The sequence below is a fragment of the Eptesicus fuscus genome, chromosome 1 (genome assembly GCF_027574615.1).
Source record: "Eptesicus fuscus isolate TK198812 chromosome 1, DD_ASM_mEF_20220401, whole genome shotgun sequence".
Classification (NCBI taxonomy): domain Eukaryota; kingdom Metazoa; phylum Chordata; class Mammalia; order Chiroptera; family Vespertilionidae; genus Eptesicus; species Eptesicus fuscus.
This window is the reverse complement of record NC_072473.1, coordinates 53,366,871-53,485,022: the sequence shown is the minus strand read 5'-3', so window position 1 is coordinate 53,485,022 and position 118,152 is coordinate 53,366,871. Positions and strand designations below refer to the sequence as shown.

The following is a 118,152-nucleotide window of genomic DNA, read 5'->3' as shown; positions in this document are numbered from 1 at the left end:
TGTCGTTGGTGTTTGCCAACTTAACTATAATGTGCCTTGGCGTCGGTCTTTTGGGGTTCATTTTGCTTGGAACTCTGTGAGCTTCTTGGATTTGTGTGGGTTTTTTCTTCCCTATATCAGGGAAGTTTTCTGTTATTATTTCTTCAAACAGGTTTTCTATTCCTTGCTCAGTTTCCTTTCCTTCTGGCACCCCTATTATCCTGATGTTGTTTTGTTTTGTATTGTCCCGAAGTTCCCTTACGCTCTCCTCAATCTTTCTAATTTTTGTTTCTAGAAGCTGTTGTAATTGGGTATTTTTTTCCATCTTGTCTTCTAGCTCACTTATGCGGTCCTCTGCTTCATCTAGTCTACTCTTGATGCTTTCTATTGAGTTCTTTACAGCAGCGATGTCATTTTTCATTTCTTCTTGGTTCTTCTTCATTTCTTCTTGGTTCTTACTCATATTGTCGAATTTGTCTTCCATCCTTTTCAGCCACTTTATGACCATTTCTCTGAATTCTTTCTCTGATAGGTTGTTTGCCTCTAAATCGTTTACTTCCTTTTCTGGTGATGCCTGCTTCTCTTTCCTGTTTGGGCTGTTTCTTTGTCTCCCCATGGTCTCTCTTCTCCGGATGTCTGGTTATATAGATTTCTCTCTCTGGCGTTGATTTAAAGGTATAAAATACAACACAACCAGGCACAACAGACAAGGCACTGAACAGAATTGTATTCACGATATTAATAACCTCCAATAAAGGTAACCACCAGAGAAAGACAAATTAGGGAATAGGAGTGGGAGAGGGAGAGTAAAAAGAAAGAACAACAACGAAGAAAAAAAAAAAACAACAAAGAGTGTGAATCTGAACTTGGGAAAAGAGCAGAAAGAAAGAAAAGAAAAAACAGAAAAGAAAAAGAAAAGAAAAAAAAAGTAAGAGAGACAAGAATGATACTAAGAGAGAAAAGGGGAACAAACTATATATATGGGGAGTAAACTCCACTAGAACAACCACTATTCCCAGCAAATTCCAGCAACACGAGCCTGGAGATTAATACAAACTGCAACAGCAGCTAATATCAAGTGAGGCAAGGGAAAACAAAAGTAAAAAACAAACAAAAACAAAGCAAACAAAAGAACCAACCAAACCAACAAAAAGAATAATCAAAACAATCTCATAAAAAAGCATAAAAATTCAATCTAATCAACATTCAAGCAAATAACAACAAAAGGCCCGAGAGAAAAATAATTTTTTAAAGGTAGCGTAGAGAGAGGTTTGTATGGATTTGGAGCAGGGGGTTGGGAATTAGATATATAAGTAGGGTGAAGTTTTAGCAGGGAGTAAACTGAAAAAGTAGGGAAAATCTAAAGCCAGAAAGGGTTAAGATAACCTGGGGACCAAAAGGGGAAAGGTTAGGAGGAGAGTGATGGCATAATTTTAGCTTTGAGATAGGGTAAAGCGATTGTAAGGGAAAGATGCAAATCGAATGTAGGACACTAATCCAAAAATAAAAGAAAGGGAAAATCTAATGACAGTAAAAAGAAAAAAAAGTAAAATAATAGTAATAATAGTGCTGATTGAAAATAAAAATGTAATAATTAAAAAGGTGAAAATCAAGTGAGGAAAAAGAAAAAAATATTAGTTTCTTAAGTAAAAGATGCAAAAAATGAAAATAAAAAAATATGAGAATAAAAAAATTAAAAAATTGAAAAAAGAATTGAAAATTAAAAAATAGGAAGACTAAAATGTGCAGTAGCGGCTGTCATTCACTTCCTCTATTATTCTGTTTGGTACGCCTTTTTCCCAGTCTGGGCGGTATTTCAGTTCAGCTTCATTCCAGGGCTCCTCAGTGTTGGAAGCCAGTCCTGCTTTTTAAGCCAGCCCTGTCTTAATTTCTCGTATTTATTTTTGATTACACCAGAGACAATTAGCGTTTCAGCCCCTGGGTGGCAGTGTTTCTGAATTGACTTCCGGGCCTCTCTAGCTCTTTTTTCTTTTTTTTTTTTTTCCCCCTTCTATGGCACTCACTACCGGTTTGTAGAGGTGTGCGCCTCAGAGCTGCCTCTCTGATGGTCACACGCAGCTCTGGCCCCAGGTTCCGAAAAAACACCTTCCCCTGCAGTCTTTCAGGGTTTCCACCTGGGTTTGCCTCTGTATTGGGCTTAGCAATCAGAGTTGGAAAGAGCCCAGGTGTGCGGACCGTGGGTCTGTGCCCCAGACTAAGGAGCCTGCACTCCTTTGAAAATTCTTAGTCTGACCCTCCTCGTCAGATTAAAATGAGTTGCTTTCAAGAGGTCACTTCTGTTAGCAGCTCAGAAGACCCCCCTCCTCATTCACGGATCACGGCAGTTCCAACTGCCGCTGATTTTTCTAGGCACAGACCTCCCGGCTCCTGCCGGTCCTGCGGCTGCCGCACTTCCCTCACCCAGCGCTTCCCTCACCCACCGCGGGGATTAGAAACCGCAGCTTATTTCAGACAAAATCTGACCTTTCCGTGGTGCAGTGAAGAGTTTCTTTGAATCCGAGTGTTTGCGCTGATAGGGGACCGGTGGTCTGGTGCTCCCAGCAGTTCAGTGTTTGCAGTTGTCGCGGAAAGTCAGGTTTCCACTAAAATCCTCCTTTCCTTGCAAGATGGCGAGGCGCCCAGCGAGCCCGCAGCTCCAGGAGGGGACCCAGCCCCTGTGGGTGCTGCGCGGTCAGAGGAACACTGCCCAGCACTCCCCCGCCTTCTCCTGGAGTTTAGCTGTCCCTTGGCTTGCCCACATACACTCCCTCTGCGAGCCTCTGCTGCTCCGACTCTCCGCCCCAGGAACAGACTCCAAACCCGACTCTATTCCGTCGCCATTTTTTCCTGATTCCGAGGATATTTTTTCATTGATTTTGAGAGAGAGTGGAAGGGAGGGGGAGAGATAGAGAGAGAGAAAAACATCTCTCACATCGATTGGTTATCTCCCACAGGCTCCCTGACCAAGGCGGGGATCAAGCCTGCAACTGAGGTACATGCCCTTGACCAGAATCGAACCCGGGGCCCTTCAGTCCTCGGGTCGATGCTCTATTCACTGAGCCAAACTAGCTAGGGCATCTCCTTTAATTTTTGTTATATTTTTCTCTACTGGGTTTTTAATCTCTGACTGCTCCATGCTTTCCTCTTACTCTGCCCCTTAAATGTTTCTCAGAGTTCCATTTCATCTGTTCTTATCACTTCTCAAACTCTCCCAGAGCAGTCTCATCTGTTCCCATAGCTTCATCTGTATCTTCAAGCCAGATCTCACTCCTCGTCTCCAAATATATAATCTCTTCTGCTCCCAAACAGGCTATTACTCCAGTGTCCCCTTATCCCAGTGAATGAATGCTATTATATCTACCCAATTGCCCAAGCCAAGAATCTGGGGAGTAAGTATTAGCTTCTCCGTCTTGCTCACCCTCCTACCACTTTGTATTCAATAAATAACTAAACTCTGTAAGTTTTATCTTCTCATACCTTCTGACTCCTCCTCTTCCTTTCTATTCCACTTCCACTGCCATGGTATAGACTCTGATAATTTTACAATTGAAATAGTAAGCCAGTTTCCTAACTATCTCCTTACCTCCATTCATGGCCTTTTCCCATGAATTTTCCAAACTTTCTTCAGAGTGGTCTTTCTAAAATGTACTAATATATCTAATCATATCATTTCCCTGCTTAAAATCATCCATTGGCTTCTCACTGCCTTTGGGATAAAACCTGCCTATAATACCTTTTCCCCACTTCTTTACTAACTGTTTTTCATTCTTTGAAACTCAGCTCAGGTAGTTTGCCCTTTGCATACAAAGGCTAAGGAGTGATGAGAGGTAGCCAGTGACCTTTTGTGCTAAATTCAAGAATTTAGTTTTTTTAAAATATATTTTTATTGACTTCAGAGAGGAAGGGAGAGTGAGAGAGAGGTAGAAACCTCAATAATGATTCAATTATGAGAGATAATAATTAATTGGCTGCTTCCTGCAACCTGGGCATGTGCCCTGACTTGGAATCAAACCTTGACCTCCTGGTTCTTAGGTCGACACGCAACCACGGAACCACGCCAGTCAGGCAAATTTAGATTTTATTCATTCCGTTTTTTCTATCCTTCTTTTTCTCCTCTGCACTGTATATCTCTGAGATAGCACTCATCATAGCCCACCATTTTGTCTGTTTACTTGTTGTCTCTTCAATTACAATAGTTTTAAAGGGCAGGGACCATTCATCTCTGTATGAGCACCTATGTGCCTAGCACACAGTAGTTGTTTAGAAAAAGTTAGATGAATGACAATTGAATGAATAAATGGATCTTGGCCATATGCCAGGTATCACTTCCAAAATTGGAATGATCTGCATAGCAGCCTTAGCTAAAAGAATGTCCACAATTGCCTGGAATAGAACCTGCTACTGAGAGACCATAGAGGTGTATTATACATCTCAACTTCCTTGGCCTGCATCACCCATCACAGTTAGCACCCTTCCAAGGGAAATGATGCAGGGAGTTCAGTCAAATAATTACTTTTCATGGAAAGATTAATTCCTGGGTCATGGTAACCTCCCTTTACAAATGGCTCCAAAGAGTTTTTGGTTTCTACCTCCCTGCCTCTTCTGCACCAGTCACTATTCTCTCCAGCTACTTGTAACCCATTGGCTGGAGACAATGGAGCTACATTGACCCCAGCTTATTTTTTAAAATGTGTAGATAAGAATTTTGTCTGACTTGTGTCACCTTTCCTACCTTATCACCCTGAAGCAAACTGGTTGAAAATTACCAAGGCTGCTCAAAGCCTGTTGTTGGAGATTTGCCAACAGGGTTTACCAGATTTCTCTTCTCTCAATATGTCACTTCATGTTCAATAACAGGAGTTGGTCTTGCTGAATTACTAATGAGGTGATGTCTCAAGACTTGGCTCCACAGTTTTTGTTTCATTTAGATAAATATTTGTTAAGTACCTATCACTTGCCAGGAACTCTGTTAGGGGCCATAGAGTAAGTGAAGATGAACAAGGCAAGTTTCACTAGTTGTTTAAATAACCAGCTCTAATATAAAGTAAGTGGAATAAGTGTTAAACATAGGTATAAGCAACATGTTGTGGGAACACAGGTGAAAAAAGGAAGGGAGGTGGGAACTCATGTTTACTAAGTACCCATTTATGATGGCAACTCTGTCACATGTATTATCATAGAGGTTAATTCTGACTAGGGGAATCTGCAAAGTCTTCATGCATCGAGACATTTGAGTTGGGCCTTGAAATATGAGTAAGAATTTGGCAGGAGGAAAATCAAAGTAAGGGCACTCAAAGTTGAGAGAACAATATGTGAAAAATCAACAGGGCATGAAAGTGCATGAACTGTTCGAGGAACATGGAGTATTGGGCATGGCTAGGTCATGGGGTAAAAAAGGGTAGTGTGGATACTGAAGCATGGAAAGATGGGCTGACACCAGATTTGGAATAAGCTTTTTGTTTTTAATCCTCACCATTGGATATTTTCCCATTGATTTTTAGAAAGAGTGGAAGAGGGAGGGAAATACAGAGATAAATATTGATATTAGAGAGACACATCAATTGGTTGCCTCCTGCACAAGCCCCGACAAGGGCCCCGGGCTGGGGAGGAGCCTGCAACCAAGGTACGTGCCCTGGATCGGAATTGAACCTGGGACCCTTTGGTCCGTAGACTGATGCTCTATCCACTGAGCCAAACCAGGTAGGGCAGGAGAAGTTTTTTTGAAACTTTTAAAAATTATTATTTTTTTCTTTTTGAGAGAGAGAGAGAGAGAGAGAGAGAGAGAGAGACATTGAAGTGAGAGAGAAACATTGATCAGTTGCCTCCTGCTTGTGCCCCCACAGGGGATCTAACACATAACCCTGGTATGTGTCCTAACCAGGAATCACACTGCCACCTCTTGGTGTGTAGAACGATGCTCCAACCAAATGAGCCACCCGGCCAGTGCTTGGAGGAGTTTTGATGCCTAAGTTGGACATTTGAATTTTATTTAGTAGGGAATGAGGAATCACTAAAAGCTTATCAACGAGGTGAATGACAAGTTGGAAATGACGCTTTAAGGAGATTAACTTGGTGGGATGAACTAGGGAGGGGGTAAACCAGAGATTGCAAGATAGGTAGCAGGCTTTGTCAATAATCCAGGTATGAAGTTATAAACATTTGATATAGGGAAGTGTTAGTAGTGACAGATCCAATAAGACTTCAAGATGCAATGTGGTATAGTACAAAGTGCATTGGGTCCTAGCTGGTTTGGCTCAATGGATAGAACGTTGGCCTGTGGACTGAAAGGTCCCAGGTTTGATTCCGGTCAAAGGCATATGCCAGATTGTGGGCTCGATCCCCAGTAGGGGATGTGCAGGAGGCAGCCAATCAATTATTCTCTCTCATCATTGATGTTTCTATCTCTCCCTCTCCCTTCATCTATGAAATCAATAAAAATATATTTAAAAAACAACAAACAAACAAACAACAACAAAAACAAAGTGCATTGGACTAGGGCTCCAATAGCCCTGGGTTCCAGTCCTAACTCCCATTTAGAGGCTATGTCAATTTACCTTTCAGGAATTCAATTTTATTTTCTGGGGAAAAAAAGGGTGAAGCTTGAAGAAATAAGTATCTTTAAGGTCTCTTCTAGCTCTAATGCCCTCTGGTTTAGACTAAAGTCACTTGCCCAAAATCACAGAGCCAGGACTTGGTCCCAGGCAGTCTTGTCCATAGAGGCAGTGTGCTTGACCACTAAACCATGTAGACAGTTATATAGGACTAATTGACAACATTTTATAAGGGATTAGCTGACTAAGAGAATGGAGGTGCCATTAATAAGACAGTGGAGTCAAAGAGGGAAGCTAGCCTTATGGAGGAAAATGACACTGAGTGTGAAGTGTTACTGAAACATATAGTTAACTGTCGGAAGGGCAGGGTAGCAGCTCTGGAGAGAGGCATGGATGGGAGATTTCAATTTGGCAATCATAAACCTAAAGGCAATCCTAGCAGCTATGTAAACAGATGAGTTTATAGAAAGAGGAGGTGAATATTGGAGAGCAAAGAGCAAAGAACCATGGGAAGTGAGAAAAGGGGGAGGGAGACAAGGAAGAAACAACTGACTGTGAACCCTGAATAAGCTACTTCCATTTTCTGGCACTTCAGTCTCATCATTTGTAAAATGAGGGGGTTGGAACAAGAAAGCTATAAGGCTTTTAGCTGATACATCTTATACATAATCAGAGAAGATAGAAGAGAACAAAATATCATGAAAACTGAAGAGCATTTCTAAAAGGAGGCTTTCTGAGGTCGCTTGCATCCAATACTGCACAGGGTCAGGAACTGAGGTTTAGATGAAGCCACTGCATTTAGCAATTTAAAGATCTTCTGCAAGGTAAGAACCTCTCTTTCCCTCACAGGCCACTAATTTACTGTACCCCTTCTCCTACCACTTCTAAGTGTGAACATTCTGAAAAATTCTGTTCTCTATAAGGTGAATTAGAAATCTCTGGTTTATACCTTCCCTTTGCACTTCAATTTACATTTCCAACTGACTATTAGACATTTCTATCAGTCACTGAAATTTAGCTTGCAGTAAAAAAATATTATTAAAAATAATAGCTAACATTTATTAAGTATTTATTCTGTTTTGTCCTATAAATAAGGTAGGTATTTAATTATCCCCATTTTGCAGATGAGGAAGCTGAGGCTCAGAGATATTAAATAATGTGTATAAGGTCACACAACTGGGATGTTGCAAAGTCACAAATCTTACTGATTCCAGAGCTCAAGAACTTAGTAATTTCATTATGATTAATTTAAAATCAATTCATCATCTTTATTTCCTAAACCAGTTCAACTACTTTACTTCTCTATTTGCTTCCTTATCATCCAACATCTTGCCACTCTCTTAGAACAGGTTCAGATCTCCTCATGCTCAGACAATTATGGAATTCTCTCAACTGGTCTCACTACTTGCAATTTTGCCCTTCTAATTTTGGACATGTGACCATTGTGGCAGCTGCACAGCACCTGGCCCAGGAATACATGTGAGAGCTGCCAGTTTGGGCACTGCCTGAAGAAACAGGGAAATCCCAAGAAAGCAGTGCTTGGGCATACTGCAGACACTTAGAAAAATGCATCACATGAAATCTGAGATGTTATGGCTATTATTGCCCAATACAACACTAAAGTGAAGAAACTAAGGCTCAGAGAAGTGTAGTGATCATTTGTCCAAGACTTCACAGCTATAATGGAGATCAAGTGCAGTCCGTGTGACTGACCTCTCCTATTTGAGACTCAAGTAGCACCCGGGATCCTCATCATGGCTCTCTCACCTGGAGGACTCTTTTCTACCCCAGGCCTTGACTCCCAACACACCTCATTTAAATCCTCAGCACCACTCTGGTTGGGAGGAAAAATAAGGCTCAGAGAGGTAAAGTGACCTGCCTAGGTCATACAGCCTGCTGGGGAAGAGCTGGGATTCTCACCCAGCTGTGTGGAACCCCAAAGTGCCCTCCCCTTTCTCTATATGAGGTATCCAAGCCCTCACAGAACACAGATCCAAGTTGACAGTCTCTGTATCCACATTTTAAAGAGGTGGAAGGAACAGCAAGTGCAAAGCCTCCTTGGCTGGAAAGCAGGGTCCACATATAGTGTACTTTGAGCTAGAGTTTTGCTCTCAAGGTGCTGCCCCACCCAGTTCTGCATGGTCCTGAACGGGCTGTCAGTCACAGAGCCTTGGCCACAGGTGAACATAGACCAGACTTAGCCAATCAAAGGTCCCCATGCCTAGGTTTAGGTCCAAGCTGGACCAATCAGAGACCCTCCTGGGACTTTCCTCTAAAGCAAAAAGGAACTATTTCCTCTAAACTGGGGCCTGCTGGCAACCCACTGTGCTCAGTTTGTCAAAAATATTGAACAGAAGGATCACAAGACAGAGCCCTGATGCACTGCATGAATGCTTACATCCAGTTGTGCCTGAAATCTACCTCTGGACTTGTCTATTACACACACCACAAGTTTCCTTTTTCGCTTATGCTTGTCTGAGTTATGTTTCTCCCAGTTGCAACCCCAAGTCCTGAGTAGTCAGAGTTTGAAGAGCAGTAAGGCTCAGAGGTCAGGTCTGGCTGGAATGAAGGATGAGTGAGCAAAATGGAGCAGTGCATTCTAGGAAGAGACAAAACAACTCTCTGGTCTGGAAGAGACAAGACCAGTTTTGCCAGGATCTGGGGTCCACAATGATCTCCCCTCCCATATATGCCTGCCTTTGAGAAAAGCTAGAATGTAGACACTTTCACACTTCCTGATTCATGATTGTTCTTAATAGCTTTCTTTTTCACTTAGGAAAATAATCTACGTTAGAGGAACCAAGATGGCGGCAAAGTTAAACAACTAAACTGCCGCCGAGCACAACAATTTCAAAAATACAACTAAGACAAAACGTCTACCACCCAGAACCACGGGAAAGCTGGCTGAATGGTATATTTACAACTAAGAAGGAAAAAGAAAGGAGAACAAACGCTGAAAAGCTGAGGTACGGAGGCGCGCATAGCGGGCTGGTGGCGGGTGACGGGGCGCATGGCTTTTTTTCAACCCGAAGGGAGACAAGCTCCCGATTACTCTGAAATCCAGTTTCTGGGGACACGCAGGGGACCCAGACACCTACGGGGAGAAGCTGGACTCTTGGCCATCAGGTCGGAAAGTGAGAGTGACTTTCTTGCAGAGGTGCACCCAGCAATCAGTATTTACTGCGCTGGAGTGTGGGGTGCAGGGACTGGGAAACGTGGAAAGGCAGAGACGGCTGACTGCAGCCATCGCTGTTTGCCACGCCCTAGCCTAGTGATGCCCTGAGACCCCGCCCCGCACATTCTATAAACCTGCCCAGGCTCCACACAGCAGCTTTTGCCTATAAATGGCCTGTTCTGTGGAAGCTTAACCAAATAAACTGCAGCTCCAGTCAGACTGCTCCAAAACTGCCAAACCCCAAGCAAAGAGGAGAAAGCTAGTTCTTGCTGTAGATCCTGCTGGGGGGCCTCAGACAGTAGCTGACCTGCACCCCATTGGAGATCCAGAAACTAGGGCATCTAGTGGTCGGTGTGAAATGACACCAGATTTCAACCACGCTCGTAAGGGACACATTCAAGAGGAAGACTCAGTGAGCGCCAAAGCCCTACTGGAACAAGTCCCGCCCCATAAACGTGTCTCCAGCACAGCAATTCTGTTATAGACACAGAGGGTCCTCACAGCCAATTGGCCTGGAGGTCAACTCCTCCCAGTGACACCAACAACAATCAAGACTTAACTACAACAAGGCTGTACACACAGTCCACAAAGGGGTGCACCAAGAGCGTCCACCTCAGGTAACTGGGAGGCTGAGCCGTTAAACCAATAGGACACCTAGTACACAAAGCTACCATAACCAACTCAGGGAAGCAGCAAAAATGAGGAGGCAAGGAAACAGATCCCAAACGAAAGAAATGGAGGAGAACAAACGAATGGACATAGAGTTCAAAACCACGATTATAAGGTTTTCAAGAATTTCATGGAAAAGTCCGATAAATTTAATGAGACCCTCGAGGATATGAAAAAGGACCAACTAGAAATGAAACATACACTGACTGAAATAAAAAATATTATACAGAGACCCAACAGCAGACTAGAGGAATGCAAGAATCAAGTCAAAGATTTGGAATACAAAGAGGCAAAGGACATGCCTCCAGAAAAGCAAGAAGAGAAGAGAATTCAGAAAGTTGAAGATAGTGTAAGAAGCCTCTGGGACAACTTCAAGTGTACAAACATCAGAATTATGGGGATGCCAGAAGAAGAGAGCAAGACACTGAAAACCTATTTGAAGAAATAATGACCAAAAACTTCCCCCACCTGGTGAAAGAAATACACATACAAGTCCAGGAAGCACACAGAACCCCAAACAAAAGGAATCCAAAGAGGACCACACCAAGACACATCATAATTAAAATGCCAGAGCAAAAGACAAAGAGAGAATCTTACAAGCAGCAAGAGAAAAACAGTTAGTTACTTACAAGGGAGTACCCATACGATTATCAGCTGATTTCTCAACAGAAACTATGCAGGCCAGATGGGAGTGGCAAGAAATATTCCAAGTGATGAATAGCAAGAACCTACAACCAAGACTACTCTACCCAGCAAAGTTATCATTCAGAATTGAAGGGCAGATAAAGAGCTTCGCAGATAAGAAAAAGCTAAAGGAGTTCATCACCACCAAATAGCATGCTATTCAGCTTCCAAGTGTTTGAATTTTTAGGAATGTTTTTATTATAGTTTATTTCTAATATTATTCCATTGTGGTCTGAGAAAATGCTTGATATGATTTCAATCTTTTTGAATTTGGGGACACTTTGCTTGTGAACCAATATGTGCTCTATTTTTGAAAATGTCCCATGTGCACTTGAGAAGAACGTATATTCTGTGGCTTTGGGGTGAAATGCTCTGAAGATGTCAATTAGGTCCATTTGATCTGGTGCGTCATTTAGAATTGCTGTTTCTTTGCTGATTTTTTGTCTAGAGGATTTATCCAGTGATGTCAGTGGTGTATTAAAGTCTCCTACTATGATTGTATTGTTGTCTATCTCTCCCTTGATATCTTCCAGCAGTTTTTTTATGTATTTGGGTGCTCCTGCATTGAGTGCATATATGTTTACCAGAGTTATATCTTCTTGTTGAATTGCTCCCTTTAGTATTATGTAGTGGACTTCCTTATCTCTTGTTATGGCCTTACTTTGAGGTCTAATTTATCAGATATAAGTATCGCAACCCCAGCTTTTTTCTCATTTCCATTTGCCTGGAAAATGTTTTTCCATCCCTTCACTCTCAGTCTGTGTGAATCCTTTGCTCTGAGGTGGGTCTCTTGTAGACAGCAAATATATGGGTCATGTTTTCTTATCCATTCAGCTACCCTATGTTATTTGATTGGTGCATTTAATCCATTTACGTTTAATGTTATTATTGACAAGTACATGTTTGTTGTCATATGTAGTGGTATTTCTCTCTGTTCTGCGTCATCACGGAAAAGGTACTGGTCCGGTTGCTGAGTGGAGGAGCTGGGGATTAAGAAATTAAAGAAACCTCGCGCACCTAGGTCCGGGTGAGGCCACGCGTCCCTGGGTCTGGGAGAGGCCACGCGCCCCCGGGTCCGGGTGAGGCCATGTGTCCCCGGGTCCGGGTGAGGCCTCGCGCACCTAGGTCCGGGTGAGGCCACGCGCCCCTGGGTCTGGGAGAGGCCACGCACCCCCGGGTCCGGGTGAGGCCATGTGTCCCTGGATCCGGGTGAGGCCTCGCGCACCTAGGTCCGGGTGAGGCCACGCGCCCCTGGGTCCAGGTGAGGCCATGTGTCCCTGGATCCGGGTGAGGCTGGGTCCTGGGTCCGGGTGAGGCCATGCGCCCCTGGGTCTGGGAGAGGCCACGCGCCCCCGGGTCCAGGTGAGGCCATGTGTCCCTGGATCCGGGTGAGGCTGGGTCCCGGGTCCGGGTGAGGCCTCGCGCACCTTGCTCCGGGTGAGGCCATGCGCCCCTGGGTCTGGGAGAGGCCACACGCCCCTAGGTCTGGGTGAGGCCACGTTCACCTGAGTCCGGGTGAAGCCGTGCCCCTGGGTCCGGCTGAGACCAAACCAGAGGGAGTCGGAGCTCCGTTGCCACCGTTTGTCCACCAACCAGAGCTGGGGGGTCAGTGCTGACATGTACACATAAGGAACTGGTGGACATTGAAATTGGGTCTCTAAAGAACTGTTGATCCAGAAAGAAACTCACTACAGACTGATTCATCTGCCTGTCAGCATAACTATTATTGCTCGTCTCACATTCAGTTCTTATATCTCTAGTGACACATGATCTCGCTCATCTAGGGGAAATGATGAACAACATAGACTGATGAACAAGAACAGAACCAGAAACAAGGAGGCATCGATCGGACTATCGGGCCTCAGAGGGAGGATAGGGGAGGTTGGGGGGAGGGGGGAGAGATCAACCAAAGGACTTGTGTGCATGCATATGAGGCTATCCAACGGTTAAGTTCAACAGGGCGTTGGGGCATCCGTGGGGAGGGGTGTGGGATGGGAATGGGGGGATGAGGACAAATATGTGACACCTTAATCAATAAAGAAATTTAAAAAAAAAGAAATTAAAGAAAGAAATAGACCAAGAGGCAGAAATAGATTCATGAAGCTGGGAGCTGGGTGGGCCGCCATCTTCTCTGATGGAGGCAGCATGATGACGACGACCAAGCCACACAGTGTGTTTATTTTAAAGGCCTAGATTTACATATCTAGTCCCGCCCCTGCCAACACCTGGGCTGCTATGATTGGGGAAGCATGTTCTCAGGGTGTGACTCGGCCTACGCCCTGAGTTCAGCTGATGATAATTAAGGAAATGCCCATGTGTCTTCCCAGGCGGCCCTCTACAGTCATATTTTTCCTTAGTGTTTGTGTTTCTTTTTGCCTTTCTCTTTCTTCTTTTTACAGCAGTCCCTTTAGCATTTCTTGCATTGCTGGCTTGGTAGTGATAAACTCTCTTAGCCCTTTTTTGTCTGTGAAGCTCCTGATTCCACCTTCAATTTTGAATGATAGCCTTGCTGGGTATAGTATTCTTGGATTCAGTCCCTTGTTTTGCATCATTTTGTATATTTCATTCCATTCCCTTTTGGCCTGGTGTGTTTCTGTTGAGAAATCAGTTGATATTCTAATAGGAGATTCCTTGTAAGTAACAGTCTCTCTCTGGCAGCTTTTAAGATTCTTACTTTGTCGTTAGTGTTTGCCAATTTAATTATGATGTGTCTTGGTGTCGGTCTTTTGGGGTTCAACTTGTTTGGGACTCTATGTACTTCTTGGACTTGCATAGTTTTTTTTCTTGCCAATATCAGGGAAGTTTTCTGTCATTATTTCTTCAAACAGGTTTTCTATTCCTTGCTTCTCTTCCTCTCCTTCTGGTATCCCTATTATTCGAATATTGTTTCATTTTCTGTTGTCCCAAAGCTCCCTTAGGCTCTCCTCTTGCTTTTTAAGTCTTCTTTCCAGTTGCTGCTGTGTGTGTGTTTTTTTCCTACCTTGTCTTCTAATTCGCTGATGCGGTCCTCAGCCTCTTCTAGTCTACTGTTTAAGCCTTCCAATGTATTCTTTATTGCAGCTATGTTGTTCTTCATCTCCTCTTGGTTTCTTTTCATGTTGGTGACATTTTCATTCAGCTCCTTATTGTTCTCATTGAGTTGTGTGTGTTTGTCATCCAGCTGTTTAAACATCCTTATATCCATTACTCTGAATTCTTTCTCTGTTAAGCTGCTAGCCTCAATTTCATTTAACTCCCTTTCTGGTGATTCCTCTTTTTCTTTCCTTTGGGGATTGCTTTTTTGTCTCCCCATATTTTCCTGTAATGCTTTAATTGTAGATCCAATTGCTTTTCTACCCAGGTTCTTTTGGTGATGGTGCTACTGGTGTAATCTCTCAGTTCTCCTGGGCTTGGTAATCTAGTGTAGCTCTCTACTTGAGCTATTTGGGTTCTCTTGATGTAGGCCTGTGAGCTTGAGAGGCACAACTGTGGTATCTAGAAGTTAGCAGCTGTGGAGGGGAGTCTTAGCTCATTTTTTAGTTGGGTTGCTTGTGTTCTTATTGAATTTTAAGAGTTCTCTCTATATTTTGGGTAACAGTACTTGGAAATCTACAGAATGTTAAAAAAAAGAGATCCTTTATCAGATGTGTCTTTTGCAAATATTTTCTCCCAGACTGTGGCTTGTTTTCTCATTCTATTGATATTGTATTTCACAGAACAAAAGTTCTCATATTAATATTAAGCTTATCAATTATTTCTTTCATGGACTCTGCTATCTTCCATGGTTTTGTAAATAAAAAGTCATTTCCAACAACAAATAAAACACAAAAAATTGTTTTTTAAATATATTTCTTTATTGATTTTAGAGAGGAAAGGAGAGGGAGAGAGAGATAGAAACATCAATGATGAGAGAGAATCATTGATCAGCTGCCTTCTGCATGCCCCCTATTGGGGATCGAGACTCCAACCCGGGCATATGCCCTTGGCCAGAATCGAACCTGGGACTTCAGTTCGCAGGCCACCCCTCTATGCACTGAGCAAACTGGCTAGGCACAAAAAATTGTTTTAATGAAATATGCAAAAAGAAAAAGTTATTGCCATACCCAAGGTCATTTAGGTTTTCTCCTATGCTATCTTCTAGGAGTTTTATAGTTTTGTATTTTACCTGTAGGTTTGTGATCCATTTTGAATTAATTTTTGTGAAGGGTTCAAAGACTGTTTTTACATTCATTTTTTTTTTTTTTTGCATGTAGATGTCCAACTGTTCCAGCACTGTTTGGTGAAAATACTATCTTTGCTCCATTATGTTGCTTTTGCTTCTTTGTCAAAAATCAGTTTTTTGAGGTATGCCTGTAGTGCTATGAACTTTCCTCTCAGGACTGCTTTTGCTGTGACCCAGAGATTTTGGGTTGTTGTGTGTCCATTTTCATTTATTTCCACGAAGTTTTTGATTTCTTTCTTTTTTTAAAAAAAAATATTTTTATTGATTTCAGAGAGGAAGGGAGAGGGAGAGAGAGATAGAAACATCAATGATAAGAGAGAATCACTGATCGGCTGCCTCATGCACACCCCCTACTGGGGATTGAGCCTGCAATCTGGACATGTGCCCTTGACCGGAATTGAACCCGGGACCCTTCAGTCTGCAAGCCAATGCTCTATCTACTGAGCCAAACCAGCTAGGGCATGATTTCTTTCTTGATCTCATTTGTAACCCATTCATTGTTTAATAACATGCTATTTAGCCTCCATGTGTTTGAATGTTTTATTTTTATTTTTATTATTATTTTTTTGTTTGAATGTTTTAATGTAGTTGATTTCTAATTTAATTCCACTGTTATCTGAGAAGATACTTGATATGATTTCAATCTTCTTGAACTTGTAAAGACTTATTTTTTTGTCCTAACATATGGTCTATCTTTGTGAATGATCCATGCGCACTTGAGAAGAAAGTATATTCTGCAGCTTTGGGGTGAAATGTTCTATAAATGTCAATTAAATCCATCTGATCCAGTGTATCTTTTAGAGTCACTATTTCCTTGTTAATATTTTGTCTGAAAGATCTATCCAGTGAAGTCAGCAGGGTGTTAAAGTCCCCTACTGTGACTGCATTGTTGTCTATCTCTCCCTTAAAGTCCTCTAGAAGTTTTTTAAAATATATATTTAGGTTTTCCTATATTGCATGCATATATGTTTACCAGAGTTATATTCTCTTCTTGTATCAATCCCTTTAGTATTATGTAGTGGCCTTCATTGTCTCTTGTGATGGCCTTCAATTTGAAGTCTATTTTGCTGGATATGGGTATTGCTACTCCAGCTTTTTTTTCTTTGCCATTTGCATGAAAAAATTTCCCCCATTCCTTCACTCTCATCCTGTGTGTGTCTTTTGTTCTGAGGTGGGTCTCTTGTAGATAGCGTATAGTTGGGTCATGTTTTTGTATCCATTCAGCTACTCTATGCCTTTTGAAGGGAGCATTTAATCCATTTACATTTAAGTTTATTATTGACCAGCAGCCTGGTGTATGGGATTCCTGCACTGTGGGGGCATGGCCTGTGGGGGTCAGCCCACTGTGGGAGCACCACTCATCCTTGTCAGCTGAGTGGCTGTGGACCCACCCTCTGAGTGGCTGTTCTCTGGTCCGGCATCTTCCGTGGAGCTGGAGTACTCGCCTTTCCAGGGCACCCAGTTGGGGCTGGGCCCAAGGACAATAGCACTGAGAGACGGCAGAGTAGGCCTCAGTCCTGCGGTGGCCATGAACCTACCTCCCAACCTCTGGAGTCAGCTCTGAGAGCCTGGAGGTGGTGCTGCAAGGCCTGCGGGTACTGGGAGGAGGCAGCAGGGAGTGAGAAGGAGGAGCCTGGGATGAGGAGGTGACGATCACAGCCTGGGTTTCTGCCTGTGGCCCAGGGTTTGCAGCGGGAGCAGCCACTCATTCTGGTCAAGTGGCACTCCCACTGTGGTAGCGCACTGACCACCGAGGGGCAGCTCCTGCATTGAATATCTGTCCCCCTGGTGGTCAGTGCGCATCATAGCGACTGGTCGTTCTGATCGTTCTGCCATTTGGTCGCTGGGTTTTTATTATATAGGATAGATACTTATTTGTTGCCATTTCCATTCTACATGCCTAGGTTTCTCTCTCTATTTCTTCTCATTACAGCAGTCCCTTTAGCATTTTATAAGGCTGGCTTGGTGGTGATGTACTCCTTTAGCCTTTTTTATCAGGGAAGCTCTTTATTTGACCATCTATTTTGTTTTTGTTTTTTTTTTTTTTATATATATTTTATTGATTTTTTACAGAGAGGAAGGGAGAGAGATAGAGAGTTAGAAACATCGATGAGAGAGAAACATCAATCAGCTGCCTCCTGCACACACCCCTACTGGGGATGTGCCGGCAACCAAGGTACATGCCCTTGACCGGAATCGAACCCGGGACCCTTCAGTCCGCAGGCCGACGCTCTATCCACTGAGCCAAACCGGTTTTGGCATTGACCATCTATTTTGAATGATAGCATTGCTGGATATAGTAATCTTGGTTTTAGATCCTTGTTTTTCATTACCTTGAGTACTTCATGCCATTCCCTTCTGGCCTGTGGAGTTTCTGATGAGAAATCAGATGACAGGCTTATGGGAGCTCCTTTGCAGGTAAGAGTTTGCTTTTCTCTTGCTGCCTTTAAGATTCTATCTTTGTCTTTAAATTTTTGGCATTTTAATTATAACATGTTTGGGTGTGGGCCTATTTGGGTTCTTCTTGCTTGGGGTTCTCTATGCCTCCTGAACTTGTGTGACTTTTTCCTTTACCAGATTAGGGAAGTTTTCTGCCACTATTCTTCAACCACGTTCTCTATCCCCTTTTCCCTTTCTGCCTCTTCTGGCACACCTGCTATTCTATTGTTGTTATGTTTCATGTTGTCCCACAGTTCCATTAAGCTGTCTTCCATTTTTTTTAATTGTTTTTTTTTTCTTTTTGGTTCTCTAATTGAGTAATTTTTTTCAACCCTGTCTTCTATTTTACCAATTTGGTCCTCAGCTTCCCCTAATATGCTGTGTATTCCATCCAATGTGTTCTTTATTTGTGTTATTTCATTCTTTATCTCAGACTATTCTTTTTTCATAGTTACTGTATCTTTTCTCATGCTGTTGAGCATCTTTACCATCATTACTCTGAACTCTATATCTGAAAAATTTATCTTCATTTCATTTAGTTCTTCTGGGGAATTCTCTTGTTCTTTCATTTGGGGGTTGTTTCTTTGTCTCCTCATTTTGGCTGCCTGTTTGGGTTTGTGACTATGTATTAGGTAGATTTGCTATGCCTCTCAGTCTCTGGTGTGGGACAGTGTCAAATGCTGTTTCTGACTAATTAGATCAGGTAAAGACTCAAATCCTCCAGAGACCTCCTCTGCCTTCAGACTGATAGGATTCTCTTGAAGTGGCCCCAGGCAATCTTCCATAGGTGTGAAAAGAGTTTTTTTTCCCCAACAGGGTGGGGCAATTGCTTCTGCCGGGAGGCTATTTGTTATTCTCAGTCTCTTAATGGGCCTCAGCAGGTGTTTTTCAATAGGGTGGGTCAGCTATCTTCCCCCCAGGCAAGGTTGCCTGTATAGCAAATGTCTGCATGAGGATGATGGCCTTCACAGCATGGAGGAATGACTCAGTATAGGAAACCAGGGTGTCTGCCTTCTGAGCTCTGACCTCAGAGCCCCTAATCCTGGCCTCTGCTCACACAGCTCCAGTGCACTCTGCCTTCCCTCTGCCAGAGCACAAGGTGAGTGACTCCATAGGGATTTGTGTGCTGGCCCTTTAAGAGGGTGCCTAAATTTCCACCCATCTCTCCCTGGCAGATAGCAACCCTGCAGCTTTTCACAGTGAGATATTATGTGGGTACCCTTCTCAGTTGTGGTGCTCTCTGCTGGGGAGCCCAGCTTGGGGATTAGACCCCAGAGTTCTCAGTGGCAACCCAACACAGCTGAGATATCTCTTCAGAACTTCAGTTGTTGTCCTTCGGAGCCTGGCCAGCCCTTTCGCACCTCTGCCTCTCCTACCAGTCTCTTTGCAGTCTCTATGTAGTCTCCACTTTTGGTCCTTTGGTATCAGGGTTCTCTCTAGTGAGTCTTCTGTTGATTATTCAGGAAGTTTTTCTGTATTTTAGTTGTAATTCCAGTTTGACCCTGGGAGCGTATCTGTGCAGCATCCACTTACTCATCGCCATTTTTAATCTCAAAGATCAGTTGACCATATTTATGTGGTTCTATTTCTGGGCTTTCTATTCTCTTCCATTGATCTCTTTACTAGCCTTCTGTCTTGATTACTGTAGCTTTGTAGTAAGTCTTTTTTAAAAATAATTTTTAATTGATTTCAGAGAGGAAGGGAGAGGAAGAGAGAGTTAGAAACGTCAATGATGAGAGAGAATCATTGATCAGCTGCCTCCTGCACACCCCCTACTGGGGATTGAGGCTGCAACCGGGCATGTGCTCTTACCAGAATCGAACCATGACCTCCTGGTTCATAAGTCAACACTCAACCACTGAGCCATGCTGGCCAGGCTATAGTTAAGTCTTGATGTTGGGTAATGTCAGTCCTCCAACTTTGTTCTTCTTCATTATTGTGTTGGCTATTATGAGTCTTTTGCATCTCCACATGAACTTTAGAATCAGTTTGCCAATATCCACAAAAATAGCTTGCTGGTGAACCAGGAGGTCACAGTTTGATTCCTGGTCAGGGCACTGCCCCAGTTTTGGGCTCGATTCCCTGTAGGGGGTATGCAAGAGGCAGCTGATCAATGATTCTCTCTTATCATTGAACTTCTCTCCCTCTTTCTCTCTCCCTTTCTCTCTCTGAAATCAATAAAAACATATTTTTAAAAATTTAATTAAAAATATAGATTGCTGGGATTTTCTTTGGGATTGCTTTGAATCTATAGATCAAGTTGGGAAGAACTGACATCTTGACAATATTTAGTCTTCCAGTCCATGAACTTTGTGCATCTCTGTATTTATTTAGTTCTTCTGTGCTTTTTTCAATCAAAGTTTTGTCATTTTCTTTATATATATCTTCTTAGGTTTATATCTAAGTATTTAATTTTGGGTGTATTGTGTTTTATAATTTCAGATTCCACTTGCTTGTTACTGCTATTTAGGAGAGCAATGGGCTTTTGTATATTAATCTTGTATCCTGCAACCTTGCTATAGTTGCTTATTAGTTCCAGAAGTTTTTTTTTTTGTCAGTTCTGCCAAATTTCCTACATAGATGGTCATATCATTTGCAAACAAAGACAGTTTTAAACAATATATATTTTTTCTTGGTTTCAAAGAGGAAAAGAGAAGTTAGAAAGAGATAGAAACATCAATGATGAGAGAGAGTCATTGGTTGGCTGCTTTCTGCTGGGGACCGAGCCCAAAACCTGGGCTTGTGCCCTGACTGGGAATTGGTCGATGCTCAACCACTGAGCCACACCAGCTGGGGAGCAAAGACAGTTGTATTTCTCCTTCCTGATCTGTATAACTTTTATCTCCTTTTCTTGTCTTATTGTATTAGCTAGAACTTCCACTACAATGTTGAAAACAAGTGGTAAGAATGGACAATTCTTTCCTTGTTCTTGATCTTAGTGGGAAAGCTTCAAGTTTACCATTAAGAATGTAGGGGTGTATTTTTTTGTAGATATTATTTATCAAATAGAGGAAGTTTCCCTCTATTTCTAGTTTACTAAGAATTTTTATCATGAATGGGTATAAGATTTTTATCAAATGCTTTTTGGCATTTATTGATATGATCAGGTGATTTTTCTCTTTTTAGACTATTGCTATGGGTGATTGCATTAATTGATTGTACCACCCTTGCATAACTTGGATAAACCTCCCACTTGGTCATGGTGTATAATTCTTTTTATATATTGTTGGAGGTGATTTGCTAATATTTTGCTGAACATTTTTGCATTTATGTTCATGAGAGATATTGGTCTGTAGTTTTTCTTTTTCTTCTTTTTTTAAAATATAAATCTTTATTGTTCAGATTATTACAGTTGTTTCTCCTTTTTTCCCCCCTTAGCTCCCCTCCACCTGGTTCCCACCCCTCCCTCTGCCCTTACCTCCCCCCTGCTGTCCTCATCCATAGGTGTATGATTTTTGTCTAGTCTCTTCCCATACCCCACACACAGACACCCCTTTCCCCCTGAGATTTATCAATCCACTCCCATTCTATACCCCTGATTCTATTATATTCACCAGTTTATTCTGTTCCTCAGATTTTTAATTCACTTGACTTTTAGATTCACTTGTTGATAGATATGTATTTGTTGTTCATAATTTTTATCTTTTTTTTTCTTCTTTTTCCTCTTTTTAGAGAATACCTTTCATCTTTTTATATAATACTGGTTTGGTGGTGATGAACTCCTTTAGCTTTTTCTTATCTTTGAAGCTCTTTATCTGACCTTCAATTCTGAATGATAACTTTGCTGGGTAGAGTAATCTTGGTTGTAGGTTCTTGCTATTCATCACTTTGAATATTTCTTGCCACTCCCATCTGGCCTGCATAGTTTCTGTTGAGAAATCAGCTGATAATCGTATGGGTGCTCCCTTGTAGGTAAATAACTGTTTTTCTCTTGCTGCTTGTAAGATTCTCTCTTTGTCTTTTGCTCTGGCATTTTAATTATGATGTGTCTTGGTGTGGTCCTCTTTGGATTCCTTTTGTTTGGGGTTCTGTGTGCTTCCTGGACTTGTAAGTGTATTTCTTTCACCAGGTGGGGGAAGTTTTTGGTCATTATTTCTTCAAATAGGTTTTCAGTGTCTTGCTCTCTCTCTTCTTCTGGCACCCCCATAATTCGGATGTTGGTACGCTTGAAGTTGTCCCAGAAGCTTCTTACACTATCTTCAACTTTCTGGATTCTCTTCTCTTCTTGCTTCTCTGGAGGAGTGTCCTTTGCCCCTTTGTATTCCAAATCTTTGACTTGATTCTTGCATTCCTCTAGTCTGCAGTTCGGTCTCTGTATAGTATTTTTTATTTCAGTCAGTGTATGTTTAATTTCTAGTTGGTCCTTTTTCATATCTTTGAGGGTCTCGCTCATATCCTCGAGGGTCTCATTAAATTTATCGGCCTTTTCTAGGAAATTCTTGAAAAACCTTATAACTCTGGTTTTGAACTCTATGTCCATTCATTTGTTCTCCTCCATTTCTTTCGTTTGGGATCTGTTTCCTTGCCTCCTCATTTTCGCTGCTTCCCTGAGTTGGTAGGCTAGCTTTGTGTGCTAAGTGTCCTACATGGTTCAATGGGTCAGCTTCCCAGTTACCTGCGGTGGACACTCTTGGTGCACCCCTTTGTGGACTGTGTGTACAGCCTTGTGTAGTTAAGTCTTTATTATTGTTGGTGTCACTGGGAGGAATTGACCTCCAGGCCAATTGGCTGTGAGGACCCGCTGTGTCTATAACAGAAGAATTGCTGTGCTGGAGACACGTTTAAGGGGCAGGATTTGTTCCAGTAGGGCTTTGGTGCTCACTGAGTCTGCCTCTTGAATGTGTCCCTTATGAGAGTAGTTGAAATCTGGTGTCATCTCACACCGACCACTAGATACACTAGTTTCTGGATCTCCAATGGTGTGCAGGTCAGCTACTATCTGAGGCCACTCAGCAGGAGCTACAGCAAGAACTACAGTTTTCTCCTCTTTGCATGGGATTTGGCGGTTTTGGAGCAGTCTGACTGGAGCTGCAGTTTATTTGGTTAAGCTGCTACAGGGCAGGCCATTTATATGCAAAAGCTGCTGTGTGGAGCCTGGGCGGGTTTATAGAATGTGTGGGGCGGGGTCTCAGGGTGGGGCGGGATCTCAGGGCATCACTAGGCTAGGGTGTGGCAAACAATGATGGCTGCCAGCCAGCCTTCTCTGCCTTTCCGTGTTTCCAAGTCCCCGTGTCCCGCGCTCCAGCGCAGTAAACACTGATTGCTGGGTGCACCTCTGCAAAAAAGTCACCCTCACTTTCTGACCTGATGGCCCACAGTCCAGCTTCTCCCCGTAGGCATCTGGGTCCCTCGCGTGTGCCCAGGAACTGGATTTCAGAGTGATTGGGAGCTTGTCTTCCTTAGGGTTGAAAAAAAGCCACACGCCCAGTCACCCGCCACCAGCCTGATTCGCGTGCCTCCGTACCTCAGCTTTTCAACGTTTGTGCTCCTTTCTCTTTCCTTCTAGTTGTAAAACTTCCACTCAGCCAGCTTTCCCATGGTTCTGAGTGGTAGACGTTTTGTCTTTTAGTTGTAGTTTTGAAATTGTTGTGCGAGGTGGCAGTTTAGTTGTTTACCTTTACCGCCATCTTGGTTTCTCCTGTAGTTCTTCTTCTTGTAATATTTTTGTCTAGTTTTGGTATTAGGGTAATGCTGGTCTTATAGAACAAGTTAGGATTTATTCCCTTTGCTTCTATCTTATGAAAGAAATTGTAAAGAATTGGTATAATTTATTCCTTAAATGTTTGGTAGAATTCACTAGTGAACCCATCCAGGTCTGGTGCTTTCTGTTTTTGAAGGTTATTGATTCAATTTCCTTAGTAGATATAGGCCTATTAAGATTGTCTATTGCTTCTTTGTGAGTTTTGACTGCTTGTGTCTTTCAAGGAATTGGTCCATTTCATATAGGTTATAAAATTTGTGAGCAGAGTTCTTCATGGGATTCCTTTATTACTCTCTTAGTGTCGGTGGATTTGTAATGATGATCCCTCTTTCATTTATGATATTAATGATCTGTGGCCTCTCTCTTTTTTTCTTAGTTAGCCTGGCTAGAGGCTTATCAGTTTTAATGATCTGTTCAAAGACTCTGCATTTGTTTTAATTGATTTTCTCTATGGATTTTCTGTTTTCAATTTCATTGATTTCTGCTCTATTCTTATTTCTTTTCTTCTGCTTACTTTGGATTTAATTTGCTCCTTTTCTCTAGTTTCCTAAAGTAGAAATTTATATTATTGATTTTTATATATTTTTTAATTTTTTAATACAGGCATTCAATGCTATAAATTTTTCTCTAAGCATTGTTTTTCCTTCATCCTAAACATTTTGATAAGCTGTGTGTTCATTTTCATTTAGTTCAAAATATTTAAAAATATCTCTTGAGATTTCTTTTTTGACTGATGTATTATTTACAAATGTGTTTTTCAATCTCCACATATTTAGGAATTTTTAGTTATCTTTCTGTTACTGATCTCTAAGAGCAGGCATTGTGTGATAGCTATTATTTTAAATTTGTTAAGGTGTGTTTTAAAGCCCATAATATGATCTATGTGAATGTTCCATATGAGCTTGAGAAGAATGTGTATTCTATTGTTGTTGGATGAAGTAGTCTGTAGTCTATAGATGTCAATTATGTCCAGCTGATTGGTGGTGCTGTTGAGTTCAACTATGTCCTTACCGATTTTCTGCCTACTGGATCTGTCTATTTCTGATAGAGGAGTATTGAAATCTCCAACTCTAACAGTGAATTAATCTATTCTGTTTTAAAAATATTTTAAATTACAACACAATATTATATTAATTTAAGGGGTACAACATGGTGATTAGACATTTATATAACTTATGAAGTGATCACCCCAATAAGTGACCATATATAGTTATTACAATACTAGAGGCCATGTGCACGAAATTCGTTCACAGGTGGGATCCTTAAGCCTAGATGGTGATCAGGGCTGATCGGGGCCTTCCAGCTGCCAGCTGGGGTCTTCCTTCCCCCAGCTGCCAGCTGCTGTCTGGGGCCTTCCTTCATTCTGTGCCGCCCTTGGTGGTCAGCACACATTATAGCAGGCAGCCAAACTCCTGGTCAGTCAAACTCCTGAGGGGACAATTTGCATATTAGCCTTTTATTACATAGGATTATTGACTATATTCCTTATGCTGTATTTTTCATTCCTGTGACTGCTTTTATTTATTTATTTATTTATTTATTTATTTATTTATTTATTGGTTTTTTTTTCTGTAACTGTTTTTATAAATGGCAATTTGCATATTTTAATATTTTCCCCTTTTTCATCTATCCCACAACCACCCTCCCATCTGGCAATCAATTTGTTCTGTATCTATGAGTTTGTTTCCATTTTGTTTATTAATCTTTTTTAGATTCCACATATAAGTCAAATCATATGGTATTTGTCTTTCTCTGACTTATTTCCCTTAGCATAATACCCTCTAGTTCCATTGATGTTGTTGCAAATGGCAAGATTTCACTTTTTTATGGCTAAGTAATATTCCATTGTTTATATGTACCACATTTTCTTTATCTATTCATCCATCAATGGACACTTTGGTTGCTTCCATGTCTTGGATATTGTAAATAAGGCTGCAATGAACAAAGGGATGCATATGTCTTTTCCAATTAGTGTTTTGGGTTTCTTCGGATAAATACCCATAAGTGAAATTGTTGGGTCCTTCTTTGTCTTTTGTTCTAGGCTTTGTTTTAAAGTCTATTTGTATAATATAAGTATTGGTACCACTTTTTTGTTTTCATTTTAATGAAATATCTTTTTCTATCCCTTTACTTTCAGTCTCTGTGTGTTTTTTTAATCTGAAGTGAGTCCCTAGTGGGCAGCATATGTATGAGTCTTGTTTTCTTATCCATTCAGCCACCCTGTCTTTTGATTGGATCATTTAATTATTTCACATTTAAAGTAATTATTGATAGGTATATAGTTGTTGCCATTTTATTATTCATCTTTCTTCTTCTTCAAGTTTAACATTTCTAGTAATACTGGTTTGGTGGTAATGAACTATTTTAGCTTTTCTTGTCTGGGAAGCTCTTTATAAAAATATATTTTTTATTGATTTTAGAGAGGAAGGGAGAGGGAGAGAGAGATAGAAACATCAATGATGAGAGAGAATCATTGATTGGCTGCCTGCTGTATGCCCCCCCCCCCACTGGGGATTGATCCCACAACCCAGGCATGTGCCCTGACTGGGAATTGAACCATGACCTCCCAGTTCATAGGTCGATGCTCAACCACTGAGTCACACTGGCTGAGCTGGGAAGCTCTTTATCTGTCCTTTGGTTCTAAATGATAGCCTTGGCAGAGTAATCTTGGTTGTAGGTCCTTGCATTTAATCACTGAATATTTTGTGCCAGTCCTTTCTGGCCTGATCTATTTCTTCTTTAAGTTTTATCAGATTTTTGCCTCACATAATGGTAGGAAAGACTTTCTCAAGATAGGGGAGAGTGATTGGACAAGGACAAATAGGGATTTATAATCAACTAGTGGCCCAGTGCACGAAATTCGTGCATGGGGGGGGTGTGTCCCTCAGCCAGGCCTGCACCCTCTCCAATCTGAGACCCCTTAGGGGATGTCTGGCAGTTGGACATCCCTCTTGCAATCCGGGACTTCTGGTTCCTAACTGCTCACCTGCCTGCCTGCCTGATCACCCCTCATCACTCTGCCTGCCAGGCTGTTCATCCCCAACTTCCCCTCCCACTGGCCTTCTAACCCCCAACTGCCTCCCTTTGCTGGCCTGATTGCCCCCAATTGCCCCCCTGCCAGTCTGCTTGCCCCCTAATGCCCCCCATGCTGGCCTGCTCATCCCCAACTGCCCTCCTACCAGTCTGCTCGCCCCCAACTGCCCCCCCTTCTGGTATTCTTGCCCCAAATGTCCCCTCCTGCTGGCCTGATCATCCCCAACTGCCCCCCCCGCCAGCCTGCTTGCCTCCAATTGCCCTCCGCTGCTGGCCTGATCACCCCCAACTTCCCCCACCACTGGCCTGATCACCCCAACTGCCCTCCCCTCCTGGCCTGATTGTCCCTAACTGCCTCTGCCTCGGCCCTGCCACTATGGCTTTGTCTGGGCAGCAGCCATGAAGCTGGCTGGGGCGACCACGGAAGCCAAGCCTCCCTCCCGCTTCAGCCAGCTCTGTGGCTTTGGCCGGCACCGCCATCTTTGTCATGTCAATTTGCATATTCCCTCCTTATTGACTGTGGGTACCTCCATCTTTATTGTGAAGTGACAGTTAATTTGCATATTACTCTTTAATTAGATAGGATGAGCAGAGTGAAGGGGTCAGTGGATGGAAAATTACTAAGAGAAGATATCAAGAATTGTGGCTCAGTGGTTGAGCATTGATCTATGAACTAGGAGGCCATAGTTCAATTCTCAGTCAGGGCACATGCCTGGGTTGTGGGCTTGATTCCCAGTGTGCGGCATGCAGGAGGCAGCCGACCAATGATTCTCATCATTGATGTTTCTATCTCTTTCTCCTTCTCCCTTCCTCTCTGAAATCAGTAAAAATATATTTTTAAAAAAGAATGGGGGAAGAAAATTATGAGGGAGGAACCAAGAAGGCAGCAAAGTTAAACAACTAATCTGCTGCCTTGCACAACAATTTCAAAAATACAACTAAAAGATGGACTGGTGAGCGCGGCAACTCCTGCTCGTGTCTCCCTGGGCTGGGCGGCTGCTCCTCTCCGTCAGCACCTCAGCCGTGGCCATGGGCTCGTCGGCGGCCATGGCAGCTGCTGCGGCGGTGGCCACAGACTTTGCGCAGTGGCTCTTGGTGAAGGAAGAGACCATCTTTCTGCACGACGGGCTCATCTGCATCACCGAACTGGCCGAGCTGCCCAGTGAGATCCTCGGGGCCCCGGAGGCCACTGACACCGACTTGGAGGATTTTTATGATTTCCTGTCTTACATTCAAGTCCTTTAGCCATTTTGAGAGAGGAGAACCAAGATGGCAGCAAAGCTAAACAAATGAACTGCTCCACGCACAGCAATTTCAAAAATACAACTAGAGGACAGAGCGTCTACCACCCAGAACCACAGAAGAGCTGGCTGGATGGTGGATTTACAACTAAGAGGGAAGAGGAAAGAGCAAACTCAGAGGGGATAAGGTGCGGAGGCGTGTGGGTCGGGCTGGTGGCGGGGGAAGGGTCGTGCAGCTTTTTTTCCAACCCTAGGAGAGATAAGCTCCCCATCACCCTGAAATCCAGCTTCTGGGGACTCAAGGGAGACACAGACACCTATGGGGAGAAGCTGGACTCTCGGCCATCGTGTCAGAAAGTGAGAGTGACTTCCTTGTAGAGGTGCGCCCAGCAATCAGTGTTTACTGCGCTGGAGCACAGGACGCGGGGACTTGGAAATGCGGAAAGGCAGAAAAGGCAGAAAAAGCAGGCTTACAGCCATTGCGGTTTGCCACGCCCTAGCCTAGTGACGCCCTGAGACCCCGCCCCACCCTGAGACCCACCCCGCACATTCTACAAACCTGCCCAGGCTCCAAACAGCAGCTTTTGCATATAAATGGCCTGCCCTGTGGCAGCTTAACCAAATAAACTGCAGTTCCAGTCAGACTGCTCCAAAACCACTCAAGCAGGAGGAGAAAACTGAAGTTTTTGCTGTAACTCCTGCTGAGTGGCCTCAGACAGTAGCTGACCTGCACCCCATTTGGAAGCCCAGAAACAAGGGCATCTAGTGGTCTGTGTGAGACGACACCAGATTTCAACCACTCGCATAAGGGACACATTCAAGAGGCAGACTCAGTGAGCGCCAAAGCCTTGCTGCAACAAGTCCCAGCCCATAAACGTGTCTCCTGCACAGCAACTCTTCCTTTATAGACACAGTGGGTCCTCACAGCCAATTGGCCTGAAGGAAAATTCCTCTCAGTGACACCAACAACAATCAAGACTTAACTACACAAAGGAGGACCAAGATGGTGGCATAGGGCGGACGCCTGATTGTTGCTTACCACAACAATTTTGAAACAACAACGGGAAAACAGAGCAGACACCATCCAGAACCACCGGAGGGCTGGCTGAGCAAATGCTCTACAACTAGAATAAAAGAGAGGGGTACGTGGGATGATGCTGATGCCGGTGAGCCAAAGAACACACCTTAAGAACTACGGCTCTGGCGACACAATGGTGGCCTGGAATGTGCTCGGCGCAGTTCCCCCGGTGATCTCCGCCTGAGGGGACGGCTCCACTCACTGCCGAGCATGAACAGATGAGCCTCTGGGAGACATGGGGTGGGAGACCCCGCGCTTGCTGACCCCCGAGTCCTTCGAGAATCTCAGCACCCTGGAAGCGGCCAGGTGCGCACGCCCGGCAACTGGCCACCACTGCAGACCCGAGCGCCGACGCAGCGACCCCAGACCAGCCCGCCACCGCGCACCGGGCGCACCGGAGCTTCACCGAGCCCGCTGCCCAGCGACTTCCGTGACAGCCGCCCCGGAGCTTTGAGAAAATGGCCGAAGGAATTGCTGAGAGGGAATTGACCGACAGGAATTGGAATCAAGAAGACGAAGCTCTGCTGGGTCCTGGGTCTGGGTGAGGCCACGTGCCACTGGGTCCGGATGAGGCTGGGTCCCGGGTCCGGGCGAGGCTGCACGCCCCTGGGCCCAGGTGAGGCCACACGCCCCTGGGTCTGGGTAAGGCTGGGTCCTGGGTCCTGGGTCCGGGTGAGGCCGGGCCCCTGGGTCCGAGTGAAGCTGGATCTCTGGTCCGGGTGAGGCCGCACATCCCCGGGTCTGGGTGAGGCCGCACGCCCCTGGGTCCAGGTGAGGCTGGGTCCTGGGCCCGGGTGAGGCTGTGCACCCCTGGGTCTGGGTGAGGTCGTGCCCCTGGGTCCGGGTGAGGCTGGGTCCGGGTGAGGCTGGGTCCCAGGACCGGGTGAGGCCGTGCGCCCCCGGGTCCGGGTGAGGCCGCGTGTCCCTGGGTCTGGGAGAGGCCACGCCCCCTGGGTCCGGGCGAGGCCGCGGGACCCTGGGTCCGGGTGAAGCTGGATCCTGGGTCTGGGTGAGGCCGTGCCCCTGGGTCCGGGCGAGGCCGTGGGACCCTGGGTCCGGGTGAAGCTGGATCCTGGGTCTGGGTGAGGCCGTGCGCCCCTGGATCCAGGTGAGGCTGGGTCCCGGGTCCGGGTGAGGCCGCGCACACCTGGGTCTGGGTGAGGCCACGCGCACCTGGGTCCAGGTGAGGCCACGTGCCCCTGAGTCCGGGTGAAGCTGCACCTCTGGGTCCGGCCGAGACCAAACCAGAGAGTCGGACCTGCATTACCACCATTTGTCCACCATCCAGAGCTGAAAATTCAGTGCCGACATGTACACATAAGGAACTGGTGGACATTGAAATTGGGTCTCAAAAGAACTGTTGGTCCAGAAAGAAACTCACTACAGACTGATTCATTTGCCTGTCAGCATAACTATTATTGCTCGCCTCACATTCGGTTCTTATAAGTATATTTCTAATAGCACATGATCTCGCTCATCTAGGGGAAATGATGAACAACATAGACTGATGAACAAGAACAGACCCAGAAACAAGGAGGCATCGATCGGATTGTCGGGCCTCAGAAGGAGGGTAGGGGAGGGTGGGGGAAGGGGGGAGAGGTCAACCAAAGGACTTGTGTGCGTGCATATGAGCCTAACCAGTGGTTAAGGACAACAGGGGGGTGGGGGCATCCGTGGGGAGGGGTGTGGGATTGGAATGGGGGGATGAGGACAAATATGTGACACCTTAATCAATAAAGAAATTAAAAAAATAAAAAATAAAAAAATAATAAAAGCCAGTTAAAATGAAGAGAAAAAAAAAAAAAGAATAGGGATTCTTGTTAAAGTGACCTAACATTCTTGCTTAAGGCAGGCCAAGGACTTAGACATGAAAGGTGGGGGATAAAGAATTTGATCAGACATCAAGGATGATCAGATATCAAGGGTGGGAGGATAGCTCAGCAGGATTCTTTGCTAAGACTAAGCTGGACAGGCCAAAGACAGGATAAGGGTGAAGGTTGAGGCTTAGTTTTAAAAAGAATTCACAGGAGCCTAACTAAAGTTTGGTCAAGGAGACAGTCTTTGCCAGTCTCTACTCTTTTTCAAGGAAAGAAAAGACATTCTTCTTCCTCTAAACAATTTGAGTCCATTTTTCATCTGGTTGCATTTTCTTCATTAAGAACCAGCTGAACCACATGTCGATACTTGGTAGTAGAGGATATTTATTGGCTGGTGTGAGCCACCAGGCATTTAGTGAGGGAAATTTCTATGAAAACAAAAGGAAAACAAAGATTAATGGTTGGAGCAGATCATAAACCCTGTTTACAAGTCTGGAGGGCAGCTAGTCAAGATTTCTATACACTGTACTCAAAGCATCTTTAGATGGTGGAATGGGGACAGCAGTGGCAATCTGTTGGACTTCTTGGTTTGTGGTTTGCATAGTTATTTCCCAGAGCAGAGTATAGAAGATGCAGGTTTTCCAGTGAACTTTCTGAGTGGTCCACACAGCAGCAGGCAGGTTGCCCGTACATGATTTGCTGTGGTGATGATTCTTTTGAAGTTTATATCAAGGTGTGCAGTTTTAGCTTACAGGGCTTATTTAGATACTGGGGGGAAGATTAGCTACAAGACAACTTAGGAACCCAGTAAAGATCTGGGCAGTCAGGTTTTAGTTCTCAGTGACACCAAGTCAGGGAATGGGAATAAAAAATGAAAAGGCCAGTTTGGAAAGTTGTAGCCAGATATTGAAGGAAACTATAAGAATTAAGAAATTGGTAAGGAATGACAAAATGTGTAAGTTGACAGGATCCAGTCCAATTTATGGTAGATAACAAAGTAGAGAATAAAATGTAGTTTACCAAGAGATGAAAAACAGCTCAAAGACGATGAACAGGACTAGATTCTAATAACACACTGAAGCATAGAAACCTCCATCTTGGGTAAAAACTGCTGTTTAAAATTTAACCCTGCTATTCTGGCTTCTGTAAACATTTGCTTGCTTAAATAATAGGGAAAAATAAGACTACTCCCATTCCAGAGAGGCCATAAACCATGCCCCAGACAGAGTTGTCAGTGCTGGTGCCAGGCGAGGCCTTGAGATATGGTCTCACGGCCCTGTCCCAGCACACAGGACTTTTTCTCAGAAGGTATGGAAGTCTCACTCCAAATTTGGAAAACAAAGAGCTGAAAAACGTATAAATAAGGGAAACTTCCACCATATTGGGCCACAGAATTTGAGAAGCAAGATTTTCCTCTGGGCTTGCTAGTGCTAGCGAAATGAACAAGACTCCAAATAAATTTGGCTTATTGATTAAGGCATCTTCTGGTTTACAATATAACAACACAAAGGTGAGTTATAAAGTCATCAGGATGCAATGTACAGCATGGTGACTATAGTTAATAGTACTGTATTGTATATTTGAAACTTTCTCAGAGAGATCTTAAAAGTTCTCATCCACAAAAGAGAAATTTGTAACTAACTATGGTGACAGATGTTAACTGGACTTATTGTTGTGATCATTTTGCCATATATACAAATATAGATTATTATATGGTGTACCTGAAACTAATTTAATGTTATATGTCATTATCTCTCAATAAAACAAAATCTGCTTTTCCTACCTCATATAGTTGTGAAGTTAAATAAAATAATGTGAAAATGCTTTGACATTCTAATGCACTACAAATGTGTTATACAGTATTATCATTACTGTCATAATTATTATTGACCACATAAATAGTTGCTAGCAGAGCTATGAACCTATTCATATTATCAATAATCTTTTCCTACATATGAAAACATGCTCAAAGTCACTAATTATCTGAGAGATGCAAATCAAAATGACAATGCGGTATCATCTCACACCTGTCAGAATGGCTATCATCAACAAATCAACAAATGACAAGTGCTGATGAGGATGGGGAGAAAAAGGAACCCTCATGCACTGCTGGTGGGAATGCAGACTGGTGTAGCCACTGTGGAAAACAGTATGGCATTTCCTCAAAAAACTGAAAATGGAACTCCCATTTGACCCTGCGATCCCACTTCTAGGAATATATCCCAAGAAACTAGAAACACCAATTAGAAAGGATATATGCACCCCTATGTTCATAGCAGCACAATTCACCATAGCTAAGATTTGGAAACAACCTAAATGCCCATCAGCAGATGAGTGGATTAAAAAATTGTGGCACATCTACACAATGGAATACTATGCTGCAGTAAAAAAGGAATTCTTACCATTTGCAACAGCATGGATGGAACTGGAGAGCATTATGCTAAGTGAAATAAGCCAGTCAGAGAAAGATAAATACCACATGATCTCACTCATTTATGGAATATAATGAACAACATAAACTGATGAACAGGGACAGATCCAGAGACAGAGAAGCATCGATAAGACTGTCAAACCTCAGAAGGAAGGTAGGGGAGGGTGGGGGTAAGAGGGAGAGGTCAACCAAAGGACTTGTATGCATGCATATAAGCCTAACCAATGGACACGGACACCAGGGGTGGGAGTTGGGGGGGTTAATGTGGGGATGAGGACACATATGTAATACCTTAATCAATAAAGAAATTTTAAAAAATCTTTTCCGCCGGGGCTGGTTTGGCTCAGTGGATAGAGCGTCGGCCTGCGGACTCAAGGGTCGCAGGTTCGATTCCAGTCAAGGGCATGTACCTTGGTTGCTGGCACATCCCCAGTAGGGGTTGTGCAAGAGGCAGCTGATCGATGTTTCTCTCTCATCGATGTTTCTAACTCTCTGTCCCTCTCTCTTCCTCTCTGTAAAGGATCAATAAAATATATATTAAAAAAATCTTTTCCTATAGGTCTTACAAAACTGAAAGGCTATATTTCTGGTAAGAATGTAGTTGGGGATTGTTTACCTGTAGAATGTGTTTACCTGGAGTTTACAAGGTTCTTTTTGCCTCTATTGGGTCTTCAATTTGAACCTAATATTGCTCTCTAGTATCTAGTGTCTGAAGTATTGGGCTCACTAGGATACTACAGGAGGAGAGGAAGTATAGAATGTCTATTGGCTCTGCCCTTATACTATGTTATGGGTTGAACTGAGTTTCCTGAAAAGAAGTTGAATTCTTAACCCTCAGTACCTGCGAATGTGACCTTATTTGGAAATAAGGTCTTTGTAGATGATCAAGTTAAGATGAGGTTGTAGGGTTGGCCCTAATCCATTAGGACTGGTGACCTTATAAAAAAGGAAAACATAAGACACATAGACAGACATATACAGAGGGAAGATGACGTGAAGACACAAGGAGCATGGCACCTACAAGCCAAGGAATGCTTGAGGCTACCAGAAGCTAGGAGAATGGCATGGAGCAGATCCTTCCCTCAGAGCTCTCAGAAGTAACTAATCTACCAATATCTTGATTTGAGACTTCTAGCCTCCAGAACTGAGACAATAAATTTCTATTGTGTAAGCCAAAAATTAAAACCCCACAAGGGTGTTCTATTGAAACATAAAATTTCTCTCTCCAGTCACCCCCACCTTTTTGATTTCTGTTTACAAAATAATTCTGGTGTCATTAGATTTGACATGATTATTTACACAAATACATCAGGAATGATAATTGATCACATAGGCCTTTTAAAGTTCACTTTGCTGGAAGTTTTCATAAGGAAATTCACATTAGACTTTTAAAAGCCTTCTGGAGGCTAAAGAGCCAAGTCAAGATTTCAACTGCAATACTTATAATTTGGGGTGAATTCCTCTCTTATTTTTTATTTTATTTTAAAAAATAATTCTTTATTGTTGAAAGTATTACATATGTCCCCCTTTTCCTGCCATTGACCACCTCCAGCCCATTCCTGCCCCACGCCCCAGGCCCTCACCACCCCATTGTCTGTGTCCATGGGCCATGCATATATGCATACAAGGTCCTTGGTTGATTACCTCCCACCCACCCACCCTCCCCTACCTTCCCTCTGAGATTCTGCACTCTGTTCCATGCTTCCATGTCTCTGGATCCACTCTGTTCATCAGTTTATTTTTTTTACTTAGATTCCACATATGAGTGAGAGCATACTTCTCTTTGAATTCTTCTCTTCTTGACATTCCCCATATAGCCTAAGATTCATGGGCCTTCCAGAAGTGACCATCCTTATTCATCTGTAAGGCTGGGAGCCCTGTAAGCCAGGTACCAGGCCAGTTTTCTCAAGAGGGCTTTTTGTGCATTGGCTCCATAAAGTCAACTTTAATCCCTTAAAAGTGTCTGGTCATGCCCTAGTCATGTGGCTCAGGTGGTTGAGCTTTGTCCTATGCACCAAGAGGTTGCTGGTTCCATTCCCTGCTCCGATTTCAGGCTTGATCCCAGTGGGGGGCTTGCAGGAGGCAGCTGATTGACATTTCTCCATCTCCCTTTCTCCATCTCCCTTCTTCTCTCTCCATCTCCCTTCTTCTCTCTCTCTAAAAGTCAATAAAAACATGTTTTTTGTTTTTTTTTAAAGTGTCTGGTCATATCTGATTTTGTTCACATTATTCCCAAATATGATATTCCAATCAGAGTCTTCATTAAATAAGCAATATTTTGAATTATGTTCCGTTGCAATGAGGACAGATTATTTTTTTAAAATATATTTTATTGATTTTTTACAGAGAGGAAGGGAGAGGGATAGAGAGCTAGAAACATCGATGAGAGAGAAACATCGACCAGCTGCCTCCTGCACATCCCCTACTGGGGATGTGCCCACAACCAAGGTACATGCCCTTGACCGGAATCGAACCTGGGACCCTTCAGTCCGCAGGCTGACGCTCTATCCACTGAGCCAAACCGGTTTCGGCAGGACAGATTCTTATTGAACTTTTGCAAATTGTTATGTTGTCATGGAAATAAGAATAATCAATAAAAGTTTTCAAATTCCAGAGAGATAAGTTAGGGAGAAAAGATGAGTGTTTCATTGTTTATGAAAGTATGATCTACTAATTGTTATGAGTATAGATAACAAGAGAAAAGAGAAAAGGGTTCTTTAAATCCATCAGCCATTTTTCAAACAAAAGCCATAATTATTCTTTATCAGTTCTTTCAGTCCCATGTAGTTAATTCTTGTTCTGCTTGATCTTGTGTTAACAGTTTTAAAAACTAACTAGAGGCCCGATGCATGACAATTCATGCAAGAGTAGGCCTTCCTTCCCCTGGCTGCTGGCACCAGCTTCCCTCCAGCACCCAGGACCCAGGTTTCCCTCCTCTGGCCACTGGCAGGCACCAAGGATCCGGCCTGGCTTCCCTTGGGCTGCCTGCAGGCACCCGGGACCCAGGCTGGCTCCCCTCCTGCCCCTGGCTTTGTCAGGAAGGACGTCTGGTCTAATTAGCATATTACCCTTTTATTATTATAGATTAACTTTTCCACTGGAGTTCTGAAAATTCTGACTTAGCCCAGTGGTGTGTTCTCAAAATCATTTAAGCAATGCCATCAAAAGCCTGTGCCCCAGGCTACCTGACACTGTCCTTTCCATGGATCTCTGAGACTGATTGCTAAATTTTCAAAAATTTTGTGAGTGGGTTGATCACAGTGGTAGCTTCAAATTGGCCACAGTAGGCATATTTACATCCCAAAGATCAGTAAATCAAGGCTCCCCCAACTAGCCAGAGCTGGTATTAAACATTTACTAACACACCACTGGACACTTCCAACTCAATATGTCCCAAACTGAACTCTTTATGTCCTCATGTAAAACCCATTCCTCATCCTAGAGTACCAATCTCTAGGAGAACGATATCACCACAGACTCAGTTGTCAAGCAAGAAATCTTTGGAGTTGTCCATTGCTCCTTTCTCCCAGTCACTCACCTGATCAATCAGACTCTTATCTACTCTCCCTCAGAAATATTTTCCTGAATTAATCCTCTCTGTCACTATCTTAGTTTAAGCTCCCATCATTTTATCTGAGGATATTTTTTCCATTGTTTTTTTTTAGAGAGAGTGAAAGGGCGGAGGGAGACAGAGAGAGAGAGAGACATTGATGTGAGAGAGACACATAGATTGATTGCCTCTTGCACATGCCTCGATCAGGGCCCAGGATGGAGCCTGCAACTGAGGTACGTGCCCTTGACCAGAATTGAACTCACAACCCTTCAGTCCACGGGGTGACGCTCTTACCACTGAGCAACCAGCCAGGGCAAGCTCCCATCATTTTTTGCCTGCACAATTGCAATGACGTCCTCAGTTACCTGCCTGCTTCCAGTGCATCTGGGCACTATTTCCCATATAGTCTTCCTAAAACACCCCAATGCAACCCAGTTACTTGCCAACATAAAGACCACAGCTGGCCCTCCTTTACCTATGGGAGAATGTCTGAGCTCTTTAGTAAAACTCACAAAAGCCTTCATAATCTGGCCTTTAGACTCATAGTCTTTTTCTCTGTATACCATCTACCCAATGGTCCAGTATGAATTACTTATTGTTCATCAATGTGCCCTACTCTTTCAAAATTTTATGCCTTGGCCCATGTTATTCCCTCTGCCTGAAATCCTCTATACCACCCAGGGCCTGGGAAATGTATCCTCTTCTTTAAAGAGTCATTTCAGAGTTAATACTCTTAGTGAACTCTCCCAAGAAAAGTCAGTCTGCTCTCCACCTCCAAACACAATCTGTTTGTGCCTCTAATAGAGAACTATCTGCAATATACAGATCTTGTAACATAGAAATCCACACCTCAAACCTATATGATGCTATTAACCAATGTAATCACAATAAATTTGATCAAAGAAAAGAGAACTAATCACATAGTACTGTAGCTACCTGTTTTACAGGTCTGGCTCCCATACTAGACTGTGTCTTTGGAGCAAGTCACTTCATCTCTGTGAACCACAGTTTGCTTATCTGCAAAATAGGCCCAATAATGATATCTACATCATTGGGTCAATGTAAGATTACCCCCAGTGCCTAGCACTTGCAACATAAGTGAGAGCTCAACATAGGAGGGTGAATGAATGGAGTTGATTCCTAGCTCTAATAACTGGACTTGTCCTAGCTGGTTTGGCTCAGTGGATAGAGCCTGCAGACCCAGATTCTATTCTGGTCAAGAGCACGTTCTTTGGTTGCAGGCTCCTCCCCAGCCTGGGCCCTGGTCAGGGCTCATGCAGGAGGCAACCAATCAATGTGTTTCTCTCACAGTGATGTTTCTCTCTGTCTTTCCCTCTCTCTTCAACTCTCCCTTAAAAAAAAAAAAAAGAAAAAATATGCTCTAGTGAGTATTAATAACAACAAATATATATATGCATACTAGTATATATTAACTGGACTGTTTTCTTGTATAAAAGCCCCTGTCTTAGGCCCCTATTCTGGTGTCTCACGCTCCTTAGTCCTACCTTGGTGCCCTATCTGGCACCTTGATCTTCTCAAGAGTAATGCTTCATCTAGCTCTAGCCAGACCTTTTGACATCTGGCATTCTGCTCTGGAAGCCCAGACCCCATGGCAGAGCCTCTGTCACTGGCTGCTAGATACCCTGTCTGCCAACTACCTGACTGTTTGGGTTTCCTCTGAGTGTCTGCTGCATCCTGGTTACCCAGATGCTTGCTCTACCTGCCTGTTCTCATAGCTGGCTTGGGGCTCTGCTGCTGCTTCTGGGATCTTCTACTTTACACTGTCCTGCTCTCAAAAGCCCTGTTCCAGCTTCCCCTGCCACTAAAGGCATCCCATTCTATCATTGTCCAACTAGAAGATTAGGTAGAGCACACTGATTAAATTCATGGGCTCTAAACTCTAACTGGCTAGATTAAAATCTAATCTCTTGCACTTATAGCCAGTTGTGTGATTTGGGGGCTAGTCACTTCATCTCTGTGAGCCACAGTTTGCTTATCTGCAAAAGAGGCCCAATAATGATATCTACATCATTGGGTCAATGTAAGATTTAAATAAGATAATGTGCTTAACACAGCCCCTGGCACATAGTAAATAGCCAATAACTATTTGCTATCATTATTATTTTTATGTTACTGATATCTATGATAGAGTTGATACCCAACAAACAAGTGTTGAGAGGGGAGGAGAAGGAATAACAGTCACAGGTAATTCAAGCTTTCCTGATCAAATCTACTCCATCTGTTAATTCCACTCGCACCTCAGATGCAAATATGGTATGGCCATTTGGTTCTGTCACTCAGCCATTTCTGAAATCCCAATTCCTTCATGAATCCTTTGCAAGTGAGAGCCAATAGCTCTCCCAATCTGCTTAGAGATCTATACTCTCACAATTGCCCACTCCTATTTTCCAACACAGTTACATGCATTTCTCCTGACTTCTTTGCCCCAAATTGCACTGATCCCCAGATGTGTCACTGGTGTGAATATCTCTGGATTAAACATTTTACACATTAGCCTGGTCTCCCTCCCATGTGTACTGAATTTCCAGTGTCACTCAGCCCTTGTTATCTCTAAATGTCAGGGCAAGGACTGTGTGTAAACTAATGAGGACAGACAGAGCCTGGGACAGAGAAATGCTTCAGAATTGTTCTGAGATGAAGATGAAGGAGAGGAGGTAAAAGTAGAAGCTAGGAAGCAGAGGGGATTGTGTCTCCACTTACTCTTCACTCCAACAGGGGCAGAAAGCATGCCGCCTCTTTCCTGTTCTTTCGCTACATTCCTCTCAGAGGCCAGAGGGGCAAGCCTGGACAATGCAAATGAGCTGTGGACAGGACTTAGCCAAGGGGCCTCCAAAGGGAGAGCAGCAGGGCTGGCTAGGAGAGAATAGCAAAGGAAAATGCCTACATTTCTTTTGTTTCCCCAAGCTTCAAAGTACTCTTTTCAGGGAGAAACCAAGATGGCGGCATAGGTAAACACTTAAATTGCTGCCTCGTACAACAATATCAAAACTACAACTAAAAGACAAAACGGACACCATCCAGAACCACAGGAAAGCTGGCTGAGTAGAAATTCTACAACTAGAAGAAAAGAGGAAAGCACGTTGAGACTCAGAGGAGCTGCAAAAGGCTGAGGTACGGAGACGCGCACGCGAAGAGGATGGGCAGCTGTGTGCATGGGTGGCTGAGTGCGCAGCTGGCTTTCTAAAGGGGAAGGGAGACAGAAGCTCCCAACTGCACTGAACTCCAGTCCCAGGCGAAACGCTGGGAAACCAGACTCATTTGGGGGGAATCTGGACTGTCAGGAAAAGGGAAAGCACACTGAGACTCGGGAGCTGCGGAAGGCAGAGGTCTGGAGGTGCGTGCACGTGCGCAGAGAAGCTGAGTGCGCGGCTGGCTTTCTAAAGCGGGAGGGAGACAAAAGCTCCCGACAGTGCTGAGCTCCAGTTCTGGGCAAGTTTCTGGGAGCCTCAACTCATTCGGGGAGAAACAGGACTGTCTGGCAGCGGGTGAAACTCAAGGGCCGCTTTCTCTCACAGGTGCTTGCAGCGATTACCAAGGGACACTGAGACCCAGGGGCCTCATAGGGCAGGGCTGACAGGAAGCCAAGGCTGTCAGCTCCACCCTGAAACTCTGCCCCATCCAAGCTGAGCACAGAGGCTTTTGCAATTTTGCAAGTCTTGTCTCATAAGAGTGTCTCCAGCACAGAAGTTCTCCCAGCATAGACACAGCTGATCCTCACAGCCAATTGGCCTGAAGGTCAATTCCCCCCAGTGATACCAACAACAATCAAGACTTAACTACAACAAGGCTGAGCACACAGTCCACAAAGGGGTGCACCAAGAGTGTCCATCTCAGGTAATTGGGGAGGCTGAGCCACTGTGCCCTAGAGGACACCTACCACACAAAGCTACTCTACCAACTCAGGGAAGTAGCGAAAATGCGGAGACAAAGAAACAGATCACAAATGAAAGAAATGGAGGAAAGCAAACGACTGGATATAGAGTTCAAAACCACAGTTATAAGGTTTTTCAAGAATTTCTTAGAAAAGGCTGATAAATTTAGTGAGACCCTCGAGGATATGAAAAAGGACCAACTAGAAATTAAACATAGACTGACTGAAATAAAAAATATTATACAGAGACCTAACAGCAGACTAGAGGACCACAAGAATCAAGTCAAAGATTTGAAATACAAAGAAGCAAAAAACACTCAGCCAGAAAAGCAAAAAAAAAAAAAAAAAAAAAAAAAAAAGTCCAAAAATATGAAGATAGTGTAAGGAGCCTTGCTGGAAACCAAACATTGAGACATTGGAAGTTAAATGTGAAAAGGGAATCTGGAATGCTTTGGTCAACCTTAATCGCTCTGAATGGTCAGAGCTAGTCACTCACTGTTTAGTTGAGACATTGGTAGTTAAAGCAACTCTCACCTGTTAATCATATGTAAATTTTTGCTGATTGTCTATTATTGGAATTTCCTGCCTAAAGGATATGGGTGTATCTCAGAACCCCAATAAAAGGGATGGCAAAGGCCAGAGCAGTGGGTATTCCTCCCACTAGAGGTGGGCTCCCGCCTGGCCCCCCATTTACCCAAATTGATTCTTTTCTAGCTTCTTTTCATTTTGATTTTGGCCTTCTCCAGAAACCGGACCTGAACGGGAACCCTGAAACACGCGGGACATGATAAGGGATCCCACAGAGCCTCTGGGACAACTTCAAGCATACCAACATACGAATTATGGGCGTGCCAGAAGAAGAGAGAGAGCAAGATATTGAAAACCTATTTGAAGAAATAATGACCGAAAACTTCCCCCACCTGGTGAAAGAAATACACTTACAAGTCCAGGAAGCACACAGAACCCCAAACAAAAGGAATCCAAAGAGGACCACACCAAGACACATCATAATTAAAATGCCAAGAGCAAAAAAAATAATAATAATAAAATGCCAAGAGCAAAAGACAAAGAGAGAATATTAAAAGCAGCAAGAGAAAAACAGTTAATTACCTACAATGGAGCACCCATACGATTGTCAGCTGATTTCTCAACAGAAACTATGCAAGCCATATGGGAGTGGCAAGAAATATTCAAAGTGATGAATAGCAAGAACCTACAACCAAGATTACTCTACCCAGCAAAGCTATCATTCAGAATTGAAGGGCAGATAAAGAGCTTCACAGATAAGGAAAAGCTAAAGGAGTTCATCACCACCAAACCAGTATTATATGAAATGCTGAAAGGTATTCTTTAAGAAGAGGAAGAAGAAGAAAAAGGTAAAGATAAAAATTATGAACAACAAATACATGTCTACCAACAAATGAATCTAAAAATCAAGTGAATAAAAAATCTGATGAACAGAATAAACTGGTGAATATAATAGAATCAGGGCATATAAAGGGAGTGGACTGACAATTTTCGGGGGGAAAAGGGTGTGGGGGGTGTGGGAAGAGACTGGACAAAAAGCGTACACCTATGGATGAGGACAGTGCGGGGGGAGGTAAGGGCAGAGGGTGGGGTGGAAACTGGGTGGAGGGGAGCTATGGGGGGGAAAAAAAGGAACAATTGTAATAATCTGAACAATAAAGATTTATTAAATTAAGAAACAAAAAAACAAAAACAACAACAACAACAAAGTACTCTTTTCTCCCAGAGACACAATACAAAAGTGCAAAAAGCTCCCTCCCATGACAAGCCTGAGTCTGAGGGTACTTGCAGATTGGGTGATCTCTGAGTCTCTAGCTTATTATACTCAGACTCAGAGAATTTGTTTTGTGCCCACTATGTGCAAACCCTATACAAGTAAGGCAGTGTAAAACCTAGGCGAAACTGGAAGCTTTCAACCATAGGTTTTAGCTGCAGCATAAGAAGCATAGAAGTGGTGATGACTGTGTGAGCATGAAAGAGCAACTTAGCCTACAAGTGCCAAAAGGGGACAAATTTAGTCAGCTCCTTGCCAACTTCCTACTATTGAAGCATGGTAGGAAACATGCTTGGGTAAAAATTGCTGTTTAATATTTTAACCCTGCTGATTTGGCTTCTGTAATTATTTGCTTGCTAAAATAATAAAAAAAAGTTATTTTGGTTTTCTGAACTTATATAAGTTATCCCATTCGATTGAATACTCCATTGATTGTGGTTTGATATCCCATTGATTGTGATCTTACTGGTCTTTTGAAACACATTACTCTGCACCTGGAGACCAGGACAGCACAATCACTCTGAATTGCCTCAGTGGCTCCAGATAATGTGTTTCTGTTGACTCAGTGGTCCCAAGACCAGAAACTATAATTAATCTTTGTAGATAACTTGCTCAGTTTAGCTTCTGTAACTGCTTTTTGCAAACCAGGTTCCTCATTCCAAACCTCGAAATGTAATCAATACCTTTGTGATATTTGCCTATATAAGTCTGATGTTTCGGCCAAGGGGGCACTACGAGATATAGAGAGCATTTGCCCCCTCGTAGTCGCTGGCTTATGAAATAAATATGTCTCCTTAATTCGACTTCTTGAGGCGTCCTTGTGTGATTCGCAGGGTACATTACAACACTATAGAACTTCTATTGGCTTCACTTGATCTTGTCCAGGAATGCGTGCTGTGAGGACCTGCTTGGGCACAGCGTGGCAATGAACCCTTGCTCAGGTGGAAGTCTATTTATTCACCTGTTTAAACGGACTGGGTCTAGGACAGCTTCTTAGTTCAGTCTCAGCCCCCTACTTGTTTTTTGCTCTCCCTTCTCCCTCCCCCCTCCCCCCTCCCCGGTCTCCTGCCCCCCATTAACGACTCAATGTCTGTTTCCTCTTCAGGACTGCAGTCCCCAGCAAAATGGTTTTATACTTGATGCAGATGCCCAAGAGACCCACAGAAATGTTTGGAAACTTTCGACCCTAATTGTGCCTCTCTGGACTCCTCCCTTAGCGAGGCCGGCGTTTGAGTGGGGCAGCTTGACCTTTGCTGGGGTCTCAGAGCTGGCTGGGGTTTGGAGTTGAGCTGGAAACAGAGGCAGAAGCCCTGCTGGCGTTTCTCCCTCACCCACCCCCATCCTGTGAAAGGGAAAGCTCAAGCACAGAGATGGGTTAAGATCCTTATAAGGAAATGAACCGCCTTTTTTCTGGGCGGAAATTGTTTTTGTTTTGTTTTGTTTCTATATGTTTAAAGTACACTGTAAAAACTATACCCGATAGATTCCACAAAACCCGTTCTTCCAAAGGTGGAGGCAATTAGGGGCCAAAGGAGAAAAAACGGGCGGGGTGGGTATTAGGAAGCCGAGCGAGCTAAGAATTTGAAGGATGAGTCATCAAAAAGAAGCTGGGAAAGAGAACGGAACTAGTAATCTGAGCTGGGAAGGAGACGAGCATTCATTAGATACAGATCGTGTCAATCACATCTGCTCCACAAATGACCTGAGAGCCTGCCTGGCTTCTCAGCCGGAAAAGGGGTCTCGGTGGGCGGTCAAAGGCTTTGAAATAGGAAAAGACAGCGCTAGCTGCAGAGGAGTCTGTTGCAGCGCAGGCAGGTTTCTTAGAAAGATGGCGTTTGCCATCAAGGTCACACGGCCACTTTAGGACACTAACCAAAATGCTAGTGAGAATAATAGCAACAGCCACCATAGAATCCAGATTTTCAGAAGCAGTCTCGAATCCAATTTTTTTTTTCCAGTTAGACTCATAAATATACTTGTATTTGTCAGAACACATGTCCTAAAAACATAATCAAAAGAATGTGTGAAAAGGTAGAGTTTCACTGGGGCTCTTTGCTCTTAGGGAGCAGGGGAGGGTGGGAGAGCTCAAGGGCCAGGGTGACTGCAGAAGGCAGCACATGCCAAACCAGGGGCAACATGGGAAGCCGATTCCACCTGGGTGGACCAATCTCACCAGATCTATGTCAGGATAAAGTCTAGGCAGCTTAGGCAGCTTGGCATAACCTCTCACTTGTTTTGATAGTTTGCTCTGGCCAAAAAGGACTTGTTTGGGTGCCCTGTACATTGCACCAGATAAATTGACCTACAGTTAGATTTCTATTGATCCAGGATAAGATAAGAAATGTGAGTTAACCCATAAAGCTGTATATTCTTGTCATTCAGTTCCTTAGAAAATGTTACCTTTTAAAAATTTATCCAAAGTACAGGATAAAAAGGAATATGTTAACTTCTTGTTCAGTCAGAAGACCTCTATTCATGCCTCCCTGTATAGTAGGGACCATGGAAGAGCCAGGACGTATAAAAGTAATGATCCAAGATTGAAACCTTCTAATCTAGCTAATTCTTTCCTATGGCCCTCTGGTCATTTTCATGCTCACACCCACCATCTATACTCCAAACTGGGAACAGGCATTCAGAAGAGCCTGAAAAGGCTATGCCTAAGAGAGTGGGGCACTTCAAGAGGACTTGAGAAAGGAGGCAGTGGAAGAAGGATTAATTTTTTCACTCAGCAATGGTCATCCCAATTTGAGCCATCCTCTCACTCTACCCTCTACTATTACTCCATTGTGAGGCATCATCAAACCAATTTGATTTTAGTTTTACTGACTGCTTTGAATCTATTCAGGAAAGTGGTTTGAGGAAAAGGGGGGTCACCATCTGTTCTAGTCTCCGAGGCCCCGGTTCTCCCTCCCCTAAATTTTTAGAAGGGCTGTCGGAAGGCTAAATGTAGCCTCAGGGAGCAGATTTCTCGAGAAGTTAGGGCTCAGTCACTCTAGAATAGTATAGCCCATTCAGAAGGAAACACTTTAAACCTGAGCTCATGGGAAAACAGACCCCTTGACCACCCTGAAGGCTTACAACAATTTCTATTGGTCACATCTGAAAGAAATATCTTGTATCATTTCTTACAGATAATGCAAGCCTTCATGAGAGTGTGTGAGGGGGGGATAGAGGGAGGGGACAGGACAAACCCAATACTGTAGTACTTGGGGAAAATACACATTCCCAGGGGTACTCTGAGGAAAATAGAAGCTTTGGAGGAAGAGGAAAGGACTGCCATGAGGCCTGGAGCAACACTTCCCCTTTCTCCCCCTTCTCTTCCATTATTCAGACGCCAGAGTGTCTCTGAATTGTTGGCTCTAACCCCCGGTAGGAAGCTAACCCTTCCCTAAATGCCGCTGGGTGGCAGTACAGAGCTCTAAATTTAGGAAGGAGGCAGCTATACCAGTGTGTTATAGTCTATCTCTAACACCAGGTGGCACCAAATTATAACCATAAGTCCAAAGAAACTGGCAGAAAATGGACCTTGAGAGCCCTTGAACTATTTTCCTCTCCCTTCCTGCTTCTCACATGGAATTGAATAAGAAGCCTTTCAAATATGGTGAATAATTCGCCTTCAGTGAAAACGCTTGAATCCTTAACCTAGAGCTATTTCCAGCTGAAGATTCCTAGGATTTAAATGAGTAAATTAAAAGTAGTCCCTGCCCTAGTCCCTGCCCTTCCTGGAGACTTATTTCTCAGTTGCAGATAAGGAAAAAGGTGATTTCCTGGAACCTTTCCAGATGCCTCTAGCCTACAGAAGAGTTGTTTTTCTTCAAGGAGGTCAGCTGAAGAGTAACAGACGTGAGACCTGGGAAGCTCTGCTTAAATGCAGGTTCCCTTATGAAAGACTGAATTCTTTAACTTGGTGTGCTGGGGATGACCATGTCTACAAAAATTGTGATGTGGCCAACCAGCCTCATGGTCTCTTACAGGAAAACAGAATTGCTGCCAGCACCTGAAGCACGTTCCAAGAATTCCATTCCTAGGCTCCTCCACCTGGAATGCTGTCTTTTCTCAGCCATTTCTGTTGGATCCACGCCCCTTGTCAAGGAACAGAGCTCCATGGAGCCTTCCTTAATTTCCCCCAGTTTGAAGGGACCTCCCATTCTTCCAAATTACAATTTGTCCTATTTTTCTAATTTATATTATAATTATTTTGTGAACATATCTCCCCTACAAAAGTGTGAGCTACCCAAGGAAAAGGACATATCTCATTTATCTTTTTTCTTATTTATAGCTTATCTATCTTTTTTTTCCTCTTTATACCCTATATTGGTGACATTGTGGGCACTCAATAAATAATAATGATGATATGTTACATTTGTATGGTGCTTATAGTTTACAAAGCACATTAACATCCATTTCCCCATTTAATCCTCACAAAAACCCTGTGAGGTAGGTGTTACCATCCTGGTTTTACAGATAAGCAAACATACTAAGAGAAGTTAAACAACTTGTCCAAGGTCATACAGCTAGAAAGAAGCAGAGATGGGTATGAATGCAAGTTTTCTGACCCTAAATTCAGTTCTTGTAACTTTCTGTACCTGAGATGTTGGCTGCAAATTCCTTCATGGAGACGGGAGCATGGGATTCATCATGGGAACTGAGGTCAAACTTCCCTCCTTCCCTCCCTGCTCCCTTCCCTCTCACTCGCTTGTTTCCAAAGAGGGTTTCAGAATACAATCTTATTTTGTTTAAGAATGTCCTGGTGTGAGATGTCCTTGTAGATAAGAAGGGAAGATGTGGGGTGTAGACAGGACAGCTGGTGACTAATGGACCTGTGTCAGCCTGGAGGGAGGTCCCTGGCCTGTCCAATAATTTAACAACTTGGGATCAGGACATTGAGGGAATGCTGATCAAATCTGTAAATGACATGAAGCTGGTTTCTGGAAGACCTCAAGAGACCACAGTGAACTGGGAAAATGAAATATAAAATTGCATCGTTGAGTTTGTCAAGACCAAATGCTTAAGTGGAAGGTAGGAGAGACGTGACTTAGTAACGACCTATGTGAAAAGGTTTCAGATCTTTGAGGTGCCTGTAAGCTCAATATTTTTGATACCAACTGCCCCAAATGCTAATGCATTTGGTGCTAGGATGAAGGAGGTTACAGTTGTGTTCTCTTCTCTGTTCATTAGACCACAGTGGAGGACTGTCTTTAGCCTTGAACACCACACATGAGTGGAGGCATTAGCAACCTGGAGCACGCACAGAAGAGTGAGACCAGAAGTGTGAGAGGACTTAAAAATCCTTGTATATGAGCTACTGGGGCTGTTTAATGTGGAGAATGGATCAACATGGTGATGCTGGTGGTTTAGATCCAATTTTCAAATATTGGAAGGTTCATAATATTGTTTTGTTTTGTAAGAGGGAGCCATCAGGAGCAAAGGGCAGGTGCTATGGGAAAACATATTTTGACTCAAACTAAGGAAGAACTTTATAATGGTTCAAGATGACCAAATATTATGCAATAGTTTACTCTGAAAGGAGATTTTCCCATTACTGGAGGTATTTAAGCAGATACAAGATAACTATTTGGCAAGGAGGTTGCAGAGGGAAATCAAGCATCAGATCACCAGGGAGGGAAATTAGGCAACCATCAAAGCTGCTTTTGACTGTAATTTTGGGATTCAAGGAGGGCTGGAGGTGAAAATAGTTGTAGCCCTCAGAATAGGTACCTCTTAACCAGTTATTATCTCTGCTTTCAGTCTCTCCTCCTCCAGCCTACCTGCATCTAAGCTCCAGAAATATTTTCCTAAATACTTTACCATGAGACCTGCCAGCATCATAGAATCTCAGTAACCCTAGATAGTCATCTGGTTTGGGCCTTTATCAGATGCTTTCATTGTCTTTGCATCATTCACATGGAGTGGTTGTCCAGTCACTGCTTGAATATCTCTAGTGATGGAAGGCTGCTTACCTTTATGGGCAGTCCACTCTAATTTCAGAGAGTACAGCTAATCATTAGAAAGTTCTTCCTAAACACAACAGAATGCTTATATTGAGATGAAGAGATTAGGAATTTTTTTAACTTTATTTTTATTATTCACACTATTACAGATGTCCCCATCCCTCCTCCCCCTTTGCCCACCTCCATCCAGCCCCCGCCCAACCTCCCTCTGGCCATCACCACACTATTGTCTGTATCTATGGGTTATGTTTATATCTTCCTTGGCTAAACACTTCACCTTCTTTTATCCAGTTCCTCCCCTTCCTCTCTGACAGCTGTCAGTCTGTTCCATGTATCCATGCCACTGTTTTTATTTTGTTTGTCAGGTTATTTTGTTCATTAGACTGGTGCAGCCACTGTGGAAAACAGTATAGAGTTTCCTAAAAATATTACAAATGGAACTGCTGTTTGACCCAGCGATTCCACTTTGGGAATATATCCAAAGAAATCTGAAACACCAATCAGAAAGAATATATGCACCCCTATGTTCATAGCAGCATTATTTACAATAGCCAAGATCTGAATTTTCTTCTCTGTTTTGGAAAATGTTGATAATAAATTTTTAAAGGACTTCAAGAGGCTGGAACTATGAGCTGAAACTTTTATTATAATTTTTTTCATTATAAAAAAGAAAGCAACTTCCTTATGTCAAACCAAAATCTGTTTTCCTACAACTTCCACCCATGAGATCTTGGAGCTCTTGGAGATATACACAGAATAAATTTATAGCTTCCTCTTCACCATGAACCCCAGTAATGATTTTTTGACAGAGGACAAATTTCTCCTGGGATTTGCCAGTCCATTCACTATTCTCTTCCTCTGGATATACTTTTGTTGACATCTCCTTTGAAGTGTGATGCCTGCAACTGAACAGAGGGCCTCAGGCATGGTCTGACCAATGCAGAATACCACATGATGGTCACCTTCTTTATTCTGGACATTATACTCTTATTAATGCAGCTCAAGGTCACAAGACATTCTGTAGGAACCAAACTACACTTTTTTTAAAAAAATATTTTTTATTGATTTTAGAGAGGAAGAGAGATAGAAACATCAATGATAAGAGAGAATCATTGATTGGCTGCCTTGCCTACTGGGGATCGAGCCTGCAACCTGGGCATGTGCCCTGACCAGAATCGAACCCGGGACCCTTCAGTCCACAGGCCGACACTCTATCCACTGAGCCAAACCAGCTAGGGCCAAACTACACTTTTGACTCATGACTCATGATAAGCTTTCATTTACTTAAAAACCCTCTAAGCCACATATCTCACATCCTAAACTGATACTATTACATTTTTAAATTCAAATGAGTGACTTTATATTTGTTTCTATTAACTTTCTTGTTTTTCACAGACTAATATTTATTGGAATAAACTTCATATTTGTACATATTTGTTAAATATTTGTCTTATTTGTGAGGGTCAAGACCACATCCATCTTGCTCACTATTGTCTTTCTAGTTCTGAATACAGAATTGATAGTCATTTCTGGTGAGTTCGTTGTAACCCAGAGATCCTGGGGTTCTCCATCTTCCAGTAATGATTGCATTGCAATTGTTGAGCTCTTCTAGTTGATCCACCGGAATTGCAGTCTTGTGCCAGGCTGCCCTCCCCAGGTATTTCTGGGGGTCCCTGAGGAAAGCTTACATGTTTCCCATATATGTTCTAAGGGTCTTCCTCTGGGCTCTTGCTCCTAAGTTCTCTGTGGGACAACTTTTACTGCCTTAGCCCTAAACCTTTTTACTGGATGCCTAGGAACCTGGAAATAAGAGCAGGAAAATGTATCATAGAAAGGTTATATCCCTGTTATGTTCCATTTTGCTATAGTGAGTCCGTCATACCAGCCTCTGGACATCTCTATGAATTCTGATTCTGTCATTTTGGTTTTCTCTCCCACCTATGTGTGATATTAAAATTTGATCTAGAGACATTAAAACAGAACCTTTTTGTGTGTAGTCATTCAACTGGTTAAGAACCTGCCCACACTTATGTTTATCCCCCTCGTATTTCTGCATATTGTCCCAAGAGTATCATAAGATAATGTTTTGTTGAACTCCAGATACACTGTAGGTATAGCATTCTCCTCATCTACCTATCTAGTCACCCTTTCAAAGGAAATGAGCTGAGTGGGGGATGATTTGGTTTTCCTGAATCCATGCAGGGGCGGAGCAATCTTCACTTCCTTTTGCAAGTGCTCACCAACTATACTTTTACTCATTTGTGCTAGACTCTCGCCCTCAATCAATATTAAATTTATTGATCTATAATTTATGGAATTCATTTCTTCCTCTTTGTAAAACTGTGGAGCCATGTTTGCCTATCTCTAAGTTGCAGTGTGCATCTTCTTCACTTTCTGTGAGATTTTAACAGCTACCACCAGTTGTCCTGCAACCTGAGCTGCAAGTCCTCACAATACTCTGGGCTGTTATTGATCCAGAGTAGGAGATGAAATTACTCAGAGCAGCTAAAGGCTCTTTTGGAATAAACTGCCTTTAGGAGCCTCTCTTGGGTACTCACTCTGTCCTTTCTACTCTAGAAATCCTTCTCCTCACAGAAGAGAAGAAGCAAAAGAGGAGCTGAGGAGGTTTTGTTTTCTCTCTACAAAACCATTAGCAAAAGGAAAAGTCAGGGCATCCCATCACTCATCCAATAACACCCAAACTCTTCTGCTGTTATAAAGACTTCCACAACCTGCCTTTCCAATCTGATGTCCAACTATTTAACTTGAACCCTTTACTTTAGTCAGGTCAGTTTCTCACTACAACTTAAGCATGCCTAGACCTTCTGATATGGTTGTTCTGGCTGAGCCTTTTCTCCCAATTTGGAATGCCCTCTATGTCCCCCTAAAGTCCCCCCACCCCAGCTTGTCTTGCAATTTCTCTAGCCCCTTTAACCTTGACCATACAATTGAAGCCACATGCTAAATTATGCATTTCACTCATTTTTATCATAGTTAATTTTGTCTTCTTTTTTTTTAATATATATTTTATTGATTTTTTACAGAGAGGAAGGGAGAGGGATAGAGAGTCAGAAACATTGATGAGAGAGAAACACAGGTCAGCTGCTTCCTGCACACCCCCTACTGGGGATGTGCCTGCAACCAAGGTACATGCCCTTGACCGGAATCGAACCTGGGACCCTTGAGTCCGCAGGCTGACGCTCTATCCACTGAGCCAAACCAGTCAGGGCTAATTTTGTCTTCTTGATAGTATGCACCTCAAAGCAGGTATCTTCTATCCCTCATAGTATGTGAACTAGCACAGGGCCAAGCCTATAGTCTTGACAATCATACTTGCTTTCTATGGAGATTTTTACAGTGACCAACATCTGGCTTTTAACACACACCACAAATTTAGACCTCAAGATAGCTTTCTTCAGCTCCCAAAAGGACTAATACAGAAACCAGATAAATCTAGGAATGCAGGCTGGATCCATTCATTCTAGGCACTAATGATTTTTGCAATGGGAAATAAAATCCAAGTATATCTTCAGCCCCTCTCCAAACAAAAAGCTGGGTTTTTTAGCTGGGCTCAAGGCTGGCTGTCAGTAATGGGGCTAAGAACCCTCAAGCTACCCCAGCATAGCATGGACTACAATTTGATTTCCTGTCTTGGAGGCCACTTCTTCCACCCAGACCTTTAAAAGGTATGAAGATCAACTGTAATCTCTCACTGATGGGTCCCAAATAGAATTGAAGCTGGGTTTGCTAATAGCACCTTGAGTTCTTAGAGGAGAGGCAATGTTTAAATCCTCCACACATAAAGAGCCTCCTAATTTGGAGGCGCGCACGCGCGCACACACACACACACACACACACACACACACACACACACACACCAGAGGAGAGGAGGTCTAGTTTGGTAATATCTGAGATGGAGCAATCAAAGGATTATAAACATAAAGACTCTGAATTGACCTAAAAAGGTCATGTCATACAGCCCCCTGATTTCAGGAAGATGAACACCAGTGTTTTCCTTAGTAGTAGTCTTTCATTCAATTTGCAACTGTTTTGGAGAACTTACTGAGTGCCATGATCACCTCCTATCCATATCAAAATTATTTCCTTGTATCTAACAATCTTTTCCCCTCTATCACTTTCAGAAGAAATGGCAGCTTTGTCCTTATTTAGGAGTTAACTTTTTAAAGATGTAACACACTTGTCACATAGTAAGTGCTCTACAATTATTTAATGTTTCCTCACCATGTTCCTCCTTTCTAAATTAAAAAACAACACACTAGTCCTTTGGCACATTGTTTTTGCTCTTCTCCAGACCCTCTCCAGCTTTTCCACATATGCTGAAAATGTGTTGACCAAGGGCAGACAATTAATGCTTTAAAAGGCATAACCAATGCTAGGCAGAGCAAAATAAAGTTGAGGACCATGGGAAAGGTCATATATTTCTGGACTGCACTCCATGTCTGTTTCTAACACTGAGTGTGACATTGGACTTTTCTGGGCCCATTTTCCCAATTGTAAAATAAGTTTGTTGGACCAGATGACTCTGAGGCTACTTCTAATTCTAAAACTCAGAGCCTGATTACCTCCCAGCCACTTCATGCAATATTTGTGTTATTATATGCTAGTGTTCATGTTAGTTTGGGAAAGAAGAGGGAAGGAAAAAAGGGAGTAGAAACAAATTCTACACTATGAACTCATTCAGCTGTGACCCACCCTGACACTCTGCCCCCAGTTCTTTTTTTCTTTTTTAACTATACTGTGTCAAGTCAATCATTGCCTATCTCTCTTTTGGTCCTTATACTACCTGTGTTCATCCCTTCTTAACATCATCCTGTTGTGTTGGTTCATCTCCCTCATTTTGTCAGGGTCACTTAGAAGAATTATATTCTTGGTTTCTGAGGTATCAGCAACCCCACCCAACTGTCACACTTGATGAGCTGGTTCATCCCTTCAAGTCATTGAGAATAATATGAATTACTATAATGCTAACCCTGTAGAACCTCATTGGATTTGTCCCCCAAGGTTGATAGGGAGCCACTGATTATAATCCTGGAGAGAAACTGCTCCCAGTGCCCCAATAAACTTCTCCAATTCCAATTAACAGAATATGACACAAGCATCTCAGGGGAGGAGAGGGCCCTTGCTCTGTCAGTCACCCAAGGCAAGAGAGTCTACAGACCTGATGCCTCACTGGATTCAGATAAGTGTAAGAATTCAGCATGTTAGAGGTCAAACCTCCTCCCAGCCCCCAGTCCAGGATGAGGGCAGGGTGGTGGCCCTGGTGGCAGTTGGCAGCACGGGTGGAGGCGGCAGCAGCGTGATGGCATGCAGAAGAGAAAGAAGTGTTATTTTTGCTATTTCATTAGGAGGCCCTGAGGCACTAAGAGAAGGCTTCAGCAGCAGGAACCCATTGCCCTGGGGGGTGGGGACAGCAACCTGATGAAGACTGGAGAGGCCTTCATGCGGGTCCAGCAGAGCGCAGCCCAGACATGTATCAGCTTAAAGGCACAGGAGGCAGAGAGCTGCTGTGATTCCTAGCCTGCAGAGGCACCCAGCTGGGAGGTCTGTTGGGGCAAGGCCTGTGCAAGGGAGGCAAATTGGGAGTGCTAACTGGATTTTTTATTTTTATAACAAGACACTGTGTTTAAAATTTTTACAAAGGACAAACTCCATGGGTTTCTGTTAGTGTTTTAAGAACTTTTCTTTAAAAAAAAAAAAGCCAACGACAACAAAAAACACTGCCTTTTTGAAAGAGAAATGACAGACACAAGAGACTGTAAATAAAATGGGGTGAATTTCTGATGGCATTACCCCAAGGACAGAGGCATGAACTCCACAGAACCTCATTCACCAAATCTACTCTGCAGTCTGCAGCCCTTCACGGGGACACAGAGATGGCTGGAGAGTTCTCCCCTATGGCCCTCCAGCCCCATCCAGCGATAGCCCCTTCCTCCTTCCAACCCGTGGTCTTACTCAAATCTGTTTCTTTCTTGTGGGTCCTGTTCCTTGGTTGGATCCTGTGATCACTGGAGCCAGAAAGACCTGGGGCTGGGGCCCTCCCTTCTGGAGCTTCTTTGCACTCACAGGTTGGAGAAGGATTTGTTCCATTTTTTTTTTAAATCAACAAAAACAAGACCAGAAAAAAAAGATCAAGTCTAGGGGAGAAAGAGCTACTCTGCTCTTTACAGCTCCCAAGTCAGGAGTTGATTGGTGGTGCAGTTCCAAGAGAGGCGGAGGGCAAGCACCAAGGGGGTGTCCAGCTGGTGCTTTCAGGACCCCAGGAGTGTCTGTGGTCAGGCTCAAGGAGCTGGCTTCAGCTGCTGTCCCATGGGTCCTCAGTTTCCCAAGGACTCAATTGCGTCCCCATTTGGAGGTCTTGTTTAGGTTTACTTCCTTATTTGTGTTTTTGTACATGCGGGTGCATGTCCACGTCTATCTATGTTTGTGCAGGTGGGTCTGCTGTTGGGTGTGGGTGCGTGCGTATACATATATATCTGTATGTGTCTCCGTGTGTGTGTCTGTGTGTGCATGTGTGTTCGTGGATCTGGGAGGAAGGGAGCCAGGAGATAGGCTGTGCTCTGGGCTGGAGCTATACCCGGGTAGTGGAGTGTGAGTGGGGCAGCCCAGTACTGTTGAACCCTGCAGCAAAGGTGTTGTAGGGGTGCAATGTCTGCAGCCCTACCAGGGAGTTGGGAATCATAGTGATGGTGTTGGGGGTCATGAGTGGGATGTCATCAGGGGAGCGCCGCAGGGTCAGAGTGTAGTCGGGCAGCGCAGTGAGGCGCAGTGTGTCATGAGGGGGACCGGCCTCACACTCATGGTGGGTGGGGCCCAGCTGTAATGCTGCCAGCTCCTCCTCAGGAGCAGCTCCCAATTCGGGGGCCCCGGCTCCCCTCTGAGGACTAGGCTGCCGCAGGGGTTCCTGACGTCGTTTGTCCTTACGGTAGTAGAGGGCAGCGAAGGCCAGAACATTAAGGAACAGAAGGGAGGCCCCCACAGCGATGGTGACACTTAATTCAGTGGAGTAGTCACGAGGGTTCTCCACCAAGAGTGGCCCTGCATTCTGATCCCCATTCCAGGACCCTTGGGCATTCTCATTGCTATAGGCAGGGGAGATGGCTGGCCGCTTGGTGCTCCAGGTCTTACCGTTGGGCCTTCGGGTGATGTGGGAGCTGTGGGTGGTTTCCAGGGGTGGCACTTTGGTGGTTGTGGACGTATAGTGGAACATGTCATGCAGGTTGTATAGGTGGGGCACCAGGTGTTTCCAAAATGCCACCTTAGTGGCCCGGTAATGATCTCGAACCCTCGGCTTCAGCCCGATGTGAAGGTAAAGCTGGTCTCGGGGATTGTATTTGGACCAGGCCACTTCCTCAAAGCGGTTGGCCTTGGTGTGAATAAACTTGGTGTCCTGGGGGACCGGCTTGTTGGGATCCCTGAAATACCACATGAAAATCTGGGGTCACCAATCTACCTAGATGAGGAAAGGTCCCAGCTTTCTTCCTCTCACACCCATCCCTAAAAACCTCCTACCCAGTCTAAGACTTCCCACTGTTTCCATCTTTTTCAGGGCCCCTCCCTTTGACCATACTCTTCTTCCCCAGCCTTGAACTCCTATTGCCCACAGCATCATGGGACCATCTCATCATTCCCTATGCCCCGTGGTCGGCAAACTGCGGCTTGCAAGCCACATGCGGCTCTTTGGCCCCTTGAGTGTGGCTCTTCCACAAAATACCACGAGTCTATTTTGAAGAAGTAGCGTTAGAAGAAGTTTAAGTTTAAAAAATTTGGCTCTCAAAAGAAATTTCAATTGTTGTACTATTGATATTTGGCTCTGTTGACTAATGAGTTTGCCGACCACTGCCTATGCCCATCCTGTAAGATTATGCTATGCCACTTCTCCTTTTCACATGCTACTGAGCATCCATCAATCTTTTCAGCTGCCCAATTTTCCGAAGAGTCGTTAAAGGCTCTTTCTGAATGTACTTTACTCCTACTTCACACAGCCTCCAGCCCTTTAACCTTGCATCCCATAGTTTAGCCAATGACTCTCACTCCTGCTCAGTACTAATGTTAACTGAGCTGTGAGCCTAAGCAAAAATTTTAAGGGAAGGAAATGGCATGAAAGACTCAAAAGGAGGAAGTACGGAGGGTTGTGTGTGAAAGGGTTACCAAGCAAGACTTGGAGAATACTTTAGGAAGAGAGATGATGGAAGAGGTTTAGATAGAGCAGAGGGGAGGGCATGCTGGGGTCCCAAAGAAGAACCCCCACGTTCTCCTTACCCGGTCTTGGCAAAGTTGGTCCAGTAGGTCATGACAACAGCACTGAGCATAACGTCATTCTTGGAGAAATTGCAGGGGAAGAGGTCAGTGGGGCCCACCATAGGGACACCGAAAACATAGGGTACTTCGTCCCCATGAGCTGCATCTGACCAAGCAGGCTTCATGAGGCTCTGGCAGTGATGGTAGAAGGCATAGAAGTAGGTAGGTGAACCATAGCGGGCGTGCAGATCAGCTGTCACCACTGAGGGCTCCACCCACTGGTGGTCAGTGAAGAGTGCCACCAGTGTTTTACGGCGGGTCTCAGGGTTGTCACGGTCTGCCCAGTCTGTGTACATAAACTTGATGGTCTCCCGTAGGGTATCCTTACCCTCAGGATATCCATATAGATTGTCCACAAAGTTGGAGACGGAGTAATCAAAGTCAGTGCCAGAGACACCATCCTCAGGGTCCACCACCCCTTCCACAAACTTGAGCCCCTCGCCCTGGTTGACACCTAACATGATGTCATAATTGAGGAACTCACCCTGTTCCATGAGAATCTCAGGGTCATCAGGAATGACATCACCATCAATCACAGGGCCAAAGGCCACATGGTAGCGGGCTGGCTGGATGTCCTGTTCTACTAGCTCCTTGGCACTCTTTTGCCGAAGACAGTCCACCATATCCACTGTGTCTAGCACATTACAGCCCACCTTGTCTGCCAGGAGGCTGGTATACTTCACTGGTTGGTAGTTCACAGCCCAGCTGGATAGAGCAGAACCACTTTGGATGATGGCCCTCTGAAAAAGCCCTAGAGAAGATAGGCAACACCAGGTCAGATCTGTCTTGTCACCCACAGCCCAGGCCTCCCTTGCCTGTCTCTGAGGGACAAATCAAACATCTCCTCATTCCTTTGTTATTGAGGCTGCCCTATGGGTTGAATGGGCTAGAAAAGAGGAAAAACCTTTGGGCCGGGATGATTGGTGAGGACCAGAGGAGGGGTGCTGGGTCCCTTCCCTGACTGCTTCTTGCTTCCTTGTCCTGGGGCAATGGTTGGTAACTTGGGAGTTAAGGACATGCCAGGAAGAATTAACCCCTTGGGTCCCAGACATCAGCTTCCTTATGCTCTTTCTTTTTATCTCTCCTTGTCTTCCCCTCTTGCTTCCTGCCCAGCTGGGCCCAGTTCTGTGCCAGCGCACCACCAGGGAGCTGGCGCTTCCACCACAAAGGGGTCTTTTTTCATGAGAGATGAGAAATGCAAGCAGGAGAGAGCCTCACATTCTGGGAGTTTGGGGAAGGATTTCGAGGGCAAAGGTCTTGGGATCTGAAAGTCTCCAGGGAATGTGCCCTCCCAGCCCATAGTGTCCACAGAGACTTTCCTTTTCTTAAAGCTACTGAGGCCTCAGATCCAGATTTTCCCCTAGTTGATGGGGAGCCAGTCCCCCAAACTAAAAAAATGAATGATTCTTTCCTAAAAAGGGGGGTGGGTATCATTCTCTTCCTGTCCCCAACACTGTCAAGGTATAATCTGGTCCTCAGGCACACAGTTCCATTCCTCTAAGAGAAAGACAGTGCATGGGCAGAACGAGAGGGAGAGAAATACAGATGATAACTCAAGAGACAGCCTCACTTTTCAAAAGATTATTCTCCATGAGTCAATTACAGAAAGGCAGAGAGAACAAATCTTTAAAGCAGCCAGACATCCAGGGACACCAGCCTGCTAGGAGACAGAGTATAGCACCACTCTGAGGAAGACCTTCTCCTCCCTGTGAAATAGTCCCCAACCACAGGAGATACTGTTCGTTCCTCTTTTCAGACAGAGGCACCCTCACAGCCAGTCACTTCACCCATCTTTGTGGAAAAGGGACTCCTACTCCAATTATAATCACCTAGAAACACATTCTAAGGTGGGATGCAGATCCCAGCTTAGACTTCCCTCACCAGGGTAGTTCCTAGAGGGATAGAGGATTTCTAGGTGAGAGCAGGTGATTTTTCTCTCTCAGAGAGATAGGCCTTATTCAAAGAGAGACTGAAAGTCTTCTTGTGAGAATGTCACTAACTCATGGGTTTGATTTCAATGAAAAAAAGTCTTCTCTCACAGATTTCCTTACTTCAGAGAAAGGCACCTTTACCTCTCAGAGATAGAATGTGCTATAGTCCAGAGGTGATGAGAACATTTCTGTGAGCACAAAAGGGCCTATTCAGCCCCCTTGGAAGGGTTACTGGCAGAGGGACACACAGCAAGGAGAGAGGCTTTCCTTGGGGCTAAAAGTGAGTTTCCCTTAGCAGGGCTGTACAGCCTGCAAGGAGGCCCGAGTCTGATGATAGGTTTCTACCCTCAGAAAAAGCCTGCCCTGCAGGTTAGCAGTTCATACCTGGGACCCATCTTCCCCCTCAAGGACAGATCCCTTCTTGTACAGACTTGTTCGTCAGAAAGAAAACTAGAGAATGAGTATTTCTTACACCTAAAAACTAATTTCCACCCTAGAGCTCTACCGTGCAGTCATGTGTCCTTCCCTAACTGAAAGATTCCCTGCCTCAAAAAGATTCCCTGTCCCTTCAGAGAGGCAATGGATTCCCACTCACTCAAATAAGACTCCGTTGTCAGAAGGGGATGTAAATGGGATTCCTTTCCCAAGCTGTAAGTGGGATTCTCTCCTCCCCTCTCTCCCATTGGGAAAATTCCATCTTCTTCTAGTGAAACGTTTCCCATCAGCTTCTCCCCAAAGGTATACTGAGCTGATATAAGAGGGTGGGCTGATTCCCCTGGTGCTCCCGGGGCATAGAGCTGGGCACTCTGGAGTCTGGGAGGCCTGAGGTGCAGGGTAGCCAGCACTTTGCTAGTTCATATTTGCCCCCAGAGCTACTCACCCTCAGAGTGATGTGACAACGTGAGGAGGCTGACACAGGATGCACCGATGCCTGAGCCAAAGACTGTGATACGACGGGGATCGCCACCGAAGAAGGCGATATTCTCACTCACCCAGCGGAGTGCCTGAATTTGGTCAAGGAGCCCATAGTTGCCCTTGGCAGCCTGATCTCCAGTGCTCAGGAAACCTGGATTCAACAAAGGACATGAGGACAGTGAAGGCGGAGAGATGGAGGACCTGCAGTATGATGGAAGGGGCTGTGAGGACAGAAGGTGAGCATGCAGCATAGTTCTATCCACCTAGCTAGTATAAAGCAGAGCTCCTTTCTGCAAGGTCCAGCACCATCAGTACAGAAAGGGTTGGCTCCCTGCCTCCCATCCATTCTCCAGCTTGGAAGGAGGGGTCTCCAGACCATTATAAGGGGATGCCTCCAGTTGGGAGACTTAACCTGCAGGAACTGCAAATGGCCAGAACCAGCATCCTCTGCCCTGATGCACTATTCTGGTCATGGTTATAACACCTGGCAATATAGAGTGGAAAAAGCAGGGACCCTGGACTCAAATAGTCCTTGGTTCAAGTCCTGGCTCTACCACTTACTAGCTGTGTAGCTTTTGGAAAATTATTTAACATCTCTGGACTATAGCTTCCTCTTCTGTAAAATGGGGATAAAAAATACTCTATGTTGTTACAAGGATAAAAGGAACATAAATAAGCATAACTAATATGCTGAGCACATTGTAAATCTGTAGTTACTTCTTTTTTCCCTTCCTTCTCTCTCTGAAGAAAGTGAAGATCCTAAGAGGCAACAACCCCTAAGCTCTCCTTGCCCTTCCCATATAAGTTAGTCCATCTCCACTTCTTTCCAGGGCCTCGGATGTTCCCTTCCCCTCATTCTCAGGACGGGTTTTCATTCCATTCCTCTAATGAATCAGAAACTCTGGGGATTGGACCCATCAATCAGCATTTTTAACACACTCTCCAGGTGATTCTGATGCCTGCTAATGTTGAAAAACCACTGGGTTAGACCATTTTTTTCATCTGGTGGAGAATCAGCGAGTCAGTGCAGTGCGTTACCACAGAAACAGGTCTTCCCGCCCACCCAGTGGAATTTGCTGCCAGGAGACATGTCACCATGGAGACTACCTTCCCACCCACCTGCTGGGATTTGCTGTTGTGGTAACTTGTTGCCATGGAGACTACCTTCCCACCCACCTGCTGGCTATTCCGCAGAAATGTCCTATATCTCCCCCCTCCCCCCGCATTTTCATTTCAGATGGATTCTGCTGCCTCATTTCATCCCTCTTCCTGATCTCTAGGCTCCTTGGGGCTCTATCTTCTCCCACCCTAGACTTTCAGAAGGGTTCTTTCCAGGTGGAACTTGTGGAGCTCCTACATATTGGAAACCCATACTTGGATCAGCATTTTTTTAAAAAATGTTTTTATTGATTTTTAGAGACAGAGGAAGGGAGAGGGAGAAGGGAGAAAGAAATAGAAACATCGATGAGAGAGAAACATAATCGATCAGCTGCCTCCTGCACACCCCCTATTGGGGATCCAGCCTGCAACCTGGACATATGCCCTGACCTGGAATCGAACCAGTGACCTCTTGGTGCATGGGGTTACACTGAACTACTGAGGAACACTGGCCAGGCTGGGTTAGTATTTTTTAAACCCCACCATGAAAAGCTCATTCATAGCATCTGGTATCATCTTTATGAGAGGCCATGTTTGAGGAGGCTCCCTCAGCTCACAGAGAGCTCTCTGGCAGTCCTGAAAGTCCATGGGCAGAAGCTGAATTCAAAAGACTCAGTAAGGCACAAGAATTCCTCAGCATCTTTCTCAAGTCCTTCTGTCTCTAGCTTCTGCAAGAGAGCTCATTTCACCCTCTTCAAGTTATTAATTTACCTTTGGTACAATTAAGTATGCAAAGTACTTAGTTATTCCTCATAGGACCTAATCACAAGCCCTCTTCAGCCCCAGGTTCCCGATGAGGAAATGAGAAGGAATTAGAGAAAGCCTGGACAAGGATGAACGGAGGAGCGCTTGTTCTTCTAGACAAGGGGACCAGCTCTTCCTTTGCCAGGCCCATTCACAAACTGAAGCTGCTCCTGCGGGTCTTAAGAAGTATGCTGACCAAGATTCAACCCAGCTATCCAAACCTTGAGACCCTCTGGCAAAAATCACTATGTACTTCTCTTAGATTGCTTGTCTTCTGCCTCTCCTTTCCCCAAATCCTCTTTCCCATTTCTCTCATTTGGGCAACAGCAGATTTGGACTTAGCCTTTGTTGGTATCATTCAGTGAAATGTGTCAAATACATCTGTCCTAATCATTAGGAAGGGCCTGCATTTGGATGAAGTAAAGTAGATTGCTCCAACATGTACCACTTTCCTGGGTTAGGAACAAAGGACTGAAAGGGCTGGGTGGAGGGTTTGACCATCACTCTTGGCTCCCTGGGATCCCAAGAAACTTGGGATAAGAAGATCTGAAGCATGTGGATAATGCCATGCCAACCATCCTTACTACAAGAGTCCTGCTTGAAGTGCTATATCCAACAGGCTCAGTAAGATGATACAGCAAATATGACCCACCACAAGCACACAAAACCTGGCAGTCTGGGAGAGCAGTCACTCGCTGCTAGCTCCCCCATAACTCAGCCATCCATGCAAAGCATGTGAGAATGAGGGCTAAAATACCAAACTCCACACACTTTCAAAATAAATCTGAGCCAGTCTCCCTGGGCCCAAGTTTATGCTACAGTACATGGTGTGTTGCTTGACAACAGAAGACAGGGGATTCTGGCACCAATGATATCAAAACCAGATACCCATGTCACTGGAGGCTTGATGTTTACCAGGTTTTCAGTTTGCCTGAAGGGTACCTGGGCAAGGACACAAGCCCCTACTTCCTCAGTCCCAGGGATAACCACATCCTATATCCTGCTGGGGTCCCTTTCTTTTGTTGGTCTCAAGCCCAATGAGGGCTTCTCAAATAATAAATACCATTCTGCCTTGGACTTTCTCTGATTACATGAACCCAAGATGTCTAAAGAAGCACCTTAGAGTGAACTGTTTGTGCTCAGTGCTCCAGGGAAGCAGATGGGAAAGAGAGTAAATGAATACATATATAGCAGGTCCTAAAATAACTTCGTCTCCTTCAACATCTTTTCATTATAACATTAATAAGATGCCATAGGAATTTAACTCTTTTTTGTATAAATTAGCTTAAGGTTAAAATTGGTATCTTTATACATTGTTTCACTTGAAGTCACAGAATCTATTGATAATGTTAAGCGAGGACTTACTATAATTGTGGTTCAAAACTGGCCACCTGTTCTGGGATGCTTTGGGAAACAAAACAACAAAGCCTCAGCTACATTGAGGAAAATCCCCAAGTGTCAGGGACAAACCCATGTTCTACAACTGGCACCAAGAAGCAAAACATCTTGTATGTACCCAGAATCCAACCAGTGGCTTTACTGATAACGTTTGTGTTTCCTAGCAGGCACTGAAGAATACACAGGAAGCAGTAAAGAACTTCTGACCAAATCTTAGTTTATGGCTCCTTCTGAGGTTTGAGTAATATTAGTTTGATCAGTAATTGCTTAAGCCCAAAGAATATTTCTGCCCACATATATGCTGTTCTGGTTAGCCAAATGACAGGAGGTTGTAGAGTGGGAGATTCTCAACCTGGGTTTCATGGATGAGCTTCAGTGGGATCCATGAAATAATTTCTGTGTGTGTGTGTGTGTGTGTGTGTGTGTGTGTGTGTGTGTGTGTGTGTGTGTTTCCAGGGAAAGTGCATAGCTTTCATCAGAATCTCAAAAGGGTCCAAGACTTCCCAAGAGGTTAAGGATTAGAACAGCTTCAGCTAGGGATGTGAAGTAATCAGCAAATCACAGGGAATGCTCACCAGCAACAGCCTTCTGTGCAGCCCACAGCTCCCAACCAACACTGCAAATCTGTCTCTCCTTTCTCTTTGTCACCTTTTCCTCTTTTCTGTCCCCATCCTTTTCTTTTCTCCCTTACATTCTCCCCTCTCCCCCACTCCTCTCCTCTCTCTTTCCTTCATCCTTAGCCAGTCCAAAAATATGGAACTGAAGCATATTCTTAGTATTCTCTGTACTTTCCAATACATCTTCTAGACTGAACTTTTGTGCTTATAATTTTTAGAAGCAGCTGAGTTGAATGTTTTCTATCACGCTCACTAAGAAAATAAAGTAGCAACATTACTTTTGGGCTGAAACTGCTGGGTATGTGTGCCTATATATCTGTGTGTGATTATATGTGTATATTCATCACTTTTGAAGAACTGTGCAGCCCTAGTACATGGATTTTCAGCCACCTTCACAGTACCATTTTTACTGTCAGAGACTCAAATTCCCTTTCTCAACAGGACAGAACTGCTTAGGAGAGCCTTGCCAAGATGTCTGGGGCAGCTCAGATAGGAGCAGCAACAGAACCATGAAACCCAAAGCATATCAGACTATTGACAGACTGGGAAGCTGCCCTGCAGGTTTCATATCCAGTATCCAGATAACACTGAAGGGGACACAGGTTCCACTTTTTCCAGTGGAATATCACTTCTCCGGTCTGAACCCCAAAAAGGTATCTTGCTATCCCATATAGTACTAAGGCAGTACTGGAGCCTCTGGGATTAGAACTGGCAAAGTAATATACTCAAAAGCAAATTAAAATAAGGTCCTGTTAACCAACTAGCCATGCAGGAAGCCATGGCTAATTGCTGGTTCAGCACGCAGGCCTACAGACCTGACAAACAGCCTTGACCCTCCCACTGGAACTCTGAGGACACAGCCCTTGAGGCAAGAAGTTGGCTTCTTCATGCCACTCCAGGGATATGGGGCTGCATGTGTCCTCTGAGGCCTAGGTGAGCATCTGAAAGGGAGCAAGGACCTTTATGCTCAGTCACCTCTTTGAGGCACTTGTTTACCTCAAGACCTTTGCCACATATAGGCATTAACAGTCACCAAGAAAGGTATGGGGTATAGTGGAAGCCTAAATCACTGAAACAAGTGTGTGGGTGACACAGTGTGTGTGGAGAAGGGCATGTGGGTGTGTATGAGGAAGCATTTGGGAAACAAGTGTGTGTGTGAGAAAGTGTTTGTGTAATATGTGGGGCTGTATGAGGATGTATGCATAGACAGAGTAGAAGAAATGTGTATGTGTGTGTATATGGGGTACATAAGTATGGGTGTGCATGAACATGAGGGTGAGTAGAGTTGTATGTGTATGAATGGGCAGATGTGGGAATATGAATGTGTATACATTTGTGGGGTAAGGTGGGGAATATGTACACATGTATCTATTAGATGTATATATGCAAGGTATATATGGGACATGTGTGTCCATGTGGATATATGTGTACGGGGTCTGTATGTATATATGTGAGGGGATGTAGATATAGATGTGCAAGCAGGGATATGATGTGTGTGTGTGTGTGTGTGTGTGTGTGTGTGTGTGTGTGTGTGTATAGTTGTATATGTGTGGGGTGGAGAGGTGTGGATGTGTAGGTATGGGTGTTTATGTGTAGGAAGGGGGAATATTGGTTTGTGTTTATGTAGGGAAGGTGAGGGACATATGTGTATATGTGGGTGTTGGATGAATGTGGAAGTGGGGTGCGTGGGGGATATGAGTATGTGTGAAAGAAATATTTATGTACATTTAAGGTATATATGTGTGGGGTTTGTGAGTGGATGTGCAGGGTATGGGTCTTTGTGTAGAGCATACATATGGATATAGATATGTGGAGGGAGCAATATATGGGAATGTGTGTGTATGTGAGTAAGGTGAGAGAAATCTGTGTAGATGTGGGATAGGGGTATGGGATGTATAGAGATATATGGGTATGTGAATATGTGTGTGTGAGAGACTACATGTGTGGAGTGTATATGGAGTGCTGGGGGAATGTGTGTGTATGTGAGGAAGTCTATATATGTGGATGTGGAGGTCTACATGTATATGGATATGTGAGTGTGCTTGTGGGGGGATGAGTGAGAAATCACCATATGCATGGGGGTGAATGAGGACAGTGTGCATGTGTGAACATGTGAGGGTATGTGGGTGTGTGGATATGTGATTGGCTAGAAGGAATTCCTGTGTATGTGCAGGGTGTTTAGAGATTGTGGGTGGGTAGTGATGAGGACAGGACAAGACAAAATTAATGGGCCCTATAAGACTCAGTCAAGCAAAAGTCTGGAAGCAGAGACCTGGCTTAAGACCTAACAGAAGGTGTGAAGTTTGAATTGAATTTCCAGTGGGAACTAAACACCCAGGAAAGGGCCTGGGGACATAGGGAAGTTCCTATTACTTGGGTAGGGGTAATGGGATAACAGCATTTTTACTATGGTCATTAGCACCAGCTAGGAAACCAAGGCCACCTGTTCTTAACTCCCCAGCATTCTTTCCTCCCTCCTTGAGAACCCAGGCTTCCTTCTAGACACCTAGCAGGGAACCATACCTAGCACCCCAACCCGATAGTTGAGGGTGATGACGATGACGTTGCCATAACTGGCGAGGACGCTGCCATCAATCATGTTGCCTGTCCCTTCCATGTAAGAGCCTCCATGGATGTAGACCATGACGGGCTTAGCACCACTGTCCCGGATGTCTGTAAGAAGAAGGGGTGAGACACAGGCTGGGTAGGATGCCCTTCCTTCCCCACCCCCACCAGCCCTGGGGGGGGTGCAGGTAGCAAAGCTATCCCAGGTGCCAGGACACCACCACCATCTCTGAGGGCAGGACTCAAGGGGCTGCTCAGCCTGGAGCTCAAGCATCAGCCAGAGATACTTGGACTTCAGTGATGTTTTTAAAGAATCTGGTTTCAAGTGCCTCCCAGCAGCCTGGCCTGATACAGCTAGGCCTAGGTAGGCCTAGAGGCAGGGGAGGGGGAGGCAGAAGGAAGAGGAAGGGCTGGTCCCTTGGCTGCATCAAGTGAGTCCTTCCCTGGACACCTGAGTCCTGGGACCTGATATGGCTTTAGAGAACAGGGGCTGGGGAGCCCTGGAACCCCCAAGACTAGACCAGTTCCATAGAAATACAGCCATTGGCAGCAGCTCCCCCCTCCCCCCAGTGCAGACAGAGACAAGAGGGGTGGGAAGGGGTATCACAGGGAGAGAACAAGGAAGAATGTGGGGAAAAGGGAGTGAATGGCAGAGATGGGATAGGGGACCCTTAGTGACATGGTTTCTCAGCCATGTGCTCATTTACCCCATTCTCCTAGGACATCAGGCAGATTTATCTGGAGCCATTGGGGATGTGGAAGAGGAAAGAACAGAACTAAGACTGAGAGATCTGGCCCCCGTCAGCATTAGGATGAAGATGGAGCCTCCCAGAGGCCATACAATAAGGGAACTTAAAGTGGTTGCTCCCCAGTCTCAGCAGACAGGGACAGGGATGGGATGGACATTCAGGATGAGGCTCCCGGCCTGATCACCTCTACCTGCAGCCTCTCAACACTCAGCCACACCAGCACAGCCCTAGCAGCCACCAACAGGCCCCCTGAACTGTCTGGCCCCTCCAGGGGTGAGGGGGCAGGGTCACGGAGGTAGAAGGGAAAGCTCTCTGCTGCTGAGCAAACGCACCCTGTTTTTCCAAGGAGGAAGGAAGACTGGTTCAACCATCACTCAAGGATCTTACGCCATCTACTAACTGAGCTGTGGTGTCCTGGCCTCAGCCTGGAGCTTTAACCCCCAGTCCTTCTGCTAGGAGAAGGCTGGGGAGGTTCTAGCTGGAGCTATTCTCCATCCCCTTTGGTTGTCACTGCTTCACTCCTCTGTTCAACATCCTGCTGGGCCCCTCTCCCAGGAGCCAGTCTCGCCACAACACAGGCGTCTCCTCACCCTCCCTCAGCCCTGCTTTCTCTCCACTCTCCCTGCTGCTTAGTAGGGGCAGGTGCCCATGAATCACAGAAGATGAGGAGGAAGCTTACTACTATAGGACTGAGAATGGGTTGGGAACCGGGGTGAGGAGGATGCCCTCCCCGTGGCTCTGCTTATCGTCCCCTGCTCCCACCAGCATGTCCATCACCCTGGAACTCCCAATGGCCAACAAGGCCAAAGATGGATGAACAGCCTAATGGCCTTGTACAGAAACAGAAACACACCAATGGACGGACAGACAGACAGACGGGGCTTCTCCCCATTGAGAGGGGGAGGGGCTCTGTGCCATGCACCAGCCGCCACGCCCTGCAGCCCCCAAATACCTTCATCTTCATCCCCGTCATTATCCGCTAAGTCCTCGCCCTGTTTCTTAGCGCCGGATCCTGGGGACCAGACACGGGGAGACACAACAGCACAGAACAGAGAACAAAACAGAGAGAGAATTCAAAAACAGCATGACTGCAGTGTGGCCCAGCAAGCCAGCTCTGGGCCTGGGCCCAGGACAGGCAGGACGGATGGCAAGAACTGGGGGAATGGGTGGGCTGAGGCCCAGACTTTCATCAGGAAGATGGTGTTGCAGGACCCTGCTGTGCTGGCCTCCCTGCACCTCCCTGCCCCGCCTCCCTGTCCCAACAGCCCTTCTCAACCAACTACCTTCCAGTTAGGAAGGAGGTAGCAGCAGGTGGGCCAGGGTACAGAGCCAGAGAGCCACTCAGGGAAGGGATCTCTTCCATCTGGAAGGGGCTGTGAGTGTATACACAGGCAGGCTGAGCTGGAGAGCAGGGCAGGCACTAAGTGTGAGAGGCAGCATTGCCAGCATGTGTGGATGTGGATGTGAGCTATTAGGGCAGAGAAATGTACCAGGGAATGCCCTGGGCTCCTTGGGACCAGTGAGCAAGCACAAGCTGGGCCTCAGCTCATCTTGATTCCCACAGGAGAAAATGGGACATGAAGCTGTCCCTCTGGTCTTCATTGTTGGGACCTCCTGCTCTGGTTAATGGCAAATGAGGTTCCTGCTCATAGGAACCAGGCCTGAGAACAGCAAGCTTTGCTCTGAGATATAGAGAGAGCCTGAGGAGGGAAGGAAGGAAAGAAACCGGGAGAAATAGGGGTAGGGTAGGGGGAGGAGGAGAGGGAGGGAGAGAGAAACAGAGAGAGAAGCAGAGGGGGGGAAACACAGAGACAGAAACAGAGAGAAGCAGAGAGAGAAACAGAGGGAGGGAGGGAGGGAGGGAGGGAAACAGAGATAGGAATAATGGTAATAACTCCTACTATGTACTGAATATTTATCATGTTAGAGACTCCACTTCTGCCATACAGTTTCATCCTTACACCCTAATGAGGCGGGTACTATCTTTATTCTTGTTTTACTGATGGGGAAACTGGGGTTCAGAGGGGTAAAGTGACTTTCTCAAGATAATATAGCTAGAAAGTGCTAGAGGTGAGATTCAATCCCAGGTCTACTTGACTCTGGAACCCATGATCTTTCCACTGCACCATGCCATCTTTTTGGGATAGGGGAAAATAAATGAGAAAAGAGGTGGAACATGGAGGGGAAGGGAGAGATGGGAAGGAAAGAAAAGAAGAGACCAGAGGAGAGAAGAGAGACATTTAAGACCTGGGGGTAAGCTGGCACCAACTCTTCTTCCTGTTTGGCTGTGGAGAAAGGAGACCTACTGCCTGGATGCTGGGCAGCGTGTAGAAACAGAGGTCATTCTGCTGGCACCCAGCACTAACTTCTTCTCTAGGACACCAGATACTCTCAGCCTGGAGGCAGCAAATAGCTTTCTTTCTCAGCAGGCCTGAGCTCCAGTGACTGAATTTCCTTCCAGCCATTAATCAAAACAGAAACCACCCTCATAATACAAAATGGCTTTTCAACTAGGGCAAGAGCCCAGCCCAAGGGATAGAAACCACCTTCAGCTTCCCAAACTTTCAGTATGTCTACTGTCTTAACACCTACCATTACTGCCCCCTCAGAGATCCTGTAGGGATTAGGGCTTCATTATCCACATAGTGGACAGAAAGGACTCACTCATCCCTAAACATGAATTCCCTCCAACTTGATCGGGGTTGGGGTGAGGATGGGGCAGGTCTTCCCAGGAAATCCTTTACTTCCCATGGGCCCGGACTTAGAAGATGCACACCTCCCCGACTGCTGGGAGTATTCCTGGGTTGCTGCACTGTCTCAGCTTCCTCTATCTGCCTTTGCTTCTTCAGCTTTGCACTTGCTGAGCTACTCCTTGCTGCCATGCCTGTCACCCAGGCCAGCTTGACCACCATCCCCCATCTTGACAGGGTACTGCTACAAGATCCCGGCCAGGCCAGCCCTGCCTACCCTAAGCACACAACCCTAACCACCTCTGTAGATGAGTCTCCTCCAAATGGGCCCTGAATAGGGAACTACTTTGAACAGTTAAATGACTAAAAGACCTCCCCTCCAACTGTCTGAAAATCCACCTCCCAGTTTGGCCTGTGGGCCCTGGCTAAACCAGCTGAGACTAAATACTAGGCTAGGAACTTTTTCAGAGTGGTAATCAGACCTTTAGTTATTTCTAAATCTTTCCTCTGCCTCATTTTTATCTCTACACATCCCAACAACACCTAGCACTTGGCCTTGCCCACAGTCAACTATCATGATCAGTATATGTATCTGAGTGGAACTAAAAGCCAGGTCTCTAGCCAAACTCTCAGGACTGGACTGTCTTAGGCCCTTACTGGTGCTCTGGGGAGGTCATTCCTCCTAGGAAATGGTTAATTTTAAGATCATTTCCTCTCCCTCCCACCCAAGTAAGTAACTCAAAGGAGCAAGTTTAAGAGACCCTCTTTGTCTGGCTGGAGTGGCTCAGTGATTGAACATCGACCTATGAACCAGGAGGTCACGGTTCGATTCCCAGTCAGGGCACATACCCAGGTTGCAGGCTCAATCCCCAGTGTGGGGCGTGCAGGAGGCAGCCGATCAATGATTCTCTCATCACTGATGTTTCTATCTCCCTCTCCGTCTCTGAAATCAATTATACTAAAGAGACCCTCTTCTTGAGTTCATCGATAGGCTAATGGAATGTTAACCCTTTGCACTCGCTTGTTTTTTTCTCGATTCCTTTATTCTACTCGGGATTTAATATTTTAAATACCCCGGATTTTACAAAGTGCAGCAGTAGAATAAAAAAACTGAAGTTTCTTTTCATACAAACTTATTTATTTGGATTTTTTAATATTTCAAATTATTGATACATTCAAAGAGTAATTTTAATCTCGACATCCGAGTGCAAAAGGTTAAGGACAGTACCAGTCCTCTACCACTTTCACATGTGCAAACAGAGGTTCTTAAAGGAAAATATGCCTAAGGTCACACTGTGAGTTAATAGCAGAGCTGGGACTGATCAGGCTTTGTGGCTCTCAGACCTATATTCTTGCTGCAGCACCACAATGCTTCTTCATTCGTGCAAAAAAAAAAAAAAGTGTTTACTGATAGCCTACTGCTTATAGAGACCTGGGCTAGGAGTAGAGATGTGGTGGAAAACTCCCCCGAAGCAGTACGCATGTCCATTGTGGAGATCCTGGGCTCTGCTCCCTGAGGTTCTCACTCAGCAGGGAGCACCCAGTCCCAGGAATCCTGAAGACTGCACCTGGAGGAACCTTGCTTCAGGATTTCAAAAGAACACAAACTCCGAGTTTGCAAAAGGGTTGTAGGAATTAGGCTGATTTTCTACCAGTTCTTAGGCTGTTACTGTTTCTAGTTTGGCCCAACCTGTCCACACTTTACCAGTTTTCAGAATTGGGGAGGTGGGAATGACTAGATGGGAGTTAAGTTGGCTCGCGTGCTACAGTGGAAAGAACACTGTCCTGAGGGTCAAGGGACCCAGATTTTGTTCCCAGCTCTGCCACAGACCAGTGACAAGGGATGAGCACAAGTCACTCCCCTAGGCCTGTTTTCTCATCCATAAAATTGGGATACCAATTCCTGCCTTAGAAGCTTCCAGAGATACAGGGAAGATTTTATGAAGTAAGTATGAAAGTTCTTTACAGAAAACATAAAGTGCTACTCGAACATGAAGAATTGTTATACAGGGGGAACAAATTCCTCCCAGCAAGAGGGTTAATTTAAAACGCAGGGTCTCATGCCTCCTTTAGAGTCCATAGTTCCAGGAGGGCCCCCCACCCCCCCGCCCCAGTCTGCCACAAGACCAGCCCAGGTCATTCATCTATGCTCTGGTCAAAGGTGGGGGGTTGGATGGCAGGATGCCTAAGCCTGTGCATGAGTTTGGTCTCAGCTTCAGGGCTGGAGAGTTAAGTCTAGACTAACAATCCAGGAAGGAACTCAGAGGGGTGAGCCCATGGCTCCCTGACCAGGAAAAGGCAGTGCCTCTGGTTCCACCTTGACTGCCTTGAGTTCTCCTGAGGTGGCCAGAGAGAACCACTGGCTCTGTCTTTAGCACACGCTTAAGGGTGGAATTGAGGCCTGAGATCAGAAGAAACGGGATTGCTGCTTTTGCTCTGAATCTGCCTTAGGCCACCAAATCCTCCCTGAAAAGGCGGCCAGGGCCCTTGGATGAGGTGGAGCTTATGTCTGCTCACCGCCTGCCCCCTGAGCCTGGGCTACTTGAAGGAAGGCAGGGTCCTCAGGGGCAAGGGCAGGTGGGCAGGCAGCCCTCCCTCTCTCTCTCTCTCGCTCTCTCTCTCTCTCTCTCTCTCTCTCTCCCTCCCCGCCGGCTCGCTACCTACCTCCTTTCCTACAAATTTTCTTGTTGGGCTTTCGGGCGCATTCCTTGGAAATCCGTTTTACTGTAAAATGAATAAAAAACTAAAAAATAACAGGAGGCCTCTGCCAAGGGGCATGCACCCTCCGCCCCCAGACCCCAAGAGCTGCTCTGCAGGTAGCACATGGCAGAGAGCCTCTCCCACCACCTCCTTGTTTCTGTCACTTACCTTAGTGTGACCCCCGCGGGAGGAGGCACCAGCTAGTGAAAGAGGAGGCACCTAAGTAGTTCCCACCAGGCTTGCCCCCCCAACCCCCCCCCCACACACACCTAGCTCCTTTGGCTACACACAACTTCCACCTTCCAAAGCAGCTGGAATGGCAACAGGAGGCCTGGTGGGGCCAGCATCCTCCCGCGGGCAGCTGCCGGCAGTGACCCATACTCCCCCAGGGAACCCCCAATCCAGCATTCTGACCCTAGACTTGTCAAAGCTCTCAGGCCTGGCCAGGCCCCTCCTGGTAACAGTGTCACTCATACAAGGGAGCTCAGACAATGCTGGGAGAGCAAAGAACAGGGAGGAGGAAGGGGGATGCCAAGCAGAGTGATGGTTGACAGACAGAGGCATGCTGCAGGGCACACAACCACATGCAAGCCACAAACACAACAGGGCAGGTGAAGGCAGGGAGGGCACAGTGCCTGGCCACAGCACTCACCATCCTCCGTGGGCACATAGACATTCAGGTAGAGGCAGTCTTCATTGGGCTCTTGGATGTAAGTGGCGACGATATCCAAGTTGGCAGTGAACCAGACAGGCAGCATGACTTCGGGCACAGCTGTGTGGATGTTCTGGGGGCACACTGGGGGAAAGTGTGTGGCGTTCCGGATGCCCGACCAAGATGGAGGTGGTTCAGGGGGCAGGAACCGTTTCTCGCCGATCGGAGGAGCTGCGTAGGGCACCCCCAGGTATTGGTCCACAGGCCCCAGGATCTCACTGGGCAATGGTACCCGGGCACCCCTTAGCTTTCCAAAGTGAGTATTGACTGTGGGCGCTGGGGCCTGTGTACTAGCCCTCAGCACCAAGCCGAGGAACCAGAGGGTGAGGCACAGTCTCCGGCCAACTGTGGGCTTGGGGCTCAGGGACAGCCAGGGCAGGCCAAGCCGCAGCCACATGTTCTGGGCAGGGGGAGTGACAGGAAAGGCAGATTGCAGGGTCACAGCACCAGCCCAATAGGCAGCCCCTTCATGGCCACACTGACTTGAACCTCAAAACTGAGCTCTTGAGGGACACCTACAGGTGCTGGCCACGTAGAGAGCAGGTCATCCAAGCACCACAGCTTCAGAAAGGAGACTCCCTCAGGGCCAGACAGGCCTGTGGAAAGAGGGAAGTATTCGTCATCCAACACAGTGGAGAGGGCTATGGAGTGGGTTTTGGGGGCCCTGCTGGGCTTGGGCTATTCTCCTAGTTAGGAGAGGTTTCACATGCCCAAGGGTTGAGAGACCCATAGATGATCTCCACTGCCAATCTGAACCATTCTATGTGCCCGGCCATGGTTGGAAAACCCAAGGGGATTGACAGAATGACAGTGGTTGCCACTACAAATTCCCAATCCCCAACTTGAACTCCTCAGCCAATGGAGCTCCTGAGGGCCAGCTGGAGCCAGAGTAGCATGTGGTAGCAGAGGTGAGAACTGGAAATAGAGCTAGGTCCCTGGGCATGCTGCAGGAACACTGAGCTCTCTAGCCCCAGGACTGGAAAGCCCACACAGGGACCTCTGCCTCAGGGGATAGGATTATGAACCTCACTCTAGGACTCTAAGGCATAAGAAGGGAAAGCAGCAGACAGTCAAAGGGTCCCACAGAGATACCCTTCATGCTCAGGTGGGGCAGGGGCAGGGGCAAGGATAGGGGCAGGAGAGCCATTTCTCAAAGTTCCCAGAACTTCCTGTGCCCTTCTGTACATTTCTCCTCAGCCCTAACTGCTCCCAAATCCTTAAGCCTTGATCATCTCTGTTAGCTAGCTCTGTGTCACATGGAATGTCAGAACTGAGGCAGAAACCCTTCTGCCTAGCACCCTAGGCATTGTTGATGCTCAGCCAGTGGAAAATAAACAGTGGAGTGTGGGGAACACACTCTCAGAGACTCACACTTTGAGAATCACAAAGTCTCAAAGAGGAAGTAAGAGAGACCAAGCCAGATAATAAATACTATAATATTCACTCACAGAGACATACATTCCAAACCCACAGAGATTCCCTCATATAGTGCCACATTCTGAGACAGAGAGTGTCACCCAGCCAGAGACTTACTAAAATATAATCACACACACTACTCAGGTAAATATCCAGACACATGCAGCATGGTGGTGACACATAGGTGGAGACAGAAACAGGAAGAGCAACACAATTGACACAGGCCTTCTGACACACAGGTACAGTCCACACATATCCACAGGTACACACAGACACTCGTGCATGGACACACACACACACACACACACACACACACACACACACACTTTCTTTTTCCCCTCATTTCTCCCAATTTTCAAGATTGCAGGCCTTCTCCTTTAAGACTTTAATAAGAACTGCCTGAAGGGGTGGGGGAGGGAGATTGGGAACGCCCAGCCATTCGCCACCTCCCACCTCTGAGAGGGGAATGAGAGAAAGAGAGAGAGAGAAGAGAGAGAGAGAGAGAGAGAGAGAGCAGAAGGAGGGTGGAGGGAGGGGGCTCAGACAAAATGGGGAGCAAAATACGGGGGGTTAGATTCCAGCCACTGCCCATAATGGCCCAGGGTGGGGGAGAAGGGGCAGGAGAAAGAAGGGGTAGGAGTGGGGAGGTGGAGCAGGAGCGTGTGTGTGTGTGTGTGTGTGTGTGTGTGTGTGTGTGTGTGTGTAGGGGGGGGGATAGTCCACAGCTGAGTTCACACAATTCCCCCATTCACTGTCTCCATGGCAACTCTGGGGCACAGACCGCTCATTCACACTGCTTCCCCACCAGCACCCACCCCCAGGATTAACCCTTTCGGTGCCGCCCCTCCCCACAAATTCCATTAACCCTTTTGGGATGCTTCCCTCTCCAGTACTCCTTCGGTGCCAAATGCCGGTCCCCTTTGAGTCAATTCCCTGCAGTCCCTCCCCCGTGAACACTTAGACAAATCGACCCCCAAACGCCCTCTGTACCCTAAAACCCACTGTAAGTCCCCAAGGCCAAGATCTTCATCCTGGTCCAACTTCCAATTTGGAAGAAGACAAGGAGAGGTGGCAATGCCAGGGATTAGAATGGCATCTGGGGGTACTTTTATGCTGGAGCAGTATTGGGTGAGGGGCATTGTACAGGAATGCACTGGTATTGTAAACCACAGGATTGGGGGCTATGAGGGCTCGGAACGGAATTAAGGGATGGAGCTGCATTGGAATGGGGAGGATAGGATAAAGGCCTCTGTTAGGAGAGGGGCTGCAGAGTGGGGGAGGGAGCCTGGCTGTGAGATGCTACGATGGAAGAAGGGATGGGGTTGCACTGCGGGGGTGGGGGGGCTGGCAATGTGCATTATAGGAATGGGGTTGGGGGCCCTCAGTAGGGGTATTTTGATGAGCATTCGGGCGGGCTGTGGAAATAGAGGGACCATGGGCTGGGCGATGACAGGGATGTGAGCTTCAGGGAGGAGGTGAAGGAGAGGAGTGGGGGAGGATTGGGGTGTCAGGGGTGCCGATGATAGAGAACATGGGGTTGAGGATGGGGAGCACTGGCTGGGGAGTGGAGGAGCCCGATTGGGAGGGGATAGGATGGGGCAAGGTATGGACAGCTAAAGAATGAGAGACCGGGGCAGTCGGCCTCACCTGTTCCCCTGGCTGTTGCAAGCGACTGAACCGGGCCTCGGACCACCCATATCGCCTCCAGGCCAAGGGCTCCGCACCCGAATCCCCGAGATGTGCTCTCTGGCTGCTTGGCTGCTGTGCCCGCGCACCAAGGGGGCGCGCTGCGCGTGCCCGGACACGGGGGGGCGCGGTCCCTGCCATTAACTCCTTTTGTGCCAGAGATGGCTCAAGTACTGGGGCATGGCCCAATTCCTCCCCTGATCAGGCACACACTGCTCATGAAATCCCTCTTCTTCGCACACACCCCCTTTGTCATAAACAGGAAATCTTCCAGGGCAGCTAGTCCAAACTTTACCTGCAAAGCTTGAGAACTTGAAACAAAGGGAGAAACTGAGGCACTGCTTGCAGGAAACCCCAGTCATACTCCACGGACAGGTCTCCACCTCAGCATCCCTCACCTCTCAGCACCAGCACTATTCAAGTAGCACCAGTGGGGGGCACTTTGCCCTCATCCTGTCACTCTCAAAGGTCAATGATGTTCCTTTTTGCTGCTTGTGCAGGGGCATGTCAGCCTCAGACTGTCAGGATCTCTCCTCTCTAGATCCGGCTGTCTTTGTGTTCCTGTATGTAGTGCACCTGTCCAGTTTATTTAGTCCCCGTACCCAAAGCCCCTCTGAGTGTCCCTTATCCCAGCCAAGTCTCTACTCCTGTATCACTTTAGAACAGTGGTCGCCAACCTTTCGGACTTCATGGGACACCAGTAGTGGTCCGTGGACCACCGGTTGGCGACTGCTGCTTTAGAATGTTCAGCAGAAGCTTCAGTCATGTTTGGTTTTGCCCTATTAGGGAGTTCCATTCCTTGAGCACATAACTTTTAAGTGCCATACTTTGTGGACCTCAAAGAGGGAGTTTATTTTTTTATATTTTATAACTTGGGTATGGATTGGTGCTCCTGGTTTTACCAGCACACTCGACACTTCCCAGTGATATAGTGCAAATATGACCTGGATGTTATCCTGAAGTTATCAAATCATCCTGTACTGCCCACCCACAGAGAAGGGGCTGGTCCTCTTCTAGCCCCAGGTGGGTACACCAGGGGACTCCATTGTAGTAAACCAGTTGACTCTCCCGGATAGCATTTGACCTAGGGCCCTAAAACTGAAGGCAAGGGGCCTGGCCCCTATGGCGCAGTGGTTGAGCATCGATCTATAAATCAGGAGGTCCTGGTTCAATTCCTGGTCAGGGCACATGCCTGGGTTGTGGGCTCAATCCCCAGTGGGAGGCGTGTAGGAAGCAGCTGATCAATGAGTGATTCTCTCATCATTGATGTTTCTATCCCTCTCTCCTTCTCCCTACCTCTCTGAAATAAAAAATGTATTTTAAAAAAACAAGCCTGAAGGCAAAGGGGCCGAGAATGGCCCTGCACAGTATCAATTGTGACTCTGAAGCAGATTTTATCTCTACTTTAAAATGGGAGTGACCAACAGTTACCCTGGGTAACTGCCAAGGTGAGTAGAGTAAAAGCAAGCAGTTCCAGCAACAGAGCAGAGAAAGAAAAGGGTGCTTCCTTTTACTGGTGTCTCTTCCTCCTGGAACCATGCCAGACTTCCACCACCTATTCAAAGGTGACACTTGCTAACGCAGAGCAATTTTTCATCCCCGAAATGTGAATCTCAGGGAAGATTTCTGTCTAGGATACTACTTGGCGCATGATGGAGACCACAAAAAGGTGGCAAAAAGTATAGGCAGTGTCTGTCACCCCCTCCACTCTGAAGCTTATTCAAAACCCAGCATGTGGATGAGTGGAAGGAGAATCAGGTTCCATTGATTTTTTTTCCTCTGGCCTGACGGCCCCTTCCCAATCCCAGTGGTACATCCACCATGAAGGAAAGTTATCCAGAAGCTGTATCATCTAGCTGAGAACATAAGCTGCCCTTCTTAAGAGACTAAGGGCTCAAACCTTAATATGTTGCCAGGATGGAGAAGTAAAGAGAGGGTAGCAATCCAATTCAACTGAGAAATTTAGGGGATGGAAGGTAAACAGGGGAGATGATCTGAACAGAATGAAGGCTCTAACTTGTCCGTCCAGCCTCCACTACTCTCCCAAGGGCCCGCCCTTCCCAGATATACAGAACTCACACGTGCCCTTTGCAAAGAAGCTCTGTGTATTGGGTACAACAGCTCTGGGGTCTCAATATAAATAATATACAAAACCCAACAGCTCGATGCCTTACATTAACAAAAATACTAAAAACTCATTAAAAATGGAGCCTGAGGGAAGAGCCCCAACCATTACTGGTGTTAGCCCAGGAAGGGGAATTGAGAATTCAGAGAAAAGGGTGGGGCCACATCCAGTCACAAGCAGCTCCTCCAGGTGGCTCAGTAGCGTCCAAATATGTTGGTATTGGGCTGTGGCTGGGTATCTGTGAAAAACCAGAGAGGATCAGGGGTGGGATGCCAAGCAGGGTTGTAGATATGCATGGGAAGAGCTACTCAGGTGCCAAGGGAAGGGATGGAATATAATGCTTGCCCCCACAATATGGGCTATTAGAAGCAACGGCCTCAGCTACTTGCCCCTCCCTGCCCCCACATGATTTCATGGGACTCTCCTGGGAAGGAAGGCTTACTGGAGAGCTGTTGTTGGAGCTGCCGCACCAAAGCTGCTGTCTGTTGCTGTTGCTGGGTCTGCTGAAGCCCCTGGCGCTGGAACTGAGGTGGAAATTGGAAGTGGAAGACTGAATTCAAACCCTCTACTCGGAATCTTCCACATCCTTCTCTATCCCCATCTCCCCATCCCATTTTAGTGTGCCATGCCTTGACTCCTCCTCCTACCACATGGCACACTGTCCCCAACCTGATTCATTGGCTGCATGCCCAACCTGGGCAGCTGTCCCTGAGCCTGGGGCTGGAGTCCAGCAGCTACCTGGGGCTGGGACTGGGGCTGGGGCTGGGGAGGAGCCGCTGCCTGTTGCTGCTGCTGTTGCTGCTGCTGCTGTTGCTGCTGCTGGTGTGCTTGTTGTTGCTGCTGCTGTTGCTGCTGCTGTTGCTGCTGCTGTTGCTATGAGAACATAAGAGATATTGCTAAGGAGAGCAAGCAGCTGAGCCCAGGCATGGAGGGATAGGGACAGGGGAAGAAGCAGCAGGGAGGAAACTGGGTTCAGTGCCCTCCTTCCTCAGAGAGCTGCAGAGAAAGATACCCAATCTAGAGTCCTCAGCAGACAACCCCAACTCTCTCCCAACAGGACCCCCACAAAACCACAGTGGGTATAAGGGGAAACTAACTCCCTAAGATCCTACTGCACGCCAGCCACTCTGCCAGGCGCTTTCTATGTACTGCCTCAGTCAGTCTTGATAACAACGAGGAGGAGCCTGGGCCTCTCCTCCTCCTTGGGTTCCCAGGTCCCCTATGAACTCCCTGGGCCTTACCCGTAGGATTTGCTGCTGTTGCTGCTGCTGCCGGATGTGGTACTGTTGCTGCTGTTGTTGTTGCTGCTGCTGTTGTTGCTGTTGCTGCTGCTGTTGCTGCTGCTGCTGCTGCTGCTGCGGTGGCTGCTGCTGCTGTTGTTCAGGCAGGATGGCAGCTGATCGGACAGCAGCCTGGACACCCTGAGTGCTCAGTGGTGTCAGGGTACCTATTATGGGTGTTTGCTGCAGTGTCTGGTGTGAAAACCTACAAAGAGAGGTCCAGAGATCAAGGCATGGGGCAGGGAGAGAGGTGAAAGAGAAGCCCCAGGTCCTGACCCGAAAGACACTTCAGTCATTTCATTCGTTCCACTAATCAGAAGAGCCATTTGGGTCCTGGCAGCTTTCTAAGTAGGGGAGTGAGGGGTAAAGACAATACCCCATCTCAGTGTCTCATAACCTTCATGGCTAGAAATTTTTCAATTCTGCTTTAGCTATTTTTTCTCTTATAAAAATGGGGGGGGAAATCTTAGCATAGGATAGGCATTTTGTTAACACTTTGTGAGGTTTTTGTTGTCGGTGGTAATCCCCAAAAACATTTCAGGGGCTTGAAGATAATTGAGTCCTACTGCTCCTTCCACTTTCCTTACCCCAATCTGTACATCACTGCACCAGGCTACTGACCAGGCCCCCTGTTCTCAAGTTTTCTCGCACCGTCTCTATGCATCCTATCCACGCATTCCATATTAATCTCTAGACATGTCCAACTTGTCATGTCACTTTCCAGGTCCAAAGAGCTCTTTCTGGAATTGTGTCTCAGTTCTGCACTGAGCAGTCAAGGCCCTCTTCAACCTGCCCACTCCTAGCCTATCCCTTACTTCCCTGACACCAATTTTACCTCCATCCAAGTTCTTCTCCTACCTGTCCTCAGCCACTCTCCTCATTTGGCTCCCATGTCTGTTCATGCTATGCCCTCTATTTGGAATCCCCTTCCTTCTCCTCTTCTCCACAAATCCAAATCATATCCATCCTTCAACGCAAGTCCAACCTTCTTTGTGACACTTCCTCTGATGACTCAGGCCCACAATGACAGTACCATGCACCTTTTCTGGATTCCCATTTCACTTCACAGTACACAATGGCACATCTGGCTATGATTTTCCTCAGAGTGTTCTCTAAATGTTCTTCTGGGTAAGTCTCATCTCCTCAACTAGAGTAACAATTCTTTGTGGTGAGGGACTTCATAGTTTTTTAAAAATAATTTTCCTCCAGTAGCCTAATGGATAAGGCACTGGCCTCCTAAAAATAACTTTCCTCACCCCAACCAGTCCTAGTATAGGACTTCCGCTGGTCTATCCTTCAGTGTTCTAAACCCTAAGCTATAGACCCTCAGGACATAATTACAATGTTTTAACTTAGGCCTGACTAATGTTCAGAATAGTGAGAGGATATGTTCATTAGTGTCCATTCCAGAGTTAAGACTGTTCTAACACTGGCTTTATGCCAACTTATCATGCAGTGCATCGATGAACCCTAGACTTGCCCTTACTGTAGTCATATAAATCATTTTCCTTCTCTGGGCCTCAAAGAAATATAGAGGAAGCAGGTGTGGGACTACTGGTTGCCAGGGTCCCTTCCAGCTCTGGCATTTTGTAGCAATAGGTTATGTAGCCAGATAAGTGTTCTTGCCACCTCCAGCAGGTCTGATTAGTCACATCCCCCCAGGCACGTTTTTCCAAATCAAATGTGCCTCTGTACCTCAGTGCCTTTACAACCCCGACTCTCTTGGGTACCTTTGAGTGGAAGTTAGCCCATGTCCGTAGGTAGGGGCCTGCTGGTGCACATAGCCACTGGGCCGCTGTTGCAGGTGGCGAGTGGGATCTACAAGAGTAGGATTGGTAGAAGGGTGGGTGCTCTGATAAGGCTGGCTGGAGTAGCTGGGGGGTACCATGGTACCTGCGGGGCCTGTGTGTTGCTGCAATCCGACATGAGAAACATAAGGAGTATATCCCTGGATGAAAGGAGGAGAGAGTCAGGACCAAGAGCGTGCAGAGCAACTTGCCTCAAGCTCCCTAATTCTCACTATCTTTTGCCCTTACCTGGGAGGTCTGCAAACCGTAGGAAGAACTAGTAGTCATTTGGTGGACAGATGACTGGCCCAACATCCCCTGACTCTGCTAAAAGGGAAAAAGGGGACAAATTTAAACTCAGGAAACACTTTCTTACATCTCGCTAACTGTATCTCCCACTCTGCATGTCCCTGTGAAGAGCTCAAGTGTCTCCTCAGTCCTGTGACCCTTAAATGCCCCTCTCCCTGGGGGCCCTCCCTATTGCCCCTCTCACTATCTTTGCCTGGAGCTGTTGGCGAAGGCGCTGTCCTTGGGGCACTGCAGGCTGCTGCTGTCGGTACACGGAGGTCTTGTAAGAGGGTTCCAGTCCCATGACACCACTCATGGTTGTAGGCAGCACTCCAGGGTAAGGTGGTCGGGCAGGTAGCTTCTGCATTGGTAACCGCACAGGGCGGTATGGGTCCACACGAGGGCCACCTGGAAATGGGAGCAGGCTGACCTCTCAAGGCTCCTTGTCCCTCCATCCCCAGCTAGGTATCCTGGTTACTCACAGCTCCTTGGATGAGGGGCATCATCCCTGAGGCAGGAAGAATCCAGGTAAGTCTCTCATTTGTGGGGTGGCACTAACCTGCAGGTAGCGGCTGGTTCTGGGTGTAGAGGCCTATGGGGCCCTGCCTGTAGCTAACGTGGGTTATGGAACCAGGGTTAGTATGGTGCAGGAGGTCTGGAGGCACTGTCACGCCATAGGGGCCACTCCGTCCTGAGCCCATTCCAAAGTCCTATGTGAATAGTAAAAGAGGAAGGTGAGGGGTGGGGGTAAAGTGGGCTAGGAGGGGTGATGGGGAGTTGGATCTACATGGTTATTATAATTTCAAAGGCACCCCTGCCCCATATGCCCCCACCCCTCCCACAAACCAGAAACTGGAAGAACCATGGAGACAGGCTGTGGAAGCATCATAGGGATGGCACTAACCTCTGTCTTGGCAGCTGGCTGACTTCGTTTCTTGCCTTTGGTGGACTTCTTCTTGCGTTCCTCAGTACTGGCTGGAGCAGCCCCAGGTTTGTCAGTTTTGGGGGGCTCTGGAGCCTTTTTCTCAGGCTCTAGCAGAGTGGGAGCAGGGGGCTCCTCATCTTCTGGTGGCAGTGGCAGTGGCTCCAGGTAATACGCCCGGGGCCGGGGCCTCAGGTGTGTGTGGTAGAGCAGCAAGCGCTGCTGTTCCTCGCCTCGAGCCACTCTCCGGTCCACCCGGACTGTTCCAAACCAGCCCCAAGACAGTGGCGCTGACGGCTTCAAGCCCTCAAAAAGATCCCAGGGAGAGAGCTTTTGTTTGGTGGAAACCTGTAGACCCTGCTCCAGAAAATGAGAAACAATAAGTGGCTAAGGCTTGTAAAACAGAAGCCAGACCTTAAGGACTTATAGGAAGGGGGAAATATCTTCAGGAAATAAAAGGAAAAAAAAGTAATGGGCAGATTCAGGAGAGATGGTGAGATGAGGACTGATGGGTATGGACACACAAACATGCACACGGGAGACACAGTTAAGAGGAGAGAAGGCGATGGGTGTATGGAGCAGAGAGAGAGAGAGAGAGAGAGAGACACTGACATTCAGAGGAAGACAGAGATAGAAACAAAGAGAAAAGGCATCAAGAGACTAAAGACAGGCAGAGAGGGAAAGAGAGAAAAGGAGAGAGAAAAACAGGAAGAGAAAGGTAGGCAGAGGGAGACAAAGAGACAAGTGGAGAGAGATAGAAACACTGAGGAAAGGGGACAGAGACAGATGGGACAGGAAAAGACATGAGAATGTATACGTGAATGGGTTGGACTTTGGATTTCAAACTCTAGATCCTCTTCTTCCTCTCCCTCTCTACTATACACATTGATTATAGTTACTCAACAAATACTACAATTAACAGAGAGAGGGGAAAGAAAATTGTGCAGAGATGAGTGGAGGGAGAAAAATGCAGGGATGAGGGTATCAGATATGGGCTGTCAGCCAGATAGATGGGTGGGGTGCAGGCAGGGTTGGAGGAGGGCAGGAGGTAGGTGGGGCAGAGGAAAGGGGAGGGTGAAGTGCTGAGAAATGGGTGGTATGTTAAAAGGTGAGTAGGAGTGGTGAACGGTGGGTACGGGTGAATGAAGAGAACAAGGAAAGAGATTGAGACTCCCAAGATGGGGAGAAGAAATGTAAGTAAAGTTAGTGATGAGCTCAACATTGCAGAGGCGACTTTCACTGCAGAGCCTGATGGACGCAATAGCCTGATGAGCCTTTGTAGATACAAGGTTAATGCAGGAAAGGCTCTTGTCCAAAAGGAGAAAAGGCAGGAGGTAGAGAATGCGGGGCAGAAAGACAATGAAACATGCCTCCTTCTTGAAGATGGAATCAAAGCCAGTAATCTTGTTGCCCTTGGTGTCAATAAGGGAGCCCTGTGGCTCACAGGTGATGACATCTCGGGTTTGCTTGGGCAGTGGCAACAGCTGGCGAACCTTTTCCAGACTGTCTGACTGGCGCTCCCCCAACTCTTTCTGCAGGCACAATAAGAGGAGACAAGAGTTCAAGAATACAAAAACATAGGGATGGAAAATCTTGGGACAACACAGAACCTTGCATGAAAACACTCAGTCAATCCTTGCTATACAAATAACAAAGAAAAAGCGACTGTGAAAGGAAATGGTGGGGGTCTCTGGCCAGAGCAAAGTCCCAGAGGCTGGACAGTCACTGCAAGGTCAGGGGACAGGGAGCTAAGAAGATTGCTGTTCCCCAAGCCTCGCTCTTGCCTCTTCTGCTCACCTGCAGCTTCTTCACCAGGTTCATGTAGGCACGTTTGTTTTCCTCCATGCTGCCTTGAGAGATGCTGGACATGTCTGCAGCCAGGGTCCCATTGATGAGCACACTCAGCATGTCCAATACAGTAGTGAAGAGCTCGCTATGACAGGAAGCCAGGGAGAAAACCGGAGAAGAGGTGAAAATAAAGGACTGGGGGTTGGATGCAAGCAGAGAATGGTGCTTAAGATGTCACCCCAGGGGCATCAAAAACAGGTGGGGAACCCAAGGCCTCTGAGACCACTGAATGGGCCACACGGATCACAGGGGGCTGCGCACCTGGTGTGAGGGAAGGGGGACCCTCTTGGGCACAAAACGCAGGGAGGGGTGGGGTGCTTTACTTGTTGGACTGCATGTCGACAGTGCCGCTGATGATGATCTCCAGGAGGAGCACTGCCCACTCAGTGGTTTGCTGGGTGCTACGCTGCACAGTGTCAAACATGCCACCCACCTGCCAAGGCCATAATAGGTCAGTCAGATGGCTTAGGGTGAAGTTCAGCATTTAAGGAAAGTTTGGATCAGAACCTGGGTTGGGTGGACTAGGGCCACCTGAGGTTAGTATCCCAGTTGTACCTGTTACTTGCTACATGAACTCAGGGCAATGACTTAATAATTGACATCTCTGGGTCTTGGTTTCCTTACTTATTAAATGAAAGGAGTTGGACTAAGGGATGTCCAGGATTCTATCCAACATTCCAAAATGAGCTTCTAAATCTTCTAGGGTCCGGCCAGAATCTAGGATAACTGAGGCAGTGTCCCTGCTAGGATTCAGTGTCCTTAACCACTTTCAGGGCCTGCGTCCTTTAGGAGAGCTGGATGAATGCTTGAAGACCCAGAACAGTGTGGGCCCGCCATCATCCCCCTTATCCTCCTTGGGCTAGGGCTTCTTCGCTCTGCAATTCTAGCCCCAACCCCTCCCTTCTTCTTCTTCCCAGCTCCCCTTCTCACCAGGTTGAGCCGCAGCTTGAGGGCCTCATGCATTAGCTGCTTTGGTTTGCAATCATCTAAGTACTGGTCATCTCGCCAATTATTAACAATCTAAAACAGAAACAAGTATAACACACAGCTCAGGGATCCCCTCATTCCCATTCCAAAGCACCCACAGTGTTCACAGAAAGTAGTGAAGGTTCCGAGTACACAGTGGCCTCTTGGGCACATCCTTCTCTGCCCTCCTTCCAGGCTCCGTGACCCAGAGACCTGTACCTGGTGCACCTGGCTGTAGAGGGAGGTAAGGAGTCCCTCACGCTGCTCATCCTGCCCTTTCAGACATGTCAGTACCAGGGATAAGAAGGGCTGCTGGCTCAACAGAGACATGCTAGAGATGAGAGGAAAGGAAAAGAAAAAGAATAGGACCATGGGCTGGAGATCTGGAAGCTTCCAACTTCATTCTCCCAAGCCCCACACCCTACTATCTTAAGATCTAGCTGCTTGCTCAATGTGGCCCATGCTTACCCTCTGATTTTCCACTTTTCCATGGTTTTTTTCTCACCCCTCTGCCCTAACTTTTCTTCACTGGGCTGCTTCCTCTCCTTTCTACCTCTTGATCCTGTCCCCGCTTCCAGCTGCTTTACCTCTTCTGCTTTTGTCGATCACGTTCTTTGCGGGACGACGAACCCAGGTGCTGGCCCTTCTCCAATTCTTCCCCAGCAGCCTTTAACACATGCCCCTGGACTGAGGTGGGCAGTTTAGCAATGAGGGGGGCCACCAGCCAGACACCAGAGCGCTCTAGAGAGCTGGAGGACAGATGGAGTCCACAGGGTTACAGAGGAGCCAGGAAAGGTTGGTAGAAATCCATCCTCTCCTCTCCTGATGGACATGCCTGACATCTAGCTCCACGTGGTTGAAATAATTTAAATTGCCATCAGAGAAACTTATAAGGGAATGGGTACTAACACATGTCTACCCAACCTGAGCACGGGCTTGGTCTTGTTGCTGCTGGGCATGTTGCTTGCAGTGTTTCCAGAAGATGACCCTGTCTCTGCTGATTGTTGAAAAACCTCAATTGTGGCCTTGGCAATGTTCTCTAAGAGGGAGTTCATCTCCTGGGGAAGAGGAAAGGCACAGGGACGCTAAATGGGAAGCTGGGGTGAAGGAAAAGAGATGGTAGATGAGGGCAGATGAAGGTATCTGTGGAGGTTAATGGGAGGGGAGGGACACCAGTCTGCTGGAAGTCATACCCTCCAGTCCCTGAAGATTTTTCCAATTCCCCAGTCTTCTCCTTTGCATACCTCCTTACAGTAGTGACCACAGAAACAGGCTCCACAACTACCACTGCCAACCCTTCCCACAACTCAGAGTCCTAACACTTCCAACCCAGCTCCTTTATCATTGGCTTTACATATCTGCCATCTTCCCATCCTCTCTTATCTCAAGAACCCCAGGGTAGGACCAACATTCTTTTATGGTGGGCCACCTCCCTGACACTCGGAGCTAGAAATGAGCATGGGAAAGAGAGGGCCAGGGCACCACTCACATTGTTTGGGGTCTGCTTGATCATGAGCTGCAGCTCCAAGGAAGACTGGCGCATGGTCCACTGGTCCAAGTTCTGTAATAGAGATCCCACCCCAAGCTAGTCATCTTCATGTCACCCACAACCACTCATCACTCTGAGGCCAGTTCCTGATCTCTCACAACCCTGAACCACACATTGAAAGGGAGCTATATGGCCCCAGCTTCAGGAAAGATTACACCTAAATAATTCAAAATGGTTGAAAAATCTAACCTTTTAAAAAAGTGGTTCAGGAAAGATTTCACCATCTTTCCCCAGGTTCCTGTTTCAAGGCCTCACATTCTTTTTTAAAATATATTTTTATTTTACTTATTAATTTTTAAATATATTTTTATGGGTTTTAGAGAGGGAGAGAAAGATAGAAATATCAATGATGAGAGAGACTGGTGATTGGGCCTGCAACCTGGGCATGTGCCCTGAACGGGAATCAAACTGTTGACCTTCTGGTTCCTAAGTCAATACCCAACCACTGAGCCACGCCAGCTGGGCGGGCCTCACATTCTTTAGCACAAGGAAGTTCTGCTTAACTCTTTACCTAAATCCTTGATGTTAAAGTTGAAGCCTGCTTCTCCTGTTTCAAATCAGCTGCTCAAAGTCCTTTACAGACCCCAAGGCTATACTGCTAGCTAATCTCTCTTTGGCATTATCTCCTCTAGACTTTAGAGACCTCATTCCTTTAGCTTCTCCTTAATGGCTTTATTTGTCCACCCTTCAGTCACCTGAATGTCTGAAGCTGCGTGGTTAAGCAAAAAGGGCACAGGCATACCTAAGTTCACATACTGACTCTCAGCTTACTAGCTGTGTGACCTTTGGCAAGTTACTTAACCTCTTCAAGCCTCAGTTTCCTTACCAGTTGAACAGAGATACTCATACCTACTTCATAGAGTTGTAAAGATTAAATGAGAAAATATACATAGTGTGCTGAGCACAGTAGCTGGCATGAAACAGACATTCTAGTGTAGTAGCTACTGAGTAGTATTACCATTCATTACTGAGCCATAGCCAAAATGCCAAAAACACAAGGCCAAAAAGTAGGTCTCCCAGATGCCATCCCCCCCCGCCCCCCGCCGATAAGCTAAGTCCCACTGCATCCAGATAGCTGTGCCCTTAACCAACAGTTTACTCTAGAGTCTAGACCATTTTGGCTTTACTTCTAAACCCATTCTGGAGCTGTTTCTCTCACCCACATCCTTGTCTGTCTTCCTGCTTAACTCCTCATCTCTTTTTCTCTCAAGGTTCCCATGGTTTGACCCCAGGTTTGGACTCCACTGCTTTCTACAAGACCCCCAATTCCTTGGCCTACCTGGAGAATACGCTTAATGCGCTGCCGCTGGGGGTTCTCCCCATCCTCATTGTCCAGCAGTCGATGTGGGTAGCAGATGAGCTGCATGAGGCGCTGAGCCTGGGCACTACTCAACACTGGGTCTTGTAGGTCATTGCTGTCCTCACATAGCGATTTAAGGCAACGTTCTCCTACCCATTCCTAAGGAGGCTGATTATCAGGGGACTGGGGCAACCAGAAAGGGGGGTCATGAATAAGGGGAATAGGGTGGGAGTTGGTGAGGGACACAATGTATAGTAGAGAGGTGGCGTGATCATGGCTGGAAACAGGACTATATTATAGAAAAGCATTTAGGAGGTGTGGGGGGAAGGTGAGACTGACCTGTTGGCAGATGCTGCGCAGCACGTACTTGGCATAGACATCCAGACTGGCTGTCTCCACAGAGATGTTTCGGCCACCCTGCCTCCGACCGCCAGTACCACCTCCTCCCTCCTCCTCTGGAAGTTCTTCTGTTCCTCCTGTCACAGTGAAGCCTGAACCCTTCAGTTCCGCATCCCCTGTGGTCCACAGGCGGGAGATAGGGAGGGGTGAGATCCGAATTCTGTATGGAGACCCACCCCAGACCCACAGAGGCAGCAACTCCCCAAGTCCTGCCCTATGGAACAGAAATATACTTCCCTCCCTCCTCTCTTCCCTAAAGGTCAGGGAGACCACCTTCAGGAGAGAGACTGTCCTTTGTAGTTTAGCTGGCACTCCACCCTATACACACTTCTGGCACCACTACCTTCCTACCCCCATACCAAGTACAAACACAGCCTTGAGAACAGCAAACACAGCTCCATCCACGATGCGGTTCTGGGAGGCAGCCAGCAGGTGGCGGTCACAGGAGGAGCGGATTCCTACAGTAGGCTTGTCTGGGGAGGGAGCTGAAGTCAGGGTAAGCAAAAGTAGAAACTGTGGGGGTGGGGTAGCCACACTTTCTACTTCAGGCTGGCTCAGATCAGGACCACTTACTTCCATCTGACTGGCAAGGATTGAGTTGGGGTGTCTTGAAAAGGTGGAGAAGGATGCGGCAGGTAAGCCGGGCCCCTGGCTCCGAGTCCTGTTCACTGCAAGCTACAGAAAGGAAGACAAAGCAGATCGGACAGAAGGAAAGCAGATTGTATATAGGTTTGTGGAGGAGGGATGGTAAAAGGGGAGATGAGGTCAGGCAAAAGGAAGAAAAAAAAACCAAGATAATGCTGAAGAAGAGGTGAAGCAGCCAACTGTTTTGCTGTATGAGAGGAGTTCCTCGAAGGGTCACAAAATGGACAGATCAGGGCTGCAAATGCAGGGTTATAGAGGCTCCCCAGCCTGGAACACACCACAGGACTGGCCTCTGGGGATGCCAGGGAGCCCGACACTGAACACTGAGAGTGCGCCCATAAAGTCTGTGCTGAAATTGGGGATCTAGAAATTCTAGGGATTCTGGATTGGTAGTTTACCTGCATTAAGGAGTGAAGGGATGGCAGCACAGCGAATCAGATCCTCTAGGAGTAAACACTGGCGAGCAATGAGGATGGCGACAAAAGTAGCCAGGGAGTCATGAAAAGACAGGTCACTGACCTGGAGAAAAGGCAGACAGACATTAAGACTCAGAGGGGAGACAGGGTGCCAAATGAAACTCAAAATGGTATGCCTCGACTGTACAAAACTCTGTACCCGCCCAGCCGGTGTGGCTCAGCGGTTGAGCGTAGACCTATGAACCAGGAGGTCACGGTTCGATTCCTGGTCAGGGCACATGCCCAGGTTGTGGCTTGATCCCCAGTATGGGGTGTGCAGGAGGCAGCCAAAAAATGATTCTTTCTCATTATTGATGCTTCTCTCTTTCTTCCTCTCCCTTCTTCTCTGAAATCAATAAAAATATATTTTAAAAAAACCTCTGTCTCTGATTACTTGATTACTGAGAGTAGACTCCTGCCCTGGTAAGTGGCCCAGGCCCCAGTGGGACCCCACCCAAGTCTCACATCTACATTGCAGAGGAGGTCGTTGAAACCACAAGTGCCATTGTTTGAGGAGCAGCACAAGGCTTTAAGTACTCCCAGCCATTCTGCACTCAGTGACTTGCAATAGCCGGTCAGCTCTGCACACAGGATTGCGATGTCATTCACCCTGGGGAAAAGTACAAATGCCCTCAGGAAAAACCTTGTTCCATAAAACCTCAGATCCATTAACTTTTCATTTCCACTCCGGCAATAACCAAGATTGCAGTACTTCCCGGGCATCTCATCCCTCCCAATATGGGGCCGGAGAGCAGTGCCCATTCCTCACTCAGTACGCCCCATACCTATCGGGATCATGGTGCCCCACACAGACGTGCATAAGGGCATTGCAGACAAAGCTGTAGCGGTTAGCAGGGTTCTCACTAAGACTCTTGCCTAGCCCTGTGTAGGTGAAGGTGTGAGCAGCAGGGTTCTCCAGAGTGTCAATCATGAACTCAGGTGCCCAGCGCATATTGGATTCTGATGGCTCCACGTTGCAGTAGATTGTGTTCTTCACCTTGGAGCAGAAGTCGCTGCAGGGGTAGGGGAAAGCAGATAGAAGTGTTGAAGGTCTGGTGAGGCAGAGGGATGATCAGGAAGGGGGAGGAAAGAAAAAGAGGAGAAAGTGAGAGACCAGGAACCTTGGGACAGGAAAAAGGGAGACGGGACAAGGCAGATGAGGCAAGAACCCAGTTAGAAGAAAGCACCGGGGCCTCTGAAGGCAGAGGGAGGAGTGTGGGCCCCACAGAGATGGGCTGGAGCTAATGCCAACAAGGAAGGAGGACCACTCTCAGGAACTAAGAACACATGGAGGGCACAGTCCCCAAACAACCCTGCAGAGACGGCAGGGTCCTGGGCTGTGCTCTGCTCCTGAGATGGGCGACAATGGGAAGGATAAAGGATGAAGTTCCATTCTCTATCCCATACCTCTCACCTCTCTTACCTGAAAAGCTCCCCAAATTTGATCTTTAAATGGCTACACGAGGTGTACAGATCATAGAGATAAGCAAGGATACAGCGTTCTGCAGAGGAGCCATCTGACCGGTTCATCCCATGTTTCACTACGCCACACAGCCTGTCACGAGAAAGGAAGGTCAAGAGGGTGAGCAGATAAGTGTGCAGGGGCTGGGACACAAAGGTCCCTGGACACAGATTAAAGTCTCTTGGCAATACTCACCCACCCCACGTGAATGGCATGCACGTCCACGGTGAGAGCCCTGCCCCACCGGTGTTCATGGGAGCCCTCTGTGCTTCGGTAATTCCGAAGCCCTGCTTACCCCTCAAAGACCTGTGCCATCTGGTCCTGGTTGAGGATGAGGCAGGCATGATAGTGCCGCAGGACAGCCACGATGCACAGACATAGGCTGGTAGTGTAGCTGCCCACGAGGTCAGAGGATTTGAGAAGCAACTCGGCCTCGACTACACTCAGCTCATTCAGTAGCTAGCAGAGTAAGTAACGAGAACAGGTGAGAAACGAGAACAGGCCCCACATATTATATAAAATCCCACACTTTCTTAGAAGAAACTGGCAAAGGCAGGCTCCAGCCCCTTCCTGCTGGAGCCGCCTCAGTCTATAAGGGCCCTGCTGCTATATGCCACAGCTCTTTATTCTATTAACATCAGCCACATCAACGATCTCATCAGTCTCCAGGATAGAATTCTATGAACTCCACGGTGGGAGGACAGTTTATACCCGATGCTCTAATCTGTCTTGGGCCTCCCCAGGGAGCACTTGAGTCTCTATTCCTGCCATCTTAGCTCATGTTCCACTCCCCCTGTGCTAATCTTTCTGCCCCTGCAAATAGCCTGGGACTCTGACTTGAGCTTCTACTCCTATCCTTATGACCCTATACAGTACAAACTCCTTCCTCCACCCTTATATCCCCAAATTCCCCACCTGAATGGCAAAGTCGATGAGGCCACTGATGCTGAGTGAATATTCCATGAGGTCGAAGATGAACTGCACATGCTGCACCAGAGGCAAGTGGTATGACATGCCAAGGGCAAAGCTCGTGATCTGCTCCAGAACATTCCGGGAGACCTGATAAGGGCAGTGGGAGTGAGACAGGAGTGGAGAGAGGTGGAGGGAAGCAGGAAAGGATGGCGGTAGAAGGGGATGAGACTGGGAGGTTTACCCTGCTCAGGAGGGAAAGAAGATGAGGAAAGGAAAACAGGATGGAAGGCCAGAGTGTGGGAAGGGGGCTGGACTTAGGCCCACACCTGAGCTGTGACCTGGTGTTGGTCATAATGTGAAAGGTGCTGGAACTTAGCAAAAATATCTTCAGCAGTGGGGAAGGCTTCAGGCCGATTGCGCCGCCGCTTCTGCCCATCCTCCCCACCTAAGGGGACAGTTGAAAGAGATCAGTCAGGACAGGGAAGATAAATGAGTTGACTAGGGGTGGGGTGAGGAATGGAGGGAAAGGCTATGGGTGGGTGGGAGGGAGGGAACGAAGAAGGAAGGGGAGGGAGGGAAGAGGGCAGATGGGAAGGGAGGGCCAAGGAAGGGGTGGGGGAGGGATGAAGGGGACAGTGAAGCAAAGGTTGCAAGGACCACAAACTATGTGGACCTTAGAGGAATAAATACAGGGAGGTGCTAGGATGAGGGAGGGAAGGGAGAGGGAGGGAGGGCAGTATGGGGCTTACTGTGAGGTACCTAAGAATGTCAGGTCTCCAGGATTCAGAGGCACAATAGGAGCAAGCTGGTCTGCAGAGGAGGGGAATGAGGGGGGAAGTTTCAAAAGGACTAGAGCTCTCAGGAGACTCCAAGAGACAGGACATTGGGACATGACTGGGAATGCCCTATGCTGGGGAAGGGAAGACTGACTAGGGCATTCTTTGGGGGGGGATTGGTTAAGGAGCCTCACACCCACCAGTTTCTGCTGTCCCTTTGCGGTTCAGAACCTTCAGGATATCCTTGGTAATTTTCTTGATGGCATGGCGGGCATCATCTCGCTGCTTTCCCACCCCAAACAGTACGACCAACCGCTGGTTGCACTCATGGCTGCATGACTCCTCCTGCATCCCAGCAGCACCATCAGACTCCTGCACGAATCTCTTTCCCTCCACTTAAAAGCATGCACCATGCCCCTCAGCAGCCCAGTGCTCAAACCCTTCCCAGCACGCTGCACCCTCCAGAACAGCTCCAACCCCTCCGCTGGTCCTGGGACAGAAACCTGGGCTCAAAATAGATGGTCACAGGGTATTGGGGAAGAGTACCTGGGGGATCGGAAAGTGTGTGGCATACTGCACGTGCCTCGGCTGGTCATAAAGAACCCCGAGAGTTCCTTCCATCTTCTCCTTGGGTAGTGACTTCACCTCCTTCTCAACATCTGCTTTCTCGGGCGATGGACTGCCCTTCCCCTCACAGGGCATCGTCGGGGAGAACAACTAAGAGAAAGGCAAAAGGGCATAATGCTTAGAGCAGGGGTGGGGAACGCCTGGCCTGCAAAATCATTTGTTCTGGCCCTGCTAAGGCAACTGCAGGTGGGATTCGAAATTCAATAAATCTAGGAGCTTTTTTCATAGCAACATAAATTTATATTAAGTGCATTATATTAAGCGAATGGTATTATAAATATCCAAATGGCCTTTGGCAGAAAAAAAAAGTTCCCCACCCCTGGTTTAGAGGAACAAAAGGGGATGAAAGGGCATAAAGAAATTCCCAAAAGAGGCATCATGGGAGGCCCTGAAGAGGTGGGTTCTTCCACACTAGCCTCTAACTTACTGAGAAATCAGGCTTCTCCATATCCTCAAAGAGTACACTGGAATTATGGTCGATGTCCATAGACTCCGAGAGCCCTGGATCCTGATGGCACAGAACATAAGCGGAGTTGTTTTAGCCCCAGGGAGCTGCTCCCCACCATCTAGAAAAGTTGACTGGGGAGTTGGAGACAGGAGACCATACGGGGAAACGCACAGGATCTAGATTCAGGCCTTGATTATTCATTTAACCATGATGGGCCTCAGTTAAGAACAAAATAAATAGCCCTGGCCAGGTGGTTCAGTTGTGTGAGCGTCGTCCCGTGCACAGAAGGGAATCAGGTTCAATTCCCAGTCAGGGCACACACCCAGGTTACAGGTTCAATCCTGGGTCAGGTGTGTATGGAGGGAGGCAACTGATGGATGTTTCTCTCTCACATGTTTCTCTCTCCCTCCTTCTCCCTCTCCCTCTCCCTCTCCCTCTCCCTCTTCCTCTTTCTCTCTCTCCCTCTCTTTCCCTCTCTCCCTCCCTCCCTCCCTCCCTCTCTCTCTCTCTCTCTCTCTCTCTCTCTCTCTTCTCTCTCTCTCTCTCTCTCTCTCCCAAAATAATAAAAGCAGCCCAGCCGCAGTGCCTCAGTGGTTGAGTGTCGACCCACAAACCAAGAGGTCACCAGTTAGATTCCTGGTCAGGGCACATGACTGGGTTGTGGCCTGATCCCCAGTAGGAGGCATGCAGGAAGCAGCTGATCTATGTTTCTCATTCTATCCTCTCCCTAAACTAAATAACATATTAAAATAAATAAAAACATATTCTTAAAAAAAAGAAAAAATAGCCCAGCCGGTGTGGTACAGTGGTTGAGCATCAACCTATAAACCAGGAGGTCAGGGTTTGATTCTTGGTCAGGGCACAAGCCCAGGTTTTGGGCTCAATCCCCAGTGGGGGCGTGCAGGAGGCAGCCAACAGATGATTCTCTCTCATCATTGATATTTCTCTCTCTCTCTCCCCCTCTCCCTTCCTCTTTCTGAAATCAATAAAAACATATTTTAAAATAAACAAACAAATAAGTAAATAAGTAAAATAGGATTAAGATGACCTCACAAGGCAGTTGTTAGGATCACATGGAAAAGAATGATGCGAGCCCAGCTGCGGTGGCTCAGTTATTGAGCGCTGACCTAGGAACCAGGAGGTCACAGTTCAATTCCCGGTCAGAGTGTATGCCCATGTTGCAGGCTCGATCCCCAATTGGGCAGAAGGCAGCTGATCAATGATTCTCTCTCATCACTGATGTTTCTATCTCCCTTTCCCTTCCTCTCTGAAATCATTAAAGATATATATATATATATATTTTTTTTTTTTTTTTTTTTAAAGAATGATACAAGAGTGCCTTGTAAACCAAGAAGCACTAAGCAAATACTACCATCATAATTAGGTATCATTATTAGGTAAGGGACTCTCAGAGGACTCTGGGAGCCAGAAAGATGGGAACATAGGAAGAAACTAACCAGGGCTAGGAAAAACTCACTTACCTCCAGCTTGCTACTGCTGCTGCACTCAGCCTCCTTGCGCTCTGGGTCATCAGCAGGATCATCAAAGGGAGAGGGAGGCCGAGGACCAGGTGCTCCAAAGGCAAGGTCCCCTCGGGAGATGAGGGTGCAAGTATATATGTTGTGGGAGAAAACATCGTGTCGAATCAGTTCACAGAACAGAAGTACCAAGTTAAAGAATTCCACCCGCTCACTCTCACTTCGGGGGTCCGCTAGAGGAGAGGGAATGAGAAAAGATGAGTTAGGAGAAGCACAAAAGAGATGGGGGAAAAAAGAGAGAGGGGGACAGAAAGAGGGATACACCTCAGGCATGCTCCTCCTAGAGTGCCTGAGGTAGGCAAAAAGAGGAACAATGCAAAACAAAATAAAACTGCAGAGGGACAAAGTATCCTTGGTTACCCCACCTCCTGCCCCACACATCATCTCATAAAGGAATATAGCATCTTTGCTGCTAAGTATATGTGACAATGCTTCGATTGTTTGTGCTGGTTTTTATTTTTCTCTTTCTCTACTCTGTTAAACTATAAAATGATCAAAGACTAGAATTATGTCCAAAATTCATTCAGCATAGAGCCCAAGACAGAAAAATATACCAGAAGGTGCTTAATTATGCTTTCTGATGACAGTAACGGGTAACTGAGTCTAGGCCGAGGTAACCAGAGGGTGGCAGGGGTCCATACTCAGCATGGGAGCCTGTGTATCCAGAAACTGCAGGAGGACATCCTGGAAAATGGGAGCACTAGGAGCAGAAAGGGAGCCAGAGGCAATGGAACCTTTCTCATCTGCAGCTTCTGATTCTCCACAACGCTGTAAGATGAAAGAACAAACTGCAGGATTGGTTTTTACCTGTTTTCTTCACTCCTTCCTCCATGTGTAATCCTAGAACTACCACCTATTTTGTCTCCACCCCAAACTTTTCAATTCCATTCCCCCTTTGACCTCCATTTTCTTTACTGCCTCCCAACTGAAGTCTTGATCGCTTCTCTGACATCAATCCTCTTGCCTTTCTACTTTTGCCTTACGCCCTCGACTTTCCCCCCTAGGTTCTCTACTTCTTTATTCTCACAGCTTCAACTATGGTCCCACTACCAGCTCCATCTGTCTCCAACCCCAGTTGCCACTGCCCCACTGGCCAACCACTTTCTTTTGTCTCTGCTCCCTAACCTCAGCTTCAATCTCTGCCTGTCTCTTCTCCAGGAGCTTGGCTACCACCATAGCACGATGCCGACCAGAACGTTTGCAGCTGACAGCCCATTCACACAGTAGTGATACCACAGCATCATCATCTGAGGAGATCTGGAGACCACAGGAAGACAGGAGTGAGTAAGGTAGAGCTGGGGACAAAGAACCCAGTTCCGATTTCTTAAACACTGGGCCCCATCTTAAAACATCCCAGGCCCAGTAATATCATCTCTTCAGACACCCCGTTTTCATGCCTCACCAGGTCTTCCCCTCATACTGTTGCTCTTGCAAAGTTTTTTGTTCCTTCGGTTCCTCTTCTTGCTTACCTCATGCCCATCCTTGCTAGGCCCCAATCCAAAGATTCGGTTACAAAGGGAGTCAAGAGAGTTGCTGAAGTCAGAGCGCTCAAAACTATGGCTGTCCAGCACTTCCAAAGTATGGAGCACCCGTCCAATGGTGAAGCCTAAGGAGGAAAAGTGGCAAAGGGGATTTACCTCCCTATGAAGTCCAACTCTCAGACCTCTGTCCTTACCAATCCCCATCCTTTCCTCAAACATCCTTCTTACTATCCATCATCTGGCACTCACCTGCAGTAGCTTCCTGGCACTTATCAAAAGACCAGCGAACCTCAACTGCCTGTCCACGCTCCTTGATCTGCTGTTCGATCTCCCGCAATTTTGCACGGACCTGAAGTATACATCAGTGATTTTAAGAATGTACCAAGGCATACAAAAGGCCAGGGCCCCAGGCTAAAAGAATAGTGCCAGAGGACTCCAAGTCACTATTGTTGAAAGAATAATTGAGCCTCACCCCCTAATCTGGGGGTACGAGGCAACTGGTCCGACTTACCTGCTGAGTAAAGGCACTGTTGCCCTCTGGCATGGGCAGGTTGGAGGGGGCAATAGGCAGGTGGTCAAGTGGTGAGCCAGTCTTAATTCGGCTATCAGTCAGCGAGTAGTGCCAAACCAGAGCACTAGGACAACACAGGAGGATTGTCTGCCAGATAGGAACCACTATGTCAAACTCAGTTACCATGGCTACCTCTCTAGAATCCCATTATAAGACCCAATCCTTAGAGTTCCAACCTAAAGTATTCTAAGTCCCTGGAGTGGCATCACTCGATCCCTGAGCCCCTCCCCTCACCCACTCTTCTAACTGAACAGGAACTAACAGTCCATGAATGAGAAGCAATAATCTCTAAGCAAGTACTCAGTGCCAAGTCCCACCTCCAATTCAGAATCACCCCCCATTCTCCAGGACAGGCACCCAACCAACTCCTTTCAGGATGCCTCTTAACACTTCCTTGGGGCCACCCAGTACTTACCTGAAGGATACAGCTGAGGCCAAAAACAAGGGGCCGGTGCTGAGGGCACATAAGCAGGTCACTAAAGGGTATAGAGGTTGTGCTGCTAGTTGGGGGCTGAGGAGCAGGGGTGGTGGGCAGTGTGCTTGTCGACTGAGTAGACATAACATGAGCCGAGTGACTGCTCATGCCATCCAGTTGCAGGGCCAGTCTTCGGGTACAGAAGTAGGCAAGGCGGCGGGAGAGGTATGCGGACTGAACGAATTCCCCAGAGTACTATGAAGACACAAAGAGCAAAACCCCAAGTTCTCTCCAAGCGACCTTGCTGTCACATCTGATTCCTCCTCTAACCCTCCCGAGACCCCCCGCCTCCAAAATCCTAGACCTTACTCGAAGCAGCAGGGGCAGCAGCAGTTTAAGCAATTCATCTTCTCCAGGGCGGATTTTCTCAAAACACTCAAGTACCCATGTCAGGAACTCATGCCTGTCCAGCATTCCATCCTATGGGTACCAGGGGAAAGGATTAGTTTAGCCCAGGGATTATTAGAGATGAGGCAGATAAAATCAATGACAGGATGAAGAGAACCACAACTGGGGCAAGGTGGCAGGCAGATTCCGTTCTCTACAGGCAGAGTGCGAGATTAGGCTCAATCCAATGTCCCACACGACATGCCCTACCTGAAACATGAACATGGCCAGCTTCTCGTTGTAATCCCACTGCCGTATTGCCAACTCTACATCATGGGGCAAGGGCCCTATAGTGGAACCACAGCCCCCACTGCCTGCAGGCCCCGGCCGGTAATATTCAGCCATCTTTTGCAGCTGCTCCCATAAGTACTTGGTGATGATCTGAGTCCATTCTAAGGGAAAGATGGAAAGGGGCTATTTTATACTGTCCCTCTGCTTAGAACATCTTCTGTTCCCCACCCCCCACCACCCCACCCCTTAGCCATGGTTTTGCTCTCTGCCTGTTCAGTTATCCGCAGTCAACTGTGGTCTGAAAATAAATAAATTTTCCCAACCATCAGTATCATCTGTTCCTGATAGCCAACCATCGACACTGTCATTCATGGCTCCGTGATCCAGGATCACCCAAAGCAGATGATCTTCTTTCTGATATATGATCCCCTTTTTGATACATTGTCAGGTCAATAATAGCCTAATGCTACATCACAATGCGTACGTCATTCACCTCATTTCATCTCATTATGTAGGCATTATCATCTCACATATCACAAGAAGTTTGAATGTAGTAAGATGTTTTGAGAGATACCACATTCACAAAACTTTTATTATAGTATATTATCATAATTGTTCTACTTTTATTTACTGTTGTTAATCTCTTACTGTGCCTAACTTATAAATTAAACTTTACCATAGGTATGTATGAGGAAAAAACAGCATATATTGGATTCGTCACTATCCGTGGTTTCAAGCATCCACTGGGGGTCTTGAAATGTATCCCCCTCAGATAAGGGGGGACTACTGTACTTCTAAACCCTATTCATTCACTTTGGCTCTAGTCAAATGCTACCTTCCTAAAGCCTTCCCAGGTGTCCCCAAAAGAAAGTAGGCTCAGTGGATAAAGTGTAGACCTGCAGACTGAAGATCTCAGGTTCGATTCCGGTCAAGGGCACATGCCCGGGTTGTGGGCTCGATCCCCAGTAGGGGTGTGCAGGAGGCAGCCGATAAATGCTTCTCTCTCATCATTGATGTTTTTATCTCTCTCTGCCTCTCCCTTCCTCTCTGAAATCAATAAAAATATTTTTTTAAAAAAGAAAGTAATTTTTCTGTCCATTGAAGTCTCAAAGAAGCTTCTGCCTCCCCTTTTGACACCTTATATATTTAATTATGTGATTTGTACACCTGCCTTGGCATACCTACTAGACTATAAGCATCCTAAGGGCAGGGATTAGGTACTGGTCATCCTTACAGCCTAGCACATGTACATAGTAAACACTCAAGACACTGGATGTTTACTAATTGAAAGAAACCAACATACAAGCACAAGCAAGGAATACAGATAAGGAGAATCATTCCAAGGGTCTATCACTTCTTGAAGCGATCAGTGGTGGGACCCCTGGCATTAAGAGTTACTCACCCATGAAGGGGTCAATGATATTTCTCTTCTTAACCTTGGTCTCATTGATTGCTGCATAGTAGGCACAGGTCATTTTAATGAGCCAGGCGGCCCTCATCACAGGCACTGTGTATTTTGCTAAATATCCGAACACTTCATCCTTCTTACCGAAAATAGGGACCTGGATGGACATCGCAAATAGTAAGATCTCTATTGGCACCATGAGCTTGCAGTCATATAGCTTAATCTGGGCATAGGAGTGTACTTGGTACCCATGATCCCCTCCTTGGCCTGAAGAACAGGAAACAGTATCTCACCTTCTTGGCTAGTTGTGTGAGTGGCTTGGTGCCAGCCAGGTCAGTGAACCAGGTGTTAATGGCACTCTGGGATCTTGGAGTCACCAGCCAGAAGTTGTCCTTCTGGTTCACTTGGGGCTTCCTGCGACCAGTGTCAGGGAGGGTGTTACAACGCAACTTCTCTGCAATAATGCTGCTGAAGTTGGAACTGATCTGAGGAAAGAAAACTATACCTCAGGGTGGAACGAAAGGGTGGAGAGGTGGTGGTGCCTTTGATGGGCAAATGCCAATGTGGTAGCATTAAGTTATGAAGGAAAACTTGGCCACTTAAGGTCGTCCCTTTAGGTCTTCCCAACCCACGGCCTTTGCTCCTTCTCAGTTCTTCCAGCCTTTTCCTTCAGCCTGGCAGGATTTTCTCACCTTGGAAGGATTGAAGTTTACATTCTTGGCACTGCCATGTTCATCCCCAGAGACAGCAGGCTGGTTATTGAAACCTTGTTTTACATTCAAGGCCGTCAGTTCATCCTGAGACAGGAAAATGGCATTTTAGTATTTTTCCTTGGGGGTGGTGGTAGTGGGAGAGGAGGGCAGGAAAAGAGGGGAAAAAGGGGACGACAAGGTAGGAGGAGGATTCTAAGTAGCACAGATTGCTGTTTAGAACTAGGCCCTGATGTTCATTTGGACCCCACCCTCACCTCCCCCCGCCCACCCCATCACCCAGATCTCACTCAACATCCCTCTTTCCTCACAAGCTGGCTAGCAGCCATGGCTCACTAAGCTGCCTCAGACAACTTTCTGAGGGGTGTGTAGAGGGGGGACCGCCTCGAGCGTGGCCCCTCCACCGTTCCCTAGTCACGCTCAGGAACCGCCCCCCTGCCCTCCAGGTCCCACTCTCCTGCACCCACTTTACTCTTCCCCCTTCCGGGAGTTTGGCTCCCACCAGACCGCCGTGCCCCCCCTTTCCCAAACCCTAGGTGCTTCCTCCAGTGCTGAGCGCTGGCCCCTGGCCCCGCGAAAGCCCCGGTTTGTGAACGCGCACCTCCTTCTGTTTGGGATCTTGAGGGTACACATCAGGAGGCCCCAGCCGCGGCCGCTTCAGGGGCCGGTGTTCGTAGCTCAAGATCCCGAAGGCCGCCATTTTGCCCAGCCCTTAGCGCCGGAGGCGCCAGCCGGGCCGGCTCCGGGGCGGGAGGGGGGGGCCGCAGGGGGGCGGCGGTGGCGAAGACGGCGGCCGAGAGACAACGGGGGGCAGGTTAGAAACTCTCGATCATTGCCGGAAACTACCGAGGGGAACCGAGGGACACCGGAAACCGTCGGACAATACCGACCTCAGCGGGGCGGGGCCGGGCTGGCTTGGGGCGGAGCTCCGCTCCCGGGAACGTTCAGGCCTGAGATCACTGCTCAGGGGCCGGGCTGCGGAAGGTCCCGGAGCCCAGCGCGGTGGGCGTGCGAACCTGTGAGAAGGGGAGCAGCCGCGCTGCGGACCTCTGACAGGCGCTGGCTTCCGGGCGCCTCACTCAGTTTTGGGCCTGGAATGGGTGCTCGATAGTATTTGCATTGGTTAGGAACTATGCCTTTTACAAATGACTCTTCGTTTCCGCGTCAGAAAAACGGGTGTACTAATATCGCCTTCAAAGGACCTATGTATGCCGAGAAAGCACTCATTAAACCCCTGAAAGGCCGGTTCTAATCCCTTAAAGTCTTTATGGTCTAGCACTGAGATTATTAACCTTTTTGATTCACAATCCCTTTGATGCTGATGAAAGCTGTGGCCCTTTTCCCAGTAAAATGAACGTGGAGACATACAAAACGTTAGTTACTTTACAGGGAGATTCTTGTACCCCCTGAAGCTCATGGATGCATCCCCTAAGTGTCCATGAATTTCAGGTTAATAACCCCTGCTCTAGCGAAAGAGGCACCTACTAAGTGTCAGATGCTTTTTAGATATTATCTCCTTTAATCCGCACACAGCCGCATAAATTAGGGATTACTGTCTTCATTTTGTGGACGAGGAGGCTGATTTTCAGAGTGGAAGTTCACACGTCCTATATTATACAGCTACTGAGTAACAGCTGAGACTAGGATTTTTTTCTTGACTTGAGCCAATATTCTTTCGATGGTGGTATTGTCTTTCAGAGAACAGTATTATAATAAAAGCAACAAATTACAATACATAAAAATAAAACTAGCATATAACAAGTGAAAATAATAAAATGCTATTGAATCACAGTGGGGAGACAAACTAATTCTTTTTTTTTTTTAATCCTCACCCAAGGATATTTCTTCCAGTGATTTTTAGGGAGAGTGGAAGACAGAGAGAAACATTGATGTGAGAGAAACACATCGATTGGTTGCCTCCTGCAGGAACCTCGACCAGGGCCCGAGCCCACGAGGAGCCTGCAACCAAGGTACATGTCCTTGACCAGAATCGAACCCGGGCCCTTTAGTCCGCAGGCCAATGCTCTACCCACTGAGCAAAACTGGCTAGGGTGAGACAAACTAATTCTGGTTGGGGAGAGGAAACATTCTGCTTGGAGGAGGTAATATTTGAGCTAACCCTGAGGAATTTTAATAGACAGAAAATTAGGGTGGGTTAGAACATAAGCACAGTGCCTGGCATATATTAAAAGCTCAATAAATGTTTGCTGAATGAACAATTTTTGTAGATAGTCTCTCTGATCAGTTCTGTGTTTAGGGGAAGATAAATCTGGCAATGGGATGATGGGGATCGAACCCACAACCTTGGTATATCAGGACAATGCTCTAACCAACTGAGCTACCCAGCCAGGGCAGAGAGCAGGGGGCCTTTAGAAAGGGAGGCCGGCTGGTGGATTCTAGTAAGAATCATGACTAGAGGGAATGAAAGGCTGATTTAGCACAGTGGTTGTGCTCATGGAAAGGACACTGCTGGGAGAAACACCACAGAAAGTAGAGTTGATTGGATTCTCAGAGTAAGAGAGAAGGAGGAATTGGAGATGACTTTGGGATTTCAAGTCTGGGTGACTTTGAGGGTGATGATACCATTAACGGAGATAGGGAACACAGGAAGGGAAGCAGATTAAGGGGAAGATGAGGAGTTTGAAGCTAGTATTGTTCCTCCATTTCCAGAATCTACTTCTAAGTCAGACCTCCTCACCAGTCTCAACAGGGACCCAGCTCAGCCAGTAGCTAAGGATTAATACTCTGGTTTGGATTAGATCAGAGGAAAGACAGTTATATATGTGCCCACAGGAGTCAAGACTGTATTTTCCATCCAGCCAAGACAGTAGAGCTTTGACAGTGGATTCAGGGTGGCTGAGCCAAAGAAGGAGCATGGCATAGGGTGGGGAAGAGGTTCAGACCCTCCACCATATAGGATAAAATGATTTCAATGAGAAGGCAGTTGGGAATGGTAGTGGTGGTGGTAATAAGATCCTTACCAGGATCTAGGTGGTCTAAGGATTCTTGAGTTTGTGACAATACTGTAAATCCAGTCCACTTAACACCACTTCACAGCCGGGTGGTGTTACACCTACAGATTAGATCAACACCCAATCTCCCAGAAGATTTAGCCTGTGTCATAGCACACTTTTGCCACACCCTCTGTAAAGCCCTGGTTTCTAAGGTTCTTTCCACCGGAAGCTATGACAAAAGGAAATGTATGGGTGGGGAGGGGTAGTGGGTGAGGGGCCCAGGTTCCTGACACAGTACACCCAAGGAACGAAGAGCAAGAGTGCCATGTTGAAGCGACCATTGCCACTCAGATTCCTCTTATTCCTGCAGCTGCCTCTGTTGGGGATGGGACTGAACCCAAGAGTCCTCACGACCCCTGGGAATGAAGACATCACAGCTGGTGGGAAACCTGGGACTGGAAGGGGTTGGTGAGACCGGAGGCTGTGGGAAGGGGCCATACAGAAATCTGGAACCTGCCACTGGGCATAACAAGGATGCAGGCAGAATTTAAGAGCACTGTGGGGAGGGGAGGGGAAGGGTTCCCTGCCTCACGGTGTTTCTTCTTCTGACCATCATTTCTTCTCTTCCCCTCTCCCACTTCATTTTTCTCCCCAACCTAGAGGTTCAGTGTTTTGTATTCAATGTCGAGTATATAAATTGCACTTGGAACAGCAGCTCTGAGCCTCAGCCCACCAACCTGACTCTGCACTATTGGTATGAGAAAGAAAGAGGGGATAGCATAGGGGAGGAAGAGGAGGTGGGCTAGATGTGAGAGACTGCATGGGAACCAAAAAGAGGGTGGCCAGCATTCCAGGCTCCCCACTATTTTCTCATGGGGTAAGTCATAAGTCAGTTCAGGGAGGAGGCTGGGCTGTGGATGTCTGTAGTACCCAAGTTTACCCCACCATTCCTCTTCCTTCCAACCATTCTCTAGGTATAAGAACTCTGGTCATAATATCCAGGAATGTGGCCACTATCTATACTCTTCAGAGATCACTTCTGGCTGTTGGTTGGGAAAAGAGGAAATCAATCTCTACCAAACATTCTTTGTCCAGCTCCAGGACCCACAGGAACCTAGGAGGAAGACCAAAAAGGAGCTAAGACTGCAGGATCTGGGTAATCTGGAAATGGCTCAAGAGTCCAGGGATATTGTGGGGCATTGGAGTATATGGAGAGGTGTTCTTTAGTGGTGTTCTTTCACCATAAAGATACCTGCTCAGAAAGGAAGAGGTGAGGGTTTGGGATGGGGAAGGGAGGAGGGATCGGTAGCACTACCTCCAGGATCCTGACTTGTCTAGGCCAGGGGAATGACCACACTCACACACATATCTCCAGTGATTCCCTGGGCTCCGAAGAACCTAACACTTCACAACCTGAGTGAATCCCAGATAGAACTGAGGTGGAGCAACACATACTTGGACCACTGTTTGGAGCACCTGGTGCAGTACAGGAGTGACCGGGACCACAGCTGGACTGTGAGTGACTGGGGATATGAACCAAGCAAGTGGGGATAGACTCAGTCAACCAAACAGGAGGGCTTGATCTCCTGTTCTTGCTTTCCAGTGCCTCTGCCCACCCTCTGCCCTCCTCCAAATCCTTTCCCTATCATCACCAGTGAGTTGTCATTAGGATTTCCCTACCTGTACTCTTCATAGTACCAGACAGACAAGTAAACCAAAGGAAGCCTTTAAGGTGATCTGGAGAGAGGCATTAGATTATAGTCAGTGAAGGGGGCAGTGTAGCTTGAATAGTCAAGAGAGGAAAGAGGGACTGGGAAGAACCAGAAGATGACAGGGGGGAGGGGCAGCAGTTTTAAAAAATATATGTTTTTATTGGGGTTTTTTAGAGAGAGAGGAAGGGAGAGGGATAGAGAGATAGAAACATCAATTGGCTGCCTCTTGCATGCTCCCTACTGGAGTTTGAGCCTGCAACCAGGGCATGTGCCCTGATCAGGAATCGAACCCGTGACCTCTTGGTTCATAGGTTGACACTTAACTACTGAGCCACACCAGCTGGGAGAGGGTAGCAGTTTTAATTTTCCTTTCTTTTACAGACACCCATCTTACTCTCACCCTCTTTCTCCCCAAGGAACAATCAGTGGACCAAAGACGTAGCTTCTCCTTGCCTAGTGTGGATGGGCAGAAACTCTACACGTTTCGTGTTCGGAGTCGCCATAACCCACTCTGTGGAAGTGCTCAGCATTGGAGTGAATGGAGCCACCCGATCCACTGGGGCAGCCATACTTCAAAGGGTAAAATGGACCTAATGTCTTACCCTGACCCATGAGTCCAGCACCCCAATCTTTCTAGCACCACTGTCTTTTGCTCTACCTCCCTATCTGTAAGCTCCCAAATTTGGTGGCCCATCTCCCCTCACTGTTCAACCCCAACCCCCAAGAAGCAGGGTTTTTCTGTGTAGGGTTGGGTCGATGTGCTGTTAGACTAGAGGGATGGATTGAGAAGGAGACCAAGGAGTGCTCAAGGGGAGATAGAATGTATAAACTATCTCCACAGCATTCCCAGGAAGGCTGCATAGTGAAGATGGCTTTGGAACCAGCCAAATCTTGGGTTTAAACCTGCCTCTGCCACTTACTGTCTCTTTGATCTCGGGCACATCACTAACCTCTTCGATTGCCTTTCCTTGTCTATAAAATGGAGATACTAATTGGGCCCCCCCTCTCAGAAGTTGTGAGGATTAATTATACAGAAAGTGTCTAGCACAGTGCCTGGCACCTAGTTGGGGCTCCATCAATGTTGTCATGTTGTAGGGGCATGACAAGTATTAGGGCCCTTTTCCTCTCCTCTTCTCCATAGAACCCATAGAGTCCCCATCATTGTTTGCACTGGAAGCCGTGCTCATCCCCCTTGGTTCCATGGGATTGATTATTAGCCTCATCTGCGTGTACTGCTGGCTGGAACGGTGAGACTTCTGGAATCCCAGAAAAAAGAGGTGGGGGTGGCTGGGAATAGTAGAAGAGGCTTATTACAAGGTCTATAGAAGAAGAGGGGTCACCCAAGTGGGCATGGTGATGGAAGAAAGCTTCAGGCACAGAGAACAGAGAATCTCTTTATTCTATATGGCAGAATTGGGAGAAAAGGGCAATAAAAGAGCATCACCAATATGTTCCTGCTCCCTCTTTCTCCCCCTACCCCAGGACCATGCCCCGAATTCCTACCCTCAAGAGCCTAGAGGATCTGGTTACAGAATACCACGGGAATTTTTCGGTGAGAACATGGTCATAGGCAGACTGCAGTCTGTCAACTGCCCACTTCCTGCAGCAAGACAAAGTATGGAGGGCAGAGGGGAGGAGAGGGGCCCTTGCACTAACTGTCAGGATGTGGCCAACCAATTGGGGGATGGGGCAGATGGAGAGAGACACACAGAACTGATTATAGATTGGTTGAAGCGTATGGAAACAGTGGTATTGGGAGCCCAGGAGTCTGTGTGTCCCTTCCTTAAACATAGTGGTGCAGACGTGAGAGTTCCCTTGGCACAGAGCTTGGGTCTTTTACTTCCTGCTCCTAATTGACCCCTGACCTGGAGATATCTGTCTTTAGGCCTGGAGTGGTGTGTCTAAGGGACTGACGGAGAGCCTGCAGCCAGACTACAGCGAAAGGCTCTGCCACGTCAGTGAGATTCCCCCAAAAGGTGTTGCTCTAGGGGAAGGGCCTGGGGGCTCCCCCTGCAGCCACCATAGCCCCTTCTGGGCTCCCCCATGTTACACCCTGAAACCTGAGCCCCGATACCCTGACAGAACCCCAGGGTCCTGTAGCCCTAAATTGTACTAACTTCCCCTCAACCAACCAGCCTGGGCCCAATGCTCCCCCTGCCCCAACTGTGGCTGATTTTGAATTGTGTGCCCCTATAACTACCCCCTCATTTAATATCTCCTCTTTAAGAATTGTCCCATTGCCCAACCGGTGTGGCTCAGTGGTTGAGCTTCGACCTATGACCCAGGAGATCAAGGTTCGATTCTGGTCAGGGCACAAGTCGGATTGTGGGCTGGATCCCCAGTAGGGGGCATGCAGGAGGCAGCCGATCAATTATTTTTTCTCAATATTGATGTTTTTATCCCTCTCTCCCATCCTCTCTGAAATCAATTAAAAATATATTTAAAAAGGAATTGCCCATTTGCCCTGTACATGTTTGTCATCTCCCTCGATCCAGAATTCCTCTTCCTAGAATTCTTTCTCCCTCCCTCCCAACCTTCTTCTTTCCATCTACCCTTCAGTTGTTCCCAAATCAATGATAAATAAAGTTTCTGTTGATAATCATCAAGACTGTGTTGTTGGGGCAGGGAGCAGGGGAAATGTGAGGTATAGTAAGGATGGGGGGCATAGTGCTGATGGTAGGGAAAATGAGTAGTAGACTCCTGATGTGGAAGCAGTTGTACCACAAATTAACTAGAAAAGGTACTTTTCCAGAAACTTAACTTTTCTCTAAGGTATCCTTCTGGGGTCCAGTTTAGAGTTAGATTTACCATGTTGCCTCCATTCCCAACAAATCTACAGACCTCACCCAGGTTCTTCTCCCCTTATCCTTACTCCACCTTCTGCCACACATACCACTTCTGACCTCATAATCCCTCAACTGCAGCCTCAAGCCCCACCCTTCAGGCCACCCCTAGCGATGTTGGTTATCCACAACTACCAATAGCTCTCTCCTGACTGCCAGTTCTGGGCTTCCTCAGGCAATGTAATCCATCTGCCTCTCCAGTCCCCTATCCCCTATCCCCTGTCCCCTGTCCCTATGGATCCCCCAAGGCCTCCAGAACACCCTCCATCTTCATGACTCATCAGGCCTCGCTCTGAAGAGTGAGCTCTTGAGAGTATGTTCATCTACATCAAACATGGAGGTGAGGGGCATCATGGAGCTGGAGTCTGTGTGTAGGGCTGGGAAGGTTTGAGGGCAGTGGAGATCACAGAGACATATAACCAGAGAAGGGTCACATGCCCCATCCCATCTCTTCTTAGATAATCAGCATTTTATTGCCAATATCAATTGTGCTGTCCACCGGTTGCTGCATTACACCCGCAGTAAAGTGGGGTTGGCTAAAACAGGTGAGGAGTTTGGGAAGGGGTCTAATGGCCAAGGGTCAGAAGTAGTAGTCATCTCTGGCCTCCAAGTCCTCCTTCTGGCAAGAAGAGAGCTCCTTGAATCCCTACAGCTTCCTCCAGCCCATTTTGGATGGGATCATTGGCCCCTTTTGCCCTTATTCTACTTCCTGAGCTGCCCCAATTACCCCTCTGGCCTCCCTCCAGAAACCATTGATTTGTGTGATGAAACGGGAACAATGAAGTTGTTTTTCCTGATGAAGATCCCTGGAGACTATGCCAGCAAATTCCTTACAGCTCGAAACACCTACTACATTTGTAAGGTGGCACGTGGGACACCAGGTAGAGGCTTGGGAGCATTCCCCAGAGATAGAACAAGGCCCTCAGGATGGATTGTAGAACTTGTCCTTAAAATAGGATGCCCTCATCCAGATCCAATTGACTATCTCTAATCAGCCTAGGACGGGCATTGCCTGTGACAATAGGTTAGGTTCACATATACCATACCCCCCACCTTATTCTAGGGATGGATCTGACAGGAGGAAATAAGGTAAACCAGCTCAAGATAGTGTTGAGTGTTAGGGTCCTATAATCTTGGGCTTTGAAAGGGCGGAGACTGGGTAACAGAGGCTGGGGATAGCACACTGCTGTATTCACAGGAACCCAACTTGCGAATGCCTACCTAGCTTTTGTGCCCCTCCTGAAGAATCCAGAACACACACTACTTGGTAAGAAGCATGATGAAGAAAGGAGGAACTTGGAGAGTACTGCACATAGCTGGTGATGGAGAATATAGGGTGGGACTGGTGTCATGCAGCAAGTAGGATCACAGTATCCTAGGAAAAGGGGAATAGGGTCTAGGTCCACTTTAGAAGGGATGCTTAGCTCAAACCAGGTGGAGTGTGCATGTGTTATTCACCCTTCTCCCCATTTCTCAGCCATCTCCTCAGTATATCTCCCTATCATCACCCTTCATTTCTTTCTCTTCATCCTTTTCTCTTGAAGCTTAGGCACCTTCAGATCACTCTTCAGACTAACTTTAGGCTGGGTTGCTCCAAATGATCATTTGAATGATGGGAGGGATGGGATGGGTAGGTAAGGTCTCTAGTCCTCAGAGGTAGGGGTGCCTTTTCCTGGTTTCTAGATGCCTTGCGCACACAATGTGACATGCTGGAGAAGAGCAGACTGAAAATGCTTAGACTCCAAGAAGCCAAGAAAGCCGTTAAAATTGATTCTTCTGTGAACCTTCCAGTAAGACTCCCCAAATCTGGTCTGTTCCAGCACTCCCCTATCCCCACCAGCCAACAAGCCTCCTCCACCATGGCCCTCTGGGATAAATTTCTTTTTTTTAAAAAATATATTTTTATTTATTTCAGAGAGGAAGGGAGAGGGAGAGGGAGAGGGAGAGAGAGAAACATCAATGATGAGAATCATTGATTGGCTGCCTCCTGCACCTGCACGCCCCCCACTGGGGACCGAGCCCACAGCCAGGACGTGTGCCCTTGACTGGGATTGAACCTGGAACCCTTCAATCTGCAGGCCAATGCTCTATCCACTGAGCCAAACCAGTTAGGGCTAAATTTCCTTTCCAAATCCAACATCCATGCCCAAGACCTGCCTTCCACCTCTTTTGTCCTGCCCATGGCCCTACTTTGTACAAAATTTCCTTCCATGAACTGAACTTCTTTATCTGACTGACCCTTTCCCTTTCCAGTCCAAATCAGGTGACGACAAGAGTCGCAAGCTCCCTCGAAAGGGTCCATTCCAAAAGACCAAGGCAGGCTTTCTCAGTAAGAAGGGAAAACAGACTAAAAAAATAAAGTGATCAAGTGAGAGCAGAAACACTAGGTATGAAATTACTGGAATTTAATGTGAGGTTCCTTTTTTAAGAGACTCCTCCCAGTACCTGCAGGGAGGCTTAAGTATGCCCCAGGCAGCATGGAGGCTCTGAGGGTGAGCAGGAGGGCTGGGGTGTACACTTGGGTGGGGGTGAGGAAGTCTAGTCAATGAGCCTTTGAAGGACAGTGGGACAGAGAAGTGGGTGGGGTCTTTTTTCAGCCGGGACTACCAGAGGACGCCTATCACAGCCTGCTTCGGTTAGGTGGCTGATGGGCCACTTCCTTCCCCTCCCCCACCCCACCCTCTCCTCCAGCCGAAATTCCCCCACCCCCACCTCTCAGCTTCTGGACAGTCCCCAAACCATTGCTTTCCCCTCTCCCTCTCCCTTGTCTGAGGGGGGGCAACAGGCAGCAGAAACCAGAGCTGGTTATAGTCATTTATTGAATTTATTCATTTATTGATTTGACACACTTCCCCACTCCAATCTAGCACATGATACAATCTGGGTAAGCCAGGCGCTGACACAGGAAATGATGGGAACCCACAGCAGGGGTGGGGGAGGGAACAATGCAAAGGGGACTGGGGGAGGGGCTGCTTGGGGGCTGGGGTGGAGGAGCCCCAGATGGCCTCCCTGGCAGGTGGTAGTAAACCTGATCCACATTCCCCTCCATCCCAGCTCATTTCCCAGACCCTCAGCCAAGCTTCCCAGCTCCCCCTTCCCTGTTCCACCCCTCCTCCTGCCTGCCACCACACACACTTCCACATAACCCCTGTAGTCAGGCAAGGGGAAGAAGGGCAGGAACAGCTGTCAGGGGCCTTGAACAGGGAGGTCTCTGTGCCTAACTTTACCACCCTAAATCCTTCCCTCCTTCTCTTCCCCCTCCCACCCCCTTCCCAGGCCACAAACTAATTCCAGGCCTTCAATGTACTCTCCCACTGTAGCACTAACCCACAGTGGGTCACGGGAGAGTGTGGCTGCATCCCAACACCACACACTCCTAGGCACAAGGTGGCAGAATGTGGGGTGGGGTGGGGGTGGGGAGCTGGCTTAGCTTTTTCCTTAGGGAAAGTCTGAGATATTTTTGCACCGACCTTGTTCTAGACCTGGTCTACAAGGGAGTGATTCCCCTTGCTCAGTACTGCTTCCCACTGCTGCTCTCCTGCTGGTATACCCCTACCCCATGTTTCCCCCAGTAATGTCTGTAGTGTTTTCAACATGTCACTATGACAAAGCCTTAAGAAAAAAAAAAAAAAGCATTCTTCATCACTAGCACCTTGCACTGTTAAAAAAACCCTCTATATATGTGTTTATAGATCTTTAAAGTTTATATAAAGCCTTTCTGTTATCTGAAGTCTCCCAAGGGTCATTTGGCCTGGTGAGCCACTCCAGTGCTCAGACCTTGGTCCTTCCAGGTCCCAACTACTCCCCCCCAAAGGCCTAAGAGGCCACTGCATAAAAACCCCAGGCTCAACCTAGCCTGGACCAGCTCAGATAAGATGCTACAAAAAATCCTGCTCCCAAAGGCAGGGGTAAGGCCACTGGTGACTTCACATTTCCAACAGCATAGCCTGCCCCTGCTACAAAACCTAGGGGGTGGGAATAGGGGGAGCCAAGGATGGCTCCCAAGAAGGTGCCTTATCCCCTAATTGGCACAGTGAGAATAAACCCCCTTCTTTTCCCTCCCCCCATAGTTCCCATATGGGGCAGCTTTATCTTTATAATTTCCTCAACACCTGTGTGAGTAGACCCGACCCTAGCTCCAAAGCAGGGTCCCAAATTCCCGGTGTGGGGCCAAGGGTAAAAAGTGGATATGGGCACCCCTGGCTCCACCTCTGAAGCAGGGGACAAAGCTTCCAGCAATGACTCAGGGATCTGTGGGAAGAAGAAATGAAGGACAAGGTAAGAGGCTCATCTGGGGCATGAGCACATTCCACCATCATGGTCCACACCAAGGTAAACAGAGACAGCCCGTCTCCCACCACTCCTGTGCTACGTGGTAGGGGGTGAGCACTGCTGAGGGGCCTGGAAGTCCCATCTAGAAACTCTGCCACTCTAATACAACATCCTCCCTCCAATTCTCCAGGAGCTCCACCTACCCCCTGTTCTAAGTCTCCCTCTCCCCTGCTCAGATTGTGGAAGTAACTCGGCACCTAGGAGTAGGCTTGGGTTGTGAGCAGTACCTGGCTCGAAGTTGAAGTCCAGTCCCTCTTCTCCATCCATGAGGTCACTGATGATGTTATCCATGTCACACTCCAGGTTCTCCAGATACATATCAAGATCAAGATCCTGAGGCATTCTGGCTTGGCTTGTAGCCTCAGTAGAGGGTGTAAGCATAGGAGTCCCCAGGGTCTTGGGGATGGGAGCACCCACCATGACTGGAGGTGGTGCTATCATCGGAAGAGGGGGAATCAGGCTACTGGGGCCTGGAGCCTCTGGGGGCTTGGGACACAGGCCAACTCCTGTGGCTACCTTACTGGAGGAAGGTATGCCCCCCAACAACAGAAGTGTGGGAGCCTGCGACAAAATGGGATCTACCTGGGTCATGAGGACATTGGCAGGGGGTGGTGGTGTATCAGAGGTGAGCAGGGCCTCCAGAGACTGGGAGCTTGAGAAGCACCCTTCTCCTGCTGACAGGGGCCCCTCTGCTGGGCTGAAGAGGGAGGTGCTGTATGTGTGTAAGGGGCCCGTAACCCTAGGATGCTGCAAAGAGAAGCCAGAGAGACTACTCCGAGATAGCAGGGAATGGGAAGTTGTTATATTGAGCCCATCTAACAGCTCTAGATCTTCCTTCAGGGTGGGAGGGACACCCCCTGCATAGCTGCTGACTGAGGCTGGCATTTCCTCTCCTGCCAGCACCTCAGACTCTGGCCTCAGCGGGGAGAGCCGGGTGCTGACAGTGCTAGCATTTGAACTGCTTCGTGGACGGAAGGTGGTCCACACATCAGCTTCCTCGCGGTTTCGAGAGCAAGGGCTGCCTGACCACTTGGCAAAGTGGCCAACTGGGCTCTTTGGAGTGGCACCTTCGGGTGGAGCTGGCAGCACAGCCGGTTTCTTCTTGGGTGCCTTGCTGCGGCCCCGGAGCAGCTTGCTGCTGCTATCCATGGAGGCTGCCCTGCGGCGGGGTGCCTTGCCGCTCTTGCCCCCCTCGGGGTTCAGCATCCACCAAGAGCTCTTGCCAGTAGCCTCATTGTGAACCTTGATGAACTTGCTGTGCAGGGACAGGTTGTGGCGGATGGAGTTCTAGAGAGGGCATAGGCAGCAGGAAAGGGATATGAGTGGTGTATAGGGAAGGTCAGTGGCCCACAGTACAGTCTAAAAGGATGCTGGGACACAGCTGCACACGGAGACTCAAAGCTAGTCAAATACAGGGGGAGAACAGGCAAAGATAGGGGTGGGGGTTGGGGAGGAGACCACACACAGTTCCCACCCAGAAGACAAGCTGCTCAGCCTCAGCTCCAGACTTTTCTGCACAGGGGCACCAGAGACAAGCTGATTAACAACCTACTGCAGAGGGAAGGGCACCCACCCTAGCAAAGCTCAGAGCATTAAACTCCTCTCAGGTCTCTGGGGGGCGGGCTGTCTGGGGCTGGAGGAAACCAGGGAGAGACAGTCCTGGTTCAGCAAGAACTAGGCTCAGATGGGAAAGAGCATTCCACAGCTCCACCCCTTTCCTTGAGTGCAGGCTTGGGTGGAGTTTACAGGATAGTGGCGCAACATCAGCCCCGGACTGACCCACCCTGTCCTGAGCCAGTTCTCTCAGCAGGCTAAGGGGCTGGAATCTCAGCACAGCTGGCACTCCACTCCCCACGGGGGCATTTGGGCCCCAGCTCTCCAGAGGATTTGAAGATTCCTTGTTTCTGATTTCTCCCAATTCACAGACACACACCCTCAACTACATCTGAGCCATGCTTCTCACTGTACTTCAATACATAAGGTACCCTCCTCTCTCCTTCCCTCCTTGTCCTGGGAAAGAGCTCCCCTCTAAATTCTACTGGTTCATCCAGTCCAAGCCTAAGTCTCCTCTCTTTTATAAAGTGGCTGCTAGACTTCTGCTGCCCAATTTCTTGCAGAGTATTTTTAATCTCTTCCATACAATTTTAACCAATTGTGTTCTTCACAGTTTCACAGAATTAGTCTCATAAAGTGTAAGCGCCCAGGACACAGATCATGTCATCTAGTCAGGCAGCACCCCCCAGTAGTGCCCCTCCCCCTCAGTGCCAAGCTCCCAGTACATACTCAGCCTCCTGGTACAGAATCAATTATTTCTTGCCTGATCAGTGGGTGGTCCCAGGTGATGGCGAAGCTCCCCTTAAGGCTCTGTTGGTTGTTGAGTGCCTTGGTTATTAGAAGCTACATGTTCTCTCTCTCTCTCTCTCTCTCTCTCTCTCTCTCTCTCTCTCTCTCTCTCCTGATATTCTGCTAGAGATAAGGTTTTTTTCCCAGGGGCCCAGGGAATGGAGATTGGCAGATTCTTGAGCCCCTAGAACAGCTTATTTCTACTGGTTGCTCCAGGTTGGTAAGCCATCCTTTTGTGCTCCCCCAACCTCCCTTCTCTTTCCTACCTCTTTCCCCCAACTTCTTCTCAGGAATTTGTGTATTAAGATCTCCAACCTTAGGGGGATTTGACCTCCCACATGAAGCTCTTCAGTATTTAGAAACTCAGGAGAAGCCCAGAAGGGATTGGAGCAACTAGGAGGCTGAGACTAGTGAGAAATCACTTCATGTGTTTCAGACTGCTCTAGATAAGGAGACCCTTTGCCTGGAGAAAGATGCTTAAGTAGTTTCTTGTTCCAGGGCTATCCAGCTAAAGAACTTCTTGTCTCCCTGAGACTCTACAGTAATGCCATTTCAACTACTCTGGCTACGTTAACGCTCTTAGTTCCTTCCAGAAACCACACTTGTCCATCCAAACTGTGCTCTTAGTAACTGAGTGACTTGTGGCACCATGATTTCTCCTCATTTCAGCCTCTAACTCTGGGTCTACTGAGGAGGCCCTTTCCTTTCCCCACTATATACCCATGAGACCCAATTCTTCATCCCCTCTTCTTTAGGTCTTGGAACTAGTACATCACATTGTACAGCCGCCTACCCAGAGAGGTCAGCTCCCTAAGAGCCTATAATTCTTACCCGTTGGAAGGGGGTGACTGTTAATTGATCCCCCAGCCACCTACACTAAGCTTTCTTGTTCTAAGTGGGTACCGCCCCCTGGTGGGGTGGTAGTAACCTGGGCAAGTCATCAGTTAAGCCAGTTCAGGCATAAGGTCCCCTTGCAGTAGGGGTGGAGGTGGGGACTGGGGACTTGAGGCCCCAGGCTCAGTGTGATTTGGCTTTGCCATCATTGCAATGAAGAGAATTTGGCAGCATGGACTAGCAGTAAGAACATATGATTTAGAGTTAGACCTGAGTTCAAGACCTTATTCTACTGATATTAGGGAATTTCCAAATCTTTCTAAACCTTAGTTTCCTAATACGTGAAATGTGGAATCTCAGAATTGCTGTGAAGATTAGTAAAATAAAAAATTTAAAAACCACTTTGTAAACTAAAAGGCCTGTATAAGTGTAAATTACAAGGATGGACTACACTCCCACAGCATAACTAATAACTCATGGTTATTTCTTCTACCCTGAAAAATGAACCTAAGGAAAAAGAAAAACAGCTGTGTAGGCTAGATCCAAGGAGGGGAGCTCTTTATTAGCTGAGGCTGTGGTGTGGCAGTCTACCCAGAACTAGTGCCAAGGGTCTCAGTCAGCTGTCCCGTTTTCTGTTCTACTCAACCCCTAGAGCTACTGCAGATCTGATCCCGCAATCTCTTATACCTAAGGAAAGACTCTCTTCTTTCAACCCTCTATACTTCCTTGTATGCTGACTTTACCTTGTATGGGTGTACAAGACATTAATAGGGGTTGAAGCTCCCTGATTTTGTGATTAGAGCCCCATATTTCTCAAGACAAGTTTTCAGAGCATCTATCGAGATCTTTCCTCACAGTTTCTTCATGGAAAGCCAAAGGAATGGCTGATCTTGTGCTCTAAAGTCACAGCCCTGTCTCTCTTTTTTTCTTCATGAATCAACCCCCCCCACCACAACTTGGATAGCCCCTTACTAGGGGGAATTTATTGGCATTATCAGGTAAACTGAGACAGGTAGCAGTTCAGTCCTTTTTTTTTTAGTGCGTAAGGTCAGCTACCTTACTCCATGAATACCACCCTTTTTACCTTTTGCCAACTTCACTCCTTCTTCTTGGGTAGAGGAGTTATAGAACAGAACCTCTACACTGAGGTATTGGGAGGCAAGCAGGGGATCCAAGTAATCCCACAGGAATGGGAGAAAAGGTGTTGGGTTGGGAGGTGGGGACAGAGGGAAGGCTAGTTTATGTGGAGAACCCACACAGCTCCTGCAGTACATAGGATAAAGACTTCTCTGTGGGAATAAATGTTTGGGGCAGCCCAAGCCAACACTTGTGCTGGGAGTGTTGAACAGTGAGCAGTGAGCAGAGAATTCAATTTTCTCCAGGGCAAAGACAGTGTCTTATTCATTTGTGATCCTTCAGCATCAAGCACTGATCATGCATATACTATGTCCTAAGTAAATGTTTGTCTAATTTACTACTGAAGATGGATCTCTGGGGTGGGGATGAGTAAAAGGGGTCCCAGAATAGCAGCAAGAAGGTAGGGGGCCCAGGAGCAGATGGTATTGGGAGGGAGGTAAGGGGATCAGAGTTACCTTCCATCCTGCTGAGCTGTTGCTGTCACCCTTGTCCTTGAAGTAGGGCACAGTGCGGACCATCCACTCATAGATCTGGGCGAGTGTCAGTCGCTTCTCCGGGGCACTTTCAATGGCCTGGCTGATGAGCTCTGCATATGACTGGTTTCCCCAGGCATTCCGGCGGGAGCCTCCCTTCCGAGGACCTGTGACAGCCCCCAGGATCCCGGGCTGGGGGCCCCCTGCCGGCTCTGGGAGCCGGGAGGGCAACAGGATTGGCTCTGTGGGCCCCTCCGTGTGTACCTTCTCTCCCAGACCTGGATCCACCTCGGGCGGCTCGGACGGCTGAGTAGCAAGCTCTGGTCGGGGAAGGGGCCAGGTGCAGGAGCGGGGACGGCTCTGGGGTTCGAAGTCGGGATCGAGGTCTATGATCGCGGCAGCCTCTGTGGCTGAATTCTCATTCTCTGGATCCATACGTGGAGCCGGACCTCTGTTGCTCAGCGTTCAGAGGAGCCTGCCACAGTCCCTCACGATGCCTCCCCCCAGGGGGGGAGCACCCAGGGCCAGGAGGCACATTCCTGCCAGTCCTCAGAAAGTCTCGAACTCCCCCCTCCTCGCCCCCGGACCCTAGCTCCCCAAGCTGTCCCTTCCACACAACTCTGATTCTCTTCACGACTACAGCCTGCAGTCTCGGGGCTCTTTCCGAGACACCACCTGTAATCTCCGCCTAGCGAACACTTTTTCTCAAATCTCTCTCAGCTTCCTGGTCTTTTAAACCTGAGGCACCGTAGCCCCTCACACGTTGCGCTCCCATCAGCGAACGTCTCCTTAGCTGCAGTTCCCACCCCCTTTTAAGTTGCTGCCCACCCCCACCCCCCCCACACACACTCCTCCCAAATTTTCTCCACCCTGATCACTGCCTCCCCCCGCCCCGCTCCCGCGTCACTTGCCCCTCCCCGGACTCTCCCTCCACTCTCTCTTCCCTTCCCTCCACTCTTAAGAGGGTCTACGTCCCCCTGGGCCCCAGCCTCTCTAATTCCAGAACCAATTCCCCTCCCAACCCTCCCACCCCCCCGCCCCCCGGGTTTCCCTTTTGTTTTGCTCAGAGCTGCAGCCCCAGCCTGACGTCTCTGTTTACCACTCGCCGGAGCAGCCATCTGCGCATGCACCTAGAGAGCCA

General features: G+C 46.9%; 5 protein-coding genes across 11 annotated transcripts; 2 read left to right on the top strand and 3 right to left on the bottom strand.

Annotated features, from left to right (window-relative positions):
• Positions 1 to 53,877: 53,877 nt before the first annotated feature.
• On the bottom strand, positions 53,878 to 73,091 carry NLGN3 (neuroligin 3). 3 transcript variants are annotated; one of them, XM_008161272.3, is made up of 7 exons: positions 72,635 to 73,091; positions 71,947 to 72,006; positions 67,545 to 67,604; positions 65,802 to 65,951; positions 59,327 to 59,512; positions 56,477 to 57,266; positions 53,878 to 55,629 (listed from the first exon to the last, which is right to left on the bottom strand). In XM_008161272.3, exons 1-7 carry the CDS (start codon positions 73,089 to 73,091, stop codon positions 54,786 to 54,788), a joined length of 2,547 nt encoding a protein of 848 aa, XP_008159494.2. In that variant the 3' UTR covers positions 53,878 to 54,785. The 3 variants fall into 3 exon arrangements, with proteins under 3 accessions (XP_008159494.2, XP_008159495.2, XP_027994396.2); XM_008161273.3 differs by lacking the exon at positions 71,947 to 72,006; XM_028138595.2 differs by lacking the exons at positions 67,545 to 67,604; positions 71,947 to 72,006.
• A 4,792-nt stretch (positions 73,092 to 77,883) lies between these two features.
• Positions 77,884 to 101,119, bottom strand: MED12 (mediator complex subunit 12). 4 transcript variants are annotated; one of them, XM_028138589.2, is made up of 46 exons: positions 100,985 to 101,119; positions 100,366 to 100,470; positions 99,967 to 100,158; positions 99,671 to 99,830; positions 98,248 to 98,429; positions 97,960 to 98,070; positions 97,591 to 97,845; positions 97,116 to 97,262; positions 96,854 to 96,953; positions 96,593 to 96,729; positions 96,249 to 96,380; positions 95,765 to 95,891; positions 95,067 to 95,296; positions 93,565 to 93,645; positions 93,057 to 93,227; positions 92,711 to 92,855; positions 92,494 to 92,544; positions 92,061 to 92,179; positions 91,738 to 91,881; positions 91,118 to 91,281; positions 90,784 to 90,915; positions 90,146 to 90,373; positions 89,826 to 89,970; positions 89,304 to 89,424; positions 88,834 to 88,935; positions 88,620 to 88,733; positions 88,201 to 88,376; positions 87,841 to 88,020; positions 86,502 to 86,573; positions 85,937 to 86,070; positions 85,600 to 85,761; positions 85,232 to 85,343; positions 84,977 to 85,066; positions 84,370 to 84,479; positions 83,996 to 84,131; positions 83,569 to 83,730; positions 82,181 to 82,555; positions 81,836 to 81,986; positions 81,482 to 81,684; positions 81,238 to 81,315; positions 81,095 to 81,149; positions 80,932 to 81,019; positions 79,163 to 79,406; positions 78,660 to 78,794; positions 78,364 to 78,445; positions 77,884 to 78,159 (listed from the first exon to the last, which is right to left on the bottom strand). In XM_028138589.2, the coding sequence occupies exons 1-46, from the start codon at positions 101,081 to 101,083 to the stop codon at positions 78,116 to 78,118; spliced, it is 6,483 nt and encodes a 2,160-aa protein (XP_027994390.2). In that variant the 5' UTR covers positions 101,084 to 101,119; the 3' UTR covers positions 77,884 to 78,115. The 4 variants fall into 4 exon arrangements, with proteins under 4 accessions (XP_027994390.2, XP_027994387.2, XP_027994388.2 ...); XM_028138586.2 differs by having other exon boundaries at positions 80,932 to 81,149; XM_028138587.2 differs by having other exon boundaries at positions 80,932 to 81,149; positions 81,238 to 81,312.
• A 2,543-nt stretch (positions 101,120 to 103,662) lies between these two features.
• Positions 103,663 to 107,243, top strand: IL2RG (interleukin 2 receptor subunit gamma). The gene is made up of 8 exons (XM_054716490.1): positions 103,663 to 103,778; positions 103,933 to 104,091; positions 104,312 to 104,493; positions 104,713 to 104,852; positions 105,466 to 105,628; positions 106,200 to 106,296; positions 106,532 to 106,601; positions 106,935 to 107,243. The coding sequence occupies exons 1-8, from the start codon at positions 103,663 to 103,665 to the stop codon at positions 107,163 to 107,165; spliced, it is 1,158 nt and encodes a 385-aa protein (XP_054572465.1). The 3' UTR covers positions 107,166 to 107,243.
• A 796-nt stretch (positions 107,244 to 108,039) lies between these two features.
• C1HXorf65 (chromosome 1 CXorf65 homolog) lies at positions 108,040 to 110,504 on the top strand. Of its 2 annotated transcripts, XM_028138603.2 has the most exons (7): positions 108,040 to 108,232; positions 108,351 to 108,437; positions 108,639 to 108,773; positions 109,091 to 109,159; positions 109,576 to 109,682; positions 110,146 to 110,279; positions 110,490 to 110,504. In XM_028138603.2, the coding sequence occupies exons 1-6, from the start codon at positions 108,208 to 108,210 to the stop codon at positions 110,254 to 110,256; spliced, it is 534 nt and encodes a 177-aa protein (XP_027994404.1). In that variant the 5' UTR covers positions 108,040 to 108,207; the 3' UTR covers positions 110,257 to 110,279; positions 110,490 to 110,504. The 2 variants fall into 2 exon arrangements, with proteins under 2 accessions (XP_027994404.1, XP_027994405.1); XM_028138604.2 differs by lacking the exon at positions 108,351 to 108,437.
• Positions 110,505 to 110,698: 194 nt separating this feature from the next.
• Positions 110,699 to 117,809, bottom strand: FOXO4 (forkhead box O4). The gene is made up of 3 exons (XM_008161279.3): positions 116,994 to 117,809; positions 112,452 to 113,511; positions 110,699 to 112,143 (listed from the first exon to the last, which is right to left on the bottom strand). Exons 1-3 carry the CDS (start codon positions 117,444 to 117,446, stop codon positions 112,136 to 112,138), a joined length of 1,521 nt encoding a protein of 506 aa, XP_008159501.2. The 5' UTR covers positions 117,447 to 117,809; the 3' UTR covers positions 110,699 to 112,135.
• Between the last annotated feature and the right edge of the window lie 343 nt (positions 117,810 to 118,152).

Excerpts from the sequence above, each read along its gene's own strand:
- NLGN3 (XM_008161272.3), bottom strand. The coding sequence starts at position 73,091 with ATGTGGCTGCGGCTTGGCCTGCCCTGGCTGTCCCTGAGCCCCAAGCCC. Across the intron at positions 59,513-65,801 it reads CTATCGGGTTGGGGTGCTAG|GTTTCCTGAGCACTGGAGAT; the intron begins GTATGGTTCCCT and ends TGTTGAATCCAG. Across the intron at positions 57,267-59,326 it reads GTTGTCACATCACTCTGAGG|GGCTTTTTCAGAGGGCCATC; the intron begins GTGAGTAGCTCT and ends TATCTTCTCTAG.
- MED12 (XM_028138586.2), bottom strand. The coding sequence starts at position 101,083 with ATGGCGGCCTTCGGGATCTTGAGCTACGAACACCGGCCCCTGAAGCGG. Across the intron at positions 95,892-96,248 it reads AGGCAGAGATTGAAGCTGAG|CGTTGTGGAGAATCAGAAGC; the intron begins GTTAGGGAGCAG and ends TTCATCTTACAG. Across the intron at positions 84,480-84,976 it reads TCAAGCTGCGGCTCAACCTG|GTGGGTGGCATGTTTGACAC; the intron begins GTGAGAAGGGGA and ends TGGCCTTGGCAG.
- IL2RG (XM_054716490.1), top strand. The coding sequence starts at position 103,663 with ATGTTGAAGCGACCATTGCCACTCAGATTCCTCTTATTCCTGCAGCTG. Across the intron at positions 105,629-106,199 it reads GGGCAGCCATACTTCAAAGG|AGTCCCCATCATTGTTTGCA; the intron begins GTAAAATGGACC and ends TAGAACCCATAG. Across the intron at positions 106,602-106,934 it reads AATACCACGGGAATTTTTCG|GCCTGGAGTGGTGTGTCTAA; the intron begins GTGAGAACATGG and ends ATCTGTCTTTAG.
- C1HXorf65 (XM_028138603.2), top strand. The coding sequence starts at position 108,208 with ATGTTCATCTACATCAAACATGGAG. Across the intron at positions 108,438-108,638 it reads AGTGGGGTTGGCTAAAACAG|AAACCATTGATTTGTGTGAT; the intron begins GTGAGGAGTTTG and ends GCCTCCCTCCAG. Across the intron at positions 109,683-110,145 it reads ATTCTTCTGTGAACCTTCCA|TCCAAATCAGGTGACGACAA; the intron begins GTAAGACTCCCC and ends TTCCCTTTCCAG.
- FOXO4 (XM_008161279.3), bottom strand. The coding sequence starts at position 117,446 with ATGGATCCAGAGAATGAGAATTCAGCCACAGAGGCTGCCGCGATCATA. Across the intron at positions 113,512-116,993 it reads ACAGCTCAGCAGGATGGAAG|AACTCCATCCGCCACAACCT; the intron begins GTAACTCTGATC and ends TGCCCTCTCTAG.